Here is a 133,820-nt window from a genome sequence, read left to right as displayed (position 1 = left end):
ATAATACTAAAGTAAAGTTTACATTTGCAACTCTGTAGCCTGTCTTTCATTTGCATCTCTGTAACCTTTCAGATAAATTGCTGTGTCTATATTTTTCTCTTGTGGGTCTCATGATGCTGTTCTCGTGACCTCACACCCGCAAACCCTGATATCATGGTTAAAGCAGGTTCTGATGAAAAGTGATTGCCCCAAGCCTGACAACCACCCTTTCTTTCCCTGCTCCTCCTTTTTCCTATTTCTTGGTTTACATTAGGGGCAAAAAAAGAATTAGTGAGTAACAAAGTAGATAGTAGCCATTTAAATATCCAAAATCATTACACAGTGTTACATGTGCACAAAGCTTACCAGTGAAGCTGCATATAATGCCTACCCCTGACCAAAACTGTGCTTCCGCCAGCACAATAGCATCATAAGCTGAAGCAACTAATGGGAAGCTTCATTCTGGATGAAAACTCCATAGTTACTGTGGGAAAAGTATTGGAGGGACACCTAGAGCACTGGAGAACCTGCACAGGATAGGATGCTTACCTGGTGACTCTATCATTTCTTTTCCAGGCTGGCAACTGGGGAGTCTTCCCTTTTCCTTTTCTCTCTCTTTCTTTTTTCTTCCTTCTACTTTTTTCCTCCAAACTAACTTTTATCATTAGAGTCAACATGTGTCCTCAGTTACGGATCCTGTGAATAACCTTTGTGCATGTGAGCCTGTCTTGGTATCCTTTGTGAAACATGCATTAGGTGAACTATGGCTCAGAGCTCTCTTTATTCAGGTTAAGGGTACCTGTGAGATTTGTTATATGAGTTGGGTTGTTTTATGTCTGGAGTTTGCTTCCTGAACTACATTATGTAAAGTTAGTACCAGCTGTAAATATCTTCCCAACCTCCCACCTTCCCAGAACTTAAGTTAGAGGTTTTGCTCTGCCCATTTATTTATACAGTAGACTATCTTTTGGGAATAGCATCAGAAAACATAGTCAAAGAACATTGTCCATTATAGTATTTGACAAATGTGACCAACTCAAAGCTTGTCCATACCAGCCATATTCACTCTCCCAATGACAAAAGTTCTGAGTCCTCCTTTCTTCCCCTGCTGCAGATTGGATCCTACTTACTATACCTTGTTGAAAGGCATAGTAAGAAAAAGGTATAAAAGATACAGATCTTTTACTCTCCAATTTCTTCAGTGCAATTTACTGCACAGGGACACTGCAGTGGAGAAGACACTGCTCCAACTGGCATTTGGAAGACACCATTCCTAGCAGCAGGCCTCAAGCTCAGGCTAAGACCCCCAACTATTCAGTCCTAACATTGAATGAGCTCTCAGCACCTCTAGCTTTGAGTCCCACAGTTTTCTTTTCTCACCTTAAAGCATCACACAGCCAATAGTGTAAGTCTGAATTGAGACAAGCTGAACTGACACCATGTATGCCACACACATGTTCTGTCCAGGTACAGCCACTCAAATGTATTACTCCTGCCTGGCCAAAGCAACTCAGCTTTGAATCTCCAGTGAACATTGTCTCATTGGCTTCAGCAATACTGCCAAATAAGGGCTAAGGAGCTTTCTCTTGGATCTGAGTATTCTCCAGGCCTCAAGAGACGCCCTTATGGCTTTAAAATATAATTATACTTTTGTTCATGTATCTGAGCTGCAAGGCAGCCTGTCAGAGTGGTATTTTAAGAGAACTGAGGGTACATGTTCCATGCTAGGCAGAAAGGCACATGGGCAAAGAGGCGGTTTTGAAGGGCAAGCTTACTGGGAGAGTGTTGGTGCATTGTTGAAGGAGCCAAATCGGGTGCTTTCCCCATGAACTCTCTCAATGGCACGTGCTTTCCCCACACTGCAGTCAGCCACTGTCTCAGAGAGCACCAGTTGGCTCTGACCAAAACAGTGCCATGGAGAGCGCTGCTAATTAAATGCTGTGGGTAGTAGACTAGTGGCATTGAGCTCAAGCTCACTTGCCAGCCCTGTTTTGTTCTGTAATACAGACATATCCACCACACATGCACAGGAAGCCTAACCCATCAAAATTGCTACCTATGCACTGTCCGGGATTTCTGGATAGTTTAAGGCTCTAGAATTGGCCTTGTTAAGCAGAGCTTACACTAGTCACATCCAGCCAGAATGCAAAAGATCATTGCGCTAGTCTACCACCATGGCCTCGCCATTTCTCTCTTTGTACCTTTCCATTGGACTACCTTAAGCATAAAAGCATTTCAGCATTAAGCTAAGCTTCATCTACACCAAAACGTAACAACCGCCTCTCCTCAGCATCAGTCACCAAGAACATAATCTCTTAAGACATCACTCATTTCACTGATTTCAGACAGACTGCGAGGCCAGTTTATTAGCTCAGGTGATGCTTCATGGAAATGGCCCAAGATACTTCAGTAGCATTTTTCTCTTTGTGATGACTGCTTTCCTCAGCAGCTGCAGTCTTAAGGAACTAAAGAGAGAAGAATAGGAAATAGGACTTTCAGTATCACATCTTTGAACTCTTTACTATAGGAGATGAGAATGAGCACACTTCTGTCTGCTTTCAGAAAAAAAGTGCAAAACCCACTCTGAGTGCACTTTCCCACAGCTGCAAACAAAACCCACAAGAGAAGAGGAAATAAAGATATTTTTGGAACATGGGAATTTATAAGCCTTTAGAAAAATAGTTCTTAGTTTGTCTAACCATTCCTATTTACATAAATGACTAACACTTCAGCATCTTGCACAATGTTTGACCTTGAAGATCTATTATGGCAATTGACAGTACGAGCAGATTATGAGTTAACCCTATATATATATCTGAATGCTGCAGTTCTCAAGAAAGGCCCACAGATGGGCAGAGAATACTGAAAACTGCCACGTATTCTGGGTCAGCTCCTACAAAAGTGAGTCAGCTTCCTTGTACAGAATCCTTCTGGCAATTTCACTTTAAACAGATATATATAGTGTTGGTTTATGGACCTTTTCTCTTTTCTGCATTTGTAAGACTGTTTAAATACACTGCTGTCAGCAATGCTTACAAATTAGCTAACAGTTATCAAAAATATTCCTGTTTTGATTTAAGAGAGTTACTTTACTTGGTGTATGTTAATGAAAGACTAGAGAAAATACAGCTATGTATTCACACGTGATCAGTGTTTGAAATGAATCCTATGCCAGCACTTCATCTTATATGCACTATATACTCACTTCCTCCTAGCGGAAGAACAGTACACACCAACATCATGCAGGGGCTGCTACATTTTCATTTTAACACCTGCTGTATGTGACTAGCTATCTATATATCTACATACACACAGGGTATACATACAAACACATACAACAGAGGTTATCTTTTTTTCTAGAGCAACATACATAGATAAGTACCAGAACCTAGTAACTTTTTCCCCAAAATTGTAAATCATTATTTTTCAGTCATGCTCACCTGCAAACTCTGTTCTGTGGATGAAGTACGCTGTCTGCTTAAGGTATATTTTATTGAGCAGATTTTACCCAGTATAAGTATAGTTTGCAATTTAATTTTTCTTCTCCATTTTTGAATTAAACTAAAATTAGATTTGCTCTTTAATTCAAACACTCTTCCATTAACTGATATGCAAACTTTGACATCTTATGTATCCTTAAAATTCCACCTGCTGAGGCAAATCTATTGCGTTATCTATTACATTATCTTCTATATTGTTTTATGCATTATCACAGGTGGACCAATTTCAGCTACTAAAATGCTTGGGATTCTATGCACTTAACTACACAGCATAGGCCTAATCTTGTAGCTCTTTCTTGTGCAAGCAGCTGGCTATTCTTCAACAGATAAAAACTAATTAAATCTGGATACTTCCCAAATATTTCATGGCACAGTCTTTGTGGCAGGAGGAATTTACTTTTTCAAATGGCTTTTCCTCCTCCTTCTGTTGTCTTAGCTGCTAGTGATAATAAGGAGATATCAATAAAGAGATATCAATAAAGAGATATCAATAAAGAGATATCAATAAAGAGATATCAATAAAGAGTATATTCTTTATTTGCAGAAGGGGGGGGGAATGAAACAACGTCCCTTTAAAAGCTACCCATCCAGAGAATGATGACAAACAAAAAAGTAGAAGAGATTATACACTGACATCCCATTTATTGAATAGAACTGTCCACTTAAAGTAACAAGGAGTTCTGTTTAAAAAAAATTCATGGTACAATATGATCAAAACCAAAGTGTACGTCATCTGGGGATCAGCAGGCCCATCTGTGGGACTATATTCATTGAAAAATCATCAGATAAATCATCTGAATAATTCGTTCCTCTTTATGTCTAATATGTCCACTGTTTAAAAAAACAGATGGGAAACAAAACATATCCATAAATTACGAAGTTTGTATTATTAAACTGATTTGAAGATAAGTAGCAGCTATTTCTATCTGTGTAGATATTTGTCTACAACATGCACATGGTGCAAACTCTGTGGCTGAATGAGTAGGATTCATTTGTAAAAGCAATGAATAGTACTGTTTGTACACTTATTGGTATGAATAATAAGGCTGCTTTTGGCCACTAATTTTCCCTCACCTTGTCATCATATCATAAATTGTTGGAGAAAAATATTTATACAGCTTAGAAAAAATGGTTCAGCAATTGCTCTACTCTCTGGGATGAAATTCAAACTTCATTTCCAAGGAGAGTTTCTCAAAACATTTGACCATAAAAACATGTTCGTAGTATAAATTAAAATATGTTCGTAGTATAAATTAAAATACAACAGGGTGCCAACAAAGATCTGTGAGGTCTGTTTAACAGACACAGGGATTTAAAAAATAGTAGACTTTGTTAATAGTATTTTTAGCTAGTCATAGCTGGAATAGTAACTATAGTTGTTTAAATAAACTATGTGTATTTAATTTTTGTAAATCTCAAGCCTTGGCGCTGTCATTTACAAAATCTTTTTGTTTTCAAAATTAGTGGAACTTGGGCATGAAAATGTTAGCAATTCTGCATTTGTATAAGTCTGTATTTGGCAACACTAAAGTGCATGTTTAACTTCAGGCATATGCTTAGATCTCATCAACTTCAGTAGGACTGAAACCTGTGAACCAGTCAATGAATCAAATTCTAGATTTGTGCTATAGACAAAAGTCATGAGATGGTACGTACAGCACTGAGGCAGCAAGCCCATCAGCATGGTGGCATCCAGGTCGTGGAGATGTGGAACTTCACCTCTTTGCCAAATCCTCCTGTGAGGACTCAGCATTTTGGGCAGCTCTTGTAGTGAGGGAAGGCAAGAACTATGCAAGAGTCCACCACCAGAGAAATGAGTTGGATTTTTCTGCTTCACTCTTAAATGCCTCTTTCACTGCATTGTCCTTTGTGTTCTGGAGAAAGCGGGCTTTGTTAGCCATCTTATTCTTCAACTCGTCAACTCCAGCTTCCTTTAATTTCAGGATTTTCAGAGAAACATCCATTTATAAAGTCATTTTTGGACTATCCTGGACAACTGAAGTTCATCTCCAAATTTATTGCGTCACAGCTTCTGAGCCGCACAATTTTGGAGAAAATGCAGAAGAAAGTATTAACTTACATGGACTTAAGCACTAACGTAAGTGACAAAGTGTCAAGATTTGTTGATAGTTGAAGATAGGCAAAAATTCAAATCTCTAGTTCAATTTCTAAACAAAATGCCACTGGCAAAGCAAAATGACAGTGAATACCTTTGCCCTTGTCTCCAGGGAAAGGTAACCAAGTCCCCAGTTCTAGAAGTCAAGAAACAGCATTCTAGAAGTTGCTAAAAGAAAAACAGCTGCCATAATGATGAGGTTTTCACAGTCATCGGTGCAGATTAGTACAAGGCTACCTATAAAGACCCTAGCATTATGGCATGAAATCATTCTACATTTTCAATATTCACAAGAATTTGCTTTAGGGAGCTTGCTGTCAATAAAGCAGACAATTTTACATTAAGCGCAGGTATCCTAAGAAATATTACTGTTCAACACTCATTGCTATAGAACTCTAGCGTACAAAAGCATTTTACACTTTTTTTAAGCTGGTTTATATCATTGTTATATATTAATAAGCAGCATGAATACCTCCTCTTGGAGGTGAGCCATCTTTATAGTGTTACAGCTTTGAGGAAATACAGAACGTTAGTTATTAGTTACTAATTATTTTCTTCACTTTTTTCTGTCATGCTCTTATTTTACTTTTATGCTTATTATAAAACATTCCAAATATATGAACAGGAACTCTGATCACCCAACAAGCAACCTACAATACTAGATCTTTAAAATTAGCCTGATATTAAAAATCAATTTTTGTATGTGAGAAGTAGTTCTGACAGTGGTGTTTGACGCAGAAGCTGGAGTCTAAGTCCCAAAGCATAAATGCAAATTACAGTAATACAGAGAAGGCATTCTGATTTGCAATTTTCTTCTTTGGATTTAGCACATATTCGTGTCTGATTAAAACTCAGACTTAGGTGTAACTACTGTAGTTGGATTTCTAAAGCCTCCTGTAGTTTTATAACTCATTATTAATTTAAGCATTTTGACCAAATTTTCACTCTCTAGTAATTCTTTATAGAATATCTTTGAAAGTGAGCTGCATAAGAAGTTCTATGATTTGCCAGATTCCAACAGATTCAGTAGCTTTGTTTAGAGGGCAGCTGCCAAGACTTGAGTCACTAAGTCAGCCTGTGACATGCCTGCTTGTATAACTTGTATTCATTGGCAGCATTTGAGGGGTTTGCATATCTGTTGTTGGATACATAATTTTACTCACATATCAGAAACTGAAATGAAGTGATAAATTTGTTTAAAATTAGTTTTAAAACTGTATTCATTAAATTGGAGGGAGATGGGTATCTGTTTTACATCCTGCACCACCCTCATACCTGGTGGCTGAAGAAAGGAGAAGAACCTGAAGCTGGTAAAAAGCAAAGCTCTTACCACACATCACCCTTTTGATCAAAAGAACGTCTTTAAAATCCACCAGAATACTGTACCTTCTTTGATAGCGGAAGTTGATAGATATCAGAAGTCAACTGAATCAGTTCATCAAAAGTATCATGGACTGTAGCCTGCTGCACACCAGTAACTTACCTGGAGAAGAGAAGACACATTCCCTCTCTCTCAGCAAAATGCATGCATGTGAGGATAGGTTGAGGGCTGTTCGTTTCAAATTCAGCCACCTTCTCTGATCTGTTGCTTTAAATTTTTCCCTGATTCACATTATGATACAACCTGTAATTCCCTAACCATCTATTTTATCAAATTAGGGAGAGAGCAGGGGAGAGGGGAGTAACAAGCACAGTTTTGCTTTGTAAGCTCAAGTCAGATGTAATATTGAAATAGCTGGTGTCTCCACATTCAGAGATCTGTTGCACTTTTCCTGCAGATTTCATATCTCTGGGAGTTGTTTCCTAACTAAATAGCTTGAGGACAATGAAAACTGATAAATGTTTTGATAAAGAATTGGAAAGATCTTCAGAGTTTGCTTTGCTTCCTCTACTGTCTAGCAAATGTTTAAGTTTTTCAGACCTTCAGCTTTTAGTTTTATAGGCAGAGCTTCAGTTCTGGATTAATACTTTCTAGCCACCAACTGTTATTTTTTCTCCTAAAACAGAGGTTTGTTTAGTGAAACAACTAACTCTTATCAGTTTGATGACTCTGTCATCATCTTTAGGTGGTATAATACAATTCAATTTCATATCAGATTTTAAAGTTTGTTGGAGCTTGCTTAGTTGTTCCTATTTATCTTTCTGGAAAGGAAAGGAAATGTTTTGGTTTTTTTTCCTCATCTCATTTTGCCTTTGAGGATTCCAGTCAGGTTGAAATCCAGAATATTAATTACCTTGTATACCATTATGTCAACATGATCTGGAGGAAACAGATTTTTCTGGGTTTCCTCTTCTAAATGATGTGGGTTAGAGTCAGATAATTAAATTGGATAGCTGAGGAGTAAGGTCTCTAAGTGCAAACAGTTCCTCCTTTTCTAGTAAAATATTTTTAATTTTGTGTCCTGATAGTGCCAGACTGAAATGAAATTATTTTTTTTCATATTTGACCTTTCCATACCAAGAACTTTGGTTTCTTCCACTTTGAGATGGGGTGTCTGATGGTCAAGGACTAGAAGGTGAAGCAGAGAGAGTCCTTAAGGAAATCTGTTTGGGGGTCACCTGACTGGACACAGAATCTGAAGGCTTCCCCCCATATTTAGAATCAGACTGTTATTGGTTTAGTTTCAGTTGTTTAATTCTGGAGAAACATATCTGTCAGGTGACTATATATAGAAGTATTTGAAGAGGAATTTGTCACCCATGAGCTTGAGGCTGGTTAGAGCCTGAAAGATGAAATGTCAAAGCTCCTGTGGGAGAAGAACATGAATCCGTTCCAATGAAAAGTACAAAGCTTGAGGGGACAGAGAATCCACCCAAGCTGTAGAAAAGCTTTGTTAGAAGGATCTCCTCTGGGATAGAGAAGCCTATGATGTTCTTGCACATTACTTACTCTTTTAACACCCTGTACTTGCACCTTACTATGGTGCTTCTGGTGCTATTAATTTGCAGACCACTATAGCATCCCATAACTGGCCTAAACTCTAATCTGTTGACAAGCTGCTCCTGCCAGATGGTGACATGCAGGGTATGGCAGATAGGAATTTGCTTACGAAAAATAAAATAGTTCTAGGCTTTTGGTCAGAAGGGAGAGATGGGCAGAATCCCTTTCTGGATCCAGAGTTCTGGGTTTCTCTTGCAGTCGGTGAATAGCGCCGTGAAGTTCCACTTCCCATGCCAGATCCAAAGGCTTAGAAATTATACATAGAAAAATGGACTTCAAGAGTTTATCTTATACCAAGTGATTGATAACAACAGTGACAATTGCAGAGTAACAGAAAGAACTCACAAACCTGAAGCCAACCATTAGACATTACTTTAGCCACTGCCTGAAACAGCAGAGGTCCTGCTTTTATGTGCTTGTCCAGACGTCCTGGGGAAGGAAGGGAAATTGCTATTTATGGCAGAAGAAAGCAGTGGTGCTAGCAGTTATGAGAATGCTGCACTCAAAATCTTTGTTATCTCTGAGTTATCCTCTCAAATGGACTCCTCAATGGAGAGAAAGAACACATCTCAAACAATTTGAGAAAAAAAGTCTCTTTTTGTAAGCTGGCTGGAGGGGGGGGGTAGCTGCAAAGAGGAGGTATCTAACATTTCAAAGGGCTTCCTAGGCAAGAATATGCTGCTGCATTAAGTAATCTCCAGACGGGGCAGACTGGAATGCAATAGAATAATCTGAGTGTCTCTATATTCCTCCAGCATCAGCTCTTCTCAGAAGGCGGCCTGGAGACACAACTCTGTCTGCCTTCCTATCACCTCCTTGGCCTGTGTGCCGGCAGGAATCGATCGGCTGATCTGGAGTATGCAACAAATGCCTCCTTTGGCTGCCAGGTCTGGTCCTGATTCTGCAAGCAGCAAAGCTGTTGCAGTTGTTGCTGCTGTGAGCTTAGAAAGAAAGCTGGGAAGAGGGACTGAAACACTAAGGAGACAATTTATTCATGCAGTTCTCTGCTGCAGCATTTACTGAGATATAATATTTTTTGGCTTTGCAAAAGGAGACAAATTTCAAGAGGGAAGGCAAATTAAATGAGATTACTTTAATAAGTAAGGTTTCCTTGCATAAAAGGATCTAATTCTTAATTAGTAAAGTCTTCTCATTCCTCTAATTTCCCTGTAATCTCTCATTTCTCATAGGATACTGCTGGCTATGCTAGTGTCATTTTCAAAAGGCTTTTAATATTTTTTTTAGTCATTAAGGAAAAAATGGAAGTTTCATTTTATCAGAAAAGATAAATTAGAAGCTTCATATGAAAGTTTTAACTGAAATTGTCAATGATAAACACAATCCTGAATTTTGCTGACAGTCTATTTGAGACTAGGAATACTAGAAGCACTTTGGTTATTTTTCTTGGCAGGTAGGAAGCTCAGGGAAAAAGGCTTTATCTCAAAGATAATATATTCTGTTCCCTCATGAAAAGTATTTCCAGCATTACTGAGCTGAGCTTATATGATCTATTCTCAGAAATCTCGCAATCTATTTAGGAGAAACTCACAGTGACCCTGCATAACTAAATGCTATGACTCGTCTAATGTGTAGGAGGAGCAATTTGATTTTTAAGTAGTAACTGATATTTAAACATGATTTCTCTTTTTTTTCCATGTACAATAAGCATCATACATTTATGATACTACATTACAAACAAATTGGGCTTCAATGTGCAATACATTTAGAAGCAAAGAGAGAATTTAGAAACAAGTCAAGAGATTAGGAGATAAAAAAAGATCATTTCTTTATATTACTATTTAAAGGCATCTACATAACAGAGTGCACCATATCTTACTTACTCCCTTAGAAACTCTTAAAGTAGCCAAGCAGGTTTTTGAAGGTCACATTACACTACTACACATGAAGCTCTGAAAAAAAGGCTGAATTGCAATGTTTCTGCCACCACATTTGGCAACATATAGTGACAAGCCTGTGAACAGTGTCATAGAAGGTGCAAGGCATCATCATCATTTTGCAGAAAGAGACATACTTCAGATAATTCCACACTATTTTTTAAACTTACCTATAATTTATTTTACTGCACAGGCTGGCATAAGCTAAAAACTGGAACAAATGTATGATGCCTTTTATTCTTGGATAAAAGAGAGTAACAAAAGTAAGTTTATTGAAAAGTTACGGCTTTAGAGGTCATAATTAAGTATATATTTTGGGTGAACCTTAGGACAGGTTAAAAGACAAAAGAAAGTGACATCAAGAATCTGACTCTTACCCACACTGCCCCTGTTCCAGGGGCTCTGGGTATGGAGAAGCCAGCATGCCAGGGACGGATGTGCAGCTTTGTGATGTTCAGCAGCAGCATGTGCTGGACTTCCCAGCACGAGAATGCTGTTTTTAGAACATGCTACATGCTGCCTTGGAAGACAATTTCTCTCTTTCAGGAGCCAAAGGTGCAAGTGATTTTATATCACAATTTTGGTGATATAAGTGGTGATTTTCCAGCTATGCTTTCCTTCACTGCCAGCTGTTCACCCCCGCTGGTCACATTATTGGTTTTCTCAATAAGCTGTTCCTGTAAATAAGCTGGCTGCCGATAAAGTGGTGCAAGCAATCCAAGAGATTCTTCAGAATCTTTTGTACCTCTCATAGACAAGTGACGTGACTCAAGTTTGAGAAGGTTGAGCCAGTTCATACTGGAAAGCATTGCCATCAGCACTGGTATGGGTTCGTGGAGGCAAGAGTATGACTTGCATGCCCACATCCTGACCATGCAGGGAGATGTTTATAAGTACGGGTGCAGGCTTGCCTGTTCTGCTTTTCTTTTTTATATTTGGCCTGAGGAGGAAAGCCTACTGGATTAACTGTTAATAATATTTAATTTCCAAACCACAGAGGGTACTTGCCAATGTAGAGCTGCTGTAATTTTTCAGGAAGTAAACTACATTTTTAATTTTGGCTCTCTATTAGCATCAGGTTTTTCTTTACCTTTTAGCTATCCATTGTTTTTGCTTGTTATAAACAATTTTATTTCACCTTTCTGTGTTTATATGATTGGAACCATGGGATTCCATGCATCTTTGGTTTACAGACAATGTGAGTTCTGATATTTTGTGAAAACATTTCTGAATAAATACAAGTGTCCTCTTTCTCACTAGAACCTTGCAACAGCCAGTGCTTTAAGAGACTATGAAAGACTGTTCTTTGCTAGATCACACCCAGTTCTTCTCTTATCCAGCCATTTGATGGAGCCTCTTACTCCATCCTTCATTCTACCAAATCGCTGACCTTAATCTCATGCCTCTTTCTCAAACTGGCCATACTAAAGAAGAAGAACCAATGGAAGCAAATGGTACTCAGCAGCTTCTGGCTAGGATTGGCAGAGGGATTTATAAATCAAACTAGAGAACAGAGTGAATAATAAAAGTCTAATAAACAAAACTGAAATCACAAAAAAACCAAAAAGATACAGTAGAAGCTCTAACTACACTATGTTTTCTGTTTTTGACCTCTACTCAGCTCTTGTTTTGACACAGCCCCTGAACATTTATGTGACTAATATCAAGGCAGAAACAAAGCCTTTCTCTCACCAGGAACCTCTCTCTCAGAGACACGCTTTTTGCTGAATATGGGCTGAAGTAGGTGAGTTTCTTCAAAAAAGCAGCCTTTTCTGGGAACTGTGATGAAACTTGTAGTGATGAGTTTACAGTCCTGTGGCAAATTTCCCCAAAGCTAGCATTTTGGGCTAGTTTTTAGACAACTCACCACAGCTTCCAAAAGACCACGAATATTTTAACTTTAAACTTACATTGTTATATCTAGACATATCCAGTCTTGACATAAGGCTGTGTTGTAAACTACCTAACCTCCTTTTAACATTGAGACCTGAATGACACTTTTGCACAGAGCATGATAGGCATAAAATGCCAGTATGTTGTCACTAAAACATTTGGAAAACATGCATGGATTTTGTCAGCTTTTTGTTTGGAATAATTTATAAACTATGAAAATGTTACAAATGTAAGTTTTAAAACTTTTCCTTTCAACATATCTTCTAACTTCATTTTTATAAGTGAAAAGCTTCAACTTAAACATTTTGTTTCCTTTGAGACAAAATGTCAGCTTCTGTTTATGGTCTGATTGACATAATTTCTAACCACTAATGAAATGAAATATGCATTACCTACCCAGTTTGCTTGTACGCTTTCCTCCAGAGCCCCCTGTATGATTTCCAGAATGCTGATTACTTCATTACTTTTCTTTACACACTCCGTAACCTTGCTGGGGATCCAGACAGAAATTTAAGTAAAATTTAAAAAATTCTAGAAATCCCAGTCTTGTAATCACATTCCGTACTGCTACTTTATACACTCTGCAGCCTCATAGTAATGAAGCATATTCTTTATTTTGTACGCTTGACTGTGCAGTAAAGCACGACCATAACACACCAGTGGGGACCTGCACCAGAGAGATATAAAAGATGAAATCCTAGCTTCCAAGAAGCCTGTGGAGCTTTGCCATTTACTTCCGTGGAGGTAGTATTTTGTATGGCAAAATTCATATGGTTTCTCGGTGGCTCGGGGATATTGAAACAGACCTCTGGGGAGCTCTTTAACCACTTGACTTGTCCAGTGCTGTGTTTTGCATCTAGCAAACCTTTAATCAGTGGAAGAAAGCACATACTGAACACTTTCTCTGCAAAACAGAAAGAAATGAAATAACCTACAAGATATCACACTTACCATCAATTCCCCCTCACCTCCAGCTACCACCCAGAAGACTAAGTGTTGCAATTTCACATCCTAAGAACTTTGATTTGCAGCTTACCTTTTAAAGGAAGAGTTCCTGCAACGTGCAACAAACTTTGCTTATTTCACTGAAACTTTATTTCTGTTCTTTCTGGCAGCTGTTTGTATGAATCTAAAATGAAACTAATTGCTTTGCCCTTGGTGTTTAGTACCAACAAGAATGGGTGAGGAATTAATTTAAATGCAGAACAAGTAATAAAGGAAGAATACTTACATATTAAATTTGATCCTGTAAAATGGTCAGGAAAAATGAGTGAGCTGCAGGAACAACGCAACTGGAAACCGAGACAGCTAGATGAACAACAAATTATATTTTTGCAGAACATGTAATACCAGTTTAAATTTGCAAGAATCAGCTGTGAAATCAACATGAAAAATATGTGGTTGAGATGAAAAAAAACAATAGCAGGGTACTTAGCTAAGCTGTATTACTAAAAAAATCCTTATGAAGAATATAGCTAGAGAGAGATTAAAGAGCATATGTAAAATATGCAAACATACACATGAATAAAGTCTCCTTAGAAAGCAGTGAAAGTATTATTGATTGAATTGTAAATAAAAGTTGGAAGTTACCTATTAATCACAGAAAACAGCACATGCAGGGATAAACGTGTAAGTTATTTGCTCTGTATTAAAGTAGAAGGTAAAGTTCTGGAGATTAAATTGTTTTGATTTATCTCAGCTGAGTTCAGCTGAGTTGATTTGTTTCACATGCATGGTGTTTGTATGTTTTTGTGTTTTTTGTTTTTTGGTTTTTTTTTATGAATCTGGATAGTTTCCCAATTAACTATTACAATGCCTAAAGCTTCTGTATGTACTTCTTGTAGTTGACATAATGGAAACAGAAGCAAAGAACATTTTTAAGCAATTCTGTGAACAAACATACTGTTAAATGCATAAGAATGGACACATCCAACCACAGGAGCTGACTGTTAAGAACGGAAGTATTGTTAAGAAGTTACGTAACTCTGCCTCAGATGCTGATGTATTAGTGGTAATGTCTTTTAAAAAAAATAATTAGCAATTAGAAGTTATGAATTCATATACATGTAAACAAAAATCATTCATCCTCTCAATGGCTCTTGCTATGCCTAAACAGGGGGACACCTCCATCCTATTGCCCAGACACTGATATGTCCTTTCATTACCTCCCATATGTAGCACACACCATACCTGCAATCAGCAGACTTTTATTTTGTTCTTTTATTAAGGAGGAGTCCAGGAGGAAAATAACTTCCTGCATTTGTGGCCACAAGTCACAATAGCCCTGAACTATGTTCTTAATGGCATTCCTTATCTGCCTTGATCTTGGCTTCCTTTTGTTTGCTACGTTTTTTGGGAACACTTTGTATAAAAATTACTCTTGTATAACAACAACAACTAAATTAAAATAATTAAATAATAATAATAAGTTACCTCGTTTTTCCTAAAACACTTCCATATACAAAATGGATTGAGACACAGATTTAATTCACACTGCTAAAATCAAGTTCAATAAACTAAGCAAGCTATTCATATCACACACTGCAAATCAGGGAGGCTGAACCCCAGCACTGGCTATAGTCAGGCAGATGACATCAGCGGGGATGTTCAGGAGCGGGTTTGATGTTTGTTTGTTTTTTTAAAAACAGACTAACAGGGATCCCAAGTGTTATGTAAGCCCGAGATGTGGGACAGAACGGACTTTTCTGCTCCTTCTGCCGACCGGGGAAGGGAAAAAAAAAAGAAAAAGAGAGTTGTGTGTCTGAAATGCACACTGATGTTTTGTGAAGTGTTCTTTTGGCGCACACTTTTCATTTAGCCTTTTTGGATCTGTTTTCTCCATTAAATGAAAAGCAATGTAGAGTGAAAGTATTTCCCTCTGCATTATGGAAACGCAGAGGACATAGAGTACACAGGAAGCATCACGCTTCCATGTCCTCTCTCCGATAGTGGTCACTAGCACATTTATCAGGAGAATTCAGGAGAGAGTAACAAGACCATGGAACTATCTATCACCATGGACCACTATCACCATGGAAAGCTTCCCTCTGTTCCCACCATCTGAAATTCATTCGTACCTAGAAGATTTCTACATAAAATAACTGTAACAGATACGAATGACCTCTCTATCCCTACAAAGAGGAGGACTGTTCCTTAGTCATTTTGCTTTGGTGTTAGATAAATATTCTTGACCTCTGGATGTATTACCAAATATACCTCTTATTTCTCCATCACAGGACAAGATTCCTTCTCTTGCCCAATTCTATTGCCTAATGATAGAAGACTGTTCTCTTCCCCGGCTAAGCGCACACACACTTCTAGCTCACAACTGCTGATGGCAGCAAACAGAAATAGGAAAATACCACAAACATTATACAGTTTGTTTCTACTCTACAACTCCCTGCAAGCTCTATCAATGAGGTTCAAATTAGGCAATGTGTTTGGTCATCATTAAAATTCAGAACAAGTTATTACACTACTTTTCTACAGAAATATATTAACATTAAATAGTTTTCCTGATATTCTCTACTTTATCAGTCATTATCTAAAGGCCTTTATTGAAACTAGTGGTGCTTCTCAGCAAGGGACAAGGTTGCCAAAATCCTTCTGACCTTCTTCAAAACACCTTTTCTCACAGATGTCTGTATGTATTTACCCACGACAAGTCATCTTTCTTCAAAGTAATCTTAAAGGTGAACTGAAAAAGAAAAGTTAAAAAATGTGTTCTTTCAATATGTGCGTTGAATATTCCCACCAAAAAAAAGGTAAAAGCATAAAGTAAGTTTAAACAAGCTTTTTAATAATATAACCCTTTGTAAACTTAAACTTTTTCCATCAGAAACTTCCAGAACATGTTATTCTCTGATATCTGAGGTCACCGAAATCCCATTTCTTGTGAAAAGTCATAGAAGATAATAAGGGTTATAATTAAAACGTGTTCTTGTAATAAGTGAGAAGGTAAGCAAACTAGTACAAGAATTTAGATCAAACTTTGGAGGTTTTTTGTTTTTGCCTTTTTTTTTTTTTTTTTTTTTTAAGTTTACCTTAATACCAGATCACATTCTTCTTATTGCAGGGTATCATCACCCGAGATGATTAGCATTAGAACATTAGTACAGGATGTCAGAGTTTCATTTTTATTTCATCTTTGGCATTCAGTCATTTTACATCATTCAAAAAGCCAAGACAGACTTGCTTGGTTTAGGTCATTCAGTATATCTCAACAGAGGTTGGTCCTTATGGATAGGGTTTGGTCTAGTTTGTTTTATAAAAATCCACCATACTGGAATTTCCACTGCATCTGTCCATCTCTTGATAAATTTCATTCTTATGAGTGAAAGCCTCTTAAGAAGCTTTTTCACATATTTGAATCTTAATTTTATTTTACAGATTTCATCCTGTTGCATTGACTTCTTCCTCAGTGGCTCACACTAAATGATTCCTTTTATTCTTTGTATCTGTATATGCAAAAGCAGTTGACAACTATGACGATCTGGTTCTTGCTTTTTCCTGTTTTTTTTTCCCCCACCGCTTTTCTGAACTGATGAATCTCTGTCCTGCAACAGAGATGCAGGCCCAAATGCAGGCTGGGTATGAAAGAAGAGGGACAGCAAAGAGGCCACAAAGAGCTCTCGAAGTGAAGGGAAATAGCTTGCAGCTAGTATGAGATACAACTGGGAGTCAGCACAGAGATGCAACCTTCCAAAATAACTTAGGCTGCCAAGTATTGTTTAATAAATAATTAGTAACTGACTAATCTGCTCCAATTTTCCAAACTAAAAACAATGTGAAGGCTTATTACACAACAGAAAGAGGCAAAGAAAATTATGTTTACATTCTTTTCATGTAGCAGTATCTTTTTATCACCAGCAGTATCATTTTACGTACATTGTACATGCAGACTTAGATCAATAAAAATAGCAGATCATATAAAAAGAATTTGAACAAAACTGCTCTGTCTTTTGAGATGCTCGATACCTCCATTATTTTCTCCATAAATATTTTGATTAATTGAGGATCCCCACAAAGGAGAGTCTTACTATGAATCACCTCCAGTTTGGCTGGCTTTCGTTAGGCCACAGGAATGTTCCCACTCTGAAACGTACATTTATTTGGAAGGAATTCATCAACTGTTTAGAAAGGAGAAAAACACAGTAACATCCATCTGTTTGAGAGCTCAGTACTTTTTAGGATACTTGGCTCAATAATAAATTGTCTTGTAATTTTCAGATGATTTCTCCCCCTTGCTAAGAACCTGAAAAAATCTTCAGCATAAAGACAACTGGATTCTCATATCTTTTCTGTTCTCCTTTCCCTTCCCTTCTCGTTCCACATGCAACAATATGAAGTTTGTGACATCTATACATGTTGCTAACTATTGTCTAAAACGTGTTTATCCAGGAAGTCTAAAACGGTCACCATTTATTCCATTAAATTATTCAAGGTATAAACTCCCCAAGAAGGAAGGTTTCTACCAGTGCACAGAAGAAGCATCTGGCAACACCAGTTATTCCCAGAACGTGGATGGGTTAAACTTTAGTATGTTATGATGGAGTCCTGTACTGCAGAGTGATCTAGTCATCGAACAATGAAAAGGAACATTGCATTGCAACACAAAGGTCTCTGAACAGCCTGTACAATAGTCAGTTGGTATCACGTCAATGCTAATTAAATAGAGTTGACACAACTTTTGTAAGAGGGTTTGAAGAAAGATGTCTCAACTTGGGAAAAGTTGTACAGTTTTCTTGAGTAATATTAGGCTTTATGGAGTAGCTGATTTATATAATGTTTACCACTTCTACCTGGGAAAGAAACAAGTACTAAATGTGTGATTACTACACTCAAATCTGAAAGGAAAGGCAAGTTCATCTCCTTGAACACTGTGGAAGCAGCAGATAATAAATGCATATTTTGAGAAGGAAAAACAAAGTATTTGTACAAAGTAATTTAGCTTACAAGGTAGAAAGACTCCTGGTGCTTATGGTAGACAGAAATTCACCAAGATTACAAACGTTATTGGTTTGATCTCTCTGCTATCCCTACTGCCACCCTCTTTTCAGAAGAGTTGTTAGATAGGACATAACTAGTCAGGTACCTTATTGATGTGACAAATTCTGCAACACACAAGTATTAAAAAGATAGTAACATGTTCTGTTATCCTTTAACTGATCACAAGAGTAATACTTTAAGTTTATTTTAAACAAAATAATGTTTTTATGCTGCTAATTCTGTCTCTGTTTTAGGCATTTCCTTCATGCTGTCTTAAGTCTTTGCTACGGTACCTACCCACAGGGAGTCATCTGAATGTTTTCCATATGAGCAGGTTACACATTTGAAGCCGCGAATTATGCACTCTTGAATGGGTAAAAAGGACAGCTCAATAAAGCCTTTGCATGCAACACAGTACTCCCATGTTTGTTAGGAGAGGCTGGATAAGTTCTACCACTGGAATACTGGAGAGGAATACCTTAACATAGAGTGTCAATTTGAATAAGTTTGCTGTTGACTAGTAATAGAAACCTATGCCATTACTTAGCTTTCATATCTTAGTCACTACTGTGCAGCACAGTTTTTTCACTAAAGCATAATTACACAGAAGACACAGAACTCTTAAAAAAAATTTACATTTTCAGCAAACACTTTTACTTTGAATTCATTTTTGTCACAATTAAAAATGTGAATACCATGCAGCATCTGTGTAGGTCCTCACATTCCAAATGCCTGGTGTCTTAACACTTGCAAACATGAGAGCAGCTTGGAGCAAGACAACTCACACTGAAGGGAAGTAATCAGAACGAATAAGGTATTTGAACAAGAAATGGGTCAAATATTCAGTCAGCATTGGCTCAGCCTAATTCATAAGCCAGGTTGTCTTTCTTGACTGCTTATCTTCATTTTTCTTTCAGAAACTGAAATAAATTGAGAGGGATTTAAAATATTCTAAAAGAGAGGAAAAGAGGGGAAAAAAACTATAAAGGGAGGTGTGGAGTTAGTCCATCAGAAATCAATATCTACATAGCATTTTCCCCTGAAAGAAAGTAAAATACAATCAAATGCTAAAGGCCGGTGTGTATTTTACAGTCTTATTTTAAAAGCATGTTCACTGTGAATGCAGAACATATATACATACAAAGCAAACAGCTATTTCAAGGCCTTAAGCCGTTTTTTTTGTTTGTTTGTTTGTTTTTCAGGGTGGAAGGGAGGGGGGATTTTGGAGGGAAGCAATTTAACAAGCATTTAACATCGTGCATGTTGAATTTGAGATATTTGAGCAGAGAAAAAGATGACAAATTGCAGAAATACTTCTGTGAACTCTCAGATAGAAAGATGTTTTCCTCACAGTACAGGAGAATTCTATTCAAAATGACAAATGGGAAAACAGAAAAATATGCGGGCCTGCTGTTTGCCAGAATGGTGGCCTCAAAGCAGGTATAAGGTCAGTGAGAAACCAACAACGTCTGAGAGGGATTGCTATGCAAATTACAGCAATACCTTTTTCTTCTTCTTCTTTTTTTTTTTTTAAAGAAGCAAGCAAACACACAGATTAAGAGCACATATTGAAAAAATAATTTTTGCAACGACCCAGATAAGATGACTGTATGGATGGTAAGAAAAGCAAGACTTACAATGCCTAATACAGCTTTTCTTCTGGAAATGTTTGTAAAGTAGGTCTTTGCTCACTCAGACACCTACTAGTAAAAATGAATAACTAAGTTAAAATAAAATAAAATAAAATAAATCAGTGGCATGAATGAAAGCAAGCCAGCAAAAGTATCCTTGGTGCTTTCTTTCATGTGTCTGCTTCTAAAATAAATTACTAACTTACACTATGAAGCTGTTTTGGTTAGACAAAGGAGAGCAGTGGACATCATGGTTGGAGGTGCTGCACAGACAGCAAAAGCAGCAGCTGCATGTGCATGAATACTCCAGGAAAAGAGGCAAAGCTTGTGACACACCAGGCTAGCTTCCACTTTGAGCAATGTGTAGGGAGGATGAAAATCTCTGAGGGCACAAAGCTCTTTATCACACTGGATACTAGTGGAAGGGCATCATGGTGTCCTCAAAACACAGTGCTGGTTCTCTTACAATATCAAATACACCTCCTACGGACAACCTTCTGAGTTCTCCCATGAGCTCTCCCACAGCTCTTAATATTCTTTTACACTTCTGTAATTTAACCCAACCTCTTTCCTTTATCGTAATGCTCTTGAGCCTAGCTCTGACCTCCCTCTTTCATTTGATCAGCTAAAAACCATATGCATCTGTCTGCTGCAGTGAGTAGAAAGCAGAAAAGATCTCTCACAAATGGGCCAGCCAACAAGGAAGTTCAAGGCATTGTCAAACAGCCGAGCAAAATAAGTGCAACATGGTTGTTCATTGGAAGCAAGTGAATTTTCCATGAGTGGGAAGCACTTGGGGCAATAGCCAGGTAAGGTTCAGCTTTAAATCGTGAAGATAGTCGGGGTGCACAGTGACTGCCACAGCAGGCGAAAGAGCGTGAGGTCCCGGTCAAATGATCTGGTAGCTACACAAAAACTGCTGCAAGCTGGAAGAGCAAACACATGGCAGGTAAATTTGATCTGCAGTCCAGTGAATCTACTTTAGAATGGCTTTCCTGGTACCTGAGTCATTTGCCATTTTAAATACTACAAATAAAACATTTCTGTTGTTGAGAAAATTCACTTAATACACAGTAACTCAAGGAAATGCCCAGCAAACTTCACATATAAAAAATAACCTAAAACAGCGTCACTAAGGACTGGAAAATAAAATAGCTGCTGCAGTGGCAGAAACGGTAATATTTGTCACTGTAGCTTAGTACTGGAGAGTGCTGACATCCACAGCAGGAACAATATCTATGGCAAGTGCTGGTACACTGCAAACAAAACTGAAAATGTCTATTAATGTTTATTAGCAGCTTCTCTTTATTTGTAAGGATGAATCATCTCTTGGCTCCCTGAAACTCTGAGTAAATCTTAGCCACTCCTGCACTGACTCATACTCACTACTATTACTATGGGGACTCCAGCGAGATACTCTAGTCCATATAACCAGTGCCATAATACATTCATATCTGATTCATCCCAAGCAGCTTATTTGCCAGCAGGCATAGTATTATCCCAGAACGCAGACGGCAATGGAAATATAAAATCATAAATTTGAATCATTTTTGCTAAAAGATTATTAACTGGATAAAGCTCTTGATAACTGTCAACAACACATTGCTTCTCGAGTCTGGTTTAGATCCAGTTAAATGTACTGAGCCCTATAAAGTGCTAAAGCAATGAAAAAGGAAGCCATTCACCTGGAGGTAGGTAGGTTATCATTGTGTGGGAGCTTCCTTGATGCTGTTCTTGTGCCTTGTGTCAAAGAAAACAAATAAAAAAAAAAAGTGGGAGGCATGCACTCTGGCCTCCAGGGACCATTTTCATCATTCTGGTTTCTCCAGAATCCTTCAGATTACCTATTAGTAAACGTTTGCATATCTGGTAATCTCTCCTTTAGTGAAGGATGTTGTTATGAGCCTATCACTTCATATCTAATCGCATGACAGGTGCTCATAACAAGTTCCACGGCAAGTCAAGGTTGTCGGAGCTCCGCATGCTACTCTTTACAACACCAGAACTACCTTACTGGAAACATGTAAAATAAAAGGTGCTATTCCTTAAATATATTAATACTCAGTCACTAAGGATTTCAGACATTAGAAATAAAAAAGTAGTAGCATGATCCCTTAATGCATTATTTAGCTTCAGGTTACAAATATTCTGCTGTGATTCCCATCAGTAACATGTTGTATGCAGGTCACAGGTAATAGTCTCAATTCCCAGCCAGTTCTATAGCAGATTATGTTGTCTATTGCTTCTGTTCTACAGCAGCCTCCAGTGCCTACAGAGTATTTTTTTTTCTTCAAGTAATTTTTCCCTTTCCTGTTCTTCCTATTGTCTTTTGCCACTAGCAAACTGAATAGGAGAATAATCCACAGGTCCATCAACACACAAGCTGGGGAAGTCATCTCAGTGAAAGCATACACCTGAGCCTGCTTAAACTGGAATGCATAAACACTTTGGAAGTGTTAATCTAATTGAAATGATCGGAATGTAAAAGATAAATAACAATAATAATAATAAAGGCTAACCCCCCTATTCCACTTTTATTGGACAGGGAGTTGTGAAGGATAAGACAGAGAGCAGAAATAACTCCGTACTCTTAATTATGAAAAGAAACATTTTCCTACTTCTCATACCTCCTTTTAGTAAAAGAAATGTTCAATATTTGCTACAGAACTTAACACTGATAGTGTCACAACCAGCCAGGACTCTTCAACTGCATTACTGTACTCAATATTAATGAAAATAATTATCTTAGATAAACTTAATTACTAGTAATCAGCCCTCTTGCCTCTCATAATCAAAGCCAAATTTAAATTTAGTTATTCTAAGAAATAACCTTCATTGAGGGTGATGTTCTACACATGCGGTCTCATGCTCCCGTATCAGTAAGTAACCATTTATGTTCAGTGTACTCTACATCCTGCTAAAAGCTAATCCAGATAAGAGGAGAATTGTTTATGCAGATTTTCTGCATAGAGAATTTCACCTTAGAGAGCATATTAAAAAGAAAATATAGGAGGTTTAAGTTACCTTATGAGTTGGGAAACTACACGATAATTAACTCAGGCAAAATACTGTTCAAGCAAAGAATATTTTCATTCACCAAAGAGATGTTACTCACAAAGTCTCCTTAGTTTTTTGTTTTTTTTTTTTTAATTTTCTTGGTTCCTACAATTCATCCCCAAATAATTCTGGCTGGCTGGCAGTTCTAACATGCCTCTTACCTTCAGCTCCCCCTCTGCCCCCCACTATCTAGCTGCTTTTTTTCCAGAAAACCCTTCCAAAACCTATCTTCCTCTTCATTTTTCTCCATAATTTTATTAACTATTCTGACAGCTCCTCGTTACTAGTTTTTCAGTTGTTTCCTTTGCTCTTTTAAGTTTATGTCTTCAAAGCTCCCCGTAACACCAGTTGTTTGGGTTTTTTGAACCAAAATTCTTTTTACAAAGTCTTGGATTAGTAAGATTATTTATTCTTTCCCCGCTCGCAGCACACAGCTTCCCCCAGCAAATTCTGTTTTCTTATTTACTGATGAAGCTTTTCCATCTAAGAAAATGAGAATTTATAAAATACAATAGAATAAAAATAAAAAGGTCTAAATAAAACAAGAAATGTAAGCTCAGCCAAATCTTGCAATAACATAGCACATGAATATGAATAGTATTCATATAAAATAATTAAATAAGAAAACAACTGACATAACAGCTGTCAGAATCCAGGCCACAGAAGGTGAATAAGGCAAATCAGGATTTACCCAAACTACGTGCCTAATCTGTCTCCAAACTTGAAATTAAAGAAACAAAGTATTTCTCTTGCTTTGTTTTATCTCTTATCCATCTAACAGATCAAAGCAGTGATAAATCTGTTGAGAAAAACAGCAAGAATACAGTGACCTTGAAGATGGATCTGTGACAACTGTGTTATCTATATAACCATGGTTTTACTGACAAGATATTCAATTTATGTACAATGATGATCTTTTAAAAGGCAAGGCATGTCACTGCCACTGTTAGAAGTATATAAAGTAATGAAATTCTGATTCTGAGCAAAGTGACGGATGTAGCCTTGATAAGGAAGAACAGCTTTATGTCTGACTAAAATTCAGCGACCTATTTTAGCACACAACTATGTAAGACTTGCATTTGAAGGCTCTGTGAAATACTGACACTGACTGACTTGAAATAAAACAACTGTTTTGAAACAGAGCAAACTGACCATAAAACAGGCTGTCCCTGAGCTTACTAGGTAATTGATACACTTTGTGATTCAGCTTCCAGACTGGTCTCTCATCGACCCAATAAACAAAATGAGACAAGTTACATACCTGACTGTCTTCAGAATAGATTATTTTTCTATTTTTAAAAGAAATTTCTCACTCTTAGTTCATATTTGTTTTTCCATCTTCAAAAATCTGAGAAATAACTGAGAACTTTTCAAGAATAAACCCTATTTCTCTGACTCGAATATGCAATACTGAAACCAACCCTTTCTGGGCCACCTTCCTGTGAAAATAATTTATTCTGAAGAATACAATAACTCTAATTTCTATTGGATTCTTAATATAAATTCCGCACATTTTAAAGCTTTCACTGGGCAATGCAAGTTACTTCATTTTCCACCATATTCCTCCAGGCCAAATTCCAACTTAATTCCTTCTGTATTAAAAATAAATACTTAAATTATTTCTGACTCATTAATGCCAAATACTGGTGTACGATATCTGTCACACCTGATGTGTCATTTCTGGCTCAGCTAACAATTTCCAGTCAGGTAAATTCAACGTGGTTCTGTTATCTCTCAGTATCTTTGATTGTAAAATCTACAGGGCAGTGACTGAGACCTCGACAAGCTGCTGAAATCTGTTAAACAAACATCAGTAGTTACCTGTACAGTAAGTTTCCATGACCTCACCGCTTGCCAGCAAACACTACTGTAATTACCAGTCAACTAGGAAAGCTCCTGAATACAGCGTCAGCTTCAGAAGCTGGTACGGCTTTAAGCAACATACTGAGACTGCTCAACAGCCAAGATAACCTAATGTAAACCGCACTGGGCACTGAAACAGCAAATATATTAGCCCCAAATTTTTCTTCTGGGTGATGAGATTCCTGAACAGATATTCTTTGCTGGCTACCTTCCATGCACTGGCAAGATGTTCTCCATCATATCTCAATACAGTTATCACCATAAAACAGCTGTATTGCTAATCAGTAATTTACCTCTGTAAAGTACCAATAACTTCAACACATCCCTGAAATTCATACAGGTTCGGCTGCGCTAGCCAGATAGGAAATAGGACAAAAGGACAAAAGTAAACAAACTCGTTAGGCCTCTAAGATTGCAGTTTAGTTTTCTGTGCACTGCTACAACATGACAAGGTAATCAATACAATTTGACACGGTAATATTAGATAGCCCAAGCTCCCCTCAGCTTTTTCATTGTCTCAGGGCTGGAGTCTAATCAAACCGTAGGAAGCCCAAATTCTCAAATTCTGGTTTTCCATTGCCACTACACCTAATAAGGAGCAAAACAGTACACAAATGAATTAATATCACAGTTTAATTTCTATTACACCATTAGGCTTCATTCTGTGGTACCCATTCGTTTCCCACCCATTCCTCAAAAAAGAAAAAATCTTTTTTTTTTTTTTTATTTCACAGATGATTCTACAAACTGAAAACAACAGAAATAATATACTACAGATTCAATATGCTCTTAATCCTACTAGGGCAAGGCCAACTGACCATGGTTTGACCTTTATTCTTTTGCAGCTGTGGAACTGCGTGGGTAGCGTGCTGTAGGTGTGTGGGAACATTTGAGGGGGCTCAAACATGTTTTATCAAAGTCAGAAAATGAAATAACTAACATTTTACAAATAGCAAGATCATTTATCTTAACTGAAAACTATCAAGCACTCTGGGCGTAAAAGCCGGCTGAAACACATTAAGTGGGCACTTTTGATTTCAGATTAGAGTGAATTATTACTGGACGTAGTATGCAGAAAGTCTTAGATACCAGAAGAGCTAATTACTGTGAAGTAACAGCCTTTTTTTTTTTTTCTTTTTGGTGAAAGAGAAAAATCAGCAAATTCAGTTTAATTTTGGAAACTCTTCCTATCGTTTATTGAACCTGTGCAGAGCATATATTTCCAGAACACTTTGGAATTTGTCTCTTGTTTCCAAAGAGCTGTGTTTTTTTGAGAAAGCATTCACCCACAATGTACTGTTTGGGTGAGACAGGAGGATAAAACTATGGCATACATTTAGAGCAAAGCAGTGACACTTGCTGGGGGGGAGGAGAGGGCTGGCCGATTTACACAGTAGCATCAAGAGTATGGGAAGGAATTCCAAAATTAAGGAACTCAGTGATGGCTTTTTGACTCTTTAAGAAAACTCTTCATAGATTGTATTTAACTCATTCCTGCAGTGGCGATGCGCAATGTTTACATATACATTGCAGCTCTGGAGATGAAAACAGGATCTCACTGGGAAATTTCAGGCCATTGTATTTGAGAACTAGTAATATCGAAGATGACATACAAAAAAATAAATAAATAAATAAGATGGTGCCTGTTGAACATTACTCTGTTGTAATTACCTGACTGTTAATACCTTAAATTTAAAACTCATTTCCAGTATTGTCAGTAGCTCCCAGCAAAAACTTATCTTGTCAACAGGCCATCTGGTTAGGCACCAAAAGGAGGTCATTGCTATGCTTTATCACTATTGGTAATTTCTGCAATACTTTTGATACAGCCATGAAAGAAGTTATGCTTGATAAAATAAAGATTATTATTATGCACTAAGTGATGGTAACAGATGCTGTGAAGTTTTTATTGCTATTATTCTGCTATACCGCACTTGGCAAAATTCCAAAGTGAGTCAGACAGGTCTGTCCAGAAAGTCACCAGTAAAAACTTCTCTGTTTGACATAAGTTTCATCTCCTTTCTTTCTTTGCCTGTCCACCTTCCTCACTTTCAAGTGTTTTCATTATAAGAGAAATGATGATGCTATTAGTATAGGCAGAGCAAACTTAGTTCCACAAATGCAATAAAAAAAATCCACATATGGAATATTTTTTAAAAATACAGTTCCTGTTGCTTAAGGACAAAATTCTGCATTGCTTATGAACTTGCAACTTGAACAGCAGTTAATAAAAAAAACAGAGGAATGAATGCATTATCAGGGCTCCAAGGATTGTACATATACAGATAAATGGGTCTTCAAGGAGAGCACCAGAGGCATGTACAAAGGAATTCTGATTAGGCAGCAATGCACAGAAGTCTATTTTTGAACATCTGGTGAGTCCAACTCAGACAAGAAGTAGCTTTATCCATCCAATTGGCATATTTTTATGTTCTAAGTCTAATAATGATATTTTCAAATATAATATTGCCCATTTTCCTCCTCTAAGACATGGAAGCACACTTGCTGACTGCTTGTGGTTAGAAGAAGTGATTTGACAGCTTTCAAAAGAACAGGAATAATACACCTTTTTCAGGTCAAATTTAATTTGCAGCGTTATATTCCCATGAACATAAAATAGTCCATTTGATTGAAAGAAGCATTTCTTATTTCTGATCTAAGGTACATCCCATGCTATTATTAGTATCAACATGTGTTGCATTAAAGTAATCCATTATTTTATAATGTAGGCAGAGAACTAGAAAGAATTTCTTCTGATTGAGTTCCTTAAAAGATGCTACTGCATCTATTTTTTTCTAATTGGTTGTTTCTAATATTTCAAAACATTCTTAATATAAGCGCTTTTGGAGGCCTTCATTTTCTTTTAAATGTTTGCACCAGTTTTGCACAAATAAAAACACTCCAAGATCTTGAAAGCAAACTAACAAGTCAACAAAACTATATTCTTTTGCCACAAAAATACACACAGCAACAAAGCACTTGAGGATAATCAGCTTTATGCAGAACTCATTTCGTGACCTAAAGGTGTTCTATTCCATTGAAAAAGATATCAAACCAGCAATCGTTCCCCCCATATAAAGGGGGCAAGCTACTGTTCTTGATTGTCTCGACAACATGCTGTACATGTAAAACATTCACGTAGGAAATAGATTATTCAGAGGCCCACCTTAAACAAATGAAACAGAAATTGGCAGACTTGTTCCCCAGATCCTTTCCTCTCAGCATGTACAAGAAAAGTACCTTTGTATTCAGAATGTCCTATAAAAAACCCGAATCATTAAGAATGACAAAGAGTTTCTCTTGAAATGGAAGATTTTAGATTTCTTCTCCTAAGGAAAAAGTGGCAAAAAAAAAAGGCAGGATCTGTGTTGATATGGCCTATACTTTTTTGTTTTAAATAAATTAAGAACATTCTTGTGTAATTATCAGATATTTTAATTTGCTTTTCAATGTGGTCCATAATGCCTATTTTTTTCCTGTAGTTTAAGATAGCCTTTTTGTTTCATGACTTTGCACAATCCCATTTGAAGTCCACATCGCATTTCCAACAGATAAACACCTTCTACATTCAAATAGACAAATAACTTCTCCACTATGTTAGACTTTTTCTTTTTTGAAAATCTGAAGATTCAGAATAAGAGGAGAATGCAATGTGACACAAAAAGTGTAGGTAAACTAAAACAATTATTCCTAATTTTCCCTGACAGTCTAAAAAAAGCACTCTGGCAGGACATACATTAACAGCTCATCATAATATCAAAGGCAGCACCGGGGTCTGAAGAACAGTGTTCAGATGCCTCAGGTTCCTGGACTGAGCTTTTCTCTGCTCTAGTTCAAAATAATATGTATTTGCATTGCGAAGGTTCTTCTTGGGAATGAACTCCTGGATTAAAGAATCTATCAGAAATTCTGTCTGGCTCTTTCTGGAAAGCAGTGCTAACAGCCATCTTCAGAAAGCCCCCCAGCTATGTCTTCCAACCCTTTGCAGGTGTAACATTGTTCACTATGAAATGTGAGGTTCTCAGGGGACATCTGCTGGAGATTCCCTAGAACACTGCACAGGTATCACACAGCTGAGAGAAAGCAAAAAAAAGACGTTTTTGTCAAAATACAGTTTTGTGGGTTTGGTAGTCTCCAGGACAATTTATATATGAAGAACAGGCTTCCTAGTACTTCCATATGAAATTTTGACTATATCTCTAGTGATAAGAAGTTGTAAAAAGCAGAAATTGGATTTGTGGGTGCACATGGACTTCTGCTCACAAACCTGCTAGAGGGAAGAGTCAGGCAGGCCAAATGAGACATACTGCAGAAAAACTCATACTGATAGAAACATTTAGGATAGGCACCTCCTCTAATTGAAGAGCAGCAGCAGTTAAAAGCCTCCCTTAACTTCTAAGGAGAAAACAAAACTATCAGCCTCATCTTGAAAACACGGGACAAGCGAAAGGCTGCGGGCAGAGGGAGCATTTTGTTTCTTAACATCACAATCTCTTCCCCAGAAACCAAAGTGCTTTTTTCTTACAGAAACTTCTATTCTGTATGTTTTGGTGACAAATTTTATTTTACCTTTGAGCCCAAAGATGCAAAGGTTCCTCATTAGCTTTGGTGTTCCCTTGTCATACAGTATATTAACAGAAACTTCATTGCTGAAAATACTTACAGCTCTTAATCACAAAGCAGGAAAGCAAGAAAATAGTTACATACATTTTAAACAAATAATACTAAAGCCCAGTGCTAATGGAAGTTGTTGAAGTTCAGTATCTCTCAGGATTTAGCTAACTGCAATAATAAAATGCCTACTCACTAATTATTATTTTATAGTTATAAATGGCAAAGTTATCACAACACGATATTTGGTTTGCAGAACAATTTTTTTATTTTCACGAGGAGTTAGAAAATGCACCTTCACTGCCATCTTGTGGAAAGTGTGACTTTTGCCTTGATAGGACATTTTTTCTTTGCTGGATCAAATAGCAATCAGCATTTCAAAAGGGTTTTTTTTTTTAATGCTGCCTTTCCTTATTAAAAATCTACACTTTTTTTTTTAAACGTTAAAGTATCAGTTTAACTTGGACTCAATTTTCTACTGTGTAAGATACAAAGGATAAGACAGATCCCGCACTGAACTTGCATTTAAAGTGCAATTCTACTAAAACTAATAACTAAAAACTAATAACAGAGAGCAAAACCAGTAGCATGCTGAATGCCTCTCAGTGCCATACTTGTTGAATGCTCTCATTTTCCAGAAGGAATCAATTTCATACAATCCCTCTTTCAAACACATCCTTGCCCCTACAATTTAACCTTTAAATGCCCAGCAGCCCAGCCCCTCCGTAGCACCCGTACAACATTTCTTGCCTGCAGAGATGTCACTCAACACAATTGATAGCCAGACTGGGACCAACTCTTAAGTGAATATGAAGGAAACACCTGTGTAAGACTCTCCATCACACTTCATGGGTTAAAAATACAGGGTCTCCACGCTATGGCCTGCAAGAACTACATCATATGTATTGTTCACTGACATTTTCACTCCCTTTCACTGAGTCACTGTGTAACTATTTATTATTTACAATTAAGGTTATATTAGGTAGACTCAGTGAAAGGATACAAAAATGTCTAATTTCCTATTTACCTGAATTTCATTCTATTGAGACTGATAACACTGAGGAAACCACCCATACAAGTTTAAAAGGGAAAATACCACAACACAGGATACAAAACTTTGACATGAATTGTAATTGCAATGAGGCTGGAGTAGGGTCAAGTCTGAAGTTTTGCAAGTATGCTCTGAAGCCTCCTTCATGGCCTGTCGCTTTGATATATTTAATGAATGCAGCATCAGTGTCTTCCACACCTTCACCTGAACCTATTCTATTTTCATCTGAACTCCCCTAACTCTTCTGCCTCCCCTCTCTCTACCCTGTTGACACAGGCCACAGAAAGTATGACTATATCTTGGCATATATTACATCCCCCAAATAGGATCATTAAGAAAATACCTTGGCACTCTTGAGATGCTGAGGATTATATGACATTTTCTTAAGACAGCATTACTTTATTGTCCTCAGCAAGAAAACTACTGAATTATAAGATCCTGAGCACTGCAAGAGGGGCCATTTTGGAATTGTTTGCCCTTAAAACACAAACCTTTGCCTGTCACGTTTGGTGCCCAGGAGATTATTGGGCAAAGGGGAAAAACCTACAAGATGGAATACATTTTACTTATGAGAAAATGGCAACAGACAATGAGAACTTCCTCACTCATGATGAGCTAACCAGGAAAAAAGAAAGCCACTGTTTCTACTCTGTTTCTACTGGACAATAAATTCCAGTTACCACTGGTAGAGCTAACAGTATCCAGATATTGGTAATCTGAGAATGAGCATATAACTGAACTCGTAAAACAATTAACTGTCATAATATAGTTTTACAGAACATGTTTATAGAGAGCTTATCAGAGTTAAAGAGACCTTAAAGTCTTAGAAAATTTGGTGTACCTCAGGATGGCAGAGTTCAGAGTTAAACATAAAAAAAATTGGGTATACTGACTAACAGTAGTACCACAAACAGCCAAGGTTTTTACAGTCAGAGCAGAACATTGAAAATAAAGCTTTACTCATCCTTATGACACATAGGACCACATGTCTGGAAGAAAGAGTTCAATTCCCAATCACAAAAAGAGCTATTTTTCTGCAGTCATACACAAAAACAGGTAATCTTCCATCTATAAATGGCTGGTTGAATAGGGAATTTCAGTGCATTCATTTCTTTCACAGTCCCAGCCTAGGTCAGAGCTTGTACTAGCATGTAGCACAGCTCTGTCAAAAACACAGCCTATGCTGTGTTTTTATGCTGCAAACATAAGATCATCTTGTGTTCATCTTATTAAACCTATTAATGGTATCCCAGTCTTAAGATGGAGATGTGCTTTAAAATAGAGTGAGAAGGTAAAACTTCTGCATCCACAGACATGGACTATGCTAACATCTATAAAAAACGGTAAGCATGAAGCTGTTTGCATGTTTATGATTATAGAAAATGTTTCAAAACATTTGCTTATCCAAGGATGTGAATTACTTCCCACCCAGCCTGGCCTTCTCCCTTGCTTCACTCTATTCCCCTTTGGTCTCCTCAAGCTCCTCCTAACTTCCACTACTGCCAAAGACCACTGCTAGGACCTTCAGCTCCTCAAGGATGGCAGCAGCACATTCTTGCCCCCATTCACAAACCCTCATTCCCTCTTGCTGCCCCATTTCCAGTTGTGGGCAACTAGAACAAAATAAATGAGCAAGTTGTACATGTTAGGTTTATTTGGAATGAAAAAGTATCTGAATGACATGTCTTACACTCTTCAGCATCTCAATTGTGCAGTTATTTTCTCAGAGACCTATATGAGGGGTAGGTACTGTTCTCCAGGATAGGTTCATACTCATAGCAGCCTGGGATTTTGGTGCAAGAAAGAAAAGAGAAGGGGAAATAGAGATTTGGGGAATTTCAAATCAAGACAGAATACATGCAGGTAAAAGTGAGAGAAACTCTGAAAACATCTGTTTATTAAATTTCCATAAATAATAAATGTGCATGTGTATAGTTGCACTTGCACCTATAAAGCCTGTGTAGAAATGGAACATTTAGACAAAAACTGTGGCAAGTCTAAGATCAAATATACATTCTATATTTGAATAGCCAGCTATCTCTGTATTGCCTCAGAATCTGTCTTGATCAATATATAATATGCCTTAATAGTGTACATAAGTCTCCAGCAGATCATTTCCACTTCAAACACAAACCTTGGCACAGTATCAGTAAGCCTGGCAAAGAGCTGGCCACCACTGTTTCCCGGACACGATATAACATATGTTGAATACTCATCTGACAAATAAATCTACCAAGCACATCGTGCCTGTATGGACAGGTTGGGATACCTAAGGCATTTGCAAACTGTTGTGATGAGCTAATTTTCTTTCTGTGATTATTGAATGAATATATGAATTCACAGAAGTTAAAGTTTGAAGCTATTGCAGTCTACTACCAACATCAAACTATTCTTATTCATGTTGACATACATGATATTTTCTCAATGTATTATGACAAAATAAGTGACATTTTAAGTCAGTTTTAAATATTAATGATGAAATTATGAAAAAGACTTGTTAGTATTTTTGTAACAGTTGCAGTTTTTAGAAAAAAAGGTATTAGCAAGGGAGGAAGTCCTGTGTGAAATTGCTCAGAAAGCAAAGATCCTCTTGGATGAGGTTAGAGGGCAAACAACCTAAATATAAAATGCAACAATTTTAAATCTGGAATGGAACCAATGCTATACTCAATAAAATTACATGGGTAACCGAGATTTATATTTAATCTTTGTACTTGAGGACTTACTCTTTCAACAAGCCATTCATTTTCTCTTTAAAATATGATTAAGCAACACCGTCACTTCATATCTAACAGTATCTGAAGGCTCAGGTCATTTTTAAGGACCTGCAGAGGGTGCCTGTTTCATGCTATCAGGTAGAACAAGTAATTTTTCACCTAAAGTGTCGTGAATTTTTTTTTCCCCTCAAAGAGGCAGAAATTGTAAGAAAACAAAGCATGTGAATGAAGTTATTAAACTGAATGTTATCAATTTTCACAACATAACTGTAGATGAATTGGTCCAATTTAGTTGTTTCATAGACTGCAATTTATCTTGGATTTAATACAGTAGTACCTACTCACCTGACAGTTTACTGAAGTAATATACTCTAAACTAAACATTTCAAAAGTATTAGACTAAATACAGACATTAGATCTTCTGTTCAATTATTACAATGAAAAGTGACTAAAGTTTGTTTTAAATAGATGTTTAAATGGATCCAAAATACAACCTATTTTTAGACTAATAGAGATTGAGGAAATCCCTGTACTCCAAAGACAGAGGAAATGACTCTTCCACTTAGAATAATGCTTGTGAGTTACTGGATATCTTTTGGAATTGGAAGCCTCCACGCTACAAGACAACCTTGTGAGTAGGATGAACCTTACCTGTTTAATAAGATACAAACTGATTCAGTTTTATTCCTGTAACCTACAAAATGTAACCTGTAATAAAGCATAAAAATTACATGAAACATCTGGATAACAACACAGCAGAGCGTTTCCAATAACAAAATTAATAGAAATGATATCAAAAAAGTGAATATTTGAGTTTTTTGATAAAGGATAAGCAGGAAGAATAATTTACGACAATGGCAGGAAAGGCAAGTAGGTGGGATTATGCAGAGAAGATGAACCAAATTCTAGGGAGTCTGCAGAAAGGAAGCTCCATAGCCAGGTGTGTCCTGTTAGACAGGCAGAGAAATCACATGCTAGAAGCAGACAAGAACTCAGCAAGGTCTAGTTTGAAGGAAGCAGATCTTGAAAATACTGGATGGAGTCTGAGGTTTAAATAAACCAGAAGTAGAAAATTCTGAGGATGAGGATGATGAGATCCCTTATGAAGGCTAAGACTAAAGTTTATAATAACTGGTGGACACTCAGAAACTCCCCATTCAGAGTTCCTGGAGAAAAATGAGTATGATATGAGAGAAACCGAAGCTCAGAGAAAGAACCTGAAGCTGAAAAAAATGCATATTGGCAAGCTAAGAAAGAAACAGAAGGCAGAGGCAGCGCTACAGTGGTGAGACAGTAAGCAATCTATAGGCTAGTAAATGGAAACATACCACCTCTCTGACTTTGGGCCATAAACAACAAGACTACTATTTTAATACAAGCAGAGATAACACTAAGGTATCCCTGAAATCTTCCAGGACATAGGTCAGCTAAGTTACGTGTAATACCAGAAACAATCAAAAAGCTTTATCCATACACACAAACTGATAAACTACAGAAAACACGTCTTACAGCAAAAATACATTCCTTACCCTTTAGATATCAGTTCACATTGCCCTTTTCAAGGAAAAAGGGCAGTCTTAGTGCAGAAGCCCACTCATTCACTTGTCCTTTCAACTCTGAGTATTTTTTCAGTATGTCTTCATCCAGAAATCTATAAAATCAGCATGAAGATTCAGAGAGAAAACAAGATAAGCAACATAGTCACAAGCATTTTTCCTGTACCATCGGCTCTGTTTGTGACAACGATCAAGCATAAACTTTGCAGGGAAAAGGGAGAAGGAAAGCATTTCTCTCCTTTCTCTCCGATGCCAGTTGAGCAGTGAAGGAAGATAGGACCTTGAAGGAAGATAGGATCTGTCACACTTCTGACTAAGACAAACAGGCCAACAGAACTTAACAACAGAGCATCACAAAAACAATGCACCCCTAACAAATAAAAACTTATGCATCATAAAATTCACATAGTAGAGCAAAACAAATAGCTACATAAAGACAGACCACAGTTCTGAAATTTCCTTTGGTTGTATATACATATAAGGTGTGTTTATATTCATATACATGTCTGTGAATGTGAGTGTGTGTGTATACATATCTACATATCTACATTCTTGGTAACTGGTAATCTACATTCAATGGTAATTGATATTCTTGCCAAACATTTCATTTTATGTTCTCAATACCAATAGACAGATATCCAATTGAAGTAACGTATGTCTGACTTTGTGACGTATATTATCCAGTTTCACAAGTTTTAGGGCTTTTTGGTTGCTTCTTCCAGTGTTGTTGAACATACTGAAACATTTCTGAAGAAATCAAACTGTTGATAGTAAATATATTGTCATGGTAGTTACCACCTGCCATTTCCAGACAGCAGACAAATATCAACTGTCCCTCACTGATAGGGCTGAAAAAAACCTCAAAGGAAAATGAAGCCTATTCTCAGAGTTTAGTTAAAACCAAAGAAATTCCATCTCAAATTCAGCACAGGCAAATGTGAAGTTCTTCAGAATTTGTCATATGCTCTATGTATAAATATGTATGTTGCTTCATCATATGTTTGATGGGAGCATATGACAGGAATCTTTCAAATCATAGGGACAGGCATAAACTTAAATCCATGCATGAAGTGTCAGAGGTTCTTCCCATGCCTAACAAGAAAAAAAAAAGTGCTCCATTATTTCTTAGACAAATTCTGCAGATTTGGCAGTTAGAATCACAATACGAGAGAACATCTTAAGAATATATTTCCATGTGTTCAATTACATGTGAAGTCATTGATATCTGCACTTAAACATTTCTCTTCAAAACTGCTTCTAAATGAAAATGGGATTTTTCTCCTTAAGTTTCATGAAATGATTGTCTTTTCCTGCACAATTTTTTTTTATTGTTAGATCTCTCTGTCCCAGGAGTATGTATTCCACAAAATACTGGGGAACCCATTTTATAGGTGTCACACAGGGAGATAGACTAATTGGACAAAAATAGCCAGAGGTTATTAGAAGAAAGCTAATTTTATCTGTAGATGAGTATATGTTGCATACAAATACAAATATACACCTCTCTTAAATGTTAAATTATTACGCTGACGGATATACTCAATTGTTTGGTATAATCCAGCATCTCATCCCTCATTTGGTGATATGAGTAGACTTGCTTATAGGATGTTCTGTTTCTATGCATGCTAGAAGTCTAATGTCAAATATCCTAGATGCTTTGGTCTGGATCTCCGAGACACTAAAAGGAAATCAGGATTCTGGAAGACTAGAGAAACAGGACAAATTCACCAAAACTGACTAGTGCTTAATACATGACCGTTAATTTGATATTTGAATAGAAAAAACAATATTTCTCTGCTTCAGTTTAAACTGGTTGACCTTACCTAGGTTTGACTGTAGAGAATTGGAAAATCAAAGAAATATTTTGGAGATGATACTTGAGCTCTCTTGTTGCAATAATAGTTCTCAGTACTCAGGCAACACAGTTACCAGGATAATTGATTAAATTACAATATACCAAACAGAGTCCCAAGAGGGTCCCATATACTGAATCCTCTATAGCGCACCTCTAAGGACTCTACTATGCTTTGTTAGACCCTCTTAAGTCTACTGAACAGCTTGCTTAGCCTTAGAGAATACCAAATATTTCTTTGAAGGACTGCACTCTTCCATAGTTGCCTGCAAAAGTGTATTTAATAGTTAAGAAGTTTCATGTTCCTGGTTTTATTTCTAATATTTTTGTCAGACCAGAAACTGGATTGCTGCTATTATGTAATGAATGCAAGCTGAAGACTTAAAAGTCCTTCAAAATCTTGTTTCTTGTCTTATTTAGAAGAAAACTTCAAAAAAAAAAAAAAAACAGAACTACCAGTAAAAACAAAAAACACCCCCCAAACATTTGAGAAAAAAATATTTTAAATTCATAAAATGTTACTCTACCCTTCTTTTTTCACCCCTCAATCAGTAACAGATAGTAATAATGAGAGTTTGCCACTGAAGAAATACATACATACAAACACACATACACACACTGATACACACACACAAGCAGTTCTATTTAGGTTATTATATTGCCCTTCTTCCAAAGGTGGCTAAACCAAGAACATCCAAGTTAGGAAAATGCCACCCATAGTGACAGGTCTTTCTTTTTCCTATTTTGAAAACCACTTAGGAACATCTTTACAATTTTCATTTAACTCCGAATAGAACAGAATTAAGTTCCAGTGCCAGGAAGAACAAAGCAACAGATAATTGCAAAGCCGTGCCGTAAGACAATCCCTGACTGCTATGCTTGTGCTCAACACTGAGGCAGGTCACTCGGAGCCTGGATGAATAAGAGCTTTTGTTATGCAGCCTCCATGGTCTCGTAACTGCTGGCTGAGACATATGGGTAGCATATCAACTCTGCAAATGGCAGGTCTGCAAAAGCGCAGCATCCTCCTGATGGCCATTATGATTCTAAAGCCCCAGTTTTCATACATAAAACTGTGAAGATCTATTTTTATTGCCTTAGAGCTGGACATCAGAAGTCACTTTAATATTTGAGAGCTATCAATTTTGTGTGTCTGAAAAGGCCACAGCTCTACACTCTGCTTAATAAGGAATCGATATGAGTTCACAATGTTGCTTTGTATCATTTAAACACCCACCTTTGGGGGATTTTGTGCCCCTTTTCCCCACAGCATACTTGCATAATTGCTCACAGATTCTCTCACACACATGAAAGTTTTATATATGTGGATCAAGATGAGAATATCCACTTTCAGGTCAATAAAAATGGAGGCTATTGTGAATAGCTATAGACATCAAGTGACCTAAATATTTCTGGTTGCTTTAGGGCCTTGGCTTTGCATTTATTCATGTGTGTCTATCAAAAAAATTATATACCTTCTAAATGTTGCTTGTATTAATGATGCAATAGTACACATTGACACCATTCTCTTAATGGTATGCTCTTGGATGGCAAACAGCTTCCCAGGCTGTAGAAATAAGGGATGTTATTTAAAGGATTTATTTTTAAATCATTCTCCTGAAAGTTATGATTTTTTTTGTGCTCAGGTCCATAAAGATATCCTGAACCTTCAGATAATCTTAGATATGAAGGGGCTGCAATATTTACATTTTAAAAAGTGCTTTAATTGTAAAGAGAAAATGAATGGTTTATTCAGACAGTCAGTCATAACTGCACAATATAGTATTGCCACAGACTTAAGTGGTGCAGTGTCAGACCTCATGAAAGCAGTCATTCCTGTCTTTAATGGGGAATCTTCTAGACCCAAATTATTTTGCTGGTAGTTTTCTCGCCCAAGTCTTTCATTTTTGCACATTACAGAATGCTTATAACATTCAAAGCATTTATTAACATATTAAGTATATTCCATGGTGATTTTCCTTAAAATAACATTAATTTATTTAAACCCTGTTTAAAAAACAGATAATAAAATCATGGTATTTTATACTCAGGACAGATTTAAACTGTTTATTCAAGGTGAAAGTTTTTAAGGACTGACATCATTATTCTTTAGTGAATATATATTTATCTATCTATTCATCTCCTGTTTAGTGCACCTTGAAACAACAAAAAGAGCTGAGAAGGGAAAGACAAGAACTGATCAACTAGTAGTTTTAATTCTGAATTCTGAACACCGCTCTGTAAACCATTTTTCTCCCACCTTGTTGTTGAAAGTGGGTTATAATTCCTGCAGATGGCCAGAACACGTATTGCATTCAACACCAGCACATCTGTATCCCTCAAAGAAATTATAAACATGCTCACCCCCTTGCTAATGCTCTTCCTTCGAGCCAAAGCGATTTTCATGTGATATTGATACATGCATGAAACAAAAAGATAATAAAATAAGCTGTTGAATTAAGGATAGCATAAGAGCTTTGAGACTTTAAAGAAAACCCACTAAGCCATTTCCTCAAATAACTTAATTTTAAATTAATATATTCTTAGATACCATTCACTTAGAGTGCAAAACAACGACCTGCCACGTAACAGAACAAAGTTAAACTTGTGAGCATTGGTACTTAACCAACCTTATAAACTTGTGTAAGACTAACATGACCAGAAAAATTCTGTTCATCATCACTAAGTCACTCCAATTTTTATTTTAACAACACTAACATAAATCCAAATCAAAACTGTTACTCTCTACATTTATAGTGATGCAACTGAGGTCAGCATTTGGTTCCATATGTTTTAATACAAGTTTTTTCTACGTAGATTTGAAACTTTGGAACTGTATAGAGCTAATGAGGCTGCAAGCTGAAAATACAGTAAAAGTTCTACTTCTATTTTGTCTGTTTACACTATACTGTACTGCCTGGGCACAAACCGAGAAAGAAGCCTTTTTATAGCAGAGCTAATGTGTATTTTAAATATAAAGATATATGTTCAGCAATAAGAAGGTAAGTGCACAGTATAGCGAGAACAGCAGTTTCACAAGTCACTACCAAACTGACTTTCATTACTGTCCTGCTCCATCCATATACAGGCATTTGATCCCATGACAAACTGTCTTAATTTTATTTGCAAAGAAAAATAACCCCAAAACAACAACGTAACTTCAAAAGCCTTAACAACCATTATGTGTAGTTTCAAGAGGTCTCAGGGGATGGAAAGTGAAAGACCTTATAGCTCCAATCCAAAAAGAAAATGAAACAGTCATACTGAAGACATAGATCAATCCAATCATCATCACAAACTACAAAATATTTTTGAACGTGCACTGATTGATTGCAAAAATGCTGTCATTTCACTTAGCTGAAGAAACCCATGACCTTTTGCCAGAGTGCTGGACTCCACAGGGATGGGGAAAGATGATGGAGGATGGGAAGGGACCAAGACAGTCTTTCTGACTGTACTCTCTGCTAAGGAACTGGAGATGTAGTCTCTAAGCTAGTGACCAGGACAGTTAGGTCCTTGAAAAAGCTTCTGAAAGTTGCTGGTGTCCTTAACTTATTTCAGTGCCCAATATTGTACTGAAAAGCACTACTGTGTAGTTAGTCAGAACTTAAAGTCATTTACCAATTTGCCTTCTTATATAAAGTGTTTTGTTTTAACTTAATAGAACCATACTGCAATGCTACCGAGATGATCCTTCTCTCATGAGTTTACTGTCCAGTTACGCTATTATGGCTCACCAATGGAGACAGAGATCACAAGGAAGAGTAACGGATTTTGTCTTCTCAAATTCCCTTTAGATCGTAAGCTTGTTTTGAGCAGCCGCTTTCTTTTCTGTATCCATAAAGTGCCTAAGGTAAAGGGACTTTGTCCCTTAGCTGGAATCTGAGAATGCTTCTGGAAGGAATGGAACTTATACAGAATAAGGACTCCAGAAATAATCATTTTATAACCAAATCAAAAGGACTGTAACCACTTCTCTGCACACTGTTTAAATATGCCTTGACCAGAGGTTTCTTCATGCGTCTAGGAGAGCTCCGTAAACACAATCCTTGCTTTGGAATGTGTCAGGCACCAGTGAGCATCAGTTGCTTTCAAAAACATTTTTGAAGGAAGATAGCTTCATTTCTTTTGCTCTCAAATTTACACATGGGATCATGGTATGTTCAATACCTATTGCATGTTTAGAACAAAGCACCACACCTCAGTCTCCAAACACTGCATAAAGGGTTTGCCAAATGGCATTGCCACCTTTCTTCAGAAAGTACATTTAGTTTAAATGGGAAAACAAACCAATAAACTCCCAGGCCTTTGGTGCTCTCCTCCTGGAGCTTGCATGCACCCTTATACACAAGATTCTCACAAGCTGGAAAGATTCCAGTGAGTTTCCAAGAGAAAACTTTAGAAGGAGGCCCTAGTTAAAATATTGGCAGCACATAAACTTGTCTTTTTAATGGCAACCACTTTACATTGTTTAGCACATTTAGGAGGATTTAAAGATGAATCTAATAAAGTCACAAACTCTCAAAAGGCCTATGAGGTGTAAGAAAAAAAACCTGGTGAGAGATGAAATACATAGTCACTGCCAACAGGTCTTGGGCAAGCACTGCATGAGCAGGTGAAAAAAAATCTAGTGACTGTGAAGAGCTTGATGACAGCTCTAGGTCTGCTTCCCTTATTCAACTGTTTCCACTTATATTCACTTGTGCGTCTGTTATACGTTTAGGGGTGTTTTTATTAGTAATTTTAGATCCATTGAAGCAGGTGAGCATGTGTTCAAAAGACAACTAAAAAAATGGGAAGTTAATAAGTACACATGAAATGGTTCAGAGATAGTAGATGAACAAGGCATGCTCTCCACAAGTAAAGACACCCACACTTTTATTAGTTCTGTGCCATCCAAACAGAGACAAAATAAATAAAAGTGCAGTTTGGAAGTAATCTATGGGAAAGTAATCAGATTTTTGTAAAATCTCTTAGCAAGTATTGCCCAAGGATAACAGCAAATACCACACTTAACACAAGCAAGTATCTTTCATATAGTGGGCTTTCTTGAGCAGTTTTCCCCAAATATCTGCCCTTCTATTTTAATATGTTATTTAAAAAGTTAATTCCACACAAAATAGCCTTCCTGAATAGGAACGTTTTCCCAAAGGGTGATGTATTTATGCTTTTATTCTCAAGCTTTTTCAAAAAACTGGTAACATGGAAACTGATCTCTCTTTTGGAGAGCAAAATGTCAGCAGAGTGCACTGTAAACATGTGGTTATATGAAAAAGTATTCAAATAAATTATAACAACACTGAATTTCCTTTGTACTGCTGAAAGTACTTACTTATGACAGAAATAAGGACTCCACAAACCAATAAATTATGTTTTCATGTCTAAAAGTTTAGAGGTGCTGCAGAACCTCTTAAGTGCTTAATCAGCTCCTCCCCCAAAGGAATACAAAGGAATCCAAACATCTGTATTAAGGTGTAGTTACATGATGCATTCAGTGAGCAAAGCCAGCTTAAGGTGTTCCCATGCCTCTCCTCCCTGACCTAGCCACTTCTTTCTTCCTTTAAGCTGCTCCCTGAAATGAGCCAATTATAGAGAACTCTTCTGGAAAAAAATAAGAAACGCTTCTCCTTTGGGGCTTAGGTGTTTTACCCACAGTAAAATATCTCTGTCTATTTGGGATCACAGACCAAAACACTCTCCAGATGACAGTTACCTAAATATTATTGGAGCGCAGGCATTTTTCTCTTTTAAAACGCACATGGTGATGTTTATAAAGTAATGTGGAGGAAATTGACTGAGCCAGTGACAGAAAACCATGAAACACTGGTCTAGTAGTCCTGGCACTCAGCTGAGAGCAGGTAATTTCCCTGGTTGCTTTTTCCAAGACTGGTTGCCTTATTACTGTAGGCATAATACAGGAAAAAGTGAAAGTTGTGTGGAATGTTTTCAGGGGAAGTGAGGGGAAGAAAGGGAAATGCTCCCCATGCAGACTGTTCTACAGATTGGTGCTTAGGAGACTTCCCCGAACGGAGACATGGATTTGCATTCCTACAGCGAAGGAAGTTACTGTAAGCCTTAAGCCATAATACAGAAGGCAAGCACTGCCATTGCACTTTGCAGTTAGATCAGTACTATCAGCAGGCTCTGAGGATATCCATCAGACCAAACCCTTAAGGCAGTTAATGCAAAAGAGCTGTTTTGCTTTGGTTTCTGACTGGGTGCAATGCTTCTCAGAGCTGGTTAGGACTGCACACAAATGGATGTACAATTCTATGGGGTCCTGATCTACCCGATTTTTTTTTTTTTTAAATGGTTTTTGTGGAATTTTGGTGACCTTTGAGAGACAGCTTTGTACTGAGGCACTCAAATTTGACTTGAGGACCACTTCCTTCCCCCCTCCAAATTCAGGCTTCCTAATAACTCCTTTGAATTCTCATGTTATTTTAATTTCTGCAGCTATAACTTGTTCATACCCCAAAAAGGAGATAAGACAGATGAAGTTAGTCAAAAAGAAAAAGTAGTTGTGTAATAATCATAAGGTAATCATAGATAATAATCAAAGAAGAACAGATATTTTCATGATCTTATTTAATTGATGAAAAATGATTCTTAAAACACATTTGAATAATGTAATTATTTTTATGTAATTTACGCAATTTAATTACTTTTATGTAATTTAGGCACCCTATTCCTTGTGTCATATTATATGCATTATCTGTTCATCTGTGCACATGTGGGTAAGGACACGTATTCTATGTAATGGGAAGGGAGGGAGAAGGGAATATGTGAACTCTCATTCAGTCAAATGTCATTATTAGTTCTGACTGAAAGCTGTCTCAGATTTAAAGTTAGAAATAAGACATTCCAAAAAAAGACAAGTATGCTTCATGTCTACCTTTTCTTTTTTAATTTTGTTTTCAAATGTTTCTTTAAAATGCACTGGTACAGTTTTCAGTCTGTACATTTCTCTGGAGCCAGTGGTATATACCTCAAGAAAGAAAAGAATGATTACTATTTAAAATATATATAGTAATAACTTATTTAAAGGTCTGTATCATCATTCTGAACGATCACATAAATGGTATGGCTTAACTTTCATGTGAAATCTCATCTCTTTATATGTAATTTTATTTCAGTTGCACTGAACTTGGATTGTACTTGGTTATGAGACCGCAAGGAAAATAAAGCAAAGTCGGGAGTGTGTGTGTGTGTGTGTGTGTGTGTGTGCGCGCGCGCGCGCATGCGTGCTCCCAGAAGAAGGGAGGAATGCCTGTTGAGGTGCTTATCCACATGATACAACAATCTCTCATATATGCTAATCACATTTCAAAGCCCAGAGTTTTTAAACAGACATTTCTACTTAAATGAAATCTTAATACCAATAATAATAAATCTCATCTAATATTAATACATGAAAATGCTGTGATCTTTGCTGCAATATATTTTAATCTATAGCCAGCACATTAAACTTTAGCAGAAACAACAACTAAAAATGTAAGTCTTTAACATTTTGAAAAGCTTCCGTTCTTTATGATCACAGCCATTCATGACCATCTGTTTTGAAGCTTTCCACCCTCAGTTAAAGTACAGTCAAGCTTCCTACACAACTAGACAGGCATTTTTTCATCTTTAAAGCACCTTTCACGAATCCCCCAACCCCATCCACACCTCCCACCATTGCCCAGGCTGTTATTACGCACCTCAGTTTCAGACAAATGCAGTGCTTATCCTCTAATTGTCTGAAACTTCTCAGAAAACTTTCTCTGAACGTTAAATCAGCCCTTTTGAAATCTCAGGGAAGAGCCAGCCAAAGTATGTAGAGATCTGTGCACATGACATATTGGACGTAAGCATAGCATTATATGCAATGGAGGGGGAAAGAAAGAAAGGAATATAGGAACTTCATACAGCCAAGTATCATTATTAGTCCTGACTGAAAACTGTCCCAAATTTGAAGCTACAAATATCTCACGAGCCTCCTTAATGGCCAGTCCAAAATTGTTACATCCCCAGAATAGCGTCTTACCTTTTGGACTCATCTGTAGCAGATTTTACTTTTGATTCCGTAAGTCCCTAGTTCCTCAGCTAACATGACAATGATCATAAAGCCACAACAATAACCAACCAAACAGACAGCACTACTAGCATATAAGTGCTCAGAAGCCCACACTCAAGATAGAAATTAAATGTATTAAGCTCAGAATTGAACACTTTCATGATTTTTCTAATAGGTTTCATGATATTTTGTTATTACTTTCATTATTTCAGGAGTCATAAAAATCACAGCCCTAAATGACTGGGCCAAAGGCTCACAGCAAAAATATTTGCTAAAAATCTCAAATACCACAAATATTCAGAAGCAAGAAAGAAAGTTGAAAATACATATTTTTTAAATGCAAAGTTTTTAAGACAATGTCCTGTTTATTGGATAAATGTGTTTAGCAATGATGGTTTTACAAACGCTATGCATCATTTTCCTTAGCCTGCAGAAGACCTTAGCACTTTAGACCAACACTAAAATTACACTAAAATTACCTTCCTGGTTTTCTTTAAGGCTGCAAAATTCCTGAAGTGTTTTGAAGAATTAAGCAATTAATTTTTTCCTTCATAAGTCAAGTGCACTTATTGGTTAAAAAAAGAAACAAACACACACAAAAATGAACTGTAGGACTACATTCTTCTCTTCTTTCTCCTAAAGCACAAATGTGTTTTCCCTTCCTCTGATATCATTCCACTCCCCACACCATCAGTTTGGGTCTTCTAGGATTCTTTACACTAGCATTTTAGAGCAGAACAGGAGCGATATGTTGAAGTGACTTTCCCTAGTGTCACACTTACCATGCCATAGTTTGCATTGCACAGCACTCCCACGGTGTGCAAATGGGACGCTTTGGAGACGCGCTGTAGGTGTGCACCTAAAACGTTCTAACCACCGAGAGGTATTCAGTCTGTGGGGCCAGATCAGAATTAACCTAAAGTAAAACACCCAAAGTATGCATCTTATGGGACACTGGGTCCTCATTACCAACTTAAAAGTTTCAGCTTAAAGATCTAGTACTGTTGTGTTGCACTTCTTTCCAAGTTAGACACAGCCGTATGAAAACTGCCTCTCCCCTTACCACTGGCCTCATTTTTGCCGCAGATGTACCTTCTCTTTGAAATACACTCACCTTTACTTTCCGGCCAATTCCCACGCCCAATGCATCTTTATTCATCTTGCAGGTTCTGATTCTAAGCCAAATGTCAGGAAAAAGCCAATATTAAAGACTTGCATATGGCACAAAATGATTCATCTTTCATCTGATATTAAATATTTATAGAAATTGAGCATGAAATCATTCATAATCATTACAATGTAATCTTCAAATAGTACTTAAGTGTGACAGTTACATGGCTGAAAAAAATATATATATATAATTTATTTTACCATGGAAAGCACTTGTCTGGACAGTGACTAAATGAAAAATTTCACTAGATCTTGAATATGCCTTAAAGGGGGGGAAAATGAGCACTGAGGTTTTTTTTTAAAAACATAATGGTACCTGAAAAGTCATATTACAAAGATCATTTAAAGAAATATTTCTCCAGTGACAAAGTCAGTCTTAAAATAAGCCAATGCTTTAAGCTGGAAATGGAGCTGATGTCACATTGGCTGCAAAAGAAAAAAAGTTGTTTTTAGTACATACAAGCTAGACTAAGTAGGGAAAAAGATTGAGGGAAGGGAGACAAGAGATGTATAAATTAGTCCCGAGGATTTAGGCAGTAGGAAAGAAGAGAGCATGGCCTAGTTAGAGACAGGTTTGTCAGTTTTTCTCAGTTCCCTCCAATACTCAAAGGAATTTGGTTTTCTCCAAAACATATGTAGGGAGGCAGACAGGAATAAGTGCTTTAAGAAAATGTTCCCCTTGAATCACAATGTCATTATAAAAAAAAAAAAAAAAAGGAAAAAAATTGCATCATTTTCATTAATTTCCTAATGACCTTGAAGAAAAACAATGAAAAAGGTTTTATCCTCTTCAACAAAGAGATAAAAACAGCTTTTGCTGAGTTTGAATAGAATTTGCTTGTCCCTTTAGTGAAACCATAATTGATAATCTTCATTTTTACGTGCAAAAAACCTCACACAGCTATAGAAATACTGGAAACACTTGTTGCTTTCAAGTTCCTGAGTATATTTTAAACAAATATATCTTAAAATCCCATTTAATAGAGAAGATAATTTCTTCTACCCAAGTTATCCCAAGACATATTTGTTTCTCATTCAGGAAACAAGCCATCTTTCTTAGTTAAAACATCCAAATACATTAGTGCACCCCTCTAAATGGTGCTGTTATGATTAAATCTTCAACGTTCTGCTGCTCAGAAAGACTAGCATTATATTCTTAACAGATGTACTGCTGGAATGGTTTTATGCTCTTCAGCGAAATCACATAGTATGATTTATCACTCTAACTCAAGTGAACCGACACTGAAAGGAGTGCTGTCAGTGATGAATGACAATTGCAGCTGATTGAAATTTATAAAGAAAGCAACAGTTGGCATCACTGTACTGTTTTAAAGCTCCACAAACAATCTGGAGTGCTGAAACTTGCCAGAATTTAACTGGTGGCCATTCTCTCTCTGCTTAAAGCAAGGGAATTAGCCAACGTAGATTACGGGGCCTGAGACCACACGTGGTGTCATTTTCATCATCTCTGGAGAAGGATTTAAACAGCAGTACAACTTTATGCAGACACAAGTCACCCAATTAATATAATGTTACTATTGAAAAGCACAGAATTGGAGGTTTTCAAATCCTTGCAAATTGAAACCTAGATTTAGAACATATCGGGCTTGAATCCCTCTCTGCTACAAGAAAAAGCTAAACACAAGGTAACCTTCAATGAAAGAGAGATATTTAATTCTTTGAGAAATAAATCAGTTTTCCAACTGAGTGGTGCATATATAATCTGAGGATTTAAATTCTGCATATTCTTATACCACTGCAATAACTTTCAGGAGAACTTGGGGTCTTTACTTTGGATATCCAAGTCAAGACAAAAGGAAAAAAAGCCTTATTCACATTACTACAATATTCCTCAAATGCCTTAAAAGTTTAGTGCTTATTGAAGAGATCAAATATTTAAACCCCCTTTCCTTAAAAAAAATAAAAAAATTGACATCAATATTGAGGGATTTTAAAGTTCTAGTCAGCATTGCATTAACTGTTGCACAAACAAGTGTTAATGCAGTTCCTGCCTTTCCTCTTAAGAGCTGTAAAACCACAGTGCTTTCAAACTGAGGTAGGGATATAAATCTTGGCTCCAGGTGTTTCTGAATCACTTTCCATAATCTAAAATAAAATTAGTCTTCCCAAACTGACTAAAGTTTTTGAGTGCAGTTATAGGTTTCTACTAAGTTAAACTATCTTAAGAATGACAGTGTAAAATAAACTAAAACTTACTGACATATTTACTTTCTGGAAGGCATGTTAAATGAACTTTAAAACCTGATTTGAAAATCCAACTGTAAAAAGTGATAGATGAGGGCTGAACACCATGCTGATCACATTGACTTGGATGAAGTACAGTAAGCAAGAAAAATTCCACCTGAAGTAATAATTCAGTTTAAATTAGAATTTGTAGTTAGTCTTCCATTTTATGGCACTATCGATTCTGTGGTTTGCTACATACCGAAAAAATGCACTCGGTGAGCATAAAGCCAGCTCAGGGTAACAAATATAAACAATGAACACTTCAAACGTCATTCTTGAGAGCAGAGTGCAAAACTTCTTCACTGCCAACCCTAACACAAGTCCTCCCAAGCCTATACCCACTAAATCACGTTTCTATTTTCAACGGGGTTCTGAATCTCTTCCCTATCCCTCCCTACTCCCTAGAAAATCCTCCCTCATTATCTTGACTGATTGCTTCAATTAGCAAGCGACTCAGTCACTAACATTATGTTCTGTGCTTCAGTCCCAGGAAGGTAAAGGTTCAGGGACATACTTCAGGTCTACCTAATTAGCAGGAAAGTTAACTTAAATGCACTATGAACACAGTGCTGAGGCACACTGCATATGCTTGCCCGAATAATCTTCATATACTGTTTACACCTGTCAAGATCTTCCACGATCACAGATTGCTTATTCTATACACTTACCCCACAACAACACATAACTAATGGAGACTTCCACCAGAAACGCTGGAAGCTTAAGATTTGGACCCTGTAAAATATCCACCGCTACATAACTTACTGAATCAAAATAGCCCACTTCCATTTTGAGTGATTATTTTCCAGACATTGTCATTTAGACTCAATAGGGATTCAATGATATTTAATCATTGTAGTAAAACTAAGTATTCTCTACATTTGTCTTATTTTAGAAGTACTTTAAATCAGGCAGTAATGTAGAGCTTTTGTCCTTAAATGGTATGACATACAATTCACATATTATCTGCCAATTCACTTGCAGTTACTACTGATCCTAGATTGTATTTTAGGCCATCAAATTCCAAGTTTATAGTTGAAATCACTTAATCATTAAAGTTTCTTATTGCATTCCAGATTTGGATATTAGTTCAGCATCTCCAGGTCTAATAACTGACCAGGGCTGTATGTGCCTATATAGAAGGCAGTGCTTTCTGGAGAGTCTTCCCCTTGCTCTCCACAACTCTGAAAACTATTTAGTAAGATTGAGACCTGCTGTAAACTTGGCACCTGTTATTCACATGATCCAATCACAGGTGAGAAGCACACAGTGCATACCACTTACATGAACAATAATTTCTTACAAATCTATGGTAAATATGTAAAACATTCTTGAGGATGTTGTAAGAATACTACAAAAAATTAAAGGGGGAAAACAAATTTGGGGTACTATGAATCAGTGATTTGGCAGTAATAGGTAATGTCTGTTTTTTGTTTTTTTTCCTCCTTGAAAGGAAAAACAGAGAACCAAAACCTCAAAAAACACCTTAAGATTTTGTGGCATTTAAATTGTACGTTACAAAAAGTGATAAATACAGTTACACAAATAAGTTTACTGTAGCCAATTTGGGAGTCTGTTCTGTATTTGGAAATGAATTTACATACCTCTTCACAATTATCAGGAGTGGAACATTTTGAGAATAACATTTCATGTTGAAAAGTGTCATTTTCTCATTGCTTAAAATATAACTCTATTAACATGTACGGGGAAGATGACAAACAACTTGCAAAATACCAAAGTTTAGTAGCACATATCAGCAAAGATTTAATTACACCACCTGTTCCCCACCACAGGGACAGCCATTCAAAAGAGATGTTTGCCAGACACTTCGCAGTTATCAGATATTTTCTTTTCTGACCATAAGAGTTTCTGCAAGTCTTCCCTATGTCATTAGGAAGTAAATCAGCAAATGCTTGCAATTTTAAATAGCAACTGAGAAAAAGAAAATGTTATTGTTACAGTAAGGGTTAGGTAGTGCAAGCATTTTCTTTTTGCTATTTCTCCAACAGGAGACCAGCAGAACATTGTGAAACCTCTCAGCACACAGAAGTACATTTCACGAATAGTTTAAATCTCATGTAGTTTTCAAGCACAAAAAAAAAGAGAGAGAAAACAATCAAGATTATACTGAATCCAAAAGTTTGCATAAAACGCACAGAGGTTTTGCTTCACAATTGTTAAAAAAATATATGCAGATGCATCTTATGGTGCATCTCACAGTTTTTTTGCCAGAAGGCACATTCACACATGCTAAGGATCAGGGTAACCTAAAACAGCACCTGGAGATACACAAAAATAAATGTCATGTTAGGGCATTAGAAAATTTTATTTATATATATATAAATAAATATATTTTTTATATATATATATAAAAATAACCTGCCTGCTCACAGTCAACAGTTCTCAGGGTCACTTCTCCATTAGTGGCCTTAGCATCAAGAACATGGCCCTACCATGGCACCCACCTTCCAAAATGGGAGAAAAATCTCAGTGTGGGTTTAGGAAATACATATAAAGGACATGATCCCTGGGATGGTCAGGTATTACTCAGCATTATACAAGACTTTCCATACCAACTAACCACACTCCATCTAACAAAAACTTGCTAAAGTAACATCTTTTATATAAAGAGCTAATCCTGATCCCAGTTCAGTCTGAACCTGAACTATCAGGTTCAGAAATTAACAAATCTGATTGTATTTACCTTCCAAAAAATAACCTGCTTTGGGATACTACCAAAGATACTCGCTCCTTATGCAGTCTGCACCTTCAACTGTTCTTAACAGTTTCTAGATAGTGTTTGACAGTTAAACTGACAGGTGGGTATCCAAATACAGTATAGTTCAACTTACTAATGCTTGCTTTCTTTTCTACCCTCCAGGTCAGAAACAAAACAAAAAAAAAAAAAAAAAAAAAAAAAAAAAAAAAAGCAGCTCACAAAAAGACTACAAAAGAGAACAGCATACTTTTTAACCTATTTAGTAGTTGTGCCATTTAAAAAGTAGAAAAAAAAATGAAGACAGAAAGATCCTTTTTTTTTTTTTTTTTCTCTCCTGTATGAAATTCAGGTTTCTTTTTCAAAGCAACACTAAGCTTCTGGTTATTACTAGTAGAATATTACTAATTGTAAGATGCTGACATGCACTACATACAGTTGTCAATGACCTTTCTTGCATTTTTTTTTTCCTAAGTATACCAATTTCATTCAACAACAACAGTTAGACTGAAATTAGATCTATTATCTATTATCTTGTTAAAAACATCCTTTCACCTTCCCCCTTCTACCCAATTTGGAAGTGTAACGTGAAATCTTTTAGTTTTTCTTAGCCTGCAACTTTTTGATCACCCTGAGCTTGGAAACAAACCTCTGAGAGCAACCGAGTGCCTAAAAAGAAGGCAAATCTAAAGGAAACAAACCCAGTCCTTTGATAAGAGGTTGGAATAGCAGGTATATTTCATTGAAGTAAAGCAAAGGAAGGAGCCACATGGATTTATCCATGGACCATGGATAAATAGAGGACATTTTCCCTTTTAGAAAAGGGAGGAAGTGGTTTATATTGGCTTGCCACAGAACAGGGATACATAAAACAGATCAGAATACTTCAGTTTATCTCCAAAGTTATGATACACTTAAGTGCTTTAGAAGCAAAGACTGTCATAGCAAGCTTGAACAGTTAAAAAACCCCCCAAACACTGATGTATTTGTACACAGGGCATTTAAAGAATCTGAAGATAAACAGCAAAGCAGTCTAAGTAAGCAAAGTTAAATGGACTACACAGATTACATTAAACGGATTATTTCTAGAAAGCTACTTTGTCACAAATGTGACCTACCTATACATCAAAGAGGTGCTGAAGCCTCACAGAAGCAGCAGCAGTTTGGACCAGCTGTCCTTCATTAAGGGTTTCTAGTTTTGCTGAGGGTTAGGCCCTCAAGATTTGGTAAGAAAGAGCTGAAATGATTGCCTTTGCTGACAGGAATCTTAACAGTAACTTGGATTTGCAATGGTACCTATTTCTCATAGGCCATCTGATGCAATTTTAACTATGTAAGTAGCTTTGAATCCTCCTCCACTTTGCAAAAGAGACTTCTGAGCAGCCTTAGGGTCTCGGGCACAAACATTTCCAAAATTTAGTACACCAGAGAGGGCCTCAGCAAGCCAAACAGCAGTGGAAACAATGCATGCTTTTATACTAAAGAGACACCATGGATAAGTGAAACGAGTGGTTAGTTTGTTTAAAGTGTTTACCTTTTTAGTAGGAGTTTAAATGTAAAATCATTCTCCCTAAGTTAATGCTGCTTTTAAGTACCAAGCCATAAGTTATGTTACACTGCTTAAGTTACAAAATTATATTCACTTTGTTGGAGGCTGCCTCACTCAATTCGAAATTGCAGTTTCTACAGTTTCTGAGAAGTATACACATTCTTGAGAATGCATTAAGTTTTTCTACATTGTCTTTTTGCACTGTGACAAACGCCTAATTTTCTTCATGTCATAAATATTAGATATGTAATACTCTCAAAGGACTCAGAAAAGGGAGAGCAGAAATCTTAATATCTTCATTTTAAGGGGATATTTAGGTGAGAATTTCTGTTTAATACCATACCTGTAATATACTCTATTAATTGATCACAGTTCATCTAGCGCTAACATGTCAACACATTTCCCCCCCCCCCCCCCCCGCCCAAATACCAACCTCTGCCGTGAGAGCAGAAAAAGGGAGGCAAAATGATAAAATTCATTAGTTCATTTCACCTGGATAAATCAGGGGAAAAGGGGGAAATATATGCCCACAGACATATGGATGGGTATATAAGGATGTAATGTGGAAAAGGTGCTCTGAAGACAAATTACAAATATTTCTGAGTTTTGGGTTTTTGGTTGTTTTTTTTTTTGACATTTCTAGAGAGCTGGTTTGAATAAGAGACAGATAGCATACTGATAGGCTCACTGTTTTCCAGTAGAAAACTAGAAAAAGTAGCAAGAAACAAATCATAAAAGACAGTATGAAAAACTGAAATAAGCTTCCAAGAAGGCTGGGGGTTATCAGGGCAAGCCTTAATGTGTATTATCTTTCTCATTGACTTAGCTGAGCAGCCAATAGTAGAAAGTAGATATATCAACTCCAAATCCATTTGGAAGTGTTCTGGAAGAAGGCATTCTCTTGTCATATGATAATTTTGCTGACAATATTAAGATATTTAAGGTTGTTAAGATGAGAGATGCTGAAATAAAGGACAGACCAAAAATACTGTCTGGGTGAAAAAGTTGCTGTCCAAATTCAGTATTGACAAATATAAAACAAGTTACATGATGGAAAGTCCAACTTTTGCACAGTAATGGGTTCCGAGCTGATTCTCCCCATTCAAAAATGAGATACTGGTCTTACAGATAGTTCTAGGATAACATGAATTTAAGGCTCAATTGTGCTAAAAAATGTAAATAAAATGCTAGGAAATGTTAGGGAAGCAATAGAGAATGAAATTAGAACACAGTCTTGCAGATCCCTGGTGTACCTGCATCTCAAATGCTGTCATGACTTTCCCCAGCTCTATGTTAACAAACAGTGCAGGGCAGCAAGTGGATCTCCTGAGTGAAAGGGTTAATTGCTGAGGACCCAGAGCCCAAAACCATTCACAGCTCAGAGGGTTTTGTTTTGCACAAGTCTTGCCTAGTCCTGTGGATCAAATGACCATTAGTATTTGGAGAGCATCTTCGAGTTTAGTGCTATCCAAAAAGAATCTAGATTTTGCTTTTAGACTGTTGTGACATGAGCCAAAATGCAGTAAGTACACAAGCAGATTTGGTCACGGGTGTATTCCTGATCCAAGCTAAATTGCTAATGTAGACAACCTTCTGTCTCAAAGGACAGGGAAGGGCCATGGATTCATGACTAGGTAAATTTGTCCTATTTAACCTTGAGAAAGAAGTGACAGAGGTCTATAAAATTATGAATGGTACAAAGAAGGTAAATAGCAAACAGTTGTTCACAGTTTCTTTAAAACAAATATAGGTATTTATCCACACAAGATGGAAGTTAAGCAACTGAACTCCTTACTACAAACACATTATGAATACCACATATTCATACCACGTTAGGAATACAACATTCACATACTTTCAAGCAGCGTCTACACATATCCATTGAGGGCCAGTAAGTATCAAGGCAGCACTGACTTGATTCTGCTACAAGAAACTGAGGCTCAACTGTTTGGAGATGGGACAATACTCCACAGAAGAATATACTCTACCTCTATTGTTTTTAAGGACTGTTAGAGACAGGATATTCTGCTGGAAAGACATTTAGGTTGTCCTAGTACAGCTGTTCTTGTAATCAGTTCCATCAGCAATAAGGTTAGTGACAAAAATAGAATTAAGAGATTTCCGATTACAACATATACTGTGATTTAAGATCTGCATTAAGCACCTCTGCCAAAGATTTGGGGTTCTCTTAGATTGGACATTTCAAAAATGCTCAACATTGCCCTATTTCTGCTTATAATAGTAACCCATTAGGAAAATAATAATTTTTTAATACAGTAGAAGCAAACTAGCCCCTTCTGAAAACCTCAGAGATACTAAATTTTGCTATGAAGAATTCCAGGACTTAAAACAGAAAAGAAAGAAAATGCAAAGTGAGAATATGGTTTATGCTAAATTCTAGACTAACATCTAACTTCCATCTTCAAATAACATTCAAAATGCTCATGCCAGTCTCCAGCTGACCTATTTATGTTCTGTCAGTGCTGTTTTCATACTTGGAATTTATTGTCTATGCTTTATTGTCTACTGTCTCTCTCCAGTCATACAATCTATACATATAGGGTTATAGTTTTACTAGTATGCTCAGTTACAGCTTCCCTGGTGTATTCCCCAGTATTACGTTTGCTAGATTATCACTTCCGTTATAGTTCATGTTCTGGAAGAGCCTGCAGAAAATCCATACCGCTTCCCATTTTCTGAAAAACGTCCTAGGCGGTGCAGAATCTCTACCACTACACGAGGATCAGGTAACAAGAGCATCACTTTTGTAATGCTGATTGACCCTCCTTGTTCATTTATTCCCTCTATTTCTTGCAGATACACTGGAACTAAAAGCCCATCACACCACTAGCACTCTGTTTCTGAAATACAAGGCATAACATATTGATAAGAAAAATACTTGCTTATTCACCTCATACAGTCCATTATTAATTTCTTCTTTAGTGAAGTAGAGAAAAGTGAGTAGGCTTAAAGTTAATGATAATCAAAGATGATAATTCAAGGGCTTGAAATTATAACTATGTTTAGGGCCATATTAGAATAATACGGCTTAAAACAATGTTTCTGGCATTTCTTATAGCTCTTATTTTTGTTTTCTTTTTTCTTTCACATGATCACATAGGGCAAATTCTATTGATCTTAGAATAGATCTGTACTGATAGTATTTATCTGTTTTTTTCATTTGCAACAGAAGAGGCTGTGAAGATAGAGCTAGAAAAGAGAATCAGCTTTAGTACCGGTAGCAGAAAAAAAATGTGAGCACTTTCTCCTCTCAGGTATTCCAGGTATTCCAAACACAAAATCTAAGAAGCAGTTTCTGAAAGAAAAATTTAGTTTCTGTTACTAAAGAAGGAAAAATCTTAGCAGCCTGGGTATGCAGAAAGTAGAGGAGAGGAGGAAAAAGGGGATATTAAAACTCCCTTTCAACTACAGAAATAGTTTTAACTGAACTTACATTAAGGGCTATGTGATATAGCTACTAATGAAGATGAGAGTTGGAATTAATTGGGCCCATCCAGTGTTATGTGCAAAAATGTATTCTTTACTGGCATCAGGAAAACCTTTCTGGATCAAGGGAGAAGATACACATCTAGAGACGCAAGAAATGCAAGCCAGCAATTTTGATACAGATTTTACTAAAGTATTCTTGGGTGCAACCCCTTAAGTTAGGGGAAAAGATAAACAAATTATTAGGATTTTACCTAGCAATACAGGCTCAGTGATATAAACAAGGGCCTAAATGAAGACTAAAAAGTGAACATGAACATTAGTTCATGAAGTTCATTCTTTAGTTCTTTAGTTCATTTTTTAGTTCTTTAGTTCATTCTTTCTCTTAAAAAGAAAACCTCACAGTTTTGAAATATTCCCTAAAGTGCAGAGAACTTTCATAATTTTCAATCCAATTTAACATGTTTGAGTTCACATTTCTAAGCTTTTTTTTTCTGCAAACAAAAGCCGATTTTGTCAGATTATTGGGAGGTATGTTAGTTTTTAATCTTTTCCCAAACACAGGCTTTGCTGCAGACTCACACCACTGCTCCATTACTCAAAGCTGTTGTTAGTCTCACTATGACTTGCAGAACTGCAGCTAACCTTTCTCCCGATAAGACAATGTTGGCTACTGTTATCTGGAAAAAGCAGCAAATGCCAATCTTATGAAAAAATGTAGCTTAAAGACTAAACTGTTTATACTGTAGTAGACACTTCTGTCTGCATTTGCCAATAAAATATACTGAAATAGAAAACTTTTATCATAATTTATACGCGTTATTTAGATGAACATGCTATACTTCCAAGGTGCTATTTGTAGTAAGAGTTCACTTTTTATTTCGTATAACGATTAACACTGGAGCAGTAATAAAAGAATGATCCTTTGGTAAGTTTTCTGACTTAAAGTTCAGATACAAAAAGCACTATTTTTGCATGAATAGCAGGTTTACTTTACACAGAAAAGGTTATTATTCTTAAATCACTTCAAATACAATTTCAATTTTTAGGAGAGCACCGAGCCTATTTTAAAATAGATGTCTTAATTCAGACAATGATAACTTCAAGACTATCAAGAACTCATTAGTTTTAAGGTGTTACCAAAAAATAATAAAAAAAAATTAACCATAGAGCTAAGCAAGAATTTTTCCTAACTTGACTTTACCATTTCTGTTAAAAGCTAAAAAGTTAAAAAAGCTTTTGAACCCTTTCCTTCATATTTTTTAAAACATGTTTTTTCCCTTTAGTTTCTAGGCCAAAATCCATTAAAATGCACAAAGAAAAAAACCCACCAACAACTGCAAGCACAGGAAGCAAGAAACATCAAAATTGCCCCCTTGTTTTTGAACACTACTGGAACACACAAATGCTCATAGCAGAAATTTAACTCGCATTTCACACAGCAAACTAAAGTTATACTCACACTCCTCAAACTGAAAAGCTAGACTAGGAACTCCTTCTGCATAAGGATCACTGTGAGATATTACAACTGTATAACGCGAATCACTAAGAGCACCATTTAACTTTAGATCCTGCCTTAAGTTAAAGATGTATATGCCACTGTCTAAGACTAGAATCAGCGAACTAGTCTGGTTATGGACACCAGCACAGCTGCAGCGACGCAGGGAGCAGCGCACTCTAACCAAACTTCCAGGGTCTTGTAGCCTGTGCCGAGCACAACATGATAGCCATGATAATGAATCAGTACTTGAGCTACATGGTTTAATGACAGCATAGGTATGTTTATGTAGGCTACAGTTGCACTTTTCTTCAAGTGGACATAGAGTGAAAAGACAGAATTACCTGAGCTAGCTTAGTCTACCGAGTATACCCTGGGCTTTAAGGGCCCATATTAAAGCTAGCAATACACAATTTAAAAATAAAAATAAAAAAAACATTGCAGCTACAAGTCAAAGAGGGAAATCTGACCCTGACTAAGGATCAGTATGGCTGTCAGCAACATACCAGAAAAAAAATTTATATTGAAATTTGTATTATATTTGTATTAAGTGAGCATAAATTAATATTAGCAACAACCTTTAGACAATATTTGATTTTAAGAGACTTAGAAATCCCATTCCATCCCCCAAGCCCTCAAGCCCAAGCTCACCAGCCACGCATGCACTAGACAAATTCCTTTTTGACCTTGCTTGCTATGTTCTGAAGTATTGAATTTGATGTTTTTGTTTTAACAGACAGTTAAAAGTTATGATGAACGCAGAGAGTGCGGAGGAGATTACCTAAATCCTGGAGGGAAGAAAAAAAGAAAGCTTTGAACAGAAACACTAATTCAGATTCCATAGCCAACCATCTCCCTTCCAAAGGACACAGCCTAATTTTCTTCCCCTCAAGTACAGAACAGAAATATATTGAACATTTTCACTTTTTTATACTACTGCTCACTACGTTCCCAATTTTAGTTTCATTAGGTGGAACATTTGCTGAACATTTGAGGATTTTGAACCATCTACCCTTTTGCTGCGTACTGTCTTTGAAGATCAAGTTGCAAACATCAGTTTTCACCTGGTCATCAAAAGAGTTACACCATTATATTATTACTATGACCATCATATTATAGGATTTTTCCCTACTCATTTCAATTTTTAGCTTCAAATGGTTCTTAGTATTGCTATACCGTTAATTAAATATAACCCCTTTTGCATTTCATGCTGCTTGACCGCCATATATATTACAGTACGAACCTATCTTTTTCGGTATTATATTTCAGTTCATCCAAAGCCTTTTTCCCCGCTTCCCTTGTAATTTGATTTTTATCTCATCATGAAAAATCTCCTGCATTAGTGACCTTCTGACAGTGAGGAAGACCTCCATATTCTAGATATATTTTGTTCATGTCCATAAACATCTCCACTATGACCCCAGCTTGCTCCTTACTCAGGAGGGTTCCTCTTTTTAGGCAAGAAGTGATTCAGGGGTTATGAAGATTAGTCTGTCTCATTGCTGAGGTGAAACCATACTTGTACAGCAAAGCTCTCAAATCTGCTTTCAAAAACACCTCCAGAACTGTTGCTTTCTGTGGTTCCAGATCAGTGTTAGTCCACACTTACGTAATTAAATCAATCTTTAAGCTGGGACAAGAGTATCAGAAAGCTCACTAAATCAAAATCCAAGCAGTATATCAAGGTTACACCTGTAAAAAAATAAAAAAAAAAAAATATACACACACACAGTCATTTAAGGCCACACTCCGAAATCTATTGCAGAAAAACAACAGACAGAAGACAATCACCTCTTTCAATCCGTTCCAAAGCACTAGAACAATCACCTTTCTTCCTGCTAAAGTTTTTATATCCCTTCCCTCTTGTGCAGATATGGGGATAATTTTTACACTGAAGACAATTTACGTTCAGTGGATCAAAGCAATATTCTACCATGAACAAGTCAAAATCACCTTCAAATTTAAAGATTTAGTTTTTAATTTTTCTTTTTTTAAATATGACATTTAATCACAAAATACTTAGAGCAATAAATTGTTTGCTGGTACATCTTCATGGAAAAGACTGTATGGAATACAAAAAAATTACTCAAGTGTTCAAATAGACAGTAATGTACAAAAAAAATCCTATATAAAACTCGAGTCACTGGTCTTGGAGAACGCTGTATCACAGCTTAAATAGGAATCTGAAAAAGTATTCAGGCTAACCCCCTCTGCCTATCAGCACCTGTTTTTCTGCAATTCACACAAAAACACAACTACTTTGTCTGAAATAATCATAGCTGTCAACTACTTCCATAACTACAAGAAGTCGAAGCTTAAGTTACTACTAATACATAAGCTCAAGTAAGTTCACGAACTCACCCTTCAGTTCCTTCCATAGGTTCCAGTGGAATGGTTTCAATTAAGAGAACTCTTAAAACCAGACTACAATTTTTTCCATTAACCTTCTTCCTAAGTAGTTCTCTAAGTGGGTTGTAAACAATTAAGCAAACTGCATAGCACTCTTAGGAGGGAAACACAGGGAATCCCTCCATTTTACATTTGGAGAAAACAGGCAAAGAAGTTACTGTAAATGACTTATGCCTTATGACTTACGTAATATAGGGCTGAAAACTCTGTAATCCCAGATCATGACTCAGTATAATAGGGAAGACACAGCACAAGTCAACTTGATTGCCTATGAAACAAAAGAGCTAGTGAAGTGTCTGCATGTGTATTAAAATATCACTAGTGGTGATAAAAATGCTACAAACTAGATTGTATAAGTAATCTAGCTCACTACTTTCCAGTTAAACTAAGGTTTAACTAATTTCTTATTTTTAGAATATGTGATTGACAATATTTCATATAGGTAATCTAAATGGTGTATGTGTGCACACGCACATTTATAGAGTAATACTAAAGGTTTCCAAAAAATACTCCCTGAAGATTGGTTTGCATTTGACAGTACATTTTATGGCCATTTTACATAGCATCAGGGGAGAAATTTTTTTTAAAAAACATAAGGAAAAATAAGACTCTAAACCCACAAGAAGTGGCTGGGGAAAAATCGGAAGCACATGTAGTACATAGAGCTATTTTAACACTTGAAAACTGACACAGTTTCAAAATGTAGACTTCCTTTAATCCTATTTTGCATGTTTTTTCAGAAACATTTGCTCTCTCATTTGGTCAGTTCAAACATAATTTAAACAAATATCCAATAAACAAGTTTTCATGAATACGTACATCAGGACTTTGCCTAGAAAGTGCTTCACTTCCACTTCACTATGGGCTCAGAAAAAAATCCTTCAACAGTAAAATACTAACCTGACACATTATTTCCCCTGCTACCCACTTACTTGTTGACACCAGAACATGCTGCTGAAAATTCAGGCACAAATTTTTGAATGCAGTGTTATAAGCTGGATCGGAAAGCTGATGTGGATGGAAAACAAATAAAAACAATACTCTGCACAATATATTTTCAGAAGAGTATACTGACAAAATCCAGTTCACAGCATGGTCTGATGGGAATGTGCAGCAGTGGGAGGAAATCCCTTAACCTGGTACTGCCAAAAATTCAGCTTTGTGAAACTACTCTCAGCATTTACTGAAAGTACTCAAAGCCCTCAAACTGCAATTCTCTTAATTCCAGTTCATATTTCAACCTGCACTCCATCAAGTGCAGGCGACACCAGGTAAGATGAGAATTGGAATACAAGTGTGAAAAATTTATGAAGGCCTTGCAGTATTTTTTAGAAATATGATTTTAACTTTGATTAAAATATCCTGAAGTATAATACTGTTTGATACCACCTACACTAAAATTTAATCATTATAGACCTAACATGGGCAAAATTATCCTTCTGCTGATTCAAGTCTATCATAAGAAGTTATTTTATTGCATATGAAGTTTCCTTCATGATAAATGGAAAGGGAGGGGAAAAACAACACACATTGCTGCATTAGAGCACCATTGCTCCATGGTAGCACTGTTACTTAGTGGTGTTACCTATAATTAGAGCAGTTTTCTCCTGAATTGTAAGAAGCCTCACTACTTCCAAATCAAGACTGGAAGACAGATAAGCCTTAAATGGATATCGTCTAAAGAGAATGAGAAATTTGTAATTATGCATCATCTTGTAGTATCCTTTCTTCTTAGATAAGGTCACATTGCATATACAAAGCTGCTGAGTTTACTATACCTCATTAAATAAGCTCTAGGAGGCTCAAGCATCAGATAGTTTTTAGCATGATTTCTTTTTCTCATTTGGAATGCGCAAGTCACAAGTTTTTCAGCTTGTACACGTCCTTCAATGGCTCCAAAAAGAGTCAAGTGCAACCGTGTTTTGTTTTGTTTTTAAAAGCTTTCTAAAGGTTTAGTCAAGCATTAGATTAAATGAACTTTGGCCATCTTCACCACTCTCTCCATGACCATTAGGAGGACCTGCAATTTCAAGTGTAAAAGTGTGTTCAGTCTCCACAAAATCTGGGGTTCCAAATTTAAGAGAACTGCAAATAGGGCTGTCCTTGCTCAGTTACCTCCTGCTCCCCAGATCAGCCAGCCTCCTACACCCTCAACTGCACTAGCTTACTACAAAAGGAAGTGCAGTAGGCCATGTATCAGTAGGTTGATCTAGACAGTATATTTTGAGATATTTTGCCATGTCTGAACATGGCAGAGCAACACTAGGACAATCATTAATTCCACCATTTTTGGCAGTTCTGCCAATTCACAAGTTCAGAAATATACAGTTTAGGACAGAAGTCAGCATTAGACAAAAGATGGGCCTATTTTATTTGGAATCACCTATGCACATTTTAATTGTGCACTGTATGAGAAATGCATGCTAAGTTTAAATCCTAAGGAAACATAACTAAAATAAAAGTATTAAAAACAGCAAATATTAATCTTTGAGATCTCTTTCCTAAGTTTTAGTAAAGACACACTCTTCTGTTATTAAAAAAGAAAAAGAAATAACTTTATCTTAATTTTTTTCCACTAAAAAAACCTTGTTCTCCTCCCCACCAACCCCCCCCCCAAAAAAAGTATTCCAGAGAATGATTTGCTGTGAGTTGATATCCTAATTCAAAAACACCTAGTCATAATTAAAGCTTGTAGAAGTAAAAACATTGCTGAATATTTTTTATAAACTACCATTGTATTGATTATTATTCTGACATAGGATGATGCAGTGCATCATCCTAAGTATTTTAGGATGAACAAAAAAACCCCCATCTCTATTGCACAGAAATCTGTCTAGAGATTACAGAAGCAACATACTATCATGAAACAAGTTTTCCAGCTATGATACCTTTCCTGAAGTAGCTTATTCTGCTGTCTGTGGTTTACAGGCAAATTCCATTGATTTTCACCATATAGATTTAAAAAAAAAAAAATCTGACATAGAAACTGAAAGAAACTATTGTTGGCCTAAAGCATTTGGAAAGATAACTACAATGGCCTATAAATAATTCTGATGTGGAAATTACTACAACCGAGACAGACAGAAATATCAGCTAGCTTCCAATATCAAAACAAGCAGCTACTGATCATTAGTAAAGAATTTTAAATATATTTAATAAAAAGTACCTAAATAAAATCCATTACTATTAGTAGCATCTCATTTTTAACATACTATTTTTCTTTCACCAGAAATCTGATCTTTACAACTCAAGAATGCATCCCTTTAATATCTTCATATGCCTGATGTTACCTGTATCTACCTTTCCATGTCTGTAATAAAATAAAAATAGATACAATATATATATAAAAAAAATCCAAAGATCAAGAAAAAGAAAAAAGGAAAAGATAGCCATTAAAAAAATCATGGCTTTAGTATGAGCAATATGCTCATAGGCTGGTTGTATTACAGACTGTAACAGCACCCTTAGCACGCATAAAGCTTTCTACAAAGCTATATGGGCACCAGACAGCTATTCCCCCAGTTGCATATGTGCCCTTGTTTAAGGAATTGAAAATAATATGCATATGAAAGAACTATTGCTTATTTGATCTTCCATAGGGAAAGAAGAGAAGTGCCACTCTCATCAGGTACAGCTAAACCAAAGTCACAATACCACATATTACCAGCATCACGAGCTAAAAATACACTTCCCTCAGCACAGAGAGTCTACGTTATTATTCAACTCTGCAAATTCTATGAGAGGATTTTCTCCTTACCAGAATTGATTTTAAGTAAACAAGTATTCTGTAGTAGTCAAATTTAAATGGAAATAAAACTTTTTTAAAAATTCCCAAAGCACATTTCTTCTCCACAATGTTCGCTAGAAACTGAACTGGGCCTGACACATGATATGACACTGAACCAGGATAGAAACACATAAAATAACTGAGTATAATTATAAGGAAAAAAGATACACTTAAGGAAACAGACATGCTCAGTAGTTATGGCCTTGAACTTGAATACACTTCTGATGATGCAAAACAAGTCAAACCTAGGCATAAGAAAGACCAGAATATAACAAAAGTCAGTAATGGCCATCTCGTATTTAGATCAATCAAGTTTAGTTGTGCCTACAACACAATTTAAGTATCTGATCTTAAATATCAAAACTAACATTATGAAGCATATATTCTAACATCATAGGCTACAGTAATTTCCTTACTAATTATGACCAGAGCACCAAAATTCCACAACACATCAACATACATATACAAACTCAAAATGTAAGAGCAGCTCAGGGAGGTTATCAGACTGCCTTTCTGTATTACAGACTGGGGGAGAGAGGATTCTTACAATGTACTCTATAGCGCATGTTAATTTCACTAAATGAATTAAGTCCATACTGATGTTTGATAAGGCAGAGTAAAAAAACATAACGGGAATCCTGGAAGTTAAGAATTAGAAATTTTAGAATCCAGTTAAAAATCAACTTTCAAAAAATTTTTTTTTTTTTTTAGAAACTCGTGTTGAAGTGTTCTACTTCAACACAATTATGCTTCATTATCTCTCATGTAACTGAAAGTCTTTAAACATTAGTAGAATAATTCTGCTCTAATGCTTAAGAAAATTATTAGAATTGTCAAGATAGATTTTTAACTATAAAAGTATTTAATTTAATTATTAGGTATTTGATAATGCATACACTTTAAGAAACAGCAGTAGTTCAATTAATAAGAAATAATTGTATACAGAGTTCATACTTTGAATGATAGGAATTCTTAAATTACTGGAAAGAGCTAAATATGATAAAAACTATAGCGAGGAATATTCACTAGATAAATTTAACTTTTGTTTTGGAAGGTCTCCAATTTTTTCTGTCACTCGGCAAGATCCACCCACACAACTGTTTGCAGATGTAGAATGCCAACTCTGACTGTCATGACAGTGCTTGAAGTAGCATCGCACTAGTTATTATTCAAACTGTGCTATTATTTTAATTTTTGACATATAATTCCCCATCATTGCATCGCTTTAGTGAAGCATTAGCGTGATACACATGCCATTGCTAGTACCAATTGTTTCCAAAGGTAGAATTCCCCCCCAAAATTAGTTCAAACATGTAAAGAGGCTTGGAATGTGTTGCAAATATTTTTCAGAAAATAGTGCCAGATCCCACAAACAACTCTTCATTAAGAAAAATTCCCTGTGAGAAAACACCTTCATAAATGATTGCAGAAAGAGAAAAACCCAATTCCTCATGGCCCTCAAAGAACAAACAAAAATAATAGAAAGCAACCTTGGCTTCAGTTTGATCAAATTGACTCCCTGTTTGGTCCTGAAAACAGAAAAGCGAAGACTTTAATTGCAAGGACTGAATCATACTACTTGAAAACACTGCATCTAAGTTTCTAGAAATAGAGCAACTCCGAGTTTTCTGTTTTGCAGTACGAAATAGAGATGACATTAAATTGCACATTACTTAACTAGAAATACCTTTTCCTAACCCTCACTGTGTCTCGTACCTCTTCCACACAAAGACAGAGAGTGAACTTCAAAAAAGGCAATATTTCAAAATATTTGATCATTAGTAATTTAAAGCAGTATGATTTGAGAAACAATATACTTTTTACTATATTGCTAATTATTTTATGTAAAGATCTCCACAAGATGGTGCTGTAGTTCTATTTTAGAAGATATTACCACCTATATTCTCTGTGGATTTGGTCTCTTCTGCATTTCATTGTTAGGATAACGGAGGGAGTGATTGCAAGGTTTATTTTCAATCAAGGTGCAATACAAGTTCACATCATCAGTCAACATTAACTTTCCTCCCCCCCCCCCCCCCCGGAAACACATATAGTGGAAAAAAGTTCCACTACAAAAGCCCAAAACCTCTCGACTAAGTTTATATAACAATAATGGATCACCATATGTTCTTCTGTTTGCATGTAAAATAAAGTCAATTTATATTCCATATGGTTAAAGATCATAATTATTGTTAAATCATATAAATCACTTTTACCAGCATAATGTCAAACAGCTGCTCTGGCAAAGTTTGCAAACTCTGCCAAAAAAAGATACACTGATACTGTGCTATCAAACTACAAAATGTTTTCATGTGAAGTGAGTGGTTATAGCACAAAAAAGATCTCCTTATGGTATGATTTAATACCTAACGATTTAGAAAGGGTTAAAAAAAAAAGATCTCCTGTTCTTATCAAGCCCCACACATACCTTTGATTTGATTATATGATGTTTATGGAAGCCTTACGTCTATTTGTGTCTCTAAAGAGATATTTTATACAGGTTCAAATCATAAAAATGTTGTGTATCTTTGTATACTGGATGGTCTCCATCTGTGCTGCTGGTCTTAAAATGTGTTGGGTAAGAGTACTAAAACACTCAACACATTTCTTGCAGTCAAAGTCTGTGGACTTATTTACACATTTTAGTGTTTAGGATCAAACTGACCCTCCCTTTGTCAGTCTTAATGCAAGCCATAATGTGTTGGCACTCTCCAACCAGGCATGAAAGTTTACATTAAAAAAACTCAAAAAAACAAAACCCTTAAAGATACATATTTACAATTGTGTATTTAAGTTTTCATTAAGACTTATTCAACAACACAGATGGTAAGATGGTATGTAAGAAAGCCTCTTGGGTGCAATATGCTAGTCCCAGCTGGAGTGTTTCCAACAGGATGTAAACCATGGTCTTCAAGCCTGCACTTAAAAAAAATATATATATATATTATTTAGCACACTGCTAACAAATGTCAACACAAAAATACACTGCTGTAATGACTTCACTTTACCAAGGGGTGTGGGGAAGCTATTTGAACAGTTTCTTTTAAAAAGCAAAAAGTTGGAAAAAAAATACACAGATGCATTAAAAATTTTATTCTAAAAGAATAAAAGCACTGGTGATCATTACACAAATTATATATTAAAATTTTAATGCTGTACAAACATACATATTAGTTACGATATTCATAAGACTACAAGGAATAGGTCCAAAGACCTGTTCTTCAGGTCTTCTCCGAGGTGCTGCTTGAGGTTTTCAACAATTCTGAGGTTTCTTCAATCCTGAAAATAAATTGTTTACACACGCCTTTTACTGTACTTTAATGTGTAAGTCAATTATTTCCTACCTTACAATGAATCTGAAGGGGTGGGGGGGAAGACAAGCAGCATTAAACTAAATTTCCTCACGTTCTCCTTTTTCCCCTGCAGTTGGTAGGAATGCTGAATGCCTACCAATTATCAATAAACATTAAGCATATATAAAAAAAAAGTAACCGACAATAAAATCTGAGGTTAAATCACACAAAAAAAGGCTACAGCTTTGAGGCCAGGCATTTGTACAATAAAAATCTCTTGTTAAGGAAATATTATATAGCAATTTATTTCTCCTTACCAAGTGTAATAAAAATATTTCTTACAAAAACTATTCATTACAAATCTCAGGACTAGTATCAAATATACCTTAGTATAGCTAATGCAGTGCTTGGCCTGAAACTGGTCTGTCTTTATTAAAAAAAGTGAGAGAGAAAAGAGTTAATTTGTTCCCGGAAAAAAAAAAATTCTAGTTCCAGGAATTCTTATCAGAAGATATATAATATTCCTATTACTTGTCAACCAGATTCTAAACACCCTTTAATCTGCAGTTAATACCATTAAAAATGCTTTCCACTGCTTGTTAGAAACCAAAACAGTGACTCATCCCACAAATACAGAACTGCAAGCGGATTTATTATCCAGTGGAGTCATAAGGAAATGCCACACCTGATGTAGAGACCTTTGAGGTTTGGAACACATATGTACATTCTTTATATGCCTTAGTCCAGTACAAATCCCTCCTGGGAATGAATTCCTGCTGCCCTTTCCTATTACTTACATTTTACTTATCCTTTCCATTCTTTGTCTTGTCATCTCCTGCAATTTAAAAGCAACAAATTTAGTGAACTCTTCAAAGCCAGAAACCTTCAGATACACTTTCAACTTGGAAAATTCATAGAGAAAGTGTGACTTTAAGCACTGTTTACATATCAAAAGGATTTTTGAGACAGACCTAGATGTAGTTTTGCATAGTTTCCTTGTTTTTTGCTAGTAGTATATATACACAACTAAAACTAATGCTTACTTGTTCTTTTGACCTTAGAAAGGAAATCAACTAAGCATTTGCCAGTTTTACTTACCTTTGAAAAGTCTGTCAGATCATAATTAATGGTCATGGCTTTGGGAGATGGGTCTGTGGATAATAGTGAACTGTATCCAGACAACTGATGAAGACTCTCTGGCATCTCCTCCTTCCTCTCTGTATCTATGGAGAAATACTCATTTATGTCACCTTTGTCTTTTGGCTCTCTTATTGCAAGGTCAGCTATCAAATAGTTCGATTTACAGTATGTAATAACAGAAGAGAATGCATTGTTTAGAGAGAGGGGAAAAGCTACTGTGAGTGTCCAAAATACGTTTCTCATTCCTTAAAACAAAAGTGGAATATACCAAGTATAACACACACAAGACTAATTCCAAAAAATTATCTAGGAATGCTATCTTTATCCTGATTACACTCAAATCAACACTTAAGCAAATATCCTTACTGGGTCAAATATTTAATAGTAATTTCATATAACTTTCATTATTTGTAAACTGCCTGTTCAAACATGTTTTTAATTTGTGCTAAATAACTGGTCTCATAAGCAGCAAAAATATAAACAAAATCATCACTTTCTTGCTTAACTTGAAATTTGTTTGAAGCTCTTGCAGTTTTCCTAGCTCTGCTCCCACTGTGATGAGGTTAGGCATCCATTTAGCAGAAACAGACCTATCTTTTATGTTAGGAAGACTTTGGTATGCTGTTTCTTTTTAAAATTAAAATTACTCAAAAAAAGAGAAAAATACCATTGTCAAGGGACAGAAACAATATTTTTAGAACAAGTGGAAATGCATTCATGTGTATTTTTAATAAGGCTACCGTCTATGGATCATACCTTTGAAATGTGCTTGGCAATATTGCTTTGTATTAAACTCATATTACATTATTTTTAATCAATTAAGAAAGCATATCTTCATTACAGCTGTGATTCCTGAAGAGAATGATTACAACCAAGAACATCATCAAGATGTTCTGAGTAATGTACATTCTCAGATATAAAAGTTAAAGACAGTTAGTATAACTCAAGTTCTTACAGTTTCCTGGATATGTTTGGAGGGGGAAAAAAATAAAAATGGCACAAAAAATGCTGAAAAATTCTAAGAGTCTAAAAACATTTACAGTTCTCTTTGTAAAGACCATCAGCCTGCTTGCTGTCTATGAAGTGTCAGTAACAAGCCATTAAACATTCAAAAGGAAGTAAACCTGTTGCAAGCTTTTTAAGGTCTGTAAAACGAAGGTTGCATTTCTAAGACTTCAGAATTAAAATAAACTTTGACACAAACAAGAAACTGCCTTTGTAATTTTCATAGAAACTGGATTCCTGAGCTTTACAGAAATGGGTCCTTCATTTCCCTTCCATTTTCAATGTGACAACCCAACACTGGAGAAAAGGGCCTCTTAAATAACAATGAGAAATAGAATATTCTTACTTCTGGTGATAAGAATAATAGCTGCCATAGGGGAGACAGGCCAAATTTATGAAGAAAATGATGCACCCAAAGCTAAGGAGCTACCACTGAGGAAAAGAAAAGACAAGAATAGAATTCTTTAGGGCATAAGGGGTGTTTTTTAATTTCTTTCCCACTTAAGGTTGTTTCATTTACTTCTTGTACCTTATCAAAATTCAATTTGAAATTAAAAAAACATTGTCTTGATTTTCAAAAAAAGAAAACACAGCAGAAAGTCTAGCTGGACAGCTGCTAGCAACATCAAAAGGGATGATATATGCAGAATACTGAACAACGATTTGAAAAATAAGTACAGATTATGAATAAAATCAGAAAAGTTCTGATTTGTCTTGAGTTACAGGATAAAAGTAAAGAATATAAATGTATCACTGTTGTAGCTATAATAAACCTGTGGCAGCAATATAATTCCCTCTGTACCTCTTGATGCTTAAGAATAGTTTATTTGTAAAACATGATGAATGCTTTAAACTGCAGCTAACAGCATTTATTATGTTTCAGGTCTGCATACATCATATTAATTAAATTTGTATCTTAGATTTTTTGGTAAGGTGTTATTTGCAACCTTTAATTAGTATGCTATATATTTGCATTAAGGTTTTAAAAATAATTATTTCAGTAAAGAAAGCTTCTAAAGAATAGATTACAAACACAAAACTCCTCGCAGGTTCAGTTCTTATTTGAAGCATGCATTTGATTTAATAAGTCACTAAATTGAAATTGATTGTCTACTTAAAAACACTATTTTAGTCAAGGTTTGCAAGAAGTGTTTAGCACATGCCTTTAATTAAAAAGAAAATCGTAAACACTCACCACGAGAAACTGGAATCCTACTGTAAGTACATTCTTGACTTACATTGTTGAACTCCGTAGATAAGTCACTCTACAATATAGTTTATACACATTTACTGTATTTTAGTCGTATATCCTGCTTAATGTGTCTTTTAACTGAAATTATATTTAAATAGTAAATCCATATGCATATGCTATACCAATCCAAATGCATTAGCCCTACACAACTATTTTCATAGGACTGTTCTTCAGCTTGTAAGAGCCAAAATCTCAAATAGTTATATTGCATTAAAAAAATACCAGTCTATTTCACAATTTTTTAAGAAATACTAATATTGCTGTTAAAAAAACAGGTCAAAAGCTTCAGAGTAGTGCATATAACTCAGGTATGATTCAAATGAACAATCAGACTGTTCTTGGCCTGTCCCAACAGTTACATCCTGAGGTTTGCTGCTGTTAGCTTAACAAAATAAATGCAACTTCCACTTGATATTCAGAAATGCACCTCCTCAGACCTGAAAATACTGGGCTACAGATGTGAACTGAAATTCATCCCACTTAAATATTTAGAACTCTGAAGTCCAGTTTTAGCTAGTTTTCCAGGGACCCAAATGAGAGAAGGCTCCTTCAAGAATGATTCCGTGTTTAATGCCATCTATGTTCTATGCCATCTTGTTCATAGGCAAGGAAACAAGATTAAAGTTGTACTAACACTACATGTTTGTGTGTGCATCTTTCTAATTTCAAAAAACTCCAAAACACTTGTAAATAACATCTAGACTTTCTTCACCAATGAGTTATCATTAAGATTTGGTAAGTCTATCGCTTTTAAACCTGGAATAACTATGTCAGTTAAGAGGTGAATATTATACCGAAAGAAGTGAAGGAGAGAGAAGTAGTAGGTATTATATGGGTATAAGCTGGAAAAAAAAACAAAACAAAGCATCCCTTAAAAAGAGAAAGAAAAAAAAAGGGGGGGTGTGGGGGGGAGATATCTGCACTGACTTCTTCTGCCTGTTCCCTTTCATTGAAACGAATTTAGTAGCTTTCAGACTTTCCTACAGCTCCATGCACAGCTGCTGCTACTTTGGCAGCAGTGCAAGACAGATCTTAGAGTGTTCCTGCTATGTTGGCTAAATGCCAGAAGTTTTCTGAAAAATGCAAGGATAAGAAGAAAGGAGTATTTTTCAATTGCTCCTATATCTGTGAAGCACAATTTGGATGGAATTTCATGAAACAAAGAAACAGCAACTCTCTGGCCCAAAGGGTTTTTTCTTGGCAGTTTCCAAACAAGTTAGGGGTTTGAAGACTTTGAAAAAATAAATAAAAACATAAAAGTCAGCTTCTTTTGCTTTGAAGCAACAATGCCACACAAACTAAATCCAAATTTGTTTCTGCAGACTTCCTCTTACAGCATGCAGAAGAGAAAAGAAATGATCTTACTGGATATTTTTGAGTTATATTAGTGTTAAGTATTTTAATAGCAGCTATTTCAGACTATTTCAAACCTCTGAACTTCAATATACATTATATGTTTCTATAAACTCAATTCATTATTAATACAGTAATAATAGAACAAGGCTAGTTTGAAACACAAGATTTCCCATGCTGCTACTGTCATAAATGCAGCGACAACCTTTTGGAAAGAACACATTTGAAAGAGGGACAAATCTCTTTACGGCTGTTCAGCTGAAAGCCTCTTGAGACAGCTAGCAGAAGAACCTTAGCAATAGCTGTGTTATTTGGACATATGCCCACTGATAATTAAGTTACAGTAGTTATCCATAAGAAACTCACTTCTCATCATAATTAACTTGAGCCATTACTGAACCTGAAACTGGGTTAAACAAAACAAAAAAAACCAGAAAAACATGAAAGTGAGAATGCCAACAGTTATCCTTTTACACTCTTTCAAAATAAAGATGATTCCATTTCAACATTTTGCATAACAAGCACACTTTCAAGGAACACACACACACAAAACACATCTTGTATACAAATATCAGTGACATTTTCAAGTTTACAGGACCAGCAGTATAGCCCAAGCTCCTGGTTACAAGTATATTAAACATTTTGACAACTACAGAAAAAAAAAGCAACACTGATCAAGTATTTTTTCCACACAGGTTTTCAACTTCTGGAGAGCTTTTCACAGTATCTTAAGGATACATGAGATATATACGTAAATACATTTTGAAATTAAGCATGTGTTCACAGATATGATGCTACAGTTCACCACACCTCAAAATACTTACATGCACATATATATGAAATTATATAATGTGCATGTATGTGTATGAAAGGTCCTTTCAACAACATGAAAAAATAATACAACTTTAATGCAGTACAGTAATTGATTCAATCTGACAAGTATGCCAAATGTAGCCACATCACAACTGTAGCACTTTTGTGCATTTCAAAACGCACAAAAAAGGGGGGGGTGGGAGAGGGGAGGAGGATGAAGTGTCATCAGTCAAGCCAGAAACTTAAAAGATAACCATAAAAGAATAGGATTAAAACAAGAATTAAGTTAACTTTCATTAACCTTCTTCCCCCTCCCCCATCAAGCATGCTATCAAAGCCTCCTCCTACAAGCTCATTAGGCAGTATGTGTGTCTACATATACGTAGAGACACACACGGTCATTACCGATGAAAATATGCTGAGCTATACCTGCTGTTCCTGCTAGGAAACAATTTACACTGGATAGTTTTGCTCCACAAAGCTTGAGAAAACAACAGAACTCAGTTAAAGAAAAAAATACCGCCAACACCATAAACACCACTTCCATTCAGACCATCTCTTTAAAACAACAGTGAAAGGCACCGGGAGGCTGGGAGGCAGGAAGAGCAGAACCAGGCCCACAAGCACTGTACTTGGGCAACACTTTTGTTGTCATTTGGTAATGGCTGTATAGCACTATATAGTCAATACTACTACAGTCATATCTGCCTTTTTATTATAGGAGAAAAATAGTTGATATACCTTTTTGGATTGCAACAACAGCTCTGTTTCAAGGAGCAAAACTCGACTCAACAAATTATTCCAGTCCTTCTCATCTATAATCACCTTTCCTTTCAGTCTGTCTTCTAAAACATGTAGCTTATCTTCCATCCAATCTAGTTTATGAAGCTTTTCCTGGCAATCAGCAAGCTGGCTCTTCAGGAACTCAATCTGAGAATCATCTTCTAAGACCTGAAAATATGGATAAGAATAGATGTCCTCCAATTTAGACATAGATAAAAGTATAGCTCATCATTTGATCTATGAAATTAAATTGATTTTTTTCCTTTCTTCAGCAACTGCATTCTCCACATTAAAGAATGCTTTTTCCTTCCAAACTGATGAAAAATGACTGTATATGAAATTTAGCTTTTACATATTAAAAATGGATTTGAAAAAAGCTGATTTCAGTATGATTCAGGCATTTGAAGGTACTTTATGGAACAAATAATGATTTGGACATCAACTACCACATGAATTGTTTCATTTTTAAATGCTATTTTACATAAGCACTAGCAATAACAGAGGCTAATTTCCAGTGAATGTGTGTCATGACCTCACCCTTAGCTGACATCAGAAACTGCATGCAGAGAAACTGACAGAAAAAGGATTCTCCGGTGTCCAAGAAAACAGAAGATTTGACTGAAAAGACATTTTTATGGGTAAACCATTCATGATGTTTTGCTTCTTTATTGTCTAGAAAAGGTTCCATCAGCACTATAATCTTTCTCTCAAAGGATGAGAGTAAAGCTAAGGCATCCTTTTCACAAAAATCCATTAAATACATCTGAAAACTAATCTTCCAGTGCTATAATTAAGATAAAATGGACCAATGGATTCAAAAAACTATCAAGTCAAGATAGATAGGTCTCCTCATTGTTAAAAAACAGATTAAGAAAGACAAACAGAACTGGTAAAGCTAGAGAGTTGTGTTGCCAAAACTGGCTCTTGAAAGGTCAGTACAATTTTACTGAGATTTTTTCCTAGCCATTTACTGTATAAGTTATATTCAAGGTGCATGAATCTATCTTTTAAAAAATTTCTCTGCCTTTAGAAAAACCCTATAAAGTTAAGAATGTGTGTGGACATAGTCTTAAAGTTAAAATTCTTACTTGTTCACATTTGACTTCCAGAACATTATGATTTAAGTATAATTCTTCATTATCTCCCTCTGCTGCAAGGGCTGGTGGATGAAGGTTGTCACCATCTTCACTTTCTGGATGTCGTTCTACTTGAGGTTTCTTTTGAGCATGTTTAAAAAAAAAAGTCACTGGTGTTATTCATTACAAGAACATTTCCGAAATTCATCTGACAGTTAATTGGCACAAAAGGCCTATTATTTTAGCACCTAACTTTTTTTTTAATCTAACAATCATCTCCACTGGTTGCAAAACTTAGCAATCAAAAGCAAGCAGTTAAATTAAAAAGAAAAAACCCTACAGGCATGAAATAATTGTAAAAGACCTATGCACACACTTTACTATATTGAAGTATACCTTGGTTCACATAAAAAGTGCTGAAAATATTAGTGTTCCCTTCTACTGTTAGGGCTGCTAGATTTCAAAATGTGGGTAGGGAGGTGTGAATCTCATTAATCTTATATCAACACACATCAAATAGGTCCAACATTAAAACTACCACACAAGCACTTGGAAGAAAATTAAAGTTTTACAAGAAAGATTAAAACTCTTCTTTTCATTGATTGTTGTCAGCAAAATAGCCCTACATAGCTATGCATTTCACTTCATTTGAAGACTCCCCTTAGAAAGGGCAAAATAAAAGACAACTTTTTGTTTTACTTTCAGGTAAAGCAAGCCCTGGATCTCTCCCCCTCTCCCTAAATAAAAGAAATTACCTAATGATTGAGAATCTGCAGCTACTACTTTTGTGCAATGTTTTAACACTTATTGATTACTGCATGTTTTAGTGAAATTGAAATTCTCTTTAAAGGGAATTCTTAATAAAGACACTCTCATATACCTCCATTCAATTTTACTATTCAATAACAGGAAGTACCAGATAAGTCATTCCAAATGTTTTCTTGGTGAAGTTTTCCTCACAGCTAGGAACAATATTTTCATACAACAGAGATCACGGTCACAGTCCTAAAGAAGTTTTGCAGGATTTTACTTTGCACCCTCTTGGCAGGAAACAGGACAAAAGCCATCTCCTCCAAAGAGGAGAGTAACATAATCGCCAATCAAGCATTAAACTGAAGTCAGAAAAGTTTCATTAGGAAAACCTTGCTAAACAGAGCCGGACAAAAGAGCAAAAAGTATTTTTGAAAGCTCCTTTGAAAACAAAGTAGCATCACTTCTGATTCCATATAGGACATTTATTCTGTCTTTTTCCAATCACATCTTCATTTTGATTGCTATCCCTCCTTTTTGGTATAATTCAACCAACAGGCAACAGTACTAGATCATTACCACTATAACTTTGAGATCAACTGCTCAGTAAAAGAGAGAAGTGATGTTCTCTGTAATAACTTACTTCAATTAACCCATGCATGTTTTGAAAAAGTTGGTGTACTTGAACATAAAAACCCAAATAAAAGCACATATTTCAGAAAAACCCTGACTTGCTGCAACTCAGACCAGCCTTTAGACACACAAAGTTTAAAAAAAAGAAAATATCTATTTTCATACCTGTTTGGAACTCATTGCACTGCCACTAGGATCAGCATGAGATTTTTCACAATTTGACCATAGATCATATTTAAAAGATCCGAGTTTCTTTCTTGTTTGGGATTTGGCCTTCAAAATGAAGAGAAAAAAAATTATACTTCTAATACAGGAATATTTTCCTAAAAACCCATCATTTCCAACTGTCATTAACAGGCAGGACTACTGCACAGCACAAATGCAAACACAATTAGAACTCTGTAATACAATACTGTCTAAAAACCACTGAAGATAAGTATGATCTAAATTAACAGAGAAAACAGATCTGGAAATGAATGCTGTACACATACACCCATAATGTCTATGCAAGGCTGCATCAAAGCTGGTCATAAACACAAAGATAACTTGCACCAGAAATGAAAGACAAAAACAGGAAAGAAGGATGTAGTTACATCCCCAAAAGCGACAAAAAAAGAATACAGAAATTCTGAAGACTGCTATAAACCCAAATTAACCACAAAATCCTGTAAAATATAAAGCTTTAAACACAGCACACACTGATATATATTAATACCTTATCAAATGTGATTAATAAAAATAAGCAAATTTAAAATGTATACTGCTAAAACATAAATATAAGCATATTTAAATTAAATGCTACCAGAACTTTTACATATCAGAGGAGTTTGCTTTGTTTTTAAGTCTACCTTAAAAGTCTAATGAGCTAAACAAGTATTTATCATGTTTAAAACTGTAAAGAAAACATACCACTTACTGAAAAGATTTATCTTTTTTTCTAATAATTTTATTTTGTGGATACTACAAAGAGTTGGCAGCTTCATGTCTTTTGTATACCTGACACTACTCAAGCAACTTATAATGGTACTTCATACTAAATTCTCCTCCTGTTTACATTTTCAGTGATGTTCTATCTTCAAATAAACTGGTCTTCACCTTCTAACTGGAGCAGCACCAAGCATATGTCATGAGAAACATGTCTCAAAATAAAGTTTTGATCAGTACCTTATTCAGGCTACTTAATTCCTTATGCTTTTTCATCACACAGTTGATAATGTCACAAACAATCTGCATTTTTCGTTCTGCAAAGCCAAACTGAAGAAACTGCTGTTTTGTTAAGATTGGTTTATATTGAAAGAGATCTCGAAGAAGCTGCAACAAAATAAGTTTACTTTGTTTTCAAAAATCACCATGTAATTTGCCGTAGAAATAGCATACTCTTGTTCTTATTTTCTCTACAATCTTTTCTTTCATTCTACACTTTAGCAGTTAATCCTTTACTCATTTGGTAATTTACATATTCTAGGGTAATTCTTCCAGCTGGACCTTTCAACATAGCCCTTCCAGAAACACTTCATTCACATCACCCTTGCAGTTTACATCTCACATCATCTTAAGATGTATTAAACAAATGACTGTAGATGTTAATTAAAAAAAAAAAAATTCAAACAAAGACTCCAAAGCGAGCGTACAATAAAAGGCTGTATTAACTTCAGCAAATAAGTCAAAGGGCTAGTAAGACTCCCACCCTGAGTTTCTTTGTAAAGCAGTCTCCATCTTCTTCAGATGGAAAATTAATCTGAATAAACTAACATTAATTAATACATCCAGCCTCCTTTTAACACAGGTATAAAGTGTGTTTATGGATGTCTTTAAGGATAGCATGAAATTACTTTCATTCAATTCAGAAAATAATTTGATGTTATTATTAAACTGTTAAGAAGTGGACTTCATAAACTGATTAATTTGGCATGGCATTTTAAAATAATTGCACTTTTTAACTGTGTTATCACAATTATTGAAGTTTGATATGATTTTTTGCTGGTCATAATTTCCTCTAAGGTCACTTCTGGCTATATAACTTACTGTGCAACAGGTATTTTGGTATTCTTCACATTTAACATAAAACACAACAATTTTACTGATTGTCTCAAAACTGAGATTCAGCTAATAATATCCTCCCTTATTTTCAGGAAAATATAAATTAAGATTTGCCACACAGTTAGTTATGGCTCACTTTAAATCCTAACAGAACTACAATTGATTTTCATTGCCAATATTTTTACTTGCTAATAAAACTCACACTAGATGTTTAACTGTTATGAGGCCATACTCAAAATTGTCTCTCTCGTGCAAAGAACACAAAGTCAGATACCTTATAAATAGCTTCAATAAAACGCAAGTCACTCTTTGCTGTGAGTTCTACATCACACTTCACCAAAAGTTCTGCTATGTACGTGGAGAAAGATGTAAAAGAATAGCTGATGATGGGTAAAAATGCAGCTGGATCACCCTTTATTAACCTATTGAGAAACAAAAGCATCTTACATAACAAAAAATGACAAAAGCCTTTAATATAAGTAAGTCACTTCTAACATCTAACTTCAGAGGTGTATTAATATAGCCAGCATGATATTAAACATTGATTGAACTTGCACTTCAATTTAAGATTTTTCTAGCTATCTTGATCAATGGAATTTTCCAGGCATATCTCATTCAGTAGTTCTTACTTTTATCTGTAAACATCCTGAAACAATGTTGTTTCTGTGAGCCCTCCAATCGTTCTAACATTGTCAAGTCTAGATGGAAAAGGCTGTTGGGCTTTAAACACCTAATTTTTGATCTTTAAGGGATGAAACGTCTTCAAGAAAGGTCTCTCCTCCTCCCCCCCCCCCAAACTTACATGAAGTCAAAGAAAAAAAGAGAATAAGCAAAGAAAAGGGAAAAGAAAACATAAAGCAGTGGAAGAAAGAAGAGTAAGATAGTGGTAGCCTTCACAACTGTTCTAAGGTTTACTCAGGACAAGCAAACAGCATCCTTTTATCCTCCAGCTCACATGCATCACACTCCAACTGCCCACAGCCATACCCTCTGCTTACTTATCACTGGGTGCAATGCTAAAGTTTATAGAAGACATATCCCAGGTTCTTAATGCCACACAAACAATAAGTTCTTCTAGCCGTCAGTTTGCGTGACAAGCATATATTTCCTTACCAACCTCAAGAGGTAAACTTATTTTTATATTTTATCACATATAAACCACTTATGCCACCTGTGCATGGCTGCAGCACTGATGAGAAACACTGATCCACAAGAGCAAAATGATATTTTAAACTCAGTAAAGAGCAGCTACTTATCTAAGAGTAGCTGCTTCTTTAAGATGCTTCATCCACATAGATATGAATGCAAAATGCACCAAGTAGTAAGACTGAATTCTTTTGCGTAGTGTCAAATACAAAAGCTCTTGCATCTAGGAGAAGGGGAAACATCAAGATTTCTATATTTTTTCCAAATTTCTTGAAAGCATATGGTGTTTTCAACTTCCAGGTGTCCCCCAAGTTCCTTTATTCCTACAGAATCCTGGCAGATTAGGATACTGCAGTAGCAGACAAGAGAGGGCTACTGATATCCATACAGATGATACATCTCAAGGAACCAGGTACTACAAAGCAATGGTGCACAACTCCTCACATGGAATACATCCCCTTCCCATGCATTTGGAGGGTCTGAACCATCCAGACCTCACACTAGATTATGTTTTAAGTTTGGGTGATTGAAGTAAACTGTAATATTGCTGCTGTTTTCTAACCAATAAGGAAAAGGCATCAAGTATCAGATAAATTAACAGCTGCTTTCTAGAAGCCGATTCCTTGAGAGGTATTAATCTGATTGAGCTTTCTCACTGAAGGAGTTGCATCTCATTGAACCCAATGACAAGAAGAAAAGAAGTAGCTTGGAGTATATTTGGCTTTTTACATACCTGAGAGTAGGAAGGCTTCAAGGAAGGTAAAACTCTAACACTGGTGATCACAAACATCTTATACTCACATACCTCCAAATCATTAAAAGTTACTTTCATATCCTTTCTACAAAAATTAATTATATAAACCTTTTTAACAATAACCTCACATCACAATATATCTACCAGACTTACACTAGTAATTCCTCTCATTCTGTAAGAAAAATAAACTTCAGAGTTTAAACAGCACTTGATTATCAGCCATTTACATGTAATAGAACAGGTTAATGTTCTTGAGACTTTTATAGAAACAGTTCTATTTTTATGAAACAGTATTATTCACCTTCCTGAAGTTTATTTAATTTGTAGCTATTTATAAGTTTGTATAAATTTTACTTTAAGGTCAGTTAGGAAGGAAAAAAAAACTGAAAATATTCTGCAGATGATTGAGTGTTTAGTTTAAATTGTGAAGAACATAAGTTTATAATCATGAGAGAAAGCACACTTAAGTGTTATTTCTCCCTGTGCCCCAAACTGCATAAAGAATTTTTTTGTATAATGGTCAGAAATATTCCATTTGTGAATCAGTTTTGAGGGAAATGTGGAAACTTACTTGTTTCTGAATTTTAACGTATCGATAGCATTACAAAACCTTCCATTTCTCACAACTGAAATGTAAGTGTTAAAGTTGTATTTCTTACACTTTTTTTTTTAAATGGTTAATGGAAGAACTTAATAATGTAAACTAAACGTTCCTTCCAGATCCAAGTTAACCAAGTTACTAAAAGAAAAAAAAGACAGCATTTAGAAAACAAAAAATCCTCAAACATCTGTTGTAAACAAGAATTTGACTTTACAGTGACCCGTACTTCTGATCCATGAAAATAAGAAAAGCCATGAAGTATTATATTAATGATGAATTTAAACATGACACAGTATAGCCAAAAGGTAAGTTGAACTGATCATTCATCTAGAAGAATTAACACATATAGATAAAATTAGTTATCCCACTAGATCTAGCTACCTAATATCTGCACTAACTTTTCTCAGTGCCATGACTTTGAGATAAGATAATTTTTAAAACACTCATGGTTTTCAGCTGTTACCTAATCCAATACAAGGAGATTAGTAATCTTTACTCCCTGAAGCATCAGTATTCAACCAGTTGTGTTAGCACAGGAATAGACAACATTTAGGAACCATATATTTTATCCAGTTATGTTCCTCCTATGGCTTCCATTATTAAAACAGACATACAAAGATCATATTTCTCATATTAAATATGTATCTGTCTTTTTTGAAATATAACAGCATTGTTTACATATCTTGCTGTCATCATATATCAGCATAAATTTATTCACACTGCTTCTTACCCGGTATAATCCACATCTCTTGGATAATTTAACAAGCGAAGTCCTTGCTCTATTTTTCTTAAACTTCCTTTTAGGTCTCCTGTTGCCATTATTTCAAATGCTATTCTTCTTTTAGATTATGAGATAAACGTAATACAGAACATTCTCCTTAAAACAAACAAAAATTATGTATACATGAAAATTTAAAAATGCAATAGAATTATCACCAAAATTGACAGGTTTTTTGCTTCTTTTTTCTGGACATCACTATTTCCAAAATATTACAACACAGCACAGGCTCGTGCTCAATACTAATTAATACCAGTCATCTTTCTCATTCAATCTAACTCAGTATCAAGCACTAATCCTCAATCCTACCAACTATCAAAGATCTTTAACAGTAGGGAGATCTAAATGCATATTAAGAATTTAGGGCTCACCGAAACCCACTAGAAAGGAGTAAAAACAAGTTCCTTTGCTGTTTCAAAGGAGCAGAAGCTCCAGAAGTAGTGAAAAACTTTTGCATTCTTTGGTCTAGAAAGTTTCCTACTCTTTTCTTCCAAACACATTAAGAACACATGTAAAATCATTATCATCATAAAGTCTGTTTGTAGCATCCTGAGTGATTCTGCAACCTTTTAAGATACCATAATGTTCCTATGAGTTTGACAGCTTTCCCCTGGCAAATTTGAAATAGTTAAGGAATCAACCTTAGATCATTTGGCCCCAAGTTTACTGGCCACAGGAGCAATCTTTGAATACGTAAACATCAGAAGACATGCCTAGCAATTCATCACAGATAGTAGCTCTCTATCTAGATGATCCATTAAGTGAGTTTAAAATCATGGCAGCGGTGGGTGGGGAGGAAGAGAGGCAACAGATTGCCTAGACATTTCAGGACAGGTGTAAATTTACTGCCATGATAACAAGCCCACCTCTAACTTCTCCGTTGTATCACACAAGATGAAAACTCACTCTTAAGGTACTATAAGCTTTGCTTCACAGGAGAAACACGCTTATCTAATTGGTCAATGCAAAGGTGCATTTTTCTCTGCAGAACTGTCCTGCAAGGAAGCTAGACTACAACAACAACAAAAGAAAACACTAGAGCATCAGCAAAGCACAAAATCATCTTCCACGTAAGTTTTTAGCTTTTTCAAAAGGGGTTAGGAAGTGTAGGAAATTCCTACTTTTAATGATACTTTTTGTGAAACATAACTATTTAGTTCTCAAGGGGAGGAGGAAGAGACAGGAAAACTAACTGCCATAAGAGATCTAAGAATACTGGCAACTATGCCTGCCTGGTAGATTGTAAAAGGAGACACCTGAAGCAGTAGCTTCAAATCAAATCAAAATATCAGTACTAGTTATCTCAAAACCCAATCCCTCACTCCATTGCTTCAAAATACGTATTTAGAGACACTCTGGAACATTGTTTGCTGTATCTTGCAAGCATTTGTTTTGAAGTTATAAGCAACCACTGTTGGTTCTTTTCCAACACAAGTCTTTAAAAGCACAGACTGGATAGTCCAACTCTTGTAAGTCCTAATTGAAAACAAGTGGCCTGTATCTTAGCATTCAGACTGCTGGAACTTGAGAAAGTCCATTAGCAAACTGCCAGGCTCCGTGGGTTTTTTTTTGTTTGTTTGTTTTTTTAATTATCTAGAGAAAAAGCAAGGCAGATAGATAAAAATTAGTTACAAGAAACTGAAGAGAAATCTGAAGATAACAGATAAAGAATTATGTAAGCCTAATTATATAATTAGGTTCCAGTCATCACTTAAAGTCCAATTACAAAATTGTTAGCAACTTCATCAGTATATTCATAATGTATGGAGAGCACTTGCAAAGTTCTGAACTTTGCAATTCTCAAAGGAAAGAAATAACATTTAAAAAATATTAATATAATTAATGGCTTTGAAAACAATCTAAGACTACTAAAGCAAATAAACCAAAGATTAAAGTGCACAATAAATAAACTGAAGCTTAAAAAAGTACCCCCAGTTTCTAACTCTAAAAAATTAGTTTTGAAAAAAGCTACATTAAAAAAACAAACAAAAAACCCAAACAAACAGCTAATACCATAATGCTGAGCATGCACAACAGTGACACAAAAGATGAAGGTTCTTTGCAACTCTAGAGAAAAAAAAGAATCCAATACTCAAGCATAGAAAGTTGATATTTCTCACAAAAACAGTGCTTATTCAACATGTTCCTCACCTCTTTAAAATCTGCTAGTGTCTAACTGGCTTAACTCATTACTGTAATTCCCCAGAAACCTCAGAAAGAGTCATGATTTCAGCCATAAAACCTTAGCACAGAAACTTACTGTTCAATTTTCTGCTAGAGCCTGGGAGATAATTGCCTTCCACTGTCTCTGCTGAATTCTGACCAGAAAACAAGTGCTTTGAAGCTTACCAGTCCAAGCAGTAAAGACATGCTGCCTCACAACCTATAGTTGAGCATATATTTTCAAGATATGGAATTTCATTATATAATTTCTCATGCCAATGCATGCGATTCAGCCACCATAGACCAAAAAAACCAAATGCCCCAAGGAGATTATGTCTATCTTTGTCAGAAGAGAACTCACATGGGTACTCCAGTTTGCAAATTAGTTATTTGATACTACAAATTTAAAGCAAAAAAGGCTTTTTAAAAGGGACTTCTTGACCATACAATTCACTCACAATGAAAGTGTAGTAAAGGCTTGCACTCACAACGTTCCATTTTTTCTTCTTGTGTGCCTATGGTGTTTAAACTAGTAACCTTGAAGAAGCTTAAGATCTTCACATGTGTTCTTCCCTTGTTAAAGTATTTTCTTCCTCACTGTGCACATGATTTTGAGGATTTCTACTGGTAAATTTAAATTAATAAGTTCCAGGTGTTAGCTGTGCTAAATACAGAACACACTTTGTTGAGGGGCTAGAGAAAAACTTAATCTCAAGTATTTGGAAACTGAGGCAGGTATTCTTTCTTCATGGGCTCCACAAAGTGAGCCACCCTACGGTTTCGCCAGTTTACCCAGTTCCTGAAGACGAGTCTCAAAAGAGTTTAATGTAAAACTGAAGCTCTAATCTACAATGCAAATAATCACAAAAGATGCTCTTACAGCAAAATGGAATTCTTGCAAGGACATTGGCTGTTTCCCAAAGCTATCAGCAATCATTTCCATACCAGACCTCTCAATATAAAACTCATGATGACTATCTTCACTTCTAGCTTACCTACAAACCTCTGACTAGCTCAATAGGTCATAAAAATAATAGAGCAGAAGTTGAATAGATTCAAGTTGGTAGAGAATACTTTAATACCTTGGAAAGGTGAATACTGTGCAAAGTGGCAGACAGCTTTTGCCTGTAGGAATTTATGACAGAAGAGTCAACAGAACATTAGCTGTCCAGAGTAAAACATCATGTCCTTTTCTTCTTTTTTTTTCCCCCCCAGGTATAACAAAAATTATAACCTAGCACTACCAGTGGCTCAAACCACAACTCTCAAAAACACTTGCACTATTCAGAGAATTAATGACTGCCAAAAAATTCACATGCAAGTTACCGAGTATCTTAACACTGCAGAAAATGTCCTTGAAATATCTAACAAAAAAGACTTTCTATTTCTTCAAACTGTAATTAGACCCTTTTGTTTACTGGGGGGGGGGGGGGGGGTCATGCTGCTTTGCAGAGGCGCAAAAGCGTCAGGAAGAAATACTGCCCTTCAGTATCACGCTAGGTAACAGACATGCTCCAAACAGCGGGCGCTTGGAAACGGGCGCGCGGCCCGAGCGGCTGCGCTGCGGCCCGGCTGCCCGGCGCGCCGCCCTGCCACCGGCGGAAAAGCAGCGAGACCCCACACGGGCGCGGCCGCCGGGCCGGGCGGGGCTCCCTCTCCGCCCGTCCTCAGCCCCGACCCGGTCCGGCGGCCGCGCCGCCCCCCGAGGGGACGCCGCTCGGGCGGCTCGGGGAGAGGGCTGGGCCGGGCCGTCGCGGCTCCCGGCCCCGACACTCACCGGCGCCAGCGGCCCGCCGCGCGCCGCTTTGGGCCCTGCCGGCACTTCCAGTGCCTGCTCCGGATCCGCAGATTCCGCGCTCCCGCCCCGCTCCTGGGACGGCCCGAGATACGCAAGGGAGCGCTCCCGGCTCTGGCTGCGGCTCCGGCTCGCCGACCGCCTTCTCTGCTCCCCCACCGCGCGGGGCGGCCACCGGCGGCGGACCTAAGGCGCGGATTGAATCTGCCGCCACAAAACGCCGGCGGCTTCCGCTTCCGGCGAGCCTGCCCGAGGAGACGTCACTTCCAGCAACAACGGCAAACGTCAAATCTTCCAGGCGAGAGGCGACGGGGCGGCAGTGGCGGCGGCGGCGTCCCCCCCTGCGCGCCGGCGGGGCCTGCCCGGCTCCTCTCGCCCCCCCTGCCGCCCGGGGCTGCGGGCGCCCCGGCCCACCCGGCGAGGCCCACGCACCGACTTGGGCCGGGCTCGTCGCGGCGGCGGTTGGAACCCGAGTTCGCGCAGGTACGGGCGAGTACAGGTTCCCCTCGGCGGGGGGCGGGGCGGACGGACGGGCGGCGCCGCCAATCAGGAGCCGAGATGCTTGGGGCGGCCCTATGGCGTGCAGGGGCGGGACTGGCGGCCGCGGCCCGCCCGGTGCCCGCGGGGGCCCGGGCCCGGCCCCAGCCCCGGCCAGGCGGCGCGGCGCGGCGCGGCGCGGCGGGGGCCGCGGGACCCCTCTGCCGGGAGGAGCGCGCTTGGGCGGGGAGGCGCGGCTGGCCGGCGGCAGCAGGGCAGCTGCGGCGCCTCTCGGGACGCGGTGCTCGGCGGCGGCGGTGGTCGCCGGGGGCGAGCGGCAGCTCCGGCAGCCTGCAGGGTGAGCAGCTGGGTTTGCTTGGGGTCTGCGAGCGCAGCGGTTTGAAATCAAGCTTTCCAGGCTTCCCTGTAAAGGTCTCTGCAGGCGTCGCTTACGGCTGCGGCGAATAAACTTCAGCTTTGACAGTATCGTTGTTAGGAAGATAGTGGTCACAAAGCACCGCCTCTACGGCCCGGTTGCCACAAAGAGGAGGGTTTTCAGATCATTATATTGTGTTTTATTTAATAAAGTAGAACACAGTAACAAAGAAAAGTTGTTTTAATCGAGGTTACGTTTAGTTTTTAGGATCCCATCATGCTCTTTAAAGAATTTATTATCCAGTAACAAGGTGTAACATGAAGAAGGCATGATCAGAATTGAAACCAGACTGTGACAGACATCACACAGAGCCAGAGAAGGTCAGCACTTTATAAATAAGCTTGATGAGTGTTTTTTCTGTGATAATTATTACAGCCAAGCCATTAAAAGGTTTCAGTCGTTAGGTAAAGATACATAATTGAGAGTATGGGAACATACATTTAAGTGGCTTATTGAATCCGGAGACTGAAGATGGATGTTCAAAATACATTTAAAAATATAGTTCTAGGTGCATTTACAGTAACAGTGGGTTTAGTCATCTTGTTTTATAAGTGAGTTCTCAAAGCATTCATCCTAGTTTACTGCAAAGCTGAAAATAGTTGCTTGATGAGAAAAAAAAAGATATATGAGCTAAAAATGGCATATAAGCTGCTGACTAACTATGCACATATTAAAGCTTTAAAATTTCCAGCAATTGGTTCCAGATTGGTTTAAATTGTATCTCCCTTTGTGTCATATGTGAAAGTTCTTCATTTGGTACTCAGCAATAAAAAAAATATGGTATATCTTTTCATCAATTTTTAAGTAAAAAAAAAATTTATAAGATTTATACTGTGATGTCTTCTATATCAATATGATAGTTATAGGAAGAAGACTTATAAGTCTAGCTTCTTGAAAGATAGTATTTTTTTTTTCTATCTTGGAGCCACTTTCTGACATTAAATAATTTAGAAGTGATTATATTGTTGCTGATGTGTCAGATTTAGCTTTTGTGCAGGGAGAAAAGCCCTATGAACATCAGGAAAAACTACTGGTGTTCTTGTTAGCTCAACGTTGTTCAATAGCATGTAATTTGTGAGCAGGAACTACTAGCTGAATATAGCAATAAAAACATGAAACTAGCAGCTAAAATTTTGGTATTGTTTTAGGGCTAAGTAGGAAAACTTGATCTACTGCAACCACTACAAATTCTTTACAAGTACTGTATACACAACAGAAAGATAATCTGACTTTGGAGAGGTTTTGAAGCTAGTATAAAATTGCCAAATGTTCACCTGATGATATAAAGTTCACTTGATAGTTTATCAGACACAGTCTTTTGATGACCCAGTTCTGCTAATGCTGCTGCTCTTTCTCTCCCGTCTTTCTGGTATATTATGATTATGTAACTTATCACAATATGCTTCCTAATGTTCTTCAGAACCTTGAACTTCCTGTTACTGCTTTTTTTTTTATATTTAAAGCATGTCCAAATAATTATTTTCAAATGACATCTTTTTGTCAATTTGGAGTTAACAAATATATACAGAAATGTGGGTTTGTTATAATGATATAAAGTAATGTCAGAAGAGATAGCAAAAATACTAGCAAAATATATTCCTTAATTTGTCTTATCAAAAATTACCTCCAGAAACAGATTTCAGCATTTAAGGAAAATTTCATTTCTCTCTACATGACATACACTGTTTGCATGGTTTGATCATTTCATATTTCATGAAATTTAAGGTTTGTTATCTCAATGTTGTCATTGTTTTCTTTGATGATTTCTGCTGCTGTCTTGGTTAACAACTTGGAATGATGATGAGGAACTACAAGCCCACACTCCTGGTTCTTTCAGTCCTTGAAAATGATCTCTTGTTGTCTGGTTATTTTATCGTTTAGTGTACTGTCAATGTTGTATATTCAGGCAGATTTATTTTTGTTTTTACACAAAGAGCTACACTGAGAAAATATGCAGGATATAATTGAGTTACATCATGTGTGTTTATATGTGTGTATACATACATATGTATTTTTTAACTTAATATTTCCTTAACAGAATTGATTGAACAATCTCTGTTATTCAGTCATTCAGATTATCTGATACCTGCTGTAAGCAAACACAGACAGCCTCTAAAATTTGCACCTGCATGTTTGCAAGTATAATTATTTGTTGACAGTGTTACTCCCAAGGCTAAGGGCAAGAATTGATTGAAGCCTTGCAAGATGATTAGAGATACCTGTTTACTGTCTAAGTACTGTGCTTAGGTACTTAACAAGCGCATATACAGTGCCTAGCAAAATGGGAACATGATCTCAATTGAATTCTGTAGTTCAGTCATAGGAGCCCTTTCTGAAATGTTGTGTTTGTTCAGAAATATTCCTTGTTCACTTTTCTCATCCCTTAGGAAATTCTCCTCTCTATTCCTAACAGCCTACTTGGCTGTTAATGCCTACCCATAAAAACTGTTTCTTAACATGGTTCCTTACAGCACATCGGTATCTAGTCTGTCTGCTCCAGGGTGGCAACAGCAGAAGTAGCGGCAACTGGAGTTGGAAGTGGCAGGAGACTTGATGGGTTTATGCTTGTAGTCCCAAATGCCAGTTCTGGCACACCTCCCACTGATGCCTTTAGTATTATTGTTACAATTGGTATTATTGGTGGTGATACTCCCCTTGCATGAAGGTTAATAACTTCCTTCTCCTTGTTGTTTAAAACCAGAAAAAGTTGGCACTGAACTGCATCTCTGAGAGTGTCTGTTTAAAAAAATGCTCTTACTTTAATCTTGCTATAGAATGAAAGATACAGGCAGAGTTATTCATCTTGTAAAGAAATAGAAATATCTACATCTTGGACTATGTTTCATAAATCAATTGCAAAAATCAGCATAAGTTACTAATGCCCACCTTCAGCAGACCACTCATTCTTGTGCTGCCATTTTTAAGTGGCAGGTTGCAGTATGACTCTCTCTCGTGAAGCAAGTTCACCAGTAGTGCTAAGGACTTTTTAAAAGTTAAATGCTGATCTCAAGAAAATGAGAATAACTTCTTATGCAAACATTCTTGCAGCAAATTATATATTCTATTTGTGGTGTGACTCAGTAAGCTTTTTTTTTAACACTTGCCTAGTATAACTATTGATTATGGCTTAACCTGTTTTCAATATGCTAAAAAAACTTAGGCCAAATATATAACTGTACAGGAAGTGAAAGCAGAGGTAGTGATGATTTTCTTTAAAATTTTGCATAATACTAAATTGATTATTACGCATATGATGACAGTTTTTTTCATACCTTTGGCCTTATTTAGATTAAAAGGTCAGAAAGGAAGGCTCCAACACAGATCTTTGACATCAAGGACTAGATTTTTTGGAATATATGACTGAAGTAATGAATTCTACAACTGCAGTGAATAGATGTTTATGTGGATAACTGTTTCACCAACCAGCTGAACCTCTGTCTTTCATCTGCTTCCATCTTGATTATGCTTTTTTTCTTTCATTTCTCCATTTTTCTCCCATGATCCCTCACCTCCTCCATAGTCTGTTTTTTCTGCTTATGTAGAACCATCTCCAGCTATTTCTGACCTTTAATGGATTAAACCCCAATTTTAATTCCCTGTGCTAGCAGAAAATAAATAACTAAAAATTCATGTGACGTCCTACCAGGCGACACCATACTTTTTTAATTCTTCAGAGAATTTTTTTGAAAGTCAGCGTCAGGAACCTGCAGATTCCTAGTGTGATTATTTATAGTGAACTGTCATCATAGCAAAAGTTGAAAAATAAGAGATATATTGGTATATATACACTACTTTTGATAGGATTCAGACAACATTCCCAGACTAAATTAGAAGGTCAAGTGTGATTTATTTTCCCTCTTAGTAAATACAGGATGTTAGTGAAATGTGAAAAAATGTGTCATTCAGAAATCTTGATAACTAAATAACTTTTATGATCTGTTGCTTTTATTACCATCTGCAACAAAAGCTGACAGAAAATAACAAACACACAGTGTACTGGTTGTGATAATTAAGATATAGAAGCCTTATCATCAAGCTTTTATGCTATCAACAAATTTACTTTTAATCTTGCCTCTTACATTCAGCCTAATAACTTCTGGTTACTCAGAAGATTTGGGATATGAGATTATACTGCAGTCTTTTAAAATGCCTTAGAGAAGGGCAACAAGCAGAAAGGGGCACCTTCTTGTGTTTCAATCTAGACTTCTTCCAAGTTTTCAGAGCAACAGACTTCCATTTTGGACAACTGTTCAACACTGTAACTGTCATGATGCTTTCAGAATTCAACCTTAATTTCCCCTTAAGTTTATTTCTTTGTTCTTATTCACAATGATTAAAAGGGTTTAGTTAGTTCACTATCTATGTTGCCTGCAATTTTCAAAAATTAATAAACTATCAACATTTTCCACTTACTACTCATTTCTTACTTCTTTATGTTATCTTCAAGAATCATGTCCAGACCAACCATCTGATTTATTTTCATTGATCTTTAAAAAATATATATAGTTCTGGGTGTTTAAAGTAACATGCTAGAACTGCACAAACTAGTCCATGTGCATTCACAGCACTACTACATGGAAAGCTGATTTTTACCTCGCTTGTCTGTGTTGCGGTGTTTCTTTGTATTCAGATCAGGATGGCTCTTTTAGTAGCCATATCTTGTTGCAGGTAATTTGCGGCATTGTGTTTGTAGAACAACTACAAGAATGATGAATAGCATCTAGCTTCAGCTAGAATCCTAGTTTTCGTTTCCAAAAGATATATACACAAGCTCCTAGCCCTCATGACTGTGAAAAAAAGGTTGAAAAGATACTTTGGGTGTTCAGAAACAAGAAACCGAACCATTAATGCATTATCATTGAAGTAAGTTAGGAATATTGTAGTTAGAAGCCATTCCCAAGTTGTTGAGTCTTGTCTTAATGTCAGTCCCTGCCTAATTTTGCATGCTACCCACCACTCAGGACACTTACATTTATCCTTACATTTTATAGCACCTCACTGTTTCTAAGTAAGCTTTTACTGTGAATTTTTAAAGGTAGTCTGAAGGTAATCATTCCAAATGTTCTGATGAATAAGTCTTCTTAACTTGCATGGGACACATTAATTCACAAAGATAATGTTTAGTACTCTTTGCAGAAGCTTATTGTTAATTTTATAACTCTTCAGGTGCAGAAATATTTGGAAAAGTATCTTCTTGATTTTTTTTTAATGATTTTTGTTTTCAATATTTATTCAGTTTCTCCACTGGAGACAGATTAATCTATCAGCATAATTTTGACAAGACTAACTTTTTTCTGTTCAAATCAATTCTAGTTTTTTATTTTAGCTTTTCCAATACATCTGTCTTATAAATTTCTATAAATAGCTGTCGACTCAATATTTGATTTGCATTTTATGTCCAGCAGGTTTGCAGATGGGTCAGGGACTCTGGAGAGTTGCTAGGAACCAGCAACTGCAACACCAAGGATATAGTGGACAAGGCTATCTTACCAGAGAACATGGTAGGAGAATAGCTACTAACAATGTTTCCAATACAAGCCATCGCAAACAAGCCCAAGGAGGCATTGACATCTACCATCTGTTGAAGACAAGAAAATCTAAACAAGAAGGATTCATTAACCTGGAGATGCTGCCCCCAGAGCTTAGTTTTACCATTTTGTCATATCTGAATGCAACTGATCTCTGTCTGGCTTCGTGCGTCTGGCAGGATCTTGCTAATGATGAGCTTCTCTGGCAAGGGTAAGCAAATAATATAAAATCACCTGAATACAGTAAAAATAATTATTAAATTTAAAGTTTGTCTCAATATGTGCTTTTTGTTACTGTAATATTTAAAAAAAGGTTTCCTAAGTTAATTGAGATTTGACATAGGAAAAACATGAGTACAGTTTAAAAATGTATTATTCTGCATTTCTAATTACTAACAAGTGTTAGTGGAAATTACAATGTACACAACTGTGCTTAGTATAAGTACATGTGTCTGTTACTACAAACCGGTTGTTGGATGTATCACAAAGAAAAACAAGGGTTTGTCTTCACTTTTGTATTAGCTCAAAGCACAGCTCAAATGTTTCCCTTATTACTTCTCTGAACCTCACACAAATATCTAGCTTGAGCAAGTGAACCTATTCAGCTGAAGCTCCAGCTAAAAAGGGTTGGGAATTCAGCTACTTTCTGTTGCTTATTATCTTGCGGTCTGCTTGTTTTCACTCAGACTAGGCCAACTCAAATAGAAGTTAATACATATGTAGATAGTTTGAGCTAATGCTGAAATTAGGAAAGTTCTTGTAGGTCACAAATATTTCCAAAGACATTTTCATTATCTGTGTGCCTCATCTCTTAAAATGGATTGAAATTTTAAATCTGGTAGCTAAACTCACCAAAAGCATTAACAAGGAAAAGGATAAATGTAGTTAAACAGGAGTATCATGCTGACGTAGTAAAAGATATAAATTATAGTCAATAAGAATGGAAAGAGCTGAAAGGAGTTCAGAAAGAAGTCCAGGAACAGTAAAGGAATGTTCTATCAAATAAAATAATATAAGATTTAAATTTAATTAAAATATTGTTTTCTTTGGTGTTTCATACCGCTAGGAGAAAGTCATATGAAACCATATTTATCTTTAGACTAGATGGTCAGCAGAATTCTTGTCTTCTTTCACAACATAGTTTTATCCCTTAACTAACTTAAGGGACAGTAGTATTACTACAATACTCAGGTAGTTGTTCCAGGTCCTGTTTCTTTCCCTTCGTTATGCTCTACAACTCTTCCTTCCCTCATCTTATTCTTTGCCCCTCTGCATTTGAATTAAGCAGCTTCCCTTCCTTTCATGCTGCGTGAATTCCAGGATTAGGATACCACAATTATAACAACTTAGCCACAATTCTTCTGTTGTTGGGGACTGTTGTTTTGGTAGGAAATAGAAACTCTAGTGAGGGTCCTGCTAAGTTCCTCAGTTTATGTACGCCAAATATCTTGGTAGTTTGGTAGATATGCATTGTAGTGTGCTGATTTCTTGGTAGCAAAACAACTGCAAATACAATAAACTCCCTGCACCAAAGCATGGAGGAACTAGAGCTTCTTAATTAAGCAATTATATGCAGTATATATTTTTAACATGCTTTTAAAAAATGTATATTTTCCTCAAAGTTTCCTGGGGGGAAAAAAAGTTTCTTGGGAAATAGCTCAATCATTTTCAGTGAAACCTTCCTAAAAATGCAGTTCAAGGCACTGCTTGAAAAGGTTGCTTGAAAAACTTCAGCCTAAGTAGATTAAGGTGAACAAAGTTAAAAATTACAAAAAACAGGCTCTTGCTGTGGAAAATGTTGATAATCTTTTCTATACGCATGGCTATCTGTTATTTGTTTTAAAAGTTCTTGTACAGGAAGCTTCAACATTTTAAATAAAAGTGCATTGACACTAAAATTAACCTAATTCTCACCCTCCATTTCCAGTCTTTCTCTGTAAAAGGTTTAAAAGCTGTGGTCTCAAGTCCTGACTTTATTGTTTATGAACTTATTTGAGGCTTATGTGCTTGAATATAACTTAAAGTTTATGTATTTGATGTTTGTCAGGATATGACAAGGATATGTTTGGTAATGAAAATCTGTCCTGATTTAGCAAATTTATAAATCTGAAAAATCTGAATGTACATAATATCTGTAGACATTTTAGTCTTTAATATTTCATATGTATTGAATATGTTTGAGCTTAATGAAATAATTATTGAAATAATGGAAAATATAGATGAAATATATGTGGAGAGTTGGGGCTGGAACAAATGACCTGGACTGGTAAAGGCTGGGAAAAGGACAGCTGGAAAGCAGTGAGTTAATGCAGATATAGCTTCCCACTCACTGCACAGTTGGAGCACAAGAAAAGAAACACAAATTTTTAATCTATCATACTGCTGCGGGAGAACAACTTGTCACTGTGACCCAGTATTCAGTTACTAGAAGTGCCAGAAGTCTCAGCTGTTGTCTGGGTGTTATTATGATGCCACCTGCTGGGATATTTTTTGAGATTGCACTCAAATACACCAAAACCTGAATGAGAAGAAAATAATAAACATATAATTAAAGACTTTAACAACAAACATGCAGAAGGCTAAGGAACTAAGTGTTACAAGCAACCTATTTCTGACTTTTCATAATGTTTAAGTATTTAGCTTTGCAGTGCTAATAACATTTTGTTTGTGTAAAATAGGTGAAATATAGAAAAGAATTTTGATATTAGGCTTAATTCTATTTTTATAGGTTGTGCAAATCCACTTGGGGTCACTGTTCTATATACAATAAGAATCCACCTCTAGGATTTTCTTTTAGAAAATTGTATATGCAGCTAGATGAGGGCAGTCTCACCTTTAATGCCAACCCTGATGAGGTAAGTGAACTGTTGCTGACAGTAATAAATAATTAAAATGACTGTGATTTTGTTTAATAATTATATAGAAGCCAAGTTTTAATAGGTGCTTGTTTTACTGCAGGACTGGTAAATACTAAATTACAGCCCTATCCTGGTCTTTTTTGCCTATGGTATCTTTGCACATCATTTACATGGCTTGCCTCGTAAGCACTCTGCACAGCAGTCTGACCTATGGATGCCAGAAATTCATAACCACATATTGACAAAGCAACAAGGGGCAGATCCTGCTGAAGACACAGTGGTCAATTTAGAAAGGATTAAAATATGCTCACATAAATTAAAATACCAAAATGCTACTTTAAAGTATTGGTTTGATCCTGCCTCAGTTGACTTAAGTAAAGCAGGATGAAGTATAAAGAAACACCAATTAATTCTATAACTATTAGGTTATCTTGTAAAGTATTTTTTAAATATTTCCACTGTCTATGTGCAAAATATTGTCTATGCTAATGTAATCAAAGCAAATGCCAAAAAAAGCAAATATACACACACACAATTAGTATTATTAAAAATATGTACTATTGAACTGGCCTACATAGTAGTCTGATTTGATTTTTTTTGGATGTTTGTTCTGCATAAACATAATACCTCTTCATAGTATATAACACCATATATTTATTTCCAAAAAAATCCCATATAGAACTAAAAGGTTTCTATGTATTAATTCATGTAACTAACTGGAAAAGTCAGTTTCTGCTTTCTCTCTGTCACTTATCAAAGAAGAAAAAAATTTGACAGTAGACAATTATTGCCTGGGAGATAAGCAGCTAAAGCCAAAGTGATGAATGGAATCTTACATGTACAAAATCAGACCCCTCCTTTTTCAAGTTTGCTAGGAGAAGATAGTACACAGTACTGAACAAAAATAAGTATTAACTTCCTACATATACACAAGGCAGTGGTAATTGAATAAATCCAAAATAGGAAAAGGATTAAGAGGCATGGAAAGATATATTTCTGGAGCCAGTAGTTCATATTGCTGATATGATACAGAAAACGAACTTGTGACTGCAGGGTGAAATAAATGAAGCAATTATATGAATCATTACAATAATGTGACTTTGTTTATACTCTTGACTCTTGCTTTATCTCATGTTTTGCTTGATAAAGAGACCCACTACTCTTATTATTAATCACAAAATACAGTTTTTGGTAATTTCTCTGGTATAGTGCTGCCTTGTACTGCAATACACTGTCAGTAGTTTGCCACTCAAGAGTGATTAGCATTGATTTCCAATAGGATTTTAGTGAATTTAGTATTAAATGTGAACGTTATTTTTAAAAGAATTCAAGATGAGCAAATTAGAGCTATAGAGTAGCCTAAATTAGGTATTAAATCTGTTATGCTACATTTGCTTCTCCTGGGTTCATTTTGGTTATGCTGTAACAATGGAAGTATGAACAGTGTGCTTCAGGCCTAGCGAGAGGCTAGAATACCAGGGTATCTCCTAAGGGCTTCTGTTCCTCTCTCCCTGTGGAGCACCATAGCCTGGCAGGAATCATTCAGGGCCTGAGTTTAAGGAGAATTCACAAATACCATTGCTTTTCTTGTTTACAACTGTGATGTTGGCAGAATTATTATTATAAGGACACTGTGACTGGAATATATGATATGACATTCCACTATGACAAATTGTGTCTCCGAATTTCCTGCCAAACTCTGCTTTACATTTGATAACAGACCTGATCAAAATACTATAAAAGTAAGAATACTTACAGCCACAGGAGCAAGATTCTCCAAAGGACACCGCCCATGTCATGAAAATGGGTAACCAGGCTCCACAGCACCAGCTCCAGAGCTAGCGGTGGCTCACGGGGTAGGGGAGAGCATCTACATACTTTGTGGTAGGATTCTCTGGTTAGCCATTGTTGTGTGCATGGCATTGTGATATCTGCTGTAATTTAATGTCTTGGTTGTGTGCATGAGCTTGCATAATTCATAGCAGGTGCTCACATCCTGATGAAAGGATATGCCTAATCACATTATGTATAATTTGAAAAAACATCCAGTGCATGTTTGGTTTCTGATTTGGAGCTCTTTTTTTCATATGACAGCACCATTGTAGCCAAGATTTGAGGGGGGTGGGGGCTGTAGTTGTAGTATCAAGACTTGAATATGAAAATTATTTGTGTGTAATCTGCCTACATGGTCTCAGCTGTATTTTATTCTAGTGTATTGTGTATGTGAAGTGTTTATCATGCAGTGCTCATTCTCTATCACATAGGCTTATGACTCAGAGTTTGTAAGCAACCGTAAGTTATTTCCAACTGTTTTGTATGCTGTTTCTGACTCCCTATAAAATATACTTCAAGTTTATTACATGGGGTTATGTTATGACTTATAATTGGAATTGAAGGTGGAATAGATAATACATTTGTCAAGAAAGGAGATCTAATTTCTGTTTCATTCCTAATGATAGCAGTTCTAACCAATTCTGTTTAATAGCATTTATTTTTATGGATCTAGTGAAATTTGGACTGCACTGAAACTCTCAGACTTTAATGAGATCAGGATTTTCTTCACATAATATACTAATTGAATAAAATACAGCAAGCAGAGACATGCTTATACTAAGCCTGGTTTTCCACTTTCCTAATTGTCTCATCAATTACCTTAGTTTTTGTCAGGGAGGTGAGTTTTCTGTCCTTTTCTTGGTTATAAATGAATTTTTAGAGACTTACATAAAGAAACCTTAACTGGCTTTTAATTATGGATGGTCTGCAGATGGTAGAATATTTACTGTGCTGTGTATTTCTAACCAGATTTTTGTAGAAGGTCAACAGCTTGTGACATAAATAGAAAACTTACCTTCTTCTGTAGAGAACAAGCAGAGTTTGAGATGCATTGATTTATTTCTCCTAAGACTATTAAAAGTATGTGTATGTGGGAGGGAGAAGGAGTTGTTCCGTGTGATTTATGTAAAAAGTGGGAATGGATCAGACAGCTGAATCCTTCTGAAAACTCTACATTTAAATCAGATAACATTAATCTTGTAAATTATCAGTTCTGTAAGCTGCGTAACGTGAAAAGTATTTCTGCATTTAAAAGATTCCGTCACAAGTGTGTACTCACAGAATCACAGAATGGTTGAGGTTGGAAGGGACCTCTGGAAATCATCTAGTCCATCCCCCCTGCTCAAGCAGGGTCACCTAGAGCACCTTGCACAGGATCGTGTCCAGGCGGGTTTTGAATATCGCCAGAGAAGGAGACTCCACAACCTCTCTGGGCAACCTGTTCCAGTGCTCTGTCACCCTCACAGTGAAGAAGTTTTTCCTCATGTTCGGATGGAACTGTCTGTGTTTCAGTTTGTGCCCGTTGCCTCGCGTCCTGTCACTGGGCACCACTGAAAAGAGTCTGGCTCCATCCTGTTGACACCCTCCCTTCAGATACTTGTACACATTAATAAGATCTCCTCTGAGCCTTCTCTTCTCCAGGCTAAACAGGCCCAGCTCTCTCAGTCTTTCCTCATAAGAGAGATGCTCCAGTCCCCTAATCATCTTTGTAGCCCTTTGCTGGACTCTCTCCAGTAGTGCCATGTCTCTCTTGGACTGGGGAGCCCAGAACTGGACGCAGTACTCCAGATGTGGCCTCACCAGGGCTGAGTAGAGGGGGAGAATCACCTCCCTCGACCTGCTGGCAACACTCTTCCTGATGCATCCCAGGATACCATTGGCCTTCTTGGCCACAAGGGCACATTGCTGCCTCATGCTTAACTTGCTGTCCACCAGCACTCCCAGGTCCTTCTCAGCAGAGCTGCTTTCCAGCAGGTCAACCCCCAACCTGTACTGGTGCATGGGGTTATTCCTCCCCAGGTGCAGGACCCTGCACTTGCCTTTGTTGAACTTCATGAGGTTCCTCTCCGCCCACCTCTCCAGCCTGTCCAGGTCTCTCTGAATGGCAGCACAGCCCTCTGGTGTATCAGCCACTCCTCCCAGTTTTGTATCATCAGCAAACTTGCTGAGGGTGCACTCTGTCCCTTCATCCAGGTCATTGATGAAGAAGTTGAACAAGACTGGACCCAGTACTGACCCCTGGGGGACACCGCTAGCTACAGGCCTCCAAATAGACTCTGCGCCGCTGATCACAACCCTCTGAGCTCTGCCATTCAGCCACTTCTCCATCCACCTCACTGTCCACTCATCTAAACCACGCTTCCTGAGCTTGTCTATGAGGATGTCATGGGAGACAGTGTCAAAAGCCTTGCTGAAGTCAAGGTAGACAACATCCACTGCTCTCCCCTCATCTACCCAGCCAGTCATTCCATCATAGAAGGCTATCAGATTGGTTAAGCATGATTTCCCCTTGGTGAAGCCATGCGGACTACCCCTGCTCACCTTCTTGTCCTCCACATGCTTGGAGATGGCCTCCAGGATGGGCTGCTCCATCACCTTTCCAGGGATGGAGGTGAGGCTGACTGGCCTGTAGTTCCCTGGGTCCTCCTTCCTGCCCTTTTTGAAGACTAGAGTCACACTGGCTTTCTTCCAGTCCTCAGGCACCTCTCCTGTTCTCCATGACCTTTCAGAGATGATGGAGAGTGGCTTAGCAATAATGTCCGCCAGCTCCCTCAGCACTCGTGGGTGCATCCCATCAGGGCCCATGGATTTGTGGGTGTCAAGTTTGCTTAAATGATCTCTAACCCACTCCTCCTCCACCAAGGGAAAGTCTTCCTTTCTCCAGACTTTCTCTCTTGTCTCCAGGGTCTGGGATTCCTGAGGGCTGGCCTGAGCAGTAAAGACTGAAGCAAAGAAGGCATTCAGACATTCATGGGTGACACAACAGTGTCACCCATGCTAGCCTGCCCTTTAATCCTTACCCATAAGCTCTCGACTCGCTCTTCATCCACCCCTAGGCACAGCTCAATACATTCCAGTTGCTCTCTCACATAAAGAGCAACTCCACCACCTCGCTTTCCTGGCCTGTCTTTCCTAAAAAGCACGTAGCCATCCATGACAGCACTCCAGTCATGTGAGCTATCCCACCATGTCTCTGTAATGGCAATGAGATCAGGGCCCTGCGACCGCACACATATCTCTAGTTCTTCCTGTTTGTTCCCCATGCTGCGTGCATTGGTGTACAGGCATTTCAGAGAGGTGATTGAGCACGCAGGTTTCCCAGGAGGGGTAAAAGAGGATTCTCCATAGCCACATCCCATGCGCACTTCCCTGGCTGCATTCACCTGCTGGAGGCATCCTGACTTGAGCTGTCTTTTGCCAACTACCCTGTCACTATAACTCTCCCCTTCCCCTGTCTTTCCTAGTTTAAAGCCCTCCTTACCAGGTTGGCCAACCTGTTGGCAAAGACCCGCGTGCCCCGCCTCGTGAGGTGGATCCCATCTCTCGCCATCAGTTGTCGATCTTCAAACAGGGTCCCATGGTCGTAGAAACCAAAACCCTGTTGCCAACACCAGCGGTGCAGCCAGTCGTTAACTTGGAAAGTCCGTCTCCTCCTCCTCTCATCCATCCCCCTCACTGGCAGGATTGAGGAGAAGATGACCTGGGCTCCCAGATCCTTGACCACCATCCCCAGAGCTCTGAAATCCTGCTTGATGGTCTCCAGTTTGCCCTTGGTGTCATTAGCACCCACATGGAAGAGCAGCAGTGGGTAATAGTCCGAAGCGTGGACAAGCCTTGGCAGTCTTTCCATGACGTCTCGCACGCGAGTCCCTGGCAGGCCACAAACCTCTCTAGACATGAGGTCAGGTCGGCAGATAGGTGCCTCTGTCCCCTGCAGCAGGGAGTCCCCCACAACAATCACCCGCCACTTCTTCCGGGCGTTCTGGCAAGGCACAGGGTCTGTTGTCCCAGGTACTTCCCTTGCAGCCATGCCCATCTCCTCCTCATCCTGGAGGGCACTAAACCTCTTCTTCAGCTTCAGGTCTTCGGGAGGAGTAGGAGCCTTTCTCCTCCCACAAGCAGTGACCAGTTTCCAGCCTTCTTCTACGGTGTTATGATGTACCGTTTCACATGGCACAGAGCCCTCTGGCAACTCCACTGCTGCAGGGGGTTGGGACTCCTGATGCTGTACAGTCTCCGAGAATACCCTGTCTATCTCTTGCTCTGCTTCTCGGATGCTGCGCAGCCTACTGACCTCCTCCCGTAACTCCCTTACCTGACGACACAGCTCATCAACAGCAGCACACCTCCTGCAGGAGAGCTGACAGCCAGCCCAGGCCTCCCGGAGAGGCCCCAAGCACTCCCTGCAGCCTGAGACCTGTAGAGCTGCATCCACCGTCAGAGGGTCGGTCTGGGTCGCAGCCTCTGACACAGCAACTCCAACAGCCACTGGGGAACGCACTGTGCGGCGTGTCACGACCATACTTGAGGAAACCTACACCACAGGGAACAGAAACGAAGGTGCCTTCGCGCACCCTTCTGCGCAAACTGCTGCGCAAACTGCTGCGTCTGTTCGCTGCTTCTGTTAGCTGCGCTCACTATTACACTCAAACACTCAAATTACACATCATCTACAAATGTTAATATATGCTCAGTAAACGTCCTACTAGTGATTTCCTTAGTCACCCTTTATAATTATTTAAGCTAAACAATTAAAGTAGGTGTACAACTATTCATGTTAAATTTGAAACAGCAAGTGCAATTTGTCTTTATTGACAAAGAGTACATTTTGATGTATTATTTTTAAGCTGGAATTAGGTAGAGCTTCATTGTCTCAAAACTGAATTGACAAACAATGCCATTTAAATATTTAAAGAGTAATCATGTATATGTGTAGAAAAATACTGATTTCAGAAAGTTGTGTGCATCAAATCATGATTTTCCTTTGTAAGCTCCCTTATGTATGTTGTAGTTATTAGAATACGCTACATGTACTTTACTTTAAACATAGAAAGTGCAATACTGAACATTCTGTAAGAAAAACAACAGAAATAAACTGGCATGAAACTGGCCACTTTCCACTTGCCAAATTCTTTATTATTCACATCTGCAATTCAACCTGATCTCACTTTCCTAAACAAGTCCTTTTCAGTCTGGTTATCCTTTGCCTATTTTTCAGTGATTGCCTATCCAGCTTAGTGTAAAATGCCTATCCTGTGGCTGTTGAAGAATGCTTTTTTGGATCCAAAACAGATTTATTAGTTTTAATCCATTGCTATGTAAGGAGCACTAAGACAGTGAAATCTGATGATATTTAGAAAAGGTGTTTTAATCTATGTGAAAATAAAATTAATTTGAAGGAAGGTATAAAATGTCACCAACATAGAATATGCTGGATTTGTTTTATATGTATATCTCAAAATACAGAGGTCAAAAGCAAACACAGAAGGTTTAATATAAGTATGGTATTGAAATGTGCTGAGAATATTATTAGCAGAGAAGAAAATTAATGTAGAACTTAAATCAATACTGAAGAAAGAAAATTAAATTGATTTTAGGTATCCTGCATGGATATAATGAATGTAAAGACTCCATAAAAACAAATGTCTTATTGATTTTGTCTTGGGAACAGGCAGAAAGCAAGTTAAAAGTGGCAGTACTGTAACAGAATAAATTGGTAATAAAAGCACTGTGTGACTTGAAAAAAAAATTAGTAACTATAAAAAAAAACATATTGAAATACAAGAAATTGCTTTTGTTGTTACTATTGATCCATAGTTGTGATTGTTATTTGTATGTATAATGTGAGAAACACTTCCATACATTAAGATTTTATTCTGAGCTGTCTGAAATGCAGTTGTAACATTCATGGACGAGTAAGGCAAGGTATCTTTAAAGCATCTTTCCTAATTCTCTAATGCAAAGGACATTATAGAGACAAACAGTTTCCTGACATAAGTTAGGCAGTTACAGAGCTGTTGCAAACCTTGGCTGCTGTAATGTTCACCTAACTACTTTTCCACTAGGCCAGGATTACAAGAACATACCATGTGGGATCCCCTTCTGTGTTTCATGAGTGTTAAAAAGATGTCTTCAGAAGTGGTAGACCGTGGCATAGATCTGCGTCGCTGGCTTCAGTCAAATGTTTTCTAAGAGAATCACCAGATGGCTGATAAATAATCTTAGCATAGTTTTTAATAGTGTGTAGAACTACTTATTTAAGCTAGTATACCTACCACAGGTGACCATTTTACCTACCAAAAGTGATTTATTTGAAATGTGGGCTCTGAAAGGAATTCATTTACAGTTTTATAAAAAGCAGATTCAATGACGTGGTGATAAATCTTATAAATAACTGTCATTTGTTGTGAGCAAAAATTGAAGAACTTTGCAACAATGGAAGCCTGATTTCTCTTTAAAATATTTGTTATTGCTTGAGAAGAAATAAAAAACAACTAAAAATGATGGTGCGCGTTGAAGTATATTTCAGTTATACCCTTTTTATGTTTAAAGGAGATAAGGAAAATGAGTAAAGAAACAGCATTTACAGAGGAAGATATTTTGAAAGTGTATGTATGGTGGGGAGAGAGGGAATTAGAGATAGGGAATAAGAATGCTTTGCAAAGAACTGGTAGCCTATCAGATGAGGATCCTACACTAAATTGTAATCTAATGCAGGAAATAAATGATTTATGGAATTTATTGGCACAGAGAAACCAACCCATTGACTCTTTTAAAGAAGGTGTTACTTTCATGCTGTGTACTGCATGAGATGCCAGATATTTTCTGGATATGTCACAGAAGTTCTTGTTAAATAATTGTAGCAGGAATGTGCTTTAAAAGTTTTGAGACTTTTTAGACTCACTATTGAGACTTCCTCTCCAGGCTTCAGTTTACACTAGCTTAAGCAAATGCTTATTACTGAAGCAAATACATAAGCCTAAGGATATATGTAACGGAGGCAGAGTTAAGCCAAAGATGTAAAATGCTAGTGCAGCCCTAGTGTTTTGTTGGTTGTCGTATATAAACTGCCAAAATACTCAATACTCAATACAATAAGCAGTTGATTTTCATTTTGGTCCCCCTTTTTAGATTCCCATTCTAGATTCAAGAAACTATTTAACTGTATGTTGCCCATCCATATTATGGACGGAATTAAGTATGACCTAGTTCAGAGTTAAATGAAAGCTTATAGTGCAATACATGTTTCATTATTGTCTTGAATAAAGGTTCTTCCTAAAATCAGGGCCTAAAATTACAAGGATTTTTTTGTTCTTAACTGTATTAAACCTATCTATTTTTATTTAATTTGTAGAACATTAACCAAAAAGAATGTTTCTTTACTGCAGTTTTCTATAAGTATATAAGCAAAAATTATGGACAGGTGAAAAAGGCTAGCTAGTATTACGGGTGTTTCCTGGCTATGCACTTCTTTTATGGATATCATAAGTCTCTGATTCCTTGTCTCAAGGCATATATATATATATATATATATTTATTTTATTTTTTTTTTTTTTGCGTGATAGTACTGAGATTTTCTGTTTTGTTAATGTGTGTATAAAACAATTTTCCAAACTTAGTCCTATATCTCTTTTATAACCAAAATTGAAGAGCACTAGGAAGTTATATACTGAATGACAGGTTGCCCCTATGTCTTTATAGATGTAATGTAAACTGAAAGGTCAGCCTTGAAAAATATTGTGAAGTCTAATACCAGAAGATTCATGAGGAAAAATATTTCAGACATCTTTTAAAGTTGATTTAGGTGGTGGCATTGGTACACTATCCTAATTTGTTTTATTCAGAAGTGTACTATCCAGCACATTGTACATATTTCAGCATTATGATATAAAAAAGAGGTATTATAGATAAGCAATGTAACTTTTTTTTTTAAACAAATGCTCAGAACCACTCTCACTTCCCAACAAACTGAATCAAAAATAATTGGTTAGTTATCCTCAAGTTTAGATTTTTTTTGTTGAAAATTATTAAATATTTTTAAAATCTGTTAAGTTGGTTTTGATGTCTAAAATCATGAGAAAATAGATTTCATGCTTTGGGATATTTTAAATGAACAAAAAGAATCCAGAATATCACTGAAATATTTCAATATGAAATTTGGCATGTATATTCTGAAAGAAATGTGTGCTTAAGAAAGCATGGAAAATTCTAGAAATTATAATATGAGTATAAAATATATATGATTGTTCTGTCCTTTTTAACTATTTTTTTAATTACGCACAGTGTTCTGAATTATGTGTGTGCATATTTACATATATGTTTATTTGACTGATGCTTTGAAATCAATATGTTTGTTTATTTTCATTATTACACATTTAAACAAATGCATTTAATGCATTTATTTGAATGTGGTACACCATATACATGTGAGAGCATTAGTGTTAATGTTTTAATAAAAGATATTAAAGACAAAACACACTATGGCTAAGATTTTCTTATTTACAAAAGGTATGAAATTAAATGCTATGGTCCTTGCACCATTTTAAGTACAATTATAAAAGTATGTAAACAAAAATGTTAGTGTGCACTGTAAAGAAAACAGAACCATCATGTTTTCTATGAGATTCATAATTTTAAATTTCCTAGTGTGAGTATGTGTAAAATCTCAACCATAACAATGCATTAAGTTTATTTGTATTTGATTTATAATTGTAAATTGCATTGTGCATGTTGAAATGTGATTTAGAGGAAGAGGAATCATTCTGCTAAAAAAAGTAATTAGCAGAATTAGATTCCTATGTTGCTAAGTACAGTACTTGTTCCTAAAGCCAATATGAAGATTAAACTTAATTATATATAAATGTCTTTTATCTTAGGGGGTCAACTACTTTATGTCCAAGGGCATAATAGATGATTCGCCAAAGGAAATAGCTAAGTTCATCTTTTGTACAAGAACACTAAACTGGAAGAAGCTGAGAATCTATCTTGATGAAAGGTAATTTGAATGTCTCATGAGAGTTTCCTTACTCATTTTCAGTCTATAGCACCTTTCAAGAATCAATATTTTATTTATACTAATGTAATTTAAATATGTGAATATGCATGAAAATGCAACTAAGTAATGCCACTGCTAAAACTGAACAGTTACTTGGTTCTAGTATTGGTCTGGCAGTAACAATTCAGAGGAACCCCTGAAAATACCAATGTAACTAGTAAATCTCACGTAGTGCACCTTTTCTGCCTTTACAGTTCTGAGCACAAACTGTATTGAATTTGTAGTGTGCATTTCAACTGCACAGGAAATCTTTGGGCTGTATGACCTTCACATTTTATAGCTATTTTGCTGCCTTTTTTGAGTTGGGGTTTCTTTTTTCCTATCTAGTAAGGGCGTTAATCAGGAAACACAGTTATCTTTACTAAGCGATGACTGCTTTTTAACTAATGTTGAATTATCTGATGTTTCTCGAGTGGGAGGCACACCCACCTCATAAGCATCAATGGAGCATCCTCTGGATGACAGCTTGTGCTGCAGTAGGGAACTCTACCCCTGTGGTAGCATGCACCTCCAAAATGCTTTCTCTTGCCCTCCAGGATACCTTCAGGTTTGGGTAGTGCAGTGTCAGGAAAGAGGAGCGCCAACGACCAGTTCAAGCGAAGTTGAAAGAGGAGGAGAATAATAACTGGACCCAAATAGGAAGAGCAGAGGGACAGCAGCACTTCTAGCAGGAATCCTCTCCTGCTTCTCATCTTCAGCCTGTGCCATTAAAGGAATAAAAGGAGTCATTCTGTAGTGTCATCAGCACTGACACTGTTGTACTGTAAAACTTTAGATTATCAACTTTTGGGGCAATAGAAAAAATACAGAACCATTTATCAGATATGATTGCAGTCAGTATTAGCAGTTCCTACTGCCATTCATCTTTTCTTCATAAATAGAGTGTAATCAGGCACTAGAAGTAAAAACTACATTTCTAGATGATGAAATCCTCCTCTTTTTATTGAAATACTTAATAAAAAAGGATCAGCACAGAAGAGTATTCTTTGTTTTTCATCAAACTTGTTTCCAAATTTGCTTCAGATTTATTTTGCACATCTGTTCACGTAGGCTAGTCTGAGTCCTTTAGGTGTTTCTGTGCTAATGGAAAACTCTGGTGTGTTGCACCCTAATGGACTTAGTCTTTAAAGAGTTTTTGTGAGTGAATTTTATTTCACTTAAGCCTCATTTTAACAAGATACTCCTATAACAGCATGTACTTAGGCACCAAAATGTGTATCATACACATAAATTTTCTTCCTTTTTCTTTTCTTCCTGTGTTTTTTCTGGCTTTGTCAGATAGTTTAAAGGAAATGAAGTCTGTTTATATGTACTATGAATGAATATGCATATACAGAAACTTAGAATTCTGATTAACGTATATTTTTGTAGTATTTGGCTACTATTATAAATGCTTGAATGTGTGGTTATATTATTATCCTTGTATTGTTAGTTGTAGTTTGTCTTTTAGCAAGGAAACAAAACTCAAAAGCTATTCTAAAGATTTCATTTTGATTTTAAAACCTACATTTTCAAATTTAAAAAGTTAAAAGAAATTTCTCTAATTATGTGGGATTTTCTTCTTCCAGGCGAGATGTTTTGGATGACCTTGTGACACTGCACAACTTCAGAAATCAGTTTTTGCCAAATGCACTGAGAGAGTTCTTCAGACATATTCATGCGCCCGAGGAACGTGGGGAGTACCTTGAGACTCTTATAACAAAGTTCTCTCACAGGTTCTGTGCTTGTAACCCTGACTTGATGAGAGAGCTTGGCCTTAGCCCTGGTAAGGAAAGAGAACTTTGATTCAGTGAATCAGTCTTTATATTTCTGTGTATATTTAGGTAATGTTACTGTTCATGATGGTTTTAAAGTTAGTACCTAACCATACAATTCTAAAAGTACAGACACTGGCTTTGGAGAGTCTTTTGCCCTTGTTCAGTATGTAGGCATCTCCCATACAGGTTGAAAAAAGTCCAAAAATAACATACAGACTATTTTCTTAGCCATAGCTGATACGCTTTTTTTTTTTTAATGTTATCTTTTCCTTCACTTCTGTCTGTGCTTAAGCTCTGTAGCATCTCTAAGTTCCCTCTAGCAAAGACTTAAACACTTAACATTTTGCCCAGTGGATAATCCCACAGAAATCAGAGGGAATTTTGGGCCTCACTGAAGTTAACATGCATTTCTAATTGGCTTTTGGGGAGCCAGTTTTCAGCAGCAGGACTGCTCACATATTTAAGATAAGCTTTAGCTGGATCTTGGCCTTAGTTTGCAAAAACTTCAAGAGTCTACTTAAATGAATGTGTGTAAAACCCTGGATGACTTTTGGACACTACAGAAGTATTGAGAGATTTGTAAGTGATTATTTGGCAATATGCCGACATGATCACTTTGAAAATTAATTATATGAATTTTTATTTCAATGGGTTATTTTTTGAGTTAGGTTATATATGTGTACATATAACTATAGGCCCAGATGCTTGAGACTCTATAAGATTCTTGGACAGAGAACAGTATTTTTAATGAACACAGTTTGCTTTTATCAATTTTTTTTTATTTTACTCTCTCTTATCTAGATGCAGTTTATGTACTATGTTACTCTTTGATTCTACTTTCCATTGATCTAACCAGCCCTCACGTGAAGAACAAAATGTCAAAAAGAGAATTCATCCGAAATACACGACGAGCTGCACAGAATATTAGTGAAGATTTTGTAGGGCATCTTTATGACAACATCTACCTTATTGGCCATGTGGCCGCCTAAAAGCACAGTTTGATAGGACTTAAAATTTGTAATTTTCAAAAACTAAATCTAGTCAAGAAATTAATTATTTTGTAGAGATGGGGGTTATTTTAGTGCTGGTCATTCTAACCTCTGTATGCAATCAAAGACTGTGTGTGTAAGTGTGTGTATGCGTATACTACCTTTTCTATCAATTTACCATGGGAACTGAAGGACTTGGAGATCTTTCTTAATATTTTTTAGTTTTGCACAAAACGATGTGATTTGTCTGACACAGCCATTTATGAATGTTAAACTGACATTACAGTCTAAGCTGACAAAGTGGTGGATTTGTGCATTAGATTCGCTTGAAACTTTAATAAGTTCATTCTTTTTAAAATACCATGTAATGTGTATATATTTAACTAAAGAGATTTATAATCATAATTATTTTATTGTAAAATATTTTAACTAAAGTTTCTCCTTTGATCTCTTAAAATAGTGTTGTACATCTTTTTTCTGCATTTAAAATCTTGGGGGTTTTTTACAGTGCTGATTATCTCAGATATGTGAGCTAGAGAAATATTGGTCTGGATATTACAACAAAGTTTATTCTATCACATGATAGAACACTCGTGAAACACCTTAAAGTATATTTAATACTATATCAACTAATTTGAATAAGATTATTGGCAATCTGTTGTTCACTGAAGTTTAAAGAAGATTTCAACCGCTATTTTAGATGAGTTAACATAGGAATAGCCTAGGGTAATGGAGCATTTGATATGGCAATAGCTAACCTATATTGCAGACACTAGTTATTGGTGATGTAGAGTGATCAGCTACAATCAACTATTCAGCACTATAAACAAGGAAAAATCTCAACAGGGAAAGTGGTAAAGAGCAAGTAGCATGTTGCTGCTTTCAGCTGCTTGCCTCAGTCTAGAAGTGTCAATGGTGGGAATACCCAGGCAATAAATACCGGGTGACAGATCATTAAAGCTATTAGAGCTGTGACTGTGCAAGATTAGAGCGGTGACTGTGATTAGAGTGTTTCAGACTATTGGCCAACTCAAATACTAAAGTACTCTTTCTAGGTCTGTCTGTCGTAGCTAAATTTTAAATAGTACTAGATTTATGAAAATATTTGAAAGATGGTTTCAGTCAGGTCACATCGCACATTTTCTAAAGCATTCAGAGTATTAGTGGAACTGCAGTGGAAGTAAATGAGGATCTGCCTAGTTTTTGTTCAGATAACTCATAGTACAGTGTTTTTCATAAATTAACATAATATTTAGTTGAAATAAGAGCTGTTCCTTAATTTTTTCCTGATGATATTCATTTACGTAAATATTCAGCCATTTCTAGCATTGAATTCATCATGGCAACTATTAGATTTATCATTTTTTCCTACCACACCGTGAGGTGAGGTAGGAACATATTCTTAGTTCTGTTTTACAGATGGATTTGATTTTTATGTAGGAAGCCTATGGCAGACCCAGGAATTGAATGCAGGTCTTACTTGCAATTGGCATACACTTTGTCCACTCTGCTGTTTTCCTTTCAACACAGGGTGATTATTACATTTATCTTAAACAGTTACAGAAACAGGGATGATAACAACAATATACTGATTTCAGTCCACATAACGGCTACATGAATGACAGAGAGAAAAAATGTAGCTACCACTGCTATTTTAAGTGTTTAGTATAAACAACAATTCTTTTATAGTTCTGGTCCATATGCAAAAATGCACCCAGAAAGAGTTATATGGTAATGCAGAGTTTTATCCATTACCTTTAATCAAGCATAAACTTCATTTGCGTTTGTGTAGCATACATCACCAAAGCCAGGTGGCTGCAGTATTGCAGCAATCTTCCAGCTAAGTTTTACAGTATTATTCCCCTCTCTCAGGGTAACTTCTCATCATTTCTATCTGAGTTCTTTCATATATTTCAGAAGGCCCAAGAATGCATGCATCAGTGCTGAAATAACCTCAAACACAAATAAAGACTTCAGTTGAGGAGCTTTGTTTAAATGTTTAAATGTAACTTTTTAAATGATAAAAAGCATAATATTAAACATTGCCTTAGCCTCAGGTCTTTAGTCCTATAAAAAACAAAGAAAAGTTGCAAAACTTTAACATCATATTCTGCAGAACCGACAATAAGGAAAAGTGTCCATGTGCTCTTGGAAGTGCTCTTGCATGAAGACTGCAAAATACAGCTTTCTAGAAAACACTTCGCAGAAGTTACACAGTTTTAAAAGAATATAAGAGAATTCAGTGAATTCTGAAATTACAACTAATCTTATCAGGAAGAGTTTTCTTTTCATACCACAAATGAAGAGCAATGCCTAAAGTGCTTCTCACTGGTAACTATGTTGACCTCAGTGAAACTGTTTTTGATTTTGCACTATATATGTGTGTATAATTCTTTAATCTGCATTTTTTTCTTAATTTCTGGCTACTCTCAGTACCCATCCTCAATCAGAAATAGAACAAAGCCTCCGAGCAGAAAGAACTTGGTCCTTCTGGAATGGTTGAGTACCTCTATTCACAAGGTTTAGAAAGCTTCAGGGCCAGTGTAATGGCCAAGAAGATAAATTAGAAGCAGGATGATATGCTTAAGGCTTCAACATAAGTCTGGGAGAAACAAACCCACCTACATATGTACAGATAACAGCATCTGACCTTTGCAATAGGATTTTAACTAGCGTTAGATGCTTAGCGCCAAGCTCATGCTGTGCATTACATTACGAACTCAGAGTGGAATAGAAAACAGCAAATACAACATGCCAAGTGTGCATCCCCTTAGAACTATCCAACAAACAAAAAGATGACAATAGACATTTCTTCTGTCCTTGCTTGGCAGAGAAGTAATTTCTTCCTTTTAAGAATCATGAAGGTAGGCAGTTTTCTGCCATGTCCTAAAAAGAAGAAAAATCTTCAGCAGGTTTAACACCACTTTTACAAAGGGAGAAAGGTAAAGTTTGAATTCTCTTAGTCCTCCTCCAAAAGTTCTCTGAAAGCTAAGTAGTGGGAAGGTTTTCTTTAATGTGCTATTGCTTTCTCCACATACATTTTAAAAGAAATAAGTGATAGAAACATCATTGATCCTGATGTTACTAAGTGTGCTCATTGGTGTGCTGTGAAAACTACTTGATAAAGCACTTCGGAAGACTTAGGTAGAAGATCCCAAACCTAATTACATGAGCATGATGATATTCAGTACTGCAAAGTGATTCCCAAATTAGGGTGCGATTCCACCGCTGCCTGTCCTTTGAACTGGCTGTATATTTTATAAGTTCATACTAGGTTAAATACTCTGTGACTGTTCCTCAGGAAACCATGGGAGAACAACTCTCTCCTGGCAGATAGGTGGAATTGTGAAAGCAGAGCACTGGGGGACCGTCATTACCTCATTGCGGTAGCCTCTATGCTGACTGCATGGTGGATACCCTGAAGGCAGAGACGAGGCTGCAGCACATACCCCTACAAACACTAATTAAACACTTAAACAACAGTGAAGTTGCATTCTTAATGGCCATTTCTGACACTTTGATAGCTTCAGTATACACAGATGTGACACAAGTACAATTTTTGTTAATTCATGCAGGTGAAACTAGTGTTTGTGTATCCATGTAAAATGTTATACATATTTAATGAATATGATGTATATCAGATACTCACATGACTCAGTTATAGTCAATGTCTGACATAATTTTTTCAAAACTATTTCTAAACTTGTATAATTTTTGTTCACACTCTAAACAATAGATTTATACAGCTTTGGCTTTTCAAAGTAAAACAAAGCTTCTTCAAGTTACAATGAGGTACAAAAGCCTAAACAATTGTAAGTTAGAGACAAGGTTGCCAGTTTTGAAATGGACAAGAAATTCTCATTCAGGATAAATATATGTCAATTTGTGCTCCTCAACTTCTGCCCCCTGCCCCCCCCCCCCCCCACGCACACTGGAAAAAGTAAAATTATAAACAATTTCAAAATACAGATTTAGGAAAATAAACTGTTTAGCTGGGCAGATAAATGTTACTATTGTCTCTTCAGTATACTGAAGTTTGGTATGATCATTATATAGATGAATTAATTGACAGGAGTTGTTCTTTTTTAAAGCAATAGTTTTGGTTTCTGTAGAAGCTATCATTGCGCAATTTGATACTTTTTACAGCTCTGTTTTTTAAAAAAGCAAGTATTAAATTATTTTGAGTACTTAAGCAAAGACTAAGATATACCTACTTTATCATATTAAAAAGTACAAAATAGTACAATACCAAGCATTTATAAAAGTCAAATTTACTTGTCTTATATTGGATTACAGTTGAAAATTTAAGAGAAGGGTTTTTCTTTTCACATATTTCATGTGAGTATCAAAACTAATAAACATTAAGGTTGATGACTTGTTCTCTGCCATTGTAAAATCTACCACTCTAATCTCAAAAGCACTGTTAAAATGGACAAAGGACAGACTTAAAGGATTTCCTGTGTCTCCCATAGGCACATTATGGTTTCATTTTGGCTTAAAGAGAAATAATATACAAACATTTATAATCTGCATGTAACTGATTTTAGGAGGTAAAGTAAAAATCTATGTGGTCTTCTAATATTATGTATCAGATGTTAGAAGTTAAGACTTACTATGCAATATATGTAATTAAATCATAACCAGCTAGATAGAATTAGTTATAGAAATGAAAGTATATGTAAAAACTTAAAGAGAACACAGTGCCACTACATCACTTCAGTGATTTGGCTGACAATGTTAATAAATTTGCAGTTTTCCATTCTTATTCATCCAAACAAGCTTAGAGAAGTGGATTATAAAATATTTACTCAGAACACTTCCATTCCCTATATGAAAGTTTTTTCCATTAAAAAGGAACTTTCCATATATGTTTTATAATTTAAAAAAGCAATAACTACAATTCATCAGAAAGGTTGAATAAATGAAGAAAGCCTAATTTTCAGAGGTATTGTTCAGTCATAGCACCTATTACAGAAAATAGGCGCAAAAAGCACTCAAGATTTCTAGCAATCCAACGCATGCATTATTTTTAAGGTTAAAAATAATACTTATTTTGCATGTGTACATGACAAAAAGAAGTCAGATATATTTATCTGAGAGCATATCAGATCTTTTCAGAGAGAGTATTCATTTGTAAAAGTTAGCTTTCTTCTTGGCAGTATTGGAGAGGAATGTTGGATTTAATTTAAAATGATTAATGAGATTTTGTCAGACTCCCTGCATTTACCACCACTGCAGTTTGTCAGCACAGCAACCTGGGAAACCCGGACGCCACGCTGTCGCCCAAAACAGCTTTCCAGGAAAAAATAAACCTGAGTAACTAGTGCCAGGTACATGTCAGTGGTATTGTCTTTCAGCTGTTGACAGTTTAACTCTAAGTTAGGACATTTACACATTCTCAGGAAGTGAACCTCATTCGTTATTTCAGTAGTCTGGCTCTGACAATGGGTACCAGTATAAACATTGTTTAAGTTTTCAGGGCAGGCATATCATTTATTATTACCTTTATAGAAAAAAAAAAAGTTCTTTTAATCCATGCAGCCAAGACTTTTTTTTAAATGGAAAAGTATCAAATCTTGCTCAGGTAAGTTTTTCTGCGACAAGACTGTATATGCAACCTGTCTCATTTTTGATTGTATTAAATTGTAAGAATCCCATTCTCTAAGCCTTACTCATGTGAGGAGGCTGCTGAGTTGCAAGGAATGCCCTGCTGGACCTAGGACAGACACATCCGTGTCAACACATGTGCTAATAGTCAAAAACTAACAAGTTCACAACACTTTTGATATATGCAACCACCACATAAGAAAATGAGCAATTCTTTTGAAAGGTAAGGTAGATATTAAAAATAAATTATGATTTTTCTTGTTTACTTCCCCTGTGGCAGTTTATTCTCTTGGACTATAGCTTGAGTTTTGTGTTCTTCATAAACATAAAATAAATGAAAACTGAAAAGACGACTTTCGTTTTTACAAACAGCAAAAGCAGACCTTCCCCTTACAACATACATACAGCTCCCTGCATTGCACAAGTTTTTCTGCAATTGCGTGACCGTGCACCAATAGACTGACCTTTCATTTCAATCCCGTGGACCCCTTTATAGGCCATTTCTACTTGCTGCTCAACAGGCCAAAAATCCTATGAGGCTTCACAGAGATTTAGATGGTGAAAAAGACTTAGTGCTACTGTTCTACACCAGGGAGAACATACTTGTTCTGGGACAGGATGCCACCAGTATTTTCCATGACTTTTATCTTAGCTATTACTTATGTATGGGAAAAAAGTATTTTCACAGCTGCAGTTTCCCTGTCTTCACATTGAGAATTCTAAGAAATATTGTAGCTATGTTTGACCTAATTTAATTGAAATATATTTTTATATTTGGAGAACCTCTCAAACAGGCCTGCTGACTAAACAAATTTTCCATTCAATGTTTTGTGTTTGCCTTCTACAGCACGAATCACCTGCATGACAAAAGGAGCCAGGAAATCACTGAACTGCTTTAGATGTGTTAGAGGGATGCATGTCTCTTTGTGCATTTCTTAATGTAAACAAATGCAGGGTCTTGATTATCATTAAATGTAACCTCTTATTTCTATATTCCACTGAGGAATTTATATCAATGAATATATTAGTTACTGATGCATGCTCTCTAAAATGTGACAATACTGCTTCTGATTTGTACTAGCAGATTTTTTTTTGTTGGTTTTTCCCCTGGCATAGTAGCAAAATTTACAATAGACACACAACATTCATCTACCACTGTAAAAATAGGATAATGCCTGAATCATTTTCCTTCTTTATAAGAAGATCTAACTATGTGATAGAATACAGAAGTCACATGGTTAGTAATCAGCTTTTGTTGAAACTTCTCTTTCAGCTTTTTTTTTTGAGGGGGGGGTAAATTCATTAATATATTATTTCTTTTTCTTGGTGTTAATTTTTGACAATTTACATCGTGCTGTATAAGATACCGAAATTCACAACACTTAAAGGCCTAATTTGAATATTTAAATAGTACATAGATAGACATTGTGATGAATTTCTATATAAACCAGGTTTTATTTAAGATAATAAAGACCCTAAAATGCATAGAAAATAATTACCTAATTCCTTTAAATGAGTAGTATTTAGTAATAGTAGGAAAATTAAGATGTATGATACAAAATAGTAAAAGAGGAGGAAAGCCCAAAGGAAGAAATTACCTTTGATTTATTAAGACTAAATTTTCTTAGCTGCATTGGGGATCAAGACAGAAGTTTGGAAGAGGTGAGATTAGTGGTTTTTCTAAGAGGACACATGGTGCCAGAGATACTCATCTCTCATCCCTCCCTCTTCCCACCAGTAACAGCCATCCTGCCCTGTCCAACACTTCTGTTTCTATCCACAGCTGTCCAGAATTAGGCAGAGCAGCATCTTCCTTTGAAACCTACCCTACCCTTCCCTTCCCCCCAAATTAGTTGACAGGCGAGTGAGGAGTTAACAGGACTGAAGTTTGTCAATTGATACGCAGAAGAACTGACAGCACAAGAGCTGACGTGCGCAAAGCTGCTGAACAGAGGACTTAACAGGACTAAAGTCGTCTGCCAACCGATATGCGCAAGGACTGACATGCGCAAGGCTGCGGAATGGCAGCATTAACAAGACTGCAGAAGTGAAGTCTGCCACCTGGAACCCGCACGGACCCGCGCGGAGGGAAGAAGCAATACGGAGGTGCTGTGGTCTTGCCTCGCTAGCAGGGTCCTCCCGAGCAGACAAACAGACAGTCCTGTGGTTGCGAAACTTGCTAAAAGTCGGCAAAAGCAGTGTTTGCCCAGAGCCCCAGCCGTATAAAAAGAGGCTTGGCAGCTAGGAGAGTTTGGGCAGGGACGGGAACGTGACCTGATCATCCTCTCCGGCTGGACCGTGAGTATCCCCCCCCTCCCCTTTTCCTGGGACGCTGGGTGAAGGGAACTCCTCGAGGTTGAGAGCCCTCTCACTAGGAGAGTGAACAAGAAAGCTTTCAAGCAGGGATAAGCAGTCCTTCCAATTAATAATGCAGTAATCGACGGTTTCAGGTTATCCTTTCCAAATTAGTAACTGATGGTTTTGTGTTATCCTTCCTAAATTAGTAATCGCATTATTTTAATGGGTGTTACTAATCCAAGAACTTGTGTGAGGAAATAAACATCTTTTTTATCATTATTATATTATTGTCTCAGTCATTGCTATTGAATCTTCACAGTGTGACAGTGTGACATTAGTAAATGGCCTGTGTGTAATCTTGCTACCTTTAGAATACAAGTGTTCTCTAATTTCTTAACACTGGCTAAATAACAGAATCAAAAGAAACTAGCAGCTAAGATGTATTCTCAATGAATGTTGATTAAATTTTTAAGCACAAGCAGTTGTTCTTATCATACAAAAGAAATAGAAATGGAAGCCCACATTGCCAGTCAAACAGCTTTATGCCAATAATGTTAATCATCTCATCACATTATTCCAAAATCATCCTCAAATTAAGTCCACAAATGCTGATTAACAATTTTTTTTACCTATTTTAGAAGTTGTTCATTATGTAATTGAATTAAGCAGAATTTTATATGGAATATATGATACTTTGGTGGCTAAGTAGACCACCAAAATACAACAATTGGAGAGGTTTAGCCCCTACCACTGTCAAAAGCGGATGAGCTATTTACAGGAGCAGAATCAGAATATCACTATGGTTTGGAAGAAGCTCAGTAATACCATTAATACCTCACCTTCTGACAAACTTTCCAGAAATGGTCTTAGCTTAGCACACTGTATAATGCCATTATCAATTACTACAGAGCAGTATTCTCAAGTCTTTTGAGATAATGTAGTCTCAACAAAGAGGGAAAACAAAACTGGTCGACTCTCTGGAGGCTTTATACTTACTACAAGTAATACTGTTACTTAATACACATAATGCTTTAGTCAAAAATACTCTAAGCTCAAAGAAAAAAAAATAGTAAAATGCAATGTCCGTGATGTATAGGAGACTATAAAGTAAATGGAAGAGTCCCATCTGTACAGACACAGCAGAGCACCAGGCTAAAACAAAAGACATCTCTGTTGCAATAAACCGTAAGGTAATAGTCCCTGGTTGCGATTAAAGTGCCCATTTGGTTTTACCCGCTTTGATGCCAATTCACAGGGTACAGGTGTACCACATAATTAGCAAAGGAGGAGCTGGGTATTCACAAACTGATAATCTACCCAGGAGACCATGACTGACATAAAACCAGGAATGTGATCTCTATGAAGTTGCTCTGGCTGACACTGACTCTTAAGTAGTGCTTATGAGTCAGTGGCGTTATCGTTGGAAGTAAGATCTAGAAAGAGATTCGTCACTATCCACATCACCAAGGTTAGAAGGTATCCTCAAAGACTGAAAAAAGCTGGTTTGGTTGGTTGATTAGGGTTATACTGTCAGATGTATCTAACGTACACTTCTCTCTTCTTTTCCTCCTTTCTAATTTTCTTCAGAACCAAAAGAGTACATGGAAAATTTTGCTAGGAGAAGGGACACAAAAAAATAAACATAACTTGGCCATGAAAATTTGGTTTTAAATGTCCTAGCTTTTCAAGGGGAGCTTTGGTACTTTTCTCCTGAAGGATACTGGGTCAGTGGGCAAACTCTTCACGTTGTTTATACTGTATTCATGGTATCTAGTAGCTGTTTCTCTTCTTCAAATTAGAAGCATACCATGTGTGGCTTCAAGAATTAACTCAAAGATCTTGGAGGTTTTGTACCATTCTTGACAATCTTTTATCTTTACAAAAGAAAGATTGTGAATTTTTGAGGGTAAAAAATGTGTAAGCTTTCACACTTTCCCCATAACATTAAAATTCCATTCCTATGGATTGCCAAGAATTTTTGTGAATAATGATTATGAAGTTCATCTAAGCACAAATTAATCCACTGATACTTGAGAGCAGAAGAAAGTCTACTTACAATTATGACCCCAGAAGATTAGAACATGGAATTGGTGTTACTATGCTTACAAAAAATATCACTTATGTCAGAGTTATTAAATATTTCTAGAGTCTATTTATTTCATGTACTATTTTAATTGGAAATTGTCAATTAATAATTTTATCCCTCTGTGTCAGTTTTAGCCACAGCAGATCAAGACATGATTTTTCTATCAAAGGGCTCCATAATACATTGCTATGAAAAATAATACATCAGTCAGGAAAGTGAGTAATCCAATCCCTTTTAAACACAGTCTTTACATGGGGGTCTTAGATGTAAGCAGATGAATAATCCAATCCCTGTTCTGCAGACAATATGTGTATCTTTACGCACGGTCTTTTAAGTTCCTGAGAAGCCAAGGAAACCAACTTTCCATACTACTTATGTCTTTAAGACCCAGCTAGCTTGCAAGGGCAACATCAAAAACCACTCTGCTGACACCAGTAGTATTTGTCTTAGGCTCCTCATATGATTTGTATTAACAAAAGATGAGTGAAAGTGCGTTTGATATTAAGTTCACTCTTGAAATGAAAGCTTACACAACAAATGTACTAATTGTAATAAGAGAAGAATATGCCTGACAATGGCTCTACGGAAGGAATGTGGTCACAAGGTCCTTCTTGAACAAGACCAGCACTATGGTCCCTTAGCAGGTTTCACCAGTGGGAAAAGCTCCCCTTGGTACTGCCCTAACACAGCTGCACCTCTCTGAGGGTTGATCCCCACCAGGCCAAAGCAGCCCAAGGGTCTCCCTGATGCGTACAATCTAGAAGAGGGGGGCAAAGTTTAGGATCATGGCAACATAAGAACCACCATCTACCTTTTCTGCAGCAACAGCCACCTTCCTGCTTATTTCAGTGAAACTGTGCTATGGATTCCTTGGTGGCCCATGTCCTCTTGCAAGTATAAACTCCATGCTGTGTAGAACTCGTATTATCAAAAGGTCATTAACCAAATACACTGCATTTTCAAGGGCCTATCCCTGGATACAAAAGTGTTTCAAATTAAGGTAAAACTAGAAGTGACTGCAACAAAAAGATCTCTTTGCTGACTAGAAATTCTGGTAAACTCATATCCTTTCCAGACATTATATATATATATACTGTGCTGTATTTTCAAATGACCAGGTTTCATGTTTTTCTGCCACTCATTCTTGAAATATGGTGTCCCTGACTGTAAGTATAACAGCATCTTTTAAAAGTCATCAGACTATTTAGACTTTTTTTTTTCTTTTCTAACATTTGCCTTGCTAGTGTTAAACATAAGACGTAGTATGACTTCCTAACAACACCTGCTATTTTTTCACCTTGGTTTCCTCACTTTGTCTGGATCTTTCGAGATACTATTTCTCTTAGAAAGACTTGTAGAAGAGAAAATGTGTGCAAGTACTACAATGGTGAGGTTTTTTCATGCCTGTATACCGTCTTGGTTCCTGGTCCACTTGCTTGCCAGTATGATTGATTGACTGTTTACTGAAAGATGTTTATAAAAATGGGCAGGTACTGTATTTGGACAGGTATGCAAACACCCAAAGAAAATCCGGCCGTCAGTGACGCTGTTGTTGGTTGTGGTCCCTGCAGGCTCAGGTCCCGAGGTGCACACTGCTGCGCCCTGCTGCCGCGGGGGTCAGCGAGCTCCCACGTTTGGGGCACCCGTCCTCCCAGCCCCTCGGGCACTGGGGGAGCCGGGTCTCTGCAGTACCGGGAATCTGAGCAATTGCCACGGCGCACCGTTAAGCACAGCAGCCTCCGGGGAGCGCCGGGGCGACCCCAGAAAATCAGCCATCCCGTCGCTGCGCAGACCCGCGGGGGCAGAGCCTCCCCCGGGTGGGGGCCGGCGGGGAAGGAAGGGGGTTGCCGCCGCAGCCCGCCCCGTTTCGGGCGGGTCCCCACACGGTGACGGCCGCTACCCCCAAAACAAGACACCCCCTCCCCCAAACCTCACCCCCCCCCCCCGGCGGGTGCTGGGTGATGCCGGCGCCCCCCGGCCGGGCGCGGCGGCTCCACCTGCCCGGGCGGCGCGGCCGGAGCATCCCCCCCCCCGTGGGTCCCATTACAGTCGTTTGTTCCCGGTATAACAGGGATTAAAGCGATTAGAATAAAAGTAATTAAATCACCTTCCACTTTCGCGCTGGTTGCAAGAGGAAAGGGAGAGGAGACTTTATTTCACCTGTGGTAACTGGGAAAGCTTGTGATGTTTGGAGAGATTTATTTTTAAAGGAAAGGAGGAAAGAGAAAATAAGCAAACAAAAAAAGACCCTTCACAACTGTCAACTGTTTTGCAAACGCTAGATTAATTCTGACCAGACCTTTGTAGTAACGTGACCTTACTGTTTTCAAATCTGTTTTCCAACCTGTAATCGTTTGTTATGTCTCAGCGTAGAGCAATGAAAACAAAATAAAGCCCCCAAACGGTCTGGATTTTTCTCTTTTGGAGGGGAGTGAGGTGGAGGAATTTTTTCTTTTTCCTGTGGCAACGACAAGCAAAATCCCTACATTTTATCATTTGGAAGAAAGCGATAATCCTGGAGAAAAAAAAAATCAGACATTTAAAAATAGCAGATGGTTTTTAATCTGACCGTGTCAGTCTTTCCTGTTTTTCAAGTAAAGTGCTGTGGACAAGTGAGAAACTGCTTTTATATATATATACACGCTATATGTACATAGGTATTCATCAACACAACTGTGTGAATCTGTACCCCAATCTTTAGCCTTTTTTATTTGCACCAGTAAAATTAAGAGCTTAGAACCACCAGGTCCAAGAAAACAGAAAAAAAAACAAAGGCTAAATTAGTCGCAAAGCACCTTGATTTTTTTATAATAACGTTAACACGGAAAACACTGTTACTGTACAAGGGCTCACCTCAGAGGAAAATTCGCGTGACCCTTGGAGACGTTCAACAGCCAAAGCAGCGAGGAGCCTTCCCAAAGACACTGGAAGCTGCACACACTCACCCCCCCCCCCCCCCCCCCGTCATTTCCCTAACGAGCCCCTTAAATTCCCCCGAGCCTCGCTATTGGGGAAGGCCCGGGAGGGGGGCAGAAAGGAAACTGCCCCGCAGGACTTCTTCACAACGAAACCGCCCGTCTTCCTTTACCTACGGATACAAAATCACTAGAAAGAGTCTATTAATTTTAAACGGGTAGAAATGGCGACGTAACTCACCCCTTCAGACCTGAATAATACAGAAGCAAAAACAAATTCTAAAACCTCCAAACGGCCCGACGCTGACGGAAGGAAGATGAGCCAGAGAAGAGACAGTCAGCAAATCAGCAGCCTATAACAGTAATCCCTCTGCTACCTGAAGGCGCAATGCCACAGTGGGTAATTCCTTTTAGTATTTACTTCGTTTGACAACGAGCAGCTCAAAAAGGAGAAAATCTTGTCCAAAGAACTTCAGGATCTACAGGGAAGAATAACATTTCTGTGCTCCGTGCATGCGAGAAAATTCTTTCTAAGAAAGATAATGTGGATGTTCTGCTCTCAATGTCTCTGAGAGCATACTGTCCACAGGCAACATTTTTGTTTAAAACATGCTTCTAAGGCTGCAAAATTTCCCTGGATGCTGCTATTATTTTAAAAACAGTAGATCTTCTCAGGGCAAAAATCGGTCTTTAAGTATAGAAGTTTCATTGATACAACAGGGAGGGAAAATCCCATTCGTTTTTAGAGGTTAATTTTCCGCTACTAGGGAAGTTCCTGACTGTAAATACGTTTCTTTCCTCAATGAAAGCTCTTGGTCCGCTTTCGTGATTACTGAAGAACTTATCCAGGGAAACCATTGGTGCCAGACCCGCGGGTGCGAGCCGCTTCTCGTTTCCCAGTGAAGGGTTTAGTGAAGCGCCGCCGCAAGTATGGTGCTGCCCCCTGCCCTGCGCGCCTCGCTGCCGCCCCTGTTTCAGTGCTGGGGGGCGATTTGCAGCGCCTGCGCCGGGCCTCCCCCCGGCCCCGCTTTAAGGCGATCGTTTGCTAAATTTCCGTGGCTTTCTTCCCACCTCCCCGGCCGCCTCCGCTCTTCACCTCGCAGAGAAAACACAGCGTACCCTGTGGGCTCCGGAGGAGAAACACGGCCTTCCCCTACAGGCCCCTCCGCAAGCGCCCGCCGCGGTCCAGGCATCACCGAGGGCGCCCGGTGCTGATCCCCCCCTCCCCGACCTCCGCCGGCGCGGAGCTGCGCGGAAAGAAGGAAAAAAAAAGGCAAACGAGCCCCGGGGAAGAGGAGACAACGCTTCCTGGAAGACGCATTTCTTGTCGCCGCTGTATTTCGCGACGGCGAGAGGAGCCGCAGGTTCGTGACCGCGGGCAAAGAGGCTCCCACGGGCGCCGGCCAGGGCGAACCCGGCTGGTCCTGCAATCCCGAAAACGCCGGGGGGGAAAAGTGACAGCGGTCAAATCACGTTTACCTTCCGCAGCTGGGACGAAAGTCATTAATCCCCCTTCCTGCGGGATCGGCTCTCCTCAGAGACCCCCCCGTCTCTTCTGGTAGCTGCTCCCCCTGTCACCTGGAGAGGCCCCCGTTCAGTGCCACACATAGCAGCTCCCCCCTCTGTGGATGGGCTCCGGGGCAGCCGCTGCCGCCGCGCCGCTTTCCGCGGGGGCTTTTGCTCCGCCGCCCCCGCCGCGGCCCCTCGCCCGGCCTCAGCCCCGACGGCGGCGGGCAGCGCCCGGCTCGTTTTAGGAGTCGGGTGGACCGAGTCCTCCCCCCCCGCCCCCCCCCCCCCGACACGGGCGCTTGATTTAAAACTGCCTCCTGAGAAATAAAAATAAATAACTTCTTCGGGACAAAACCCCCAACCCCGAAGCTGACAAGAGCTACAAACACTAAATATGTGTATGGACGAGAGAAAGGGCAAAAGTAAATAAATCTGGGGTACCTAATTGCAAGGCAGAAGCACGCCGCTTGTGTACACAGTGCTTCAGACGGAGGAAAGCCAGAGCAGAGCGGACCCGCGAGGCGCGGCGCGGCGCGGCGGGCCCCCGCTCAAAGGCGCCCCTTCGCCGAGAGGGGTGGGAGAGGCACCCCCCGCCTTTTTTCTACTCTACCCGTCTCCAAAAAAAAAAAAGATAGAAGCAAGAGGAGGAGTCCAGTCACAAGGGAAAAAGGATAAGAGGCATAGAAAATTCCCCCAGCCGCGGGGACTGCGGAGTCCAGGGTTATTTACCCGAGAGAGTAAAGCGGGACGCGGGGACGGTACCGAGAGGCGAGAGCGGCACTTCTCGCCCTGAGACATGAGCGAAGGAGCGTGCAGTGACGCTGTAAAGGAGCAAGTAAAACCCGACAAAAGGAAATACATCTTTTTCGTCTGCAAATGGCCTGTGCTGCTCGAGGAGTGCAGCGAGATTAACGAAAGAAGCAGCCTTTTTAGTTAGGTACAAACAGTAACGAGACTTGCTCTGATAGGCTTTTTTTTTTTTCCCCTTCAGTAAGTGCTTTGGGAAGCCTGTACATGCTCATGTCTCTCTGCATAGAAGCCAAAGGATCGAGTGGGGTTCGAGATCAGTTATACCTTAATTTTGGGGGGTAAGCTCAAAAGCCTTCTAATTCTGAGCCAAGACGGTAAGGACTGAAAACGAATCTGAACAGAGGACTGTTTAGTTTCTCACATAATACCCCCAATTTTTCTCCCTGTATTTATAAGCCAAACGTGTAGAAGAATGGTGGACAGGAACAAGCCCTTGCAGCAGAACTGTGCAGTTACTCATACCGCACTTGCTTGAAGCGCTGGTCTCTAACTCTTCAGCTTTAAAGGGTGCATAATAGTGAAGGATGCGCTGGACACATGATCTCAGACCACAAACCAGTCCGATTCTTTCCTGTAATCCCTTTTACACCCACAATAATGAATAACAACTGCAATTAACAGCTTCAATTTAATGTCATAATATTCTCCAGCCTCTCCTGGTATGCTGCAGCAATTACGAGTAATCAGACTGATGAGCTGCAGTTTGCAATTTCGGTGTTCTTGTCATATACAGAACCACCCCCAAATATTTCTTTTCTCGAATTTGACTTTCCACGTACTCCCCTTCACGATGCAGGCCTGCTGCTGGAACCAGCCCCAAAACAGCAAGTCAGCCTCTCCCTGGGCATCGCTGCCAGGATCGCTTTCATTAACACCGGCAGGCCTGCAACTCTGGAGACAGCAAGATCAGTTCCCTTCAGGCATATGAATTAAGAAAAAAAAGTCACTCAGTTAACAGATCTATCCTAGAACTGAATTCATGTGCATGTATATGTATTTCTAACAATAAATATTAGTAGTTTCTAATACCTGCTCCTGCCAACATCTATATATTAGATGCAGAGATAAATGTCATTAGAAATGGTGTTCAGTTCTTCATATACAGGTGCATATTTGTATTTACAAAGAATGGAGAGGTTGAAAAGAGCCTGTAGTCCCTTCATTAACACTACCCAGTGTAGTGCATACACTGCTAATCACATGGTGCAACTGCGGAAGAGCAATGTCCTCTCGCCCCACTCCAGCCCATCAAGACTGTGACGACAGAGGGTCTTAAGAAAAATAGCTTCCACCTGCAAGCATGTACTGTCATAATTTCCTATGCATTTTGATATGGATGCAATTTTGAAATGGAAATACAAAGCTGATCTGGAAAACATAAAGCTAAGTTATCTGGAAAAAGTGTAAGAATTTGCAAGGTATGGAAGAGAAAACATCTAAGGTGTTTGTCCAAATATTTAAAAAGACAACATCTTACTCAAGTTCTCAAAGGCCAATTTGGAAATGAATGTGTACACTTAGTCTACAAGTTCACTTCTAAGGGATTAATTACGGAAATGTTATTGGATGAGACAACTGTGGACTTTTAAAAGGAAATATCACTCTGAGAGATCCAGTCACTGACTTCCAGTCATAATAACAGAGCACAATGGATGTTGTTCGATAGTTAATAGCATTAATCAGGACTCCTGCATCCTGTAGTTGAAAGCATGGAACAGTAAGGTAAACAATTATAAATCCTGTTGTCTTAGAGAGAAATCCTGCATTAATCTATTGCATGATAGGATAAGAAAGAAGATGAAGAGAGCCTTTTCTGGCTCTGTTGACAGGATGGGAACTTTCCACGCTAGTCCTAGCATCAGGTGAGAGAGTGGCCAAAGCGCTGTTTGCCCTGGGGAGTATTAGCTCTTTAGGCAAGTGAAGATGGCAGGGCCTGCAATTTGCTCACAGGATTTCATGCCTCAGAAGCAAGTCAGGAGAAAGGACTTTTTGTAGGTGATTGTAGTGCCAGCCTGGGTATTCACAATACATAGGTGCCCTTCCTGCTTTCCTCAGAGTACATGGTCCTGGAGTCCCCCCAGCAGCTTCGATTGCTGCCCACTGCTCTGTGCAGTGCCGCTGGGAAGTTTGGGCACAGGGCTCTGGGTGAGGTTTCCCCAAGGCTCATGCAAGAACAGGAGTGCTTTCTCCTGCCTGTGCCCCTGTAGCAAGGCAGTCCTTGGAGAAACCTGCTGCATCATGATTTCTCCTCTTGAGTCTGCTCTACTGGAATACACAGAGAAAGAGGAGTGGAAATTTTAGAATGAGCATGAAAGCCATTTTCGTGGCTTGGACACTCATGTTTCAGATTCCTGCATTCCTGCTGCTATAGACTTTGAAAATATGTTTGGAGGATATTGGTATAAGGTGGATGAGGAGCTATTCAAAGCTTCCAATGTACCAAAAGCATCCAGGGCTCATGAAGGGGGAGAGACAACCATCACAGGCACTAATACTCAACTAACGAGTGCTGAGAGAGGATGGTGCAGACTGATGTGAGCTGGTTTGTACAATCAGCATACATGCAGAAGCAGTATATCTCTCTTCGCCTGAGCTAATAACTCTGCCAAATGCCTCATGAGCCTTGTCGTGAAAGTAGTACAGCTTATTATTCAGGCTGGACAGTACTTATTAGTCTTGCTACTTCGCAAATTGTGGCTAGACTGTTTTTAGAAAGTCATCATGTGCCTGTCAAGAATAGAAAGAAAAGCTGGAACACACATACAAAATTGCATAATTATATGCTGAGTTTTAGTTTATTTTCTTCCCTGAATAGCAGCTCTACAAACCACTGTACACAAATTTAGGAAAAAATTCTTGATAGTGAGACAACAGTTGGACAAAACAGGGAACAACTGAAATTGAGTCATCGCTTTTTGAAGAACTTTTTTTTTATTTTTTAAACACCATGAATACTGCCTTCCTGCCAAAAACTAGATACTTCACAGTTATAAATTCATAAACACCATTAAAGTTACTGTATTTTAAATAGCATCAGATTTCAGCTCTAATTGACTTAAAAATGACTGATATGAGATACATAAGCCCTCTCAAAGCAGTGTCTATGTGTCAAAGCTTAGCCTGGGACTAGACTGACTGTTCAGGGTTCTGCACCCATTATGGAATCCAAAACTCAGCCATAGTTCACCAAAGAATTCAAACATTTGGCAAACTTAAATTTGGCTATTCTCTTTTTCCTGGGAGATCTTGTCCTTACCCTCACTACCAGAAGTCACTGGCATGGAAGTGAAGACAAGAAGGAACAACTACTGAACTTTTCTTTTCCCACAGTGAAATATCAGAGTGCACTGTATTATTAGAGATGCTCCAAAACACACAAAGTACATAAAATCAGCATTTTTCTCATCTTTCAGAAGTCAGAAACCCTCTAGATTTGAATACAACACTTATTACTTAGATACTCAAAGGCTGATTCCTAGGTTTGCTAGATAAAAATTTACAAAACCACTCAATTTTGCCTGACTTGTTTATGACTGCTGAAACCTGTCCAAAGGGACAAAACCTAAAAACCACAACTATGGATTAGGCTCAATAAAAGCTTTAGGATTTCTGAATCATGGTTTTGGACTCAGATACGTAATTCTTCTTTCAGCTTGTTTCCGTAATACTTCAGTCCAATAGCTATGTCCTTTTTGATTTTAATTTCCCATGCACCTTGAATTTAACCCTGAATAATAAGAACTAAACCCTAAGACCACCTGGGACTGAGAAAGTAAAAATTTCTCTGGGGAAATCCCCTGAGGACCCTCATCCAGAAGACTTATACTAATAATACCTCCTGCTAATCACTGGTAGAGTTCTTTATGAACTGCAATTTTATTTACTTTACTTAAAGAATGGTATGTTGTTGCATTACTATTGGTTGGCTGAAGCAGATGATAGATACCCAGGAAACGGGAGACTGAGACTCAATGCGTTTTAAAACCTGGTAGGGCTCAAACCTTTCTTAGGAAAGTTTCCTAACCACAGTTACTGTACTTAAAAGAAATATAAGAAATGGATTAGAAGTCAAAGGATGCATGCAGGTACCCTCCCTCTCCATGGAGTATTTTGGGTTATGCATCATAGAAGACGGGGCAATTCGGTCCATCCCTATAAGAGGCAAGCGAAGCTCTGGAGATATGTGGGGGTTAAAGACACAACCCTGCCCTGCGTGTTTCCATGGGCCAGCGCAAGACAGCTTCCCCTGGCCAGTGCGTGTTTTCTGATCATCTGGTTGCACCCACCCACTGGACTGAAACCATGGGAAAGCTCCTGTTTTCCACTCCCAGAGACAGTCACCTACAGATCTTAGCTGAACCAGGACCCCAGCGAACAGCGGCTCGTTATTAGGCATAATCTTGCCGAGAAGCCAGAGGCAGTTATTACGTGTTGCAGCGTGTGAAGTGGAAAAACAGGGTGTTACAAAGCCAGGCTGCGTACGCTGGAGGATTGAGGTGAACGTGGGGAAAGCTGTGCAAAGAGTCAGGCAGTGCTGACAACAGCTGTAGAAACAATTGCAGCCCGACTTTCGGAAAGCAAAGGCAACGTGCCAGATGGCAGCCAACCAGAAGGGCTGAGCGCTAAACAAAAGCCCCCAAAGAAAGAAAAAGCCCAAATGAGGAACAAGTCTTTTGGGGCAACACAGATTTCATTGTGAGGTGGTCAAAAACCTCCACGCTGCCTGTTGTTTTTCTAAAGGGCACATTTGCTCAGATACCTGCTACAAAAATATTGCAAAGTCTGACTGAATTTATTTGTAAATGAGAAAGCCAGTAAGAAAAAAAAAGTTTTCTTCAAGGGGAGTTTGATGTGCTGTTTAGCCTGCTCTGTCATTTTTCTTGTCTCTCTTCATAATCTCTATGTAACCCAGAAACAGCCAGTAAAAAGAGACAACCTCTGCTTGTTTAATTGCTTCCTGAAAATTTGACAACTACTACTTCAGTCTCATTGGATAATCTACTTTTAAATTGCCTAGTCTTTCAAAGACAGAATAATTATTTGAGTACACTTACTTCCCTAGCTATACATCATGCCTATCAAAATTAAATGTTTCCAACACACCACTGCAGTGTTTTAACATTTCACTTCTGTAATACATTTAACAGTAAATTGATCCTATACTTCCTTGTTAACAAATTTTCATACCTTTAGCAGTAGAACACAGTTAGAAGTCAGATTTTTTTCTCTCTGATTTGGGAATAAAATAAAGGCAGGCATTTAAAGAATGATGGAGACTTATAAAATGCAAAACATGATGGTAACACCTTTGTGATGTTTAAAAGTACTATCCTCTAATTCTGTTTAAAAAAAAGACCATTTCATTTATATGACTCCTTTCTGAACAAAGTATTTCAGCAGACATAACCTCATCAGTTTACAGCTTTGCTTTACACATACCCAGAATAATAAATGTTATTTTATAGGAATTCACATGCTTTTCCTCTGAAATTTTCTGAAAATTTTCTTTTAAAACAATAAAATCATTTATGAAAAATGAAGTAGAAATAATTTAGTATACTCATATATTTAAGAGTATTCCACCAGTGTTTTAACCTGCAAAAGTGTTGCCAATTCTTAGAAATTATATTTTTCTGCTTCTGTATCATCAGGAAACTAGAAATGCCCTTAACATCCTGTCTTATTAACATTACTTATCAAAATATGCATAAATTAATCATATATTCAAGGCATAATCACTGTAATGAGTGTATGTATCATTCAAAGCTGAAAGACAGTACTACCCCACACCATACTAGGTTTTCTTCTGTAAAGAAATGGGGAGCTAAAGGCAATCATGAATACAGACTTCTCTCTCAAACAGTAACATCACTTTTGAGCGTTCCCTTCTCAGAATACGCTGAGGATTTTTTTTTTGCAGTGAGACATGCCACTAAGCCAAGTTTTCAAAAGAGAGAGCAGTTTTATTTGCAGGAATGCATGCAGACTCCCAGGGTGGATCCTGTTGGTATATGTACCACACGTGTGTGTACGCATGCAAGCCAGAAGACTGTCTACAGCACATGTGCAGGTCAATCCAGCATGAGTAAAACCAAAGCAAACAGGGTAAAGAAACAGCATGTGAAAAAAAAGGAAAAAGAAAGGACCTCCCCCCCTTGGTTCTAAATCATCACAAAGACTGCAATATCCTGTTATCTGTTGCAGTAATATCATATACAAAATAAAGAAACAAATGTTGCCCTTCTTTGAAAAGAGATGATAAAAGATTGATTCATTAAAAAGAAAAAACAGAAGATAAGAAATATATTAAGAGCTATACTTAAGAAAATCACAGACTGACATAACTTTTAAGCAGCCCAAATTTCTTCATATTGGTTGTTACTGTTATCTTATGGAGCAAACAGTATAGACATGAGATAAAAGACAAGTTAAAGCACTGGATATCTGGTGTCAGAAACCTGTCTTTAAACCGTGCTATTGACCTAGTGGAGAAGAGTCTTGTATGGTAATCTTTGTTTATTTTTTCCTACCACAAATCTAAAAAAGACAGAATTAAGAGATTAAGTGCTGAATATGTTTTGGGGGAGTTGGTAACAAATGCATTTTACCCTGAAGAGGTAATTCTACTCACTAAAGATTAGTGTGGATTTTACACATTTATCCAGCATTCCTCTTTAATTCTGTTATTATGGTTACCTAAAATTAAGTAGATATTTGGAAGGCAAATGTGTCAAGTTGTAACATTAAACAATGAGAAAATAGCTACACCACTTTAGGCACCAACGTTTTTCAATTTAGAGTAAAAGAATTAAAAACAGTTACTTACCTGCTTCTAAAATTCTGGTTCACGATTTCACTGATTTATTAAATCAAGTTTCCTTCTCATTTAAATGGTGAACACACTTTAAAAGTTCAGGAAATATTCGAAATGGTAATTCTCATTAGAGCTTATGAAGCTTCTGCAGAAATAACATATAAAGTAATAAATGGTATGCATAAATAAATCCTCACCCCTTCCCCTACAGCAGGATCAAGGCAAAGCAATGTGTGTGAAGCGAAAATTGATACACACAAGAAAATATTTAGACACTACACACAATTCATGGAACTCAAAAAGATAAGCTTCAGTCCAGGAGTATCTGCAAGATTTGGGGGGTGGGAGAGGAAGGACAGATTAATTTTGCATGTGTTGGAAGAGTTTACATGCTAAGGCTGCTGAACAAGAGAATTAGAGGTAAATGCCTACAGTCAGCCTGAGGATCTTATTTAGGCATCTAAAAAGCCTGGCCAACAATTTACACTAACACTAGTGGAAAATGTTCTGCACTTCTGAAAAGTATGTTATGTACCTAGCTGCATAAAAAAGGTCTTTGGTTAGGCAGAAGGCACATTAAAGGAAGGAAGTAACATTTTATATCCTTCTGACATGAAAGCATACATGCTTTCAGAATCCTTGGTCTCCTACCATTCATAGTTGGTGCTATTTTGGGGGCTATAGTACAATAACAGTTTTTATTTCTACATAGTATTAAGTAGCGCACACAGCTCCCTCAGTTTCTGAGCTTTCTATTTTCTCACCGTCTTAGAGGTAGAATATAAAGTGCATGTAGAGGTTAACCAAAGTTATTATGGAAAAAAATATCAGAGATAGTTTATTTGTGGTTAGTTGATTCTGATTAACCAGCTGCAGATTTGAAAAATGCAAAGATCTCAACTTTCTGTAAAGAACTAAATCTAACTGCTTCTATTCAGAAAAATATTCCATAATAGCCTTCACTGAGTATCCCAGACATGTTTGTTTAATATTTGAAGTCAGAATACTCACAACAGAATTAAATCACTCTTCTGAACTGAGCCATGCTCATATAGTGATTTATAAAGACAGCTTAGATCTTAAGGAAAAAAAAAATCAATCATTCTAAACGGAAGAATTCCAGGTGACATACCACCTTAGTATCTAGTTAAATATAACAATCTCAAAGAGGAAAAAATCAGTTCCTCAGTAACTCATGCACATGTATCTTGCATTTCCAGCTTTTTCTTAAATTATATAGAAACCGTTACCCAGTAGCTGCCAGTCAAGTTCTATACTTCTGCTTCAGTCCTAATTATTATCAAAATTCATGTTACTTGAATAACCACATAAAATACTAATTAACCATTCTTAAACATCTGATCCATATTAAAAAGAGCTTGCATTAAAATCAGTTTCCAAATAGAAATTTGACCTGGAGTTTTATGACAGCATGTTAAATTCAGGGGAAGCAAAAGGCGAATTGGAAGTTCTTAAAAATGCCTGAAAAAGAGATTCTGATATTTATTTTTCAGAAAGGCCTATATTTACTTTATTTTTCCTGGTTTCATATGCTCTTGAAACGTTTGATTTCCCTTCCACCCCTTCATGTCTCCATTGCTGTTAATGGGGCATCACAGAGCTGCTAAACAGCAACTGCGTTCCCTGCGCGCAAACAGGTCCCTCGGATTGCAGTTTGTCTTTGCTACAGGCGTGCTCCTCGCGGCGAGGCCGGGGGACTCCTCACTTCCCTGCAGTCCGCTTCCCAGTTCATTCTGGTGGAGCCAGCACTTTGTAAAGCTAGTACATTTGTAGGAGATATAACGCTCCGGTATAGGTAGAGTGCCATGAAAATAGAAACAATTCAGCTACTGTAATCAGACAAGCATTTCCTTATTCTTAGAAAAATAAAGTAACTTTATAAGGAAATATAATAAGCTCTTTTTAATAACGGGTGATTTTGTGACAATCTGCAACAAAAAAGTCCATTGGGCCAGAGATTCTATTTCCCCTTGAGCGATTTCTTTTTCCTCATTTATTTTTGACTTTGAAGAAGGGTAAGAATTATTTCTTCAAACAACTGGTTGCAGGCTAAAATTAACACTGTACATTTCAATTATTATCAATTTAACAGGGAATCAAAAGAATTGGTATCTTTTTAATTAAAATATTTATAACAGATAACCTAAGCCTCCAGAGCCATATATTTGATTTTAATTAAAAAAAAATTCTGGTTGTGATCATTGTTCAGAATTAATATACCAAATAAAATATGGGAAGAAAGGAGGTAAGGGGAGGTTATATAGTGTTACCTGATAAAAGGAGACAGTAATATTTAAAATGAGGTAAGTGTTACACCGATTTATGATGTATTTTATCTTCTAGAGAAACCCTAGTTTATCGTAGTGTCGTTCAGTTTGAAATGTCAGCTGTATATCTTTCAGCTTTTGAATGTAACTCTAGGTTGAAAGGAAAGGGTTTGCAGTGATGTGATGTATAAGTAGATCAAACGCTTAGCAATTTTTCTGCGATAATTCACTTTTTTATTGAAACATTTTTGTTGTCATAAATACATAAATATTATAAATAACTTAAAAGAATATTAATAACACTTAGCACATCTCTCATCTATCTTCATAGTGCTGTACAAACATCTACTAATTAGAAAGGGTGAAAATGTTCCTTTTGTTTTAGCCCACAAATTATCACATAAACATCCTCAGCCATAAGCCACTAGCACCAGGATTTGTGTTTTTTCTTGACTTCAAAACAAAAACATCTTCATTCATACACTTTTCTTTTGTATCCACAGCATATTTTCATCAAGAGTCTTGCCAGTATAAAAGTTATTTAGTTTGTAAGAAAACAGAAGTGCTGGATTGTCGGCCTTATATTTGCCACTATATTGATAATAGCTTATTCTCAGTATATACTTCCATAAGGTGTAAATCAGACTCTGCATCTCAGCTGTGTGTGTTTAAGAGCTATGTAATCCTCTTAGTATGTCTTGTGCTATCCCCCAAAAAACAAACAAAAAAAACCAAACACCCCCCCCCCCCAAAACCCGAAAAACTCAAACCTCAAAAAAAAATCCAACACATACCAAAACTGCAGGGCAAAGCAAATCAGCCTCCAAATCACTCACCAGAAAAAGCAATCTGCCAGCCAAGGGCCAAACTAACTGGTATGTTACAGTTAGTATACACAGGGTGGCAAGCAGAGGTGGTACTTTGCTTCAGCTGCAACCTATGCACGAGATGAAAATTTGCTTGGCTTTTAAGGACTGTATTGCATGTTCTATTTTTCTTTCTAAAATTATAAGCCAGCCAGGATCCAAGACTCAAAAAGGAAAGAAGGCACCAATCTGCAGGTCAGCACTACCTCACTTCTTTCAAGGCAGCAATTCCTATCTCCTGCTCATTTCCAAAAACAAGGAAAGCATGGGAATGTCACTTCTCAGCCTCGCTAAACATGCCGTTGGTTCCCAGCTCCCAGCATTACACTAGTGCACCATTTAGCATTCAAAACCACACCAAAACCATGGATTGCTGAGGCCATTTCTGCATGTGCACTTGTAAAAGCAATGCAAGATATATTTCCAATTCTGTTTTCACAAGTTTGGTAGCATATACACACTTATAAGAAATTAACACAGGGAAAAAATGTTATGGGCTTCATTTGTACTCTCAGTGAGTCATTTTACTCTGTTCATCTGCTAAGCCAGTCCTTTCAAGCACCCTTGTTTATTCTAGTTTGCAGCAATTTGTAGGATAGTTCATAGCTGTAATATAACGTTTATAGTTGATTGACACAATTGTCAGTACACTTCATAAAAAAAAAGCCCTAAAGTCCCATGATCTTCCACTTTTGGATCTTAAAGAACAACTCCTGGTCCAGGTTAAGTTAGATTTACTCATTATGTCATTCATTTTTTGTATCTCATAGCTTGTTCCTGGAGTAAATGGAAC

At 37.3% G+C, this 133,820-nt stretch overlaps 2 protein-coding genes across 13 annotated transcripts; one reads left to right on the top strand and one right to left on the bottom strand.

The window, feature by feature from the left end:
* Positions 1-66,484: 66,484 nt before the first annotated feature.
* CEP44 (centrosomal protein 44) lies at positions 66,485-122,955 on the bottom strand. Of its 7 annotated transcripts, XM_067297912.1 has the most exons (12): positions 84,884-84,898; positions 84,189-84,231; positions 80,896-81,042; positions 77,939-78,086; positions 76,789-76,935; positions 75,790-75,897; positions 74,254-74,382; positions 73,124-73,333; positions 70,160-70,229; positions 67,918-68,042; positions 67,617-67,654; positions 66,485-66,805 (listed from the first exon to the last, which is right to left on the bottom strand). In XM_067297912.1, the coding sequence occupies exons 3-12, from the start codon at positions 80,982-80,984 to the stop codon at positions 66,748-66,750; spliced, it is 1,122 nt and encodes a 373-aa protein (XP_067154013.1). In that variant the 5' UTR covers positions 80,985-81,042; positions 84,189-84,231; positions 84,884-84,898; the 3' UTR covers positions 66,485-66,747. The 7 variants fall into 7 exon arrangements, 6 of the variants coding, with proteins under 6 accessions (XP_067154013.1, XP_013797616.1, XP_067154012.1 ...); XM_013942162.2 differs by lacking the exons at positions 84,189-84,231; positions 84,884-84,898 and adding an exon at positions 122,691-122,955; XM_067297911.1 differs by lacking the exon at positions 84,189-84,231 and having other exon boundaries at positions 84,884-84,961.
* On the top strand, positions 84,939-108,267 carry FBXO8 (F-box protein 8). Of its 6 annotated transcripts, none has more exons than XM_067297915.1 (7): positions 85,301-85,384; positions 86,015-86,134; positions 91,220-91,553; positions 94,071-94,197; positions 104,910-105,028; positions 106,657-106,853; positions 107,647-108,267. In XM_067297915.1, exons 3-7 carry the CDS (start codon positions 91,228-91,230, stop codon positions 107,832-107,834), a joined length of 957 nt encoding a protein of 318 aa, XP_067154016.1. In that variant the 5' UTR covers positions 85,301-85,384; positions 86,015-86,134; positions 91,220-91,227; the 3' UTR covers positions 107,835-108,267. The 6 variants fall into 6 exon arrangements, with proteins under 6 accessions (XP_067154019.1, XP_067154016.1, XP_067154015.1 ...); XM_067297914.1 differs by having other exon boundaries at positions 91,217-91,553; XM_067297916.1 differs by having other exon boundaries at positions 85,317-85,384; positions 86,022-86,134; positions 91,217-91,553.
* Positions 122,956-133,820: the final 10,865 nt, after the last annotated feature.

Source organism: Apteryx mantelli, chromosome 5, assembly GCF_036417845.1.
Source record: "Apteryx mantelli isolate bAptMan1 chromosome 5, bAptMan1.hap1, whole genome shotgun sequence".
NCBI classification, from domain to species: domain Eukaryota; kingdom Metazoa; phylum Chordata; class Aves; order Apterygiformes; family Apterygidae; genus Apteryx; species Apteryx mantelli.
The sequence above is the reverse complement of the archived record's forward strand: the minus strand, read 5'-3'. Positions and strand labels throughout refer to the sequence as shown.

What these genes read in the sequence shown, in the direction of transcription:
- CEP44 (XM_013942162.2), bottom strand. Translation starts at nt 80,984, where the DNA reads ATGGCAACAGGAGACCTAAAAGGAAGTTTAAGAAAAATAGAGCAAGGA. An exon ending in AGAGATGTGGATTATACCGG is followed by an intron (nt 78,087 to 80,895) that starts GTAAGAAGCAGT and finishes GTTTCTCAATAG; the next exon opens with GTTAATAAAGGGTGATCCAG. An exon ending in TGTTGTTGCAATCCAAAAAG is followed by an intron (nt 70,230 to 73,123) that starts GTATATCAACTA and finishes ACTATATTGTAG; the next exon opens with AGTGACTTATCTACGGAGTT.
- FBXO8 (XM_067297918.1), top strand. Translation starts at nt 91,228, where the DNA reads ATGGGTCAGGGACTCTGGAGAGTTGCTAGGAACCAGCAACTGCAACAC. An exon ending in GATGAGCTTCTCTGGCAAGG is followed by an intron (nt 91,554 to 94,070) that starts GTAAGCAAATAA and finishes CTATTTTTATAG; the next exon opens with GTTGTGCAAATCCACTTGGG. An exon ending in AGAGCTTGGCCTTAGCCCTG is followed by an intron (nt 106,854 to 107,646) that starts GTAAGGAAAGAG and finishes TCTCTTATCTAG; the next exon opens with ATGCAGTTTATGTACTATGT.